Source organism: Musca domestica, unplaced genomic scaffold, assembly GCF_030504385.1.
Source record: "Musca domestica strain aabys unplaced genomic scaffold, Musca_domestica.polishedcontigs.V.1.1 32, whole genome shotgun sequence".
Lineage (NCBI taxonomy): Eukaryota > Metazoa > Arthropoda > Insecta > Diptera > Muscidae > Musca > Musca domestica.
In genome coordinates, this window is record NW_026712311.1 from 5,221,007 (window position 1) to 5,342,902 (window position 121,896).

Sequence of the window (121,896 nt, forward strand, 5' to 3'; positions counted from 1 at the left end):
TTTTTTCAGCCAAATATAAAGAAATTACACAAACACGCTTGAATTCCATCGCTTATAATTTTTTTCTGGAGAATTCTCACCAAATGCTATTGTACGCTTGTTAAGAATATAATGAGCTATCACTGGAATAATTTTAACACCTGTCGGACGAGTGGCTTAGAAATGACAGCATTCTGAAGTTGGTTGCAGTTTTTTCATCTCACCCTCTATATCATTTTTACGACCAATAAATAACGAATTAAGACCCTAGGTCTCTTTGGACCAAATCCCACAAAGGATAAAAATTTGGGATAATTATAACTATTATAAAATGTGATGGAAGTGTCCAATTATCTTCAAATTACACACATCATAATATTTTTATTAACCCAAGACTTAGCACATCTTGATATTTCCATGAACACAAGATCTGTTATAAATATGGTAGAAATCGGACAATTTTTTCTGGTTCCTCCAACACAAATGATCAAAGTTTTGAATAACAAAAACGATCATAAAATCCAAAATAATCATCCGGTTCTCTTCATATTTCACACATCCCGTTATTTCTACTAACACAAGATCTTCTGTGAAGATGGGATGTATCGGTCCCCTTTTCCTGGTACATCCTACACAAAGGGTCAACATTTTTAATGTCCATGTAGCTCATAAAACGCGAAATTAACATCCGATTACATTCAGATTTTGGCACATCTCAATATGTCTATCAGCTCAAGATCTGTTAAAAAGATGGTAGAGATCGGACCATTCCTTCTGGTACCTCCCCCACAAAGGGTCAACATTTTGAATAACCAAGACGATTATAAATATGAAATAAGCATCCGGTTCTCTACCAATTTCACACATCCCATTATTTCAACTAACACAATATCTGCTGTGAAGATGAGATATATCGGTCCACTTCTTCTTCTGGTACCTCCCCCACAAATTGTCAAAATTCTCAATTACAAAATTTCCAACACTAACAATGACGGCCCTAAACATGCCTTATTTTATTACCCATCTGCACGAGGAGTGACGCCCACACCAAATTTCAAATAATCTAGTTTTTATCGGTCGCTCAATAACAGTACCGTACCATTCTGTACATGTTTTATACTTTCACAATCTTTACGTGAGAGTTTTCAACAAAAATTACGCCATATTTAACACCTACACACCCCATCGTGACCCTGATACCAGTTTTTAGCATTCCAGATTAACTCCTTCGGATTAAGTACCATTGATACCTTTTTAAATATCCACAATGCGCAACTTTTCAAATAGAACTTCGCAAAATATATCAACGCTGTCGAACAAAACTATATTCCCAATTACAGAATTTAGGGGCTAACAGTACAATATTTTGTAACTTTTAATACCAAATTCCGAAATCTAATGTTTTGACACCAATAGCACGAAATATCAAAATTTTAACGATAAAGGTATATAAAACCGTGGCTTCAGAACCACATTTTAGTACATTTAGGTATTTTATACCATTTAAAATTCAATCGAACTTTTTAGTACAGATCTCCAAACTGCAGTATGTTTATGTCCAATTCACACTACAAGTGACCCCACGACAAGTATAAGAATTGTAGCTTTACTCCTTCATATTTAGTACAGTTTGGAACGTTAAAGTACGAAAATTTGTACAATTTTTAAAACTATTTTCGCAGATAATTGTTGCCTTGTCGGACAAACATAATATCAAATTTCAGAATTCTAGATCTAAAACTACAATATTTGGTACTTTTTTGGTTCTTTTTAATACGAAAGTCCCCTTATCTAATGTCCCGCATAAATAGTATCGATTTTTTAATGATTCTAGCCTTATGTAGACCCTATAATACATTTAAGAATTCTATCTTTTCTCCTTCATATTTAGTAAAATTTTGGACTTTTTTGTACCAAAAATGTACGATTTTTGATCTTCGCAGGAAATTGTTGCCTAAAAAGTATCCAATTTCAGAATTCTAGCTCTAAAACTAAAATATTTGGCACTTTTTGGTTCTTTTTAGTAAGAAAGTCCCCTTATCTAATATCCCGCATAAATAGTACCGATTTTTTAATGATTCTAGCCTTATGTAGACCCTATAATAAATTTTAGAATTTTAGCTTGTATCCTTCACATTTAGTACAGTTTGGTACTTAACTGTGCCAAAAATGTACGATTGTTGATTTTCGCAGAAAATTGTTGCCTTGTCGGACAAACCTAAAAAGTATCTAATTTCAGAATTCTAGCTATGAAACTACAATATTTGGTACTTTTTGGTTAGAATTCTATCTGTTCTCCTTCACATTTAGTACATTTGGTACTTTTTTTGTACCAAAAATTTTATTTTCGCAGAAAATTATTGGGCAGAAATCAAAAATCTATAATTATTTTTAATTCCTTTCAAATTCTCTCTCTCTCGTTACTAGTTTGCAATGACGTATAAGTACTGATAAAACGTATACGCCATACTACAATTACTTTCAAATTCATGAGTTCATTAGGTGTTGTGAGATACTTTGCTAAATTTTTTATTTTTTTTATTTTATATGAATTTTGAATAAATACTTTCAAAATACATATAAACATATTTATGCTTCCCCATATTTGTAGTAACTCATATGATACACTTACGTATCCTTATAAACTCAATCTTCAGCTTAGATGCCGAGCAGTATTTCCATCATGACAATAAAAAATGCAACAGCCTGGGTTATAAAGTAACCGAAGAAGAATAATAAAAAAAAAACTAGACTAGAATCACATATGAAGTACGGCTGTCTTTTGTTGGCCTGCAAAAACACATACACACACATGCACACCACCTAACCGCACATAAAGACAAGCAAATGAATGGCCAAATGAACATAAATATGTTGGACGGACAATGTCGAAAGAGAATATTCAAGGGTTTAGTTGTCCACAAAATGGACTCGACTATGGGGATATGTTTGCGGAACAGACTAGTCAGGCGGGAGGGAGGGAGGGATGGTCAGATCGAAGGCGAGACATACATACACATAAATGAAACCACATTTAAACTATAATTCTTTTTTATGTGCCACAACATGCAAAGGGGGAAATATTAAGCTGAACAGATCTGGAAAGAAAGTCCTTACGACCATTGCAAACATTCGGACAGCGTGTGACGGTTTCATTGGACGTTTGAAGGCCATAATTCGTGCCAAAGTTGACAAACTTGAACAAATCTAAACTTATTCTAAAATTTGATACTATTTCCGACATTTTTTGTTTTTATTCCATAAAATTTAAAAAAAAGTAAAAATTATGGGGTTTGACTTTGTTGCAGTTTCTCTAGCTCACCCTGTATGTCTCGAACTTTTGCAACAAACTTTATTCTAATGCAAATATTCAAGAAAATACCAGAGAGTCTATCTTTAGTCTCATATCGACAATTCCAAATTGAGCCATCTATGTTTAAATATTCAAGACACTATTTTTATTAGAAATTTTATTGAGATATAGATGGGGTTAGGAATTCATAGTAGTTCCTAAGGGTTTGAGTGGTTGTATCTTTCCACTTTTTGATCCTAGACTTGTCTTCATCTAACATATCCCAATATTCCTTGCTTCAGTTCTTATTTATTTTCCAACTACAAGATTATTTGAAACTGACTGACAGATGGCGCTGAGGTACAAGTTAAAAATTATGTTCTATATAGAGACTATCTATAGAAGAATTCTCTATTTATAGTGTAGCGTATCAAAATAGTTGGCCAGACCGACTTTATTGCTTAAATACTGGACAGGGTTTTTGCATATTTCTTATGCTAAATCGGTGAGTTCGAAATAAAGAAAGAAATAAAGCTTCCCCAATATCATTTTCCGTCCCACCAATTGGCTACTAACCTACTTTGTGGAAGAACCTCATATAAAGAGTTATTGTTTTCGGCCATCCCAGACTGCCATCTTTATTCAAATGTTTTGGGGATAATGAATGTGTAGTATCTCCTTGCTTTGGTTGGCCTGTAGATATTTGTTTCACTTCCATTTCAAAAACATGCCACCACTTATGCATTCAAACTTGTGGTTAGTAGTTGCACTTGGGCTTCAAAGGAAGGCGATTTAAAATCGAAGGAGGAAGGACAATTTGGGAAATTCCAATGAAATTGGGAATGAAAATTAAAAAATCAAGACTCTTCGTCAAAGGTTGCGTATGAGTATTGTCAACAATTATACGTCCTCCATAACTTACACCTTAGGGGACGCTTCGAAATTGAAACTGTAATTGCCAAACTTATCATACGTCCAAATATGATTCTTCTTATTTTAACCCACATTGTGGACAGATGTTGGACAATTTACAACATTTTACTCATGCACGCACACGCACACAAAGACACACATGCTGGCGCAAAGAATAAATTTAAATATCGTATGTGTGTGCATAAACTTTTTGAGGCAAAGCTATTAATTATTTTCTACCAATTAAAGCCATTCACAATGTGGGACAGAATACATTCCAATATTGGTAAAAGAACACAAGAGACGAGAGGGGAAAACCATGCCAACCACTCAATCTTTGTATCTTGGTAGTTTACATATTCCAAGAAGGTATTAACCAAATTTAAATGGCAGGGAATATTTGAAACATAAGTGTTCAAATAAGAATTAAAGAATATTTTCCAAAATCCAAACGTGGATTTTTTAAAGAATATTTTTCAAGGACCAAAAGTCCACCAAACGTGGATTTTTTAAAGAATATTTTTCAAGGACCAAAAGTCCACCAAACGTGGATTTTTTAAAGAATATTTTTCAAGGACCAAAAGTCCACCAAACGTTGATTTTTTAAAGAATAGTTTTCAAGGACAAAAAGTCCACCAAACGCGGATTTTTTAAAGAATAGTTTTCAAGGACAAAAAGTCCACCAAACGTGGATTTTTTAAAGAATAGTTTTCAAGGACAAAAAGTCCACCAAACGTGGATTTTTTAAAGAATAGTTTTCAAGGACAAAAAGTCCACCAAACGTGGATTTTTTAAAGAATAGTTTTCAAGGACAAAAAGTCCACCAAACGTGGATTTTTTAAAGAATAGTTTTCAAGGACAAAAAGTCCACCAAACGTGGATTTTTTAAAGAATAGTTTTCAAGGACAAAAAGTCCACCAAACGTGGATTTTTTAAAGAATAGTTTTCAAGGACAAAAAGTCCACCAAACGTGGATTTTTTAAAGAATAGTTTTCAAGGACAAAAAGTCCACCAAACGTGGATTTTTTAAAGAATAGTTTTCAAGGACAAAAAGTCCACCAAACGTGGATTTTTTAAAGAATAGTTTTCAAGGACAAAAAGTCCACCAAACGTGGATTTTTTAAAGAATAGTTTTCAAGGACCAAAATACCAATAATCAACGATTTTTTAAAGAATAGTTTTCAAGGACAAAAAGTCCACCAAACGTGGATTTTTTAAAGAATATTTTTCAAGGACCAAAAGTCCACCAAACGTGGATTTTTTAAAGAATATTTTTCAAGGACCAAAAGTCCACCAAACGGGGATTTTTTAAAGAATATTTTTCAAGGACCAAAAGTCCACCAAACGGGGATTTTTTAAAGAATATTTTTCAAGGACCAAAAGACCAAAAAACGTGGATTTTTAAAGAATATTTTTCAAGGATCCAAAGACCAATAATCGAGAATTTTTTAAAGAATATTTTTCAAGGACCAAAAGTCCACCAAACGGGGATTTTTTAAAGAATATTTTTCAAGGACCAAAAGACCAAAAAACGTGGATTTTTAAAGAATATTTTTCAAGGATCCAAAGACCAATAATCGAGAATTTTTTAAGGAATATTTTTCAAGGAATAAAAGCCCAAGAAACGTTTATTTTTTAAAGAATATTTTTCAAGGAATAAAAGCCCAAGAAACGTGGATTTTTTAAAGAATATTTTTCAAGGAATAAAAGCCCAAGAAACGTGGATTTTTTAAAGAATATTTTTCAAGGATCCAAAGCCTAATATTCGAGTATTTTTTAAAGAATATTTTTCAAGGATCCAAAGCCTAATATTCGAGTATTTTTTAAAGAATATTTTTCAAGGACAAAAAGCCCAAGAAACGTGGATTTTTTAAAGAATATTTTTCAAGAACCAAAATTTCAATATTCGACGATTTTTTAAAGAATATTTTTCAAGGATCCAAAGCCTAATATTCGAGGATTTTTTAAAGAATATTTTTCAAGGACTAAAAGTCCACCAAACGTGGATTTTTTAAAGATACATTTTTTAAGGATCAAAATTCCACCAAACGTGGATTTTTTAAAGAATATTTTTTAAGGACCAAAAGTCCACCAAACTTGGATTTTTCAAAGAATATTTTTCAAGGACCCAAAGTCCGAAAAACGTGGATTCTTTAAAGAATATTTTTCAAGGACCAAAAATCCAAGAAACGTGGATTTTTTAAAGAATATTTTTTAAGGACCAAAAGTCCACCAAACTTGGATTTTTCAAAGAATATTTTTCAAGGACCCAAAGTCCGAAAAACGTGGATTCTTTAAAGAATATTTTTCAAGGACCAAAAATCCAAGAAACGTGGATTTTGTAAAGAACATTTTTTCGAGGACCAAAAGCCCATCAAACGTGGAGTTTTTAAAGAATATTTTTCAAGGATTAAAAGCCCATCAAACGTGGATTTTTTAAAGAATATTTTTCAAGGATTAAAAGCCCATCAAACGTGGATTTTTTAAAGAATAATTTTCAAGGACCCAAAGTTCAAAAAACGTGGATTTTTTAAAGAATATTTTTCAAGGACCCAAAGTTCAAAAAACGTGGATTTTTTAAAGAATATTTTTCAAGGATCCAAAGACCAATATTCGAGGATTTTTTAAAGAATATTTTTCAAGAACCCAAAAGCCCAAGAAACGTGGATTTTTTAAAGAATATTTTTCAAGAACCCAAAAGCCCAAGAAACGTGGATTTTTTAAAGAATATTTTTCAAGAACCCAAAAGCCCAAGAAACGTGGATTTTTTAAAGAATATTTTTCAAGAACCCAAAAGCCAAAGAAACGTGGATTTTTTAAAGAATATTTTTCAAGAACCCAAAAGCCCAAGAAACGTGGATTTTTTAAAGAATATTTTTCAAGAACCCAAAAGCCCAAGAAACGTGGATTTTTTAAAGAATATTTTTCAAGAACCCAAAAGCCCAAGAAACGTGGATTTTTTAAAGAATATTTTTCAAGAACCCAAAAGCCCAAGAAACGTGGATTTTTTAAAGAATATTTTTCAAGAACCCAAAAGCCCAAGAAACGTGGATTTTTTAAAGAATATTTTTCAAGAACCCAAAAGCCCAAGAAACGTGGATTTTTTAAAGAATATTTTTCAAGAACCCAAAAGCCCAAGAAACGTGGATTTTTTAAAGAATATTTTTCAAGAACCCAAAAGCCCAAGAAACGTGGATTTTTTAAAGAATATTTTTCAAGAACCCAAAAGCCCAAGAAACGTGGATTTTTTAAAGAATATTTTTCAAGAACCCAAAAGCCCAAGAAACGTGGATTTTTTAAAGAACATTTTTCAAGAACCCAAAAGCCCAAGAAACGTGGATTTTTTAAAGAATATTTTTCAAGAACCCAAAAGCCCCAGAAACGTGGATTTTTTAAAGAATATTTTTCAAGAACCCAAAAGCCCAAGAAACGTGGATTTTTTAAAGAATATTTTTCAAGAACCCAAAAGCCCAAGAAACGTGGATTTTTTAAAGAATATTTTTCAAGAACCCAAAAGCCCAAGAAACGTGGATTTTTTAAAGAACATTTTTCAAGAACCCAAAAGCCCAAGAAACGTGGATTTTTTAAAGAATATTTTTCAAGAACCCAAAAGCCCAAGAAACGTGGATTTTTTAAAGAATATTTTTCAAGAACCCAAAAGCCCAAGAAACGTGGATTTTTTAAAGAATATTTTTCAAGAACCCAAAAGCCCAAGAAACGTGGATTTTTTAAAGAATATTTTTCAAGAACCCAAAAGCCCAAGAAACGTGGATTTTTTAAAGAATATTTTTCAAGAACCCAAAAGCCCAAGAAACGTGGATTTTTTAAAGAATATTTTTCAAGAACCCAAAAGCCCAAGAAACGTGGATTTTTTAAAGAATATTTTTCAAGAACCCAAAAGCCCAAGAAACGTGGATTTTTTAAAGAATATTTTTCAAGGACCAAAAGTCCACCAAACGTGGATTTTTTAAAGAATATTTTTCAAGGACCAAAAGTCCACCAAACGTGGATTTTTTAAAGAATATTTTTCAAGGACCAAAAGTCCACCAAACGTGGATTTTTTAAAGAATATTTTTCAAGGACCAAAAGTCCACCAAACGTGGATTTTTTAAAGAATATTTTTCAAGGACCAAAAGTCCACCAAACGTGGATTTTCTCAAGAACATTTTTCAAAAACCAAAAGACCAATAAACGTGGATTTTTTAAAAGAATATTTTTCAAGGACCAAAAGTTCAACAAACGTGGATTTTTTAAAAGAATATTTTTCAAGGACCAAAATACCACCAAACGTGGATTTTTTAACAAAATATTTTCCAAGGACCAAAAGTCTACCAAACGTGGATTTTTTAAAAAATATTTTCCAAGGACCAAAAGTCCAAGAAACATGGATTTTTTAAAGAATATTTTTCAAGGACCAAAAGTCCACCAAACGTGGATATTTTAAAAATATTTTTCAAGAACCAAAATTCCATCAAACTTGGATTTTTTAAAGAATATTTTTCAAGGACCCAAAGGCCACCAAACGTGGATTTTTTAAAGAATATTTGTCAAGAGCCCAAAAGTCCACCAAACGTGGATTTTTTAAAGAATACTTTTCAAGGACCAAAAGTCCACCAAACGTGGATATTTTAAAAATTTTTTTCAAGAACCAAAATTCCATCAAACTTGGATTTTTTAAAAAATATTTTTGAAGAACCAAAATTCCACCAAACTTGGATTTTTTAAAAAATATTTTTCAAGGATTAAAAGCCCAAGAAACGTGGATTTTTTAAAGAATATTTTTCAAGGACCAAAAGACCAATAAACGTGGATTTTTTTAAGAATATTTTTCAAGGACCAAAAGCCCAAGAAAGTTGAATTTTTTTAAGAATATTTTTCAAGGACCAAAAGCCCAAGAAATATGGATTTTCTCAAGAACATTTTTCAAAAACCAAAAGACCAATAAACGTGGATTTTTTAAAAGAATATTTTTCAAGGACCAAAAGTTCAACAAACGTGGATTTTTTAAAAAATATTTTTCAAGGATTAAAAGCCCAAGAAACGTGGATTTTTTAAAGAATATTTTTCAAGGACCAAAAGACCAATAAACGTGGATTTTTTTAAGAATATTTTTCAAGGACCAAAAGACCAATAAACGTGGATTTTTTTAAGAATATTTTTCAAGGACCAAAAGACCAATAAACGTGGATTTTTTTAAGAATATTTTTCAAGGACCAAAAGACCAATAAACGTGGATTTTTTTAAGAATATTTTTCAAGGACCAAAAGCCCAAGAAAGTTGAATTTTTTTTAAGAATATTTTTCAAGGACCAAAAGCTCAAGAAACTTGAATTTTTTTAAGAATAGTTTTCAAGGATCAAAACTCCACCAAACGTGGATTTTTTTTTTAAGAATAGTTTTCAAGGACCAAAAGTCCACCAAACGTGATTTTTTAAAGAATATTTTTCAAGGACCAAAAGACCACCAAACGTGATTTTTTTAAAGAATATTTTTCAAGGAATAAAAGCCCAAGAAACATGGATTTTTTAAAGAATACTTTTCAAGGACCAAAAGTCCACCAAACGTGATTTTTTTAAAGAATACTTTTCAAGGACCAAAAGTCCACCAAACGTGATTTTTTTAAAGAATATTTTTCAAGGACCAAAACAACAATAAACGTGGATTTGTTAGAGAAAAAAATTGAATTTTTAAGGAATATTTTCACCCATATAATTGGATTTTTTAAAGAATATTTCTCAAGGACCAATACAACAAAAATCTCGAATTTTTTAAAGGACCAAAAGTCTGTCAAACCTGGATTTTTAAATATTATTTTTTATTATTTTTTAATTTTATTTTCCTTTCAAAGACTACTATGCCACCTATAGAGCTACCATCATCATCATTATCGGCACACATCAAAAAAACCGCACCAAAGCAGAATTCATGAAAAACTTGCCCAGGAAAAATCAATATTTTCATGCCACGAAAAAAAAATATGTAAACAAAATGATGCGATAAAAACACACACAGGCCAAGAAAGCCATGCAGAAAAGAGAAACAACAAGAATTATGGCGATGTAAACAAAATAGCAGAGTATTTGACAATTCAAAAGAATCCTTCTAAAAATAGACAAGCGGTTCTCTCCCTTGCTTCTCGGACTCTCTCTCTAGGTTGGCATTCTCTGTGTGGTGGCTCTGGTGGGATGGTTGCTCGCCGTCGTTTTTCGGTCTTCTCGGGCGAATTTTTCACATTCCGTTTTAGTTTTTCGCAGCTTATCAACGGCAACGGGTGGACCAAAGTGGCAGTGAAAAAAAGTCAGAACGGATTAACGCATTTCGAGACACGCGGCTACGGGAAAAACGGGCAGCAGCACAATAAAAATACTTTTTTTTTTTTTTTTTGTTTCGTATACATCTACACATATACACGCACACACGTAAATTAAATTAAATGTATGTGTATTAACAACTACTAGCCATTCAGTCAACCAGCCAGCCAGTCAGCTAACCAGCCCCAAAGTACCAACCCGCCAGCCATTGAGTGAAAAAATACAAAAACAAGAACAACAAAAGCACCTACGACAACAACGTGTGTGTATGTGCGTGCCCAAAGTGTAACAGTGTGTGTTTGTGTGTGTGTATACAGATATATATATGGCTAGCTGTGAGAGTGTAACAAATCATAGAGGTTGAACGTGGTTTATATATAGAAAATTAACGCACAGCTGAACATCTTTTTATGCTTCGTTTTACAAAAAGTTTTTGTGAAAAAATTTAAGAAAATTATCCGGGAAATTTTCCCTAAAGAAATTCTCAAAAGAAAAGTTTTTATTTTTTAAAAAAAGAAGTGCCAAAAAATCGCTACAAAAATCTCTTTGAAGATCGTGGGGGTGCATGTGAAAGTGAGCTGCACAAAAAAAATTGGATCACATTTTCTCAATTTCCTCTGCGAAACGTGCCCATTTTGCTGATCGTGTCAAAATAAAAAAAATCAAGAAAAGTTGCAAAATTTGAAAAAAAAGAAAGTGTTCCCAAGAAATATTTAAAATTTTGAAGAAAAAATATTCGAAAAATTGCAAATAATTGTCAGTGTTCTCTGTTTTGCGAAAAAAGAAAAATTGATTTGTGCGTGAGTGTGTGTGTGTGAGAAAAGAGGAAAAGCCAGAGCAGCATTACGTTAAGAAAATGCTAGAAAAATGTATTGTTCGTGTGATAAGTTGATGACACATATTTCACTTGTTTTGACCGCATTCCTGCTGTTTTATTTCATCTGCCTGCCACCCAACCTCAATCAAGTGGAAGCCTCGGCCGAGGATGAAGCGTAAGTTGAGACTCAATGTCATGCACTCGGGATCCTGATGCCCGCTATTTTATGTGTGACACCGACACACACACAGAGACACAGTCACTCAGTCACACACCTACATTTGTACTACTTGCCTCTGGGGCGTCACAAAAGCAGCCCACTGGGAGATAATAATATTGTACTCTGTTGCTGGTGTAGTTGTTGTTATTGTTAGTTTTCATTGATGTCATTCAACAGCAACAAAACCAACAAAAAAACATGAAATGGAAAACAACTAGAAAGTCCTTTGAGGACATTATTGTTCGGTTGTTATTGTTGTTGTTTTATCTGGTATTTACATTACCTCCTGAACCTTGTGCGGGTTTCTTTTTGTATTTAATTAAATTTTAGCATTGTTAACAAGATAATAAAAACCCCATCCTCTTCGAAAGGAGGTTGGTATGGGCAGTTAGGGAAATTTGGGTGTGGGAAATAGTTAAGTCCTTTGCCGTTGCATCACTTTTTTTCTGGGAAATATAAAAACTGAATTAATTCTACAAATGGACAGACGAAATGCTTAGGGTCTCTTGAAGTAGAATGGCAAAGAGAGGTCTGCTATAGGTTCAATTTTTGATAGACAGTAGGTTTTGGTAGACTGAAATGTTTTATAAAAATTTTTCAAAAAATATGTTTTATCAGTTTTTAGCAGTTATCCAAGACTTCTATCAAAAGAACCCCTGCTGAAGATATCTTGAGAGAAAGTATGCCTTTTTAAGTTCTCCCATCTCAAAAAAAAATCTTATAGTGTAATATATCCCTCATCTATTGAATTGAAGGCTCGAAATAGTTTATTGTAACCAGAGCACAGATTTGCTTTGTTTTTATACGCAGGTGAAACTTACTCTTCTGCGGGAGTGCTCGAAAAGAAGTAGATTCCGAGCCACGGGAAAACAAGCAAAAAATTCTACCTCGTGTTCAAGTGAATGTAAAGAATGTCTTAAAGTCGGGCGGGGCCGACTTTATGATACCCTACACCACTTTGCTAATTTAGTAGAGCTCCACATAACAATTAAAAGTTTTTATGCACAATTAATTTGAAATCGGATGAAGATATACATGGGAACTATATCCAAATCTGAGCCGATCTCGATAAAATTTGGCAAAAATATTTCTGACCTGTATTTGACATATCTGAATATCGTTGTTGCGGAGTGCATATTACGACTGTGGGAAACAAATATAACAAATGGGATGAAAAATATATATGGGAGCTATAGCTATATCTGAACCGATCTTCAACAAATTTCCCTAAATATTGTTGTTATAGAGTGCATATCACAGCAGCGGAGGGCCAAAAATAACAAATCAGAAGAACAATATATATGGGAGCTATAGCTATATCTGAACCGATTTCGATCAAATTTGGTATACTTATTTGCAGGCCTAATTCGGATGTATGTGCAAAATTCCATACTATTCGGGCTGATATTACACGTTTGGTGCACAATAAAAGGCAAATAAGACGAAGATATATATGGGAGCTACATCTAAATTTTTACCGATTATCTCCAATTTCAATAGGGTTCGTCCTTGGGGCAAACAAATGATTTGTGCAAAATTTTATCTGGATAGGGCGTTAAATGCAATCTTTACTTTGTTTACAAAAATACATGGACAGACGGACGGACGGACAGACGGACGGAATGTGATTCTATGCAGATCATCAAAAGGAACTATGGGTCTATCTCGTTTCCTTTTGCCTGTTACAAACAAATGCACAAAGACATAATACCCTGACCACTTTGTGGTGTAGGGTATAAAAATGCAAGTGGCCGAATGTCTTCAAACTGCACACATCGCAATATTTTTACTAACCCAATGTCTGGTGCGAAGATGGAATATATCGGTCCACTCCATCAAGTACCTTCCCCACAAAGGGTTAAAATTCAGACTCCATTCAGACATCTCAATATTTCTATCAACCCAAGATTTGTTATAAAGTTGGTAGAGATCGTACCCTGGTACCTCCCCCATAAAGGGTCAACATTTTGAATAACCAAACGATTATAAAATCCAAAATAAGCATCCAATTCTTACATCCCATTACTAACACAAGTTCTGCTGTAAAGATGAAATGTGTCGGTCAACTCTTTTTGGTACATCCCCACCGAAAGGGTCAAAGTTTTAAATACCCATGAAGCTCATAAAACGCGAAATTAAAATCCGATTCCATTCGTAATTGGTACATCTCAATATTTCCATAAACGGAAGGTCTGTTATAAATATGGTACAGATCTGATCATTTCTTCTGGTACCTCCCCCACATAGGGTCCAAGATTCTTGAAAAACAAAACGCTCATAGAAAGCAGTGGGCCAATATTTTCCATGTTCCCTTCTGACCTAAGTCTGATATAAACATTGCCATGGGCCAAGTGGACCATATCGGATGTATGATTATTTTCCTGATTATATGATTATTTTTTTCAATATAGGCAAAAATATTGAAATGTAAAAAATTTAAGAAAATCGGACATTTATTTCTTTCATTAATGCAGTTTTTATTAATCAAAATTTTACATACATACTTCGGGCAGTCCCCTCTCTCACTATGAAAATTTTATGATTTGTTTTTGCAAAATTTCGTACCCTTTATGGGGGAGGTAGTAGAACTAGATCTATGTATGGTAATAATATTACCATGTATCAAGTATGGACAAACTCGCATTCTCCATTCGAAAGTTATCTTTCGCACAGACAGACTGACGACGGACATGGCTAGAAAGTCCCCAGTCGACGGATTTCACCCAAAGAGACATAGGCTCCAAAACCGTCCTTTCAATGGAGCTCTAACGCTCAAGGTTTAAAGTGACTTTGAAGATTAAAATATCTGGTACCTTTGACGTTGCACAATTTATTTGTGGAAAGGTTTTGACCAGATTGAAGCCCTCTCCGCCTGGTCATACATCCTTTTCATTGCCTCCTTTCGTGGTAACTATCTGCAGAAGATCCTGAAAACCACTGGAAGAGTTGGAACTTCATATATTCATAATGAGAAGTAAGAAAGGCTGATTTTAGTTACCCAAAAGATCGCCATTGAACACATTCTACCCATCGAAGGACATTTGGAGGCTGTTTTATACCAAACAATCCTTATGGATATTTCCACTGTAGATAAAGGTTTTCTAACTCAACATTGAGTTAGTAGTACTGTTTCTGGTTTCCATAGATAAAAAATCATCCAGACGTCCCCTTAAAACGTCTTCCATTTATAAGGGACAATGTAGTCTTTACTTGAAATGCCTTCAATATCGAAAATATATAAAAAGGGATCTTCAGGAAATCATCTGAATATTGAAGTTTTCGACCCTTAATTTAAATAATACCTTCGTAGGCTTTCTTCAAACGCTTTCTATTTCAAAAGCCCCTCGAAACCGTTATGTATTGCCTTATAGAAGGCGAAGTTTTTTTCAAAGACCTCCGTGAAAATTCTATATATAGAGGGCCTCAGGTAGGTGTATTCCAATACAGATCTTTTGTATATAGAGAAGGTGTCTTCAATGAAAGCCCAGAGATCCATCCTAAATTCCATAATTTTAAAATTTTTGCAACCAAACTTAAAACATATGAGACATACCTTCGGAACTTTTCTTTTGATGCAAACTTTGTACATTTTCATCTCACTAAGGTTCGGTGTAAATTTGGACTATCATCTCATGTGGTATCATTTAAATCTTAGAATGCTTAAAATGAACCTTTGCGGTTCAGTCCACAGTTTGACTTGAAGGAACTAAAACTAAAACAAGTAAAAAACATTACTTATCCACCTTATCCTAAGGAAACACTATAACCAATTATGACCCACAAATACCAATTTTTAGACTTATTCGAGGGAAAATGTGGCGAAAATCATCAAAATACCGAATATCGGGAGGTACCGCTATATAGGGCTATACAAAAGCGTGGATCTGTACATACAATATTTCGCCAATGGAGCTAGAACTCATGACCAACAAATTCCAAATCCGTGATAAAATGTGACAAAAACCACCAAAATACCGAATTTCGGAAGCGTGGATCTATACATGCGAAGTTTCGCCACCGTAGCTAGAAACCATTATGACCCACAAATACCAATGTTCAGACAAATCCGTGAAAAAGTGTGGCAAAAATTATCAAAATACCGAATATCGGGATGTACCGTTATATGGGGACTATACCAAAACGTGGACCGATATATCTCATTTTCAATACCAACCATCCTAGAAGCAATAAAAATTATTTAGCTAAATTTGCTTATGATGAATATATATACCTTCTGGGGTCTACCTTTCCAAGGTGGAGGGTATAAAAAATGCGTTTTATTGATTTGGGCTACATTTTATAAACCAAATTGGTCAGGATTATATGATAGATCAAATTTGTATCTTTTATGGACTATCTGGGTTTCTTTGGTATTATCCTTTTCGTACACGTGGAGATTTCAAGCTTATTTCTATTCTCCACTTTTTAGCGAAAGCCTCCAAAATCTCCAAAATGAAAGGCTGTCATTATGTGGGGGAAGATCTTTCAGGTTTATATAACACTGTGCAGCAAAGTTGAAATCATGTTGAAACTCATGTCTGCGAGGGAGGAAAAAATTGTGAATAATGACATGTTATGCATTAGTGATCGGTTTTCACAATTGAATACCCGATTAAAAAATTTTGACTAGTCCTTCAATAGTTATATAATTGCCATAGATATCGTTATTACGTATATCTTATAGTATAAAGGTTTTCGGGAATGCTCGTAAGTAAGGTTTTCGACAATGATCGGTAAAAAGAAAAAAAGGACAATAAAGACATGACAGCACCGTATTCTTACAGCAAAGGACCCTATCAAAAATCTTCAGAGCGAAGAATTTGTAGAATTTCAAAAAATTTCATTCAAAAGTGTCATTATTGGAGGGGCGTGGGAATGTGAAAATGGACAAAAAATATCCGATAAGTAACTATATCAGGGGGGTTCCCGGCCCCCTAACCCCCATCCCGCGTACGTCCCTGCCAAATTTGGAGTCGGGTCAAAAACTTCTCGACTCTGAAGCCCTGCTAATATCATGAAAATATTTAGATGAAAATAAATCAATAGTTTCATTAACAGGCTCATTGAATATATATACGTTGATTTTTAAGGATTTTGAAGAACTTATTAGAAGGAGCACATGACAAGTAAAAGTTAATATATATTTTTTTTTTTTTTGGATTTTTTTTACAAAATTTTAAAAGTAATTTCAGATGAATTTCTTAAGAAACCACCATCGTACTGATAAATGCATTTTTTTAAATGATTTTTATGAACTCGGATACCAATCATCCCATTTTGACGCTATCTAAACCTGTCGATCCATATATTATTCCCATCATTTCTGTAGTTGTAAATCTAAAAAGTCATAATTTTGACAAATCTATCCCCGGAATTATGGCCAAGTTCTTTTTAATTGCCTTTCTCTCTGTTTTTATTTCTTTGATGAGCTAATTCTAAAATAAACTAATTTTAAGTAGAATTATTTTAATGGCCCTCTGGTGTATAATTCAAAACAAAAAAGACAGAAAAAACATTGAGACTATCAATTTATTTTTTTATGAATTACTTGGGCCAAAATGTGTTTTTCGTTTATTTTCGGCTGTTGTTGTTTTTGTGTTTTACACAAATAAAGTAAATCCCTTGATTCAGACAATTCAATTTCCCATTGTTTGTTTAATTCATTTGAGTGGTGGGGTTCTCTGTTTTTTGTTTTTCTTACAAAGAATAAAAAAACAACAAAACCAGAAGACGCATCAAAGCGTTTACAACAACAATTTGTTAACATATTCGTCTAGAGAATGTGTGTGTCTATAATGCAGATATACATACGAACATACATATGTATCTATAAATGAATGTATTGAAATAGCACGACCGACAAATATTTCAGTTCATATATAACAAATGGGCAAAGCGACAGACAAACAGCCAGCCAGCCAGACAAACATACGTATAGCATGGGGCTTGCTAGCCAACCCAAAAACAAGGCAGCAGCAGCATCATCATCAAACATGATCTGAATCTCGAAATGAAAAAAAAAACAAAAACTTAAAGACACAGACATTATAGCTAGTGACCATTTAATAGCATCTGATATTGAGGCGATCGCAGACGATCTCTAAGTACCGCTTCCTGTCTTTGTAGCAAAACGAAAAAGAAACATTTAATAAAAAATAATAAAATGGGATACTGTTTTGGTTTATGGCACAATTAAAAGTATAAACATATATATTTAAATTTATGAAATCATGGTGATTTTTTTATTGAAATTACTATTTTTTTAAAAAGACCATCAAAATAAAAAAGTGCATTTTTTAAAGAATATTTTCCAAAGACCAAAACACCAATAATCATCGATTTTTTAAAGAATATTTTTCAAGGACCAAAAGTCCAATAAACGTGGATTTTTTTTGGAGAATATTTTCAAGGACCAAATCATCGATATTTTAAAGAATATTTTTCAAGGACTAAAAGTCCAATAAACTTGGACTTTTTAAAGAATATTTTCAAGGACCAAAAGGCCAATAATCAACGATTTTTGGCGGAAAAATTTTCAAGGACCAAAAGACCTATAATCATCGATTTTTTAAAGAATATTTTTCAAGCACCAAAAGACCAAACATGGATTCTTTAAAGATTATTTTGAAGGACCAAATCAATCGTGGATTCTGTAAAAAATATTTTTAGGGACCAAAAGATCACCAAATGTGGATTTTTTAAAGAACATTTTCCAAGAACCAAAAGATCAATAAACGTGGATTTTTTAAAGAATATTTTTAAGGACCAAAAGACCAATAAACGTGGATTTTTTAAAGAATATTTTTCAAGGACAAAAAGACCACCAAACGCGGATTTTTTAAATAATATTTTTCAAGGACCAAAAGATCAATAAACGTGGATTTTTTAAAGAATATTTTTCAAGGACCAAAAGATCAATAAACGTGGATTTTTTAAAGAATATTTTTTAAGGACCAAAATATCAATAAACGAGAATTTTTTAAAAAATATTTTTCAAGGACCAAAAGATCAATAAACGTGGATTTTTTAAAGAATATTTTTAAGGACCAAAATATCAATAAACGTGAATTTTTTAAAAAATATTTTTCAAGGACCAAAAGATCAATAAACGTGGATTTTTTAAAAAATATTTTTCAAGGACCAAAAGATCAATAAACGTGGATTTTTTAAAGAATATTTTTAAGGACCAAAAGATCAATAAACGTGGATTTTTTAAAGAATATTTTTCAAGGAATAAAAGCCCAAGAAACGTGGATTTTTTAAAGAATATTTTTCAAGGACCAAAATTGCATCAAACGTGACTTTTTTAAAGAATATTTTTCAAGGGCCAAAAGACTACCAAACCTGTATTTTTTAAAGAATATTTTTCAAGGAACAAAAGACCACCAAACGTGGATTTTTTAAAGAATAGTTTTCAAGGAATAAAAGCCCAAGAAACGTGGATTTTTTAAAGAATAGTTTTCAAGGACTAGAAGATCAATAAACGTGGATTTTTTAAAGAATAGTTTTCAAGGACTAGAAGATCAATAAACGTGGATTTTTTAAAGAATAGTTTTCAAGGACTAGAAGATCAATAAACGTGGATTTTTTAAAGAATAGTTTTCAAGGACTAGAAGATCAATAAACGTGGATTTTTTAAAGAATAGTTTTCAAGGACTAGAAGATCAATAAACGTGGATTTTTCAAAGAATATTTTTCAAGTACCAAAAGACAAATAAACGTGGATTTTTCAAGGAATATTTTTCAAGTACCAAAAGACAAATAAACGTGGATTTTTCAAGGAATATTTTTCAAGGACCAAAAAACCAATAAATGTGGATTTTTAAAAGGATATTTTTTAAGGACCAAAAGACCAATAAACGTGGATTTTTTAAAGAATATTTTTCAAGTACCAAAAGACAAATAAACGTGGATTTTTCAAGGAATATTTTTCAAGGACCAAAAGACCAATAAACGTGGAGATTTTAAAGAATAGTTTTCAAGGACTAGAAGATCAATAAACGTGAATTTTTCAAAGAATATTTTTAAAGGACCAAAAGACAAATAAACGTGGATTTTTTAAAGAATATTTTTCAAGGACCAAAAGACCAATAAACGTGGAGATTTTAAAGAATAGTTTTCAAGGACTAGAAGATCAATAAACGTGGATTTTTCAAAGAATATTTTTCAAGGATCAAAAGACAAATAATCAACGATTTCTTAAAGAATTCCTTGTCAAGGATCAAAAGACAAATAATCAACGATTTTTTTAAATAATTCATTGTCAAGGATCAAAAGACAAATAATCAACGATTTTTTTAAATAATTCATTGTCAAGGATCAAAAGACAAATAATCAACGATTTTTTTAAATAATTCATTGTCAGGGATCAAAAGACAAATAATCAACGATTTTTTTAAATAATTCATTGTCAGGGATCAGGAGACCAATTAACGTCAATTTTTTTTAAAGAATAGTTTTCAAAGACCAATAATCAACAATTTGTTAAAGAATATTTGCCAAGGACAAACATAACAATAATTAATAATTTTTTAAGGGCCAAAATACCAATAATCTATGGTTTTTCAAGGACCAAAAGGCCATTGAACGTGGATTTTTATACCCTCAGCCATATGGCTAAAGAGGGTATGTATCATTTGATACGGCCAAAACGTGCCTAGTCGAAATAACGGGTTAAGACACTAGTTCTTTTTGGACCAAATCCGTTTCAGGACATTTGAAGTCGATCTAGCGAGGTCCGTCCGCACATCCGCCCGTCTGTCTGTCTGGCTGGTGCGCACGTTAACTCTCGAAGGGTGTATCCTATTTTGTCCAAACTTGCCAAATCGTAATATTATTATCAATCCTAGATCGTGTTCGGAGACGGGCAATATCGATCCAGTCCTTTTGGTGCCTCCCCCACAAAAGGTCAAAATTTTCAACAAAAAAAATATTTTACTGCTCACAAAGAGAAAGGATAATCCAATGTTGCTCCAATTTTGCAAATCCTAATATTTGCATCAGAGCTAGGTCAGGTGCAAAAATGGACAATGTTGGTCCGCTCCATCAATTACCTCCCCCACAAAGGGTCAAAGTTTTGAATAGCCAAAACGATCATAAAATCCGAAAGAAGAATCTGGTTCCCTTCATATTTCATACATCATATTATTTCTACAAAATAAGATCTGCTGTGAAGACGGAATATATAGGTTCATTCCTTCTGGTACCTCGCCCACAAAGCATCAAAATTTTTAATATCCTTGAATCTCATAGAATTGGAAATTAAGATCCGAATCCAATCAGATTAATTGCATCTTAATATTTCCATTAACACAAGATCTGTTATAAAGGTAGTAGAGATTGGACCATTCTTTCTGGTACCTCCACCACAAAGGGTCAACGAAACAACCAAAACGATCATAAAATCTGAAACAAGCATCCGTTTCTCTTTATATTTTACATGTCCCATTATTTCTACAAACACAAGATCTGCTATGAAGATGGGATATATCGGTCCACTCCATCAAGTACCTTACCCACAAAGCGGCAAAATTTTGAATATCCATGAAGCTCATAAAATCCATCCGATTTCATTCAGACTTGGTACATCTCAATATTTCCATCAAAACAAGATCTGTTATAAAAATTATAGAGATCGAACTATTTATTCTGGTACCTCCCCCATATAGGGTTCAAGATTTTGAAAAACAAAACGCTCAAAGAAAGCGAATTAAGCATCCAATACTCTTCAACTTACTTACTTATTTCACACTTACAAACATTTTTGCAAACATAAGATCTGTTGTAAGGAGGATATATATCTGCGGACCCCTTCTCCACAATTTTTAATACTTTTATCTGTCACAACTTGCGAAACAAGCCAGCGCTTCTTCACAACATAACAAAAGTCAAAATATTTTTAAATAATCGAACATATGGCTCTGTATATGCTTGCAATGTTACAAAAAATATGCGAAAATTGTTTACGGAAGAAGAAAATCTCCATCAGCTCTACAGGCTTACTTTGAAAAGTCGATGCGCCCAAAACGAGACACTGTTCGGTGCGTTGGTCTAGAGGTATAATTGGGTGATATTTCATCGAAAATAAGCAAGGAGTGATCTTTGGACCATGTGCCGAAGATTCACTCGATCTTCAAAGAAAAATACATTTGCGGACCCTTTATAATTTGGTCATTTTCGTAGATCATATCCAGGCCATGTTTTTGCTATGTACATACAATCTCAAATAATTGAAATCACTCACATTCGTATGATAGGGTATTCACCTGCAATAACGTAATCGAAAGACATCATTTCACACGATATAATATAGATTTTGTTTTTTGTTGTATTTTTTGTTTTTCCCACAAATTTTGAATGAATGCAATCAAAAAATATATAAATATGAATGCATAAATGTGTAAATATATACATTCATTCGAAAGATATGTGTACAAACACATTTTAGCTATTTCTTAATCAGGAGCCATAGGAAACTGGCGGGGAAAAAATAAACAAAATAATGGAATTGCCCAAGTGATTCATAACATAATTGTAATGTTTGAGTTTAAATACCCCTAACATGGAATGGAGGGTATATTAAAACTTTCCATTCACTTGTAACCCTTCTCAATAATGAGTGTTTTTGCAAAAAAAAAAACAAGAATGTTGCAAGAATATTATTTAGCGATGGAAGACATTATGAAGTTTATCCAAGGCTAATCTGCATATAAGGACTCTGAAGTCATCCTTGGTTTTTGTGGGAGTTGGAGGATTTTAGAGCCGCTTATGCCGTTATATTGCTACAGGGTTTGGAAGTTCAAAATTTATAAGGGTATCTTTTTCAAGGGCGGAAACTTTAAAGTATGGGTCGATATCATCCATCTTCGCCCCCCGACTTTAGCTTCATAAAAATATTATGATATGCCAAGGATAGACATTTTCGGATACGGATCAATGAGTTTTCCTATTCTTAAAGAAGAAGAACCTCTTAAAAAATTTCACTATAATGTTGTTTGGAGTACTAAATAAAGTTCACACTATTTTAAGCTCTTACATTATGCTTCTGGAAATTTCCTATATTGATAAACCCCCATGCATTTGTTCGTTAAATGGATTTCGTAAATTTCTTTAAAATTTGGAAAAAGTGGACGATTATATATCCCCATTCCTCTTGGAATTTTTTAAGGTCCACAATACATAATGAAGTTATTAAATAAGTTAGACCTAACTTAGTAAATAAATTAAAATGATATATTTTCAAAAAGCCTTGAGGAAATTTCCGGAAAAATATCACAATTATGTATATCACGTTTAAATATCTTAAGAACGTTAAAAAATTTCTGGGAAAATTTCAAACCAATCAATTTTTCAGACCTTCACAAAAATTCCGAAAAAAGTCCATGCTTATATAACTTGAGCCGGTTCGGGAAATTGTTAAATAAGAGTCCTAGTTTAAATTTTTTACGGACTTTCAGAAAAAATATGGAAAAGTCCAGGCGTATAAATCAAAAATATTTGAAATTTTCTCTAGGAATTTGTGAAAAAAAAAACTTCCGATTAATTAATCCTTAAAATTAAACATGTAAAAATGCAGCTAAGACCAGCCGGGCCGAGGCTGTAGTACCCATTACGACCTTCAAATACCAAATTTGAAAGAATTCTAATGAATAATTTCGCTAAAATCATCAAAATACGGGCTATACGAAGACGTAGACCTGCATACTAAATTTTTTGTCGTAGGCTGTAACACCCATTACGAATATCAAATACGAAATTTGTTACAATTCCGGTGAAAAATGTCGCTAAAATCATGAAAATACCGAATATCGGGAGGTACCGTTATATGGGGGCTATACGAAAACGTGGACCTACATGACCCATTTACGAACTTAACATGCCTGCTGGTAAATTATGCGTGTATGCAAAATTTTAGATAGATAGTGAAAGATAGTGTGATTACAACAGATAGACGGACATCACATCACTAGAACTTTACGCTGATCCAGAATACATATACTTTGTAGGGTCTACTATAAATATTTCGAGAAGTTACAAACGGAATGACAATGTTAATCCATAGAATGGAGGATATAAATGGAGGGTATAAAAAATTGGAAAATCGATGTTTAGGCTTTGAAGACTTCGAGAATTTTCCCTAGAAGATTTTAGAAAAAAATCAAAAAAATCAGACTTATAATTTTGGAAACGTTAATGATTCGTGTTTAAAAAAAAGATTTCACTCTTGTATATTAAAAGCCCTTTCTAATTTCTAAAAAAATTTACGCTCGTATGTCGATGACCTAAAACATAGCCATATTGAAACTTTTTTGAAAAAAAAAAAAAAACACGAACATTAGGATCCTCAAAAATTGTATGGCAAAACATTTGGAAAAATTCGCACTTATATATTAAAAACCCTCAGAAAAAAAATTTGAGAAAAATGCACTTTTTTGTTCTTTGAAATACTGACAATTGTTAAAGGAAATTTTGAGAAAAAAGCCCACGATTATATATTTCAAGGACCTTCAAATATTTTCCGGAAATATCCACGATTACATAATTTTAATTTTTATACTAAAATACCAAATATACGGAGCTTCCGCTATATGTGCTATATTACAGCAGTCTTCTGACACAAAAGACAGATCCCATCGCAGACTAAAAATGCTGAAGTTTAGGCGAAAAGTGGCTAAAATCATCACGGAAACAATAGCAATACGTGAATCTATGTATACAGTGATCTGCCACAGAAGGTAGAACCCATTGCGAAGCCTAAATACCGAATTTTAAACAATTTCGCTTCAAAAATGTGGCTTAAATCATACAAATACCGAATATAGGAAGGTACTGTTATATGGGGCTACAGGAAAACGTGGTCATTTAAGAACTTAGCCTGTCTACTGACAAAATACACATATGTGCAAAATGTTAGCCTACTATCTCAATTCATTCGAAAGATGGCATGAGGAAGACCGGCAGACGGACATCGCTAAATCGACTTAGAATTTTATGCTGATCAAGAATAAGGCTCACATGAGTATTTCGAGGACTTTCACACGAAATGGCTGAGTATAACAATTTCGGGAAAAAATTACGATTATATATCCAAAGGACATTTGGGAAAAATCTGGAAAAAATCTACAATCTTCAGAAAATTCCGAGAAAAATTCCCCATTTTTAAATTTTAAAAAGGTCTTTAGAAAAGTTCAGAAAAAAACATGTTGATATATCTTGAGGGCACTGTTTTTGAGGTACCCTTCGAAAATGTATGGCAAGAGTTAAAGATTATATATCTTAATAACCTTATTAAAGTTTGTAGAAAAGCCTATAGTTCCTCTTTAAAATTTTCAGAATTTAATTTAGGAACTTTTGGAAAAATTCGAACTTTTTCGATGTCAAAAACTTGAAAAAAGTTGTAGGAAAATACCATACTTACACATATCATAAGGAACTTTAAACAATTTATGGGGAAATTATGCGGTAATATATCTTGAGGATCTGTAGAAAAATTCTGGAAAAATCAACGCATATGTTGCCCAGAGAATGTTTCTAAAATTCCCCAGATGAAGTCCACAAATATTGTCTTAAAGTGGCTTTGAAAAATTCAAGATGAAGTCCTCTTTTACGTTGCTTAAAGAATTGCAGATATTTCCTGAAAAATGCATTTTCAAGACCTTTAGAATTTTTCTCAAAACATCTAGTCTAATTATCCCTGGAGCCATCTAGAAATCTCGTATAGGGTTTTCCCTAAAAAAAATTCCAAATAAAAGCCACAATTCAATTGTTTTTAGATCTCTTGGATAGTCTTGAAAGTTTCAATAAAGTTCCTAGAGATATACAAATAATGGAATTACGTCTTATAGTTGGAAACTTTCTAGAAGAAATCTTCTGAAATTTTCTAGAAATTTTAAAAAATTATCCTCTAATTATTTCCTTAAAGTCTTCTAGAAATGGAAAATTCTATCCACGTTCTGATAGTGTTATCTGATAGCAGATGTCATGGCAAAACAATTTGTGTTGAATTAAATGCTGAGTCCCCAAACCGCCCGGTCTCCTCTCCCCAAATCTGTTCAACATGTTGAAAAAATTCAATAAAATTGATTAAAACATCAAAAGATATATGTACTTGGTGTTGAGATCCCCCGCCCCATCGCTCCTCCCTACACATCCGAGTTCTCATCTATCAAACAAAAGAAGAAGGCACCCACCTTGTGGGTGCCCAGTATTTCATCAAAAGCCCCGTACTATAATGAGAAGGAAAACAACAACAAAAAATAGTGAAAATGGTAAATGAAAGACCTGGGGGCAAAGGGGGGGGTGAAAAGGTGGAAAACTGAATAAAAAACAAAAACACAAATCAGAAAAAAAATTGCTAGAGAACAATGTGCTGATGTTCTTGTTCAAATTCTCATTTGCATCATTCGGCAGCAGCAGCATCAACAGCACCTATCCATGCTGGTCTGGTGATGACAAATACATGGCTGGGATAGACGCACACACATACCTTAGCAGAAACATATGCATGTGTGTGTGTATGATTGTCAAACTTGATGCTTAGCACATTCATTCATATAAGCAAAATAATATATAACAATAAAAATAAAACTAAAAGAAAAATTAAAAAAAAAAGAAACAAAAATCAAGACAGAAACTACAAATGTAATATGGACGAATATAGAGAGTGATAAATGTCAAGGAAAAGCAGGAAATTTAAATGACATTTAAAGAGTGAGGTAAACAAAACATTGGCCAAGAGAGCCATCAAAATATATAGAGAGAGAGAGCCATATCACAATGAGACGAATTTGTTTAGCAAAACATAAAGCGAAAAAAAACATTTTTTATTTTCGGAAATTTTGAAATATAATAGAAAAACAACAACAAAAAAGAGCACATAAACAATTGACGCAGGAAAATGACAAGAATGTGTGCTGTTGTGTATGTGTGTAAATAACATCCACTTGCTCTCCTCGCAAACCAAACACGTGCATTGCTTTTCTACGGCGAAGTATGAGAAGAAAGAAGAAAAGAGACGAGGCAATGCAAATGCGGCTAGGATAGCCTGGGTGGCGTATAACAAACAAACAACTTGTTGCTCATTCGCATTCATCACCGACCACCCGACTACTTGTAGAAAGGCTTGTCATCATCAGCATTGCCATGGACTGCAATGGTGTGAGAGTGTTTGTGTGTGTGTGTTTGTCTGTGTTGGTGCTATCTTTTTTTATTTAATATTGGTGCTTTTGTTTTGGTGTTAATGACACGTTTGCTGGCTTTTCCACACAAAAATAAATGTAGCCTGGTAGCGTGCTAATTGTTTGGGAAATTTCAAACTAGGTCAAATGGATGACATGTTGGCTGTCTATAAACAACAATTGTTTAAAATGCAAACAATTATAAATAATTTAAATTAGAATGAATTTATGGATAGTTTAGTTGAAAAGTTATAAATGTTGTTTAAGGAAATGATGGAAATGTACCAGAGAAAAACTCTCTATGTCCTGAATTTGCATTTGGCAAATAAGAGCGATCTTTTAAGCAGCCTAAGCTTATTTTTTTATTTTTAAGCAAAAACTTGGAATGTAAGCAAATTACCTTCTGCATTACTAGTAGGTTGAACATATTGGATTATTCATAAAACAAATAAAATAGTATCAGTAGGTTTTACCGACAGATGGGGTATACAGCCTTGACTTCAAACTGTTGACTCTTTATGAAGGAGGTTCCGGTTCCAATATTGACAATTTCGTTGCTGAACTAATACTGATATAAATATTGCAATGTGGTGGATTTGGACTATATCGACTATTTCCTGAAATATGCGTGAGGTAACAGATATAGCGGACCAAAGTATTCCATTTTTATACATCATCTAATACAGATAAAAATTGTGGTATGTACAAAATGTGCAGACCTTGGCTTAATACAAATATTGTGACGTGTGTGTAGTTTGAAGAGGATCGGATGCTTATTTCGGATTTTTTGATGGATTTGGTTATTCAAAACTTTGACCCTTTGTGGGCTAGGTACCAGAATCGAATCGGATGTTAATTTCGTGTTTTATGTGTTTCATGAATATTCAAAATGTTGACCCTTTATGGAGGTGTATTTGATGTCCATTTTCGTATTTGACCTGGCACTGATGCAATTATTAGGATTCATATGGCTAAGGGTATAAAAATACAATGATATAAAATTCGGATGCATTTGTATATACCTAAATAGAATATTTAAAATTAGAAAATAGTGGAGATTTACTAATGAAAAAAGAAAGTCCTCTATGGTTTTAAAAGTAAAGACAGACTATCAAAAAAGGTTCCTACTTCAGATGGACCAAAACCCACACATTCTCAATAATGGCGTAAAATAATTGGAAAATCGGATTAAAGCATATCAATTAAAGCTCAAAATATATCTATATAGGCGACAAGGCTGAAATTAAAATCTTGAAATTTTGCATGTTGGTCATTGGAACAATAAGTCCTTCGAACAATAAGTTCACTCAAAGTAATAAAATTGAATCCATTGTATTGGCCAAACGGATAGAGGTAGAATAGATGGATTGGTGAATGATAGATTGACTAAATATTTTTTCTACCCTCAGCCATATGGCTAGAGAGGGTGTATATTATTTTATACGTGCCTAATCGAAATAACGGTTTTAGACCCTAGGTCTCTTTAGATCAAATCCGTTTCAGGCCATTTGGAGTCGATCTAGCGATGTCCGTCCGTCCGTCTGTCTGTCTGCTGGATGGTGCGCATGATAACTCTCGAATGGAGTATCCGATTTGGTCCAAACTTAGTACATTGTCAAACTTCGATCGAGTTCGGAGATGGGAAATATCGGCCCACTCTTTGTGGCACTTCCCCCACAAAAGGTCGAAAATTTAAAAAAATATATATTTCCAACTTTGCAAATCCTAATATTTGCATCAAGGCTAGGTCTAGGTGCGGACTAGGCGCGATGTGCAATATCGGGCCACTCCAACAAGTATCTTCCCGCAAAGGGTCAAAATGTTGAATAATTACAACTCTTATAAAATGTGATGTAAGGGTCCGATTGTCTTCAAATTTCACACATCCCAATACTTTTGTCAACCCACGGTCTTATCTTAAGATGCACAATATCGGTCCACTCCTTTTGCTACTTCCCCCACAAAAGGTCGAAATTTTCAAAAAAAATATTTTTTTTGCACAGAAAGAATAATCCGATTTTGCTACAACTTTGAATATCCTAATATATTAGCACTGATGCGCTAGGTCAGGTGTGAAAATGAACAATATCGGTCCACTCCATCAAGTACCTCTTCTACACATGGTCAAAATGTTTAATAATTACAACATGTGATGTAAAAGTCCGATTTAGGTCTAGTGTTAAGATGGGCAAAATCGGTCCATTCCTTCTGGTACCTCTCCCCAAGTGGTCGAAATTTGCAAAAAAAATCAGTAACCGTGAAACTCATAGAAGGGGAAATTAACAGCCGATTCCATTCAGACTTGGCAACAATATTTCAACACAAGATATGTTATAAAAATGGTAGAGATCGGACCATTCCTCCTAAAAAGCGAAATAAGCATCCAACTCTCTTCAAATTTCACACATCCAAATATTATTGTCAACGCAGGATCTGTTGTGAAGATGATATATATCTGCGAACCCCTTCTGGTACCTCACTCACAAAGGTTTACAATTTTCAATACTTTTATCTGTCATAAAGTGCGAAACAAGTCACCGATCAACTTGCTATATCTAAATATGTTTCTTAACCAGAAATCTGATATAAATATTTGTTTTATCGAAATTTATGGTTTCGCATAAAAAATAAAATGTTTGATTTTCCTCAAATTTTGATAATGGAATATTTCGATCCGCTATATTTCCACAGTTTTTCAAAAGTTTGCACACATCTCATATAAAGTATAGGAAGAAGTCGATATAGTCCATATCTGGCACGTTGTGCAATTTATATTAGTCTTAGGTCTGATACGAATTGGTCAATATTGGCCAAATGCTTCGGAACCTCCCCCAATAAGAGGTCAACAGTTTGAATTATTATAACTCTATCGGCAAAACCGACTGATACAATTTTACTTGTTTGTATTGTTTTCAATATAGCCAGATCTCAGCCCAGATGTTAAATTTCAAAATTTTCATAATGTGTTGGTGGCTCACTTTTCCTTTCTTGTACAAAAATTGAAACCATATTAAAAGCCAAACAAATAGCATGGCCTTTTGAGAATATAGTTTCCCGCTCTTAATAATCCCCACAATAAATTAACCCATTTTAATTAAAGGTCAAGTCCTGATGTTTTTAATAAAGGAAGACATGTCCTAAGATTCCTTAAAGGCCCCTTTAGGGCTTCTATGAAAATGGCTTCTATGAAAGATTAAAAGTCTTCCAAAAAAATCATGGTCAGTCAGACATAAAAAAAATTTTTGATATTATTTTCTGAAGGAACACAGAGATTTTTAAGGAATATTTTTCTAAGGTCCTTCCACATTATCGAAAGGACCACTGTAAAATTGTAAATAATAAGTTTTTAGAGAAATTATAGTGGACTTTGAATATTTTTATCTTGGTACGAAAACAATTTTAATTAAAAAAAATTCTAACATATTTTTTTTTCTTTCAGTGTTGCGAAATGGGCCAGTCAATTCGGCGACGAGCTGTGGGAGCTCGCCCAGATAATGACAAAATCCAAAGAAATCAAGGCTGTGAGTAATATTTGAATTCCATACTCCATATAAAATAATTTTAAAATTATCTTTCCGCACAGAAATACAAAGAATACAATGCCCGGGTGGAGTTCAAAAATGGCAAAGAACTCATCCAATCGATAACGAAAAATGTGGGCCGAATGTTGGCCCGCAAAATGGAGGCTGTGCGCTGTATCATGGAAATGGCCGAGAGAGAATATGAAAATTTTGTTTTCAATGAAACGGAGGCTGAGAATTTCACTTACTATTCGAGTAAATTTTCGAAGTTTGAAAATCACAGTTCGGAAGAGTTGATTGGGGCATTGGCGGAGACCAATGCCGATATGTACAAAGATTTCAATTTGAATCCAGATACACATTTCTATAATATTTCTGTGGATACGGAGCATAGTGCGGTGCATGTGCCGTCGAATGTGTATGATAAACGTAAGTGGGGGAAGGATGGAGTGTGGGGGTGAAAGGATATAATAATGAAAAAAAAAATATTTTATAGATCCTCCCGTCCTGGAGGCCATCATGTGGACGGAGGCCCTGGATGAGATCTTTAGACAAAACTACAAGTCTGATCCCGCCCTGTCATGGCAATATTTTGGCTCTGACACCGGCATTCTAAGACATTTTCCTGCCATCCAGTGGGATGAATCGGATGAGGACAGTAATGCTGACATCTACGATTGTCGCAAACGTTCATGGTACATTGAAACGGCCACCTGTTCCAAGGATATTGTAATTCTGCTGGACAACTCAGGGTCCATGGTTGGTTTCCCCCAGCACGTGGCCAAATTCACAATACGCAGCATTTTGGATACCTTCTCGAACAATGATTTCTTTACGATTTTCAACTATTCGGCCACGGTGGATGATGTCATACCCTGCTTCAAAGATGCCCTGGTCCAGGCAACCCCGGAAAATATTGGTGTATTTAATCATGCCATAAGCAAGTTAAAACCCACGGGATATGCAAATCTGACCATAGCATATACCAAGGCCTTTGAATTGCTTAAAGAGGTGAATTTTCGCTGAATTATTTTTTTAATAGAAACCAAAAAAATAGGATAATAAAAAAGTTTTGAAAAAAATCTGGTTTCTATTGGAAAAATAGTCAGGAATGCAATATGATCCAGGGGAACGGAAATTCCAAAAAAGGAATAAAACCAATTTATTTTTATTTTCAATTTTCTAATCTTTCCTCCCTCCCGTAGTACTACATAAAACGTGACTGCAATACCACCCATAAATGTAATCAGGCCATTATGGTGGTCACAGATGGTGTAGCCGGCAATACGACAGAAGTTTTCCAAACCTATAACTGGGGTGATGGAGAAAATGGTACAATGAGTATGAATGTTCGAATATTTACTTATCTGCTGGGCAAGGAGGTTACCAAAGTGGAGGAGATACAATGGATGGCATGTCTGAATCGAGGGTATTATTCTCATGTTCAGACACTGGATGAGGTGCAAGATGAATCGTTGAAATATGTAGATGTTATAGCAACGCCGTTGGTGCTGCAGGACATAGATCATCCGCCAACGTGGACTCATGCTTTTACGGATAAAACGGTTTGTAAAGAAATTGGAATTTATTAAAAGACGTTTTTCAATTAATTTTGTTCTTCAATATTTTTTGGAACAGTATAAACCCGAGGGAAATTCCACAAATGCCCGCCTCATGATAGCTGTGGGTGTACCGGCCTTCGATCGTTCCTATTTGAAACCGAATGCAACCAAAAAAGCCAGACTTCTGGGTGTGGCTGGCACCGATGTACCAGTGGAAGATATCGATAAGCTGACATTACCATATAAGGTAGGACAGGAAAAATGGGATGGGATACGAAATATTTTCCAAATGATAAGTAGTGAATAGAAATAGGCGATATGAGAATTAGGTCTGAAACGAAATGGACAATATCGGCCCATTCTTTCGGTACCTACCCCATAAAGGGTCAACAGTTTGAATAATCATAACGCAACTCAAAATATATGTCGGTTTTTCCGACAGATATATACCCACAACCTTGAGTTATAATTATTCAAACTCTTGACCCTTTATGGGGAAGCTTCCAAAGCAGTTGGCCAATATTGACCAATTCTGATAAAAATATTACAACGTGCCAGATTTGGACTATACTTTTTGAGATATGTAGAAATTTTTGAAAAATGTGAAAATATGTGTAGCCCTTTGTGGGGGAGGTACCAGAAGGAGTGGACCGATATATTCCATCTTCACACCAAACCTTGCGTTAATAAAAAATATTGAGATGTGTGTAATTTGAAGGGAACCGAATGCTTATTTCGGATTTATGATCTTTTTAGTTATTCAATTCCTTGACCCTTTTTGGGGGAGGTACCAGAAGGAATGTTCCGATCTCTACCATATTTATAAGATATCTAATATTGACAGATATATTGAGATGTACCAAGTCTGAATGGAATCGGATGTTAATTACGCGTTTTTTGAGCTTCATGGTTAAATCTTAACCCTTGGTGATGGAGGTACCAGAAGGAGTGGATTGATATGTCCCATCTTCACACCAGACCTTGTGTTAATAAAAATATCGTGATGTGTGGAATTTGAAGGGAACCGTATTTCGGATTTTATGGCCGTTTTGGTTATTCAAAACTTTGACCCTTTGGGCGGAAGATACCAGAAGAAATGGTCCGATCTCTACCATATTTATAACAAATCTTGTATTGATGGAAATATTGAGATGTACCAAATCTGAATGGAAACGGATGTTAATTTCGCGTTTTAAGGGCTTCAGGCATACTCAAAATATTGACCTTTATGGGGGAGGTACCAAAAGAAGTGCACCGATATATCCCATCTTCACACCAGACCTTGGGTTAAAAACAAATATTGTGATATTGTCCATCTCCGAACTCGATCTATGTTTGATAATAATATTAGGATGTACCAAGTTTGGACCAAATCGGATGATCCGTTCGAAAGTTATCGTGCGCACCAGCTAGACAGACGGACGGACGGACATCACTAGATCGTCTCCATATGTTCCGAAACGGATTTTGTCCAAAGAGACCTAGAGTCTAAGGCCGTTATTTTGACTAGGCACTTTTTGACCTATCAAATGATCTCTCAGTAAGTTCGGCAGGGCCGAAATTTGAATACCCTCCACCATTTGGAAAATTTCAAAAATGAGTAAAAAATTCTGTTAAAATCTTAATAAAGTCGCTCAACTCATCAAAATGCGGAATATAGGGAGGTACCATTATATGGGGGATATATGAAGACGTGGACCTGCACGGACAATTTTCTGTCATAGGCTGTAGTATCTATTGCGAACTTCAAATACCAAATTTGAAACAGTTCGGGTGAATAATGTCGCTAAAATCATCAAAATACCGAATATCGAGAGGTGCCGTTATATGGGGGCTATACGAAGACGTGGACTTGCACATACAATTTTCTGTCACAGTATGTAGTACCCATTAGGAACTTCAAATACAAAATTTGACACAATTCCGGTGAAAAATGTTGCTTAAATCATCAAAATACGGAATATTGGAAGGTACCGTTACATGGGGGCTATAGATATTGTGGGCCTATATAGACAATACTCTTCCAGGGGGTAAAGTACTCAGAAGGAACTTCTTTTGTGGATTTTCAGACAATTCCATTGAAAAATTTGGCAACAATCATCAAAATACCGTTATATGGGTTCTATATGATATCGTGGACCGATATGACCCATCTTCGAACTTGACCTGCATGCAGACAAAAGACTGACCTGTGCAAAATTTTAGCTTCCTATATTTATTCCTTTCGAGTCTAGCGTGATTACAACAGAACATATTTACTTTGTAGGGTGGTCTCAAACTATTATTTCGATGAGTTACATACGGAATGACGAACTTAATATACCATACAAAGTCTGGTGGAGGGTATAAAAATTGAAATTTGTTGCATAGTGTAATGGAAATATCTTCACCTGGCCTACAATGTTTTGCTCTCATTTCAGCTGGGTGTAAATGGTTATTCATTTGTGGTCTCTAACAATGGCTACGTGCTGCTACATCCTGATCTAAGGCCCATTGGGGTGAGTAACATTTATATTCTTTCTTAATTTCTAATACTCACAAAAATATCAACATCTCAATTTTCTTCCAGTACAACGGTGTCATGAATCCCAACTACAATAGTATCGATTTCACCGAAGTTGAGCAGCTGTCTGAAGATGACATACCCCGTGAACCGGGTCCATTGATTTTGAGGCTACGCGAACGTTTGGTACACAATGAGACGGGAGAGCTGATTGGCATTAGTGTTAAAATGCATTATGATAAAATGCGTAGGGTCATCGATCAACAGCAGGACTATTTCTTTGCTCCTCTGCCGAATACACCGTTCAGTTTGGGTATTGTCTTGCCAAGTACCTATGGCAAGACATGGATTAAAGTTGGCGATGAAGTTTTGAAAAATATCCATATGAAAGTTAATATATCGGATTTCTTTACGGGCGACAATTGGAAAGTCCATCCGGATTGGGTGTATTGTAAATATCATTATTTGGAAGGTCATGAATTTAAAACGCCCGAGGATGAGCTAAGGCACTTTTTGAAGAAAATGGTCCAACCCGATTGGGGTTGGTATGAACAGTATGCCGACGATGTGGACAGTGAGGGGAATGGTGAGTAATGGGGAGTTTTTCACTATTAAAATAATTTAGAGTAATTGCTTTTGTAGAAGTAGCCTAATTTGTAGAATAGTTTAAGGCATATAACCCATGGGGTCCTTCGTGAAGCACAATTTAAAGATGCATTTTTATTAGAATAGTTTAAGCCATAAATCACAAGGGGTCATTTGTGAAACATAATTTAGAGGATTACTATTGGATCAATCAACCCATTAGAGTATGATCTTTCCGGCCAAACCTCATTAGCAGAACTGTTTTACTTACAAGACTCATGAAGTCCTTTGTGAGACATAATTGAAAATATTTATTTTGGACTAACACATGGTCCCCTCATAGTCTTGTTTGGGAATTATAATCTGCTCATCTAAAGAATAATTTAGAAAATTAGTTTTGGACTAGTCACATCATGGTTCATGATCTCTTTTTGAAAAATATAATCTAGCCCTTCAATTTTCGCAGAGAATATGTGCCATCTTACAACTCCTCATGACTCGTGTGGACCATTTACATGAGGATAGAAAGATTTTTCCCTTAAGTCAGCACAATCGAATGTTTTCGTTGCAGTATCTGCCTGGAGGTTAACTATTATATGGTAGACAGAACTCCCCTACCCAGGCGTGTCAGGAAGTATCTGCATGATATAAATAGAGAGGTCAAACGAAACAAGAGAGCCTCTAGATAAGGAAACCTATCAGGCATGTCTAAATAGATGAATGCATTGATGCATCCAGGCCATTGCAACATATAGGAAAATGAATCAGTAGATGAATTGGGAAGACGTCAATCCGAGTAAATCGGTATGGAGATCAACAATTCGGTGAAGGCACCATTGTGCCACTTTTAACGAGTGATACATAAACCAGACTTCCAAAACCCGAATTTGGGCAAAGAGTTATCGAATTCGAGCACAAGCGCTCCTGGGAGCAGAAAATATAGCAAAAGTCAATTTGCACATTTTGTTCAGCATCAAGCTCGTACTCTTACCGAACACTCTTTAGTTTGGTCATGCCGTTGTTGTATTTCTATGTATGTGTATTTTTTCTACGTGAAAAACTCCCACTATTCGAGCAATCCTTCTCGGGAGCTAGTTTCGATCTCGAGTGAAAATCAGCAAATCTGTGCTCTGACATAAACATAAATGGGAAGAGATTAAGGTCGCTCATTTCCATGGCAAATCAGATCTAAAACGTGTGGTGACAATCTACACAGGTCATTGTAACATAAGGGTCATGAGTTGAGTGGCGACGACACCGATTACTGCCAGGAGTCGATGACATAAGTGAAAGGTTGAACCCCTCCCTCGCGGAGCTTTCCGCATACTTACACGCGAGGAATATGAAAATATCCGCCACGAAGTCAAGGGCCACATCTCTCTTTACCACATGGTCTGTGGAGATGAGAACACAGCTGAATGAGCAGGTCGAGGGAAATTTAATACCGACCACGAACTACCCCAAGATTCTAGGAGTCACATGTGCGGGATTTTCAAGTCGTCCGCGCAAGCCATAGCTATCTGCGACAGCTATTACGGGTGCCGACAAGAAAACCTTGTTGACTTCATATGACGCGGTAGCTCGGTCTGTGGTCAGATATGCGACTCCAGTGTGGTCTGCGAATACTAGTGCTATGCAGTGAAAGCACATCCAGACCTGCCAGTATGCTGCCCTGAGAACTGCGAAAGGATGCCTCCTCATGACACCAGCGGATCATCTACATGAGGAGGTGAAAGTCCTTCCCTTATGTCAGCATAATCAAATGCTTTCGTTGCAGTATCTTCTTGGGTGTTACCGTGAGAATCATCCCAACCATCATATGGTGGATAAAACTCCCCCACCCAGGCGTGGCAGGAAGGAAATACATGTTATAGAGAGAGAAGTCCAACGCCATAAGAGAGAACCTCTAGATTAAGAAGCCTATGATGCCATCAGCAATTGCAGATGCATCAGCATCTGCCCACCATCCATTGCGGCTGAAGAACGTCAGCTGCCTAGACAAACCTGGGTAGTTTTGGTGCAATTACGTTCAGGGTGGTGTAGTCGTCTCAATTCGTATTGGACACGAATTGACGAAGATGTTTGTGACGTCTGCCCGGCGTGTGATACAGGCCCGCACAATACGCTGCACCTCTTTAATTGCACAGCCAAACCCACCCATCTAACTCCAGAAGATCTATAGTTACATCCCGTTAATGTAACCGAATTTTTAAACCTGGAGCTTGAACCAGATTAGCAGAATATAAACATCCACATATACTACTGCTACAACAACAACTGCAGGCTCTGTCAAGATAAGGAGGAAACTGGAACAGTGGAAGATTTACTCTCTGCCACCCTCCGACACTCTTTGGTGTGAGACGGACGGACACGACATTCTGTCTTCATTCTCCGACACACTGAACCAGCAGTCCTTCTTCAGTTACCCAGAAGACTATAGTGGATGAAGACAACACGTTAATTTCTTCGAGGATTACATACCACCTTTACTTTTCTTGCCCTGTACCCCTCTTTTCTTTTCTTCTATTTTCTTAATTTTATGATGAACACAATGGAGAAGTAGGTCTCCGAATGGATTAGTAGTCTCAAGAAATGTATGCATTCTTTAATATAACCTTCGTGGTCCTTTGTGAGAAATGTGATTTACCCTTTCAAATTTATTTTCCAATTTATGTCCTCATTCAAGGGTTTTGAAGGACGGCTCAAGTTATCTAAAATAAAAAAATCGTCTTTAGTTGAGAATTCTAAACAATATTTATAGTCCTTCTCTTAGGAAAGTAGTCCATCATTTGTTGATCACTTAGAGAACCTGCTTTGTAGGATCCCCGACATTAGTAATGCAGTTAAATTCATAGGTCCCATTAAGTCCTTAGTAAATCCTGAGATCAGTCCAACCAAATCTAGTATGGGATTTAGTCCTCATTCCAATTCACTTAAAGAAAAAAGTAAAAAAATCAACTGAAAAAGAAAAAATAGCTTCAGTTCAGATTCTGATATTCAAAAGTGATAATAATGAGGTTATGTTATTATTTTCTTTGCAAAGCTGCAAGAAGAAGATTTCGTACCAAGAGAAGTAAGCTCCAATTTAAAATGAAACAAATGAAGAGACCTACTCTTTAATAACCTCCTCCAACCTTGCTTTCCCATGGTAGTGAAACTAATACCAATAAAACATATCTTCCCCAGGAAACTGTAGCCGTACCAATCTGGATGAGGATGCCTATTATTGCAATAAGGAATTGGTCCAGTTGCTTATTTTCGATGCCAAGGTAACCTACTCCAGTTATGGAGTGTGGAAATTTAAAAATGACGAGGAACGAGCTTTGATTGAACGTTTTGGGGCAAGTCAACGATTTGTGGCCACAATGAGTGGTCTGACGCGTTGGCAATTTATCTATGCCGAAGAGGAAAATAACAATGATCGGGAATTTGGTGATTATCATACCAAGGCCATTGATGAAACGTGGTATCGTAGTGCCATTTTACAACATCACTCAGAGTTGACGGAAACTTTTGTTTATTCGGTGAAACATGCGGCCGATCCGCAGGAGCATAAACAGCTACAGGTTATGGCTTCACATGCGATTTTCCCTCGAGACGGTGGCAAGGAGGCCCCAGCTTGTGTGGTGGGTTTTCAGTTTTCATATGCTCTGATGTATGAACGTTTCTACAATATAACCAGCATGGATAATGTAAGTACTGTTCCGCTTAAAAAATAGAAAAATGGGGAGGTATATTAATTTCGGGTTCTTTTCCAGTGCAATGGCTGCATAAAAACCTGTAACAGCGACGAAAAGGAATGCTATGTCATTGACAACAATGGCTACATTATTTTGGCCCACAATCCCAATCACACGGGTATTTTCTTTGGTGAATATCATGCTGAGATTATGCAGGCCATGGTAGATGCCAATTATTTCAAGGAAATTATTGTCTACGATTATCAGTCGTTGTGTCCGAATAGTACGGATAGGTTCAATGATGCCAATACCATGTTGCATGTAAGTTACAACAGCATCCAAAAATGCAATCATCTTTAAAACCAATTCAAACTTCCTTTTTAGCCCCTGCAATTATTTAGCATGGCCTGGAAATGGCTTGTGGCCAAGGTCTTTTGGCATTACAGTCGCATACAAATGTGGGTCCAGGGAGCACCATGTAAGACACTTCATTACCCTCTAAATAATTATCAAATTTAAATTTCTTCCTTCCCTTCGCAGACCTCGACTACAGTGACAATGTGGAGGATGACTACAGCGGCCTGAATGAACCCTATGTTGAGGTAAAGCCGAAGAGTGAGGGAGAAGGCGAAGAAAAGGAACATATCTTCCACGAACCACCACCAGAACCGGTCTATGTTCCTTGCGACAAGAAAGTACGCCTGTTCACCCTGGATCCAGTCGAGGTGCAAAAGGAACGTGACTTTACACATCTACCCAATAGCCGACCTTTCCATGTTAAGAAAATACCCAATTCCAATTTGTTACTAATAGTCATAGATGTCTTGAAACCCTCCAAGGGTAACATAGATTTGTCTGTCGAACCAACAATGGTGGTATATGATACGGAATTTCCCTGCTATAAGCTGAACATGAGTTTCTATGAGCGTCGACGCATTGAGGAATGTTTTACGGAGGATGAAAATGTAAGTATGGCGGGGATATTTGAGAGATTTTATGGTGGGGAGACGGATTGTTGATTGATACTGAGGAAAAAGAAGGATGCCTGACTTAGTTTTTGTTATTGTTGTAGCAGCTCGTAATGCTTTGTTCGTCCTTATCTTCTATTCTCAGGCTATGTTTCTAACTCCATGTTCAAAAAGAAAGCAACCTTTTTTATATATTGTTATAAAAGGACAACAAGGTCTCCTTGTCCGCACCCCATGTGATGCCATCTAATGCCTTGAGGTGTTTCTTCCTACTTTTCATTTAGTCACAGAAAGCTATTTTTGTCGTTGTTGTCGAAATAGTAAATATGGATGTTTATATTCTGCTAATCTGCTTCAAGCTCCAGGTTAAAAAATTCTGCTACTTTAACGGACTGTATCCAGAGATCTTCTGGAGTGAATTGAATATGAATCACCATACTGAACGTAATTTCGTCAAAACTACCCTGGTGTCTAGGCAGCTTTCTTCAGCTGCAATGGATGGGGGTGGAATCCAAGGTCGGCATACTTCCTGTAATTGCTGATAGCATCTGCGACTGCAAGGGTATGAATACCATTCAGACCTGCCTGATAGGCTTCTTGATCTAGAGGTTCTCCCTTATAGCGCTGGACCTCTGTCTCTCTCTTGATCATGTATGTTCTTTCTGGCACGCCTTGGTGGGAGAATTGTATCCACCATATGATGGTTGGGATGACTCTCACGGTACACCCAAGCAGGTACTTCAACGAAAGCATATGATTATGCTGGAGTAAGGGAAGAACTTTCGCCTTCTCATGTAGCAGCACATTGGCACGCTTCCATTGCGTAGCACTAGTAATTGCAGACCACACTGACCACGGACGCATAGCTGACCACGGACCGGCCTTGAGGACCTTGTTACAAATTTTCATCTTCTCGCAGATAGCTGTGGCTTGCGCGGACGACTTCAACATGCTGTCGAATCTGACCCCTAAAATTTTGGGGTAGTTAATGGTCGGCATTAAATTTCCCTCGACCAGCAAATTCAGCTAGTTCTCCGCACGTCCTCAAACTGTATGACATGATTGACCGTATCAAATACCTTTTATAGGTCAAGTGCTACCAACACTGTTCTGTCACACGGATTGTTCTGGTTCAATCCTCTTGTCTTATGTGGAAATGGTTGCATATGGTTGGCAACTGGAAACCTTTCTCTGATGCTGTGGAGGAGAGTAAAGCCTCAAGAGTCGGTGCTACTGACGCCAAAAGCGAAATTGGTCCGTATGTTTCGCCTTTGCTGGCATCCTTGCCTGGCTTCAGTCCTTTTTTCTAGGCTTCGGGAACGACAGGTTTGGAAACATTTGCCAGCTACTCAACTCCCGGCGTATCCAGTTGTTTAATCATTAAAATTGAGATTCCGTCTAGGCACAACGCATTGAATGACTTAGAGTTTCGGATGACATTTGGAACGTCACCCATCGTAAACTGCGATGGTGCCTCCTCGACGGGAAGAAATCTGATACGATGTAGTACTTGTCGCCCTCGGGAGGTTTGACAATTTTTCGGTTAATATATCAAGCGCATCTCTTCGGATCATCGTTTTTTCACTTATAATATCATAACAGAAGTCAAAATATATTTAAATAATTGAACATTGGCTGGGGGTGTACATTTGTCGGCAAAACCGACTGATATTTTCTAAGTTTTTTTTTTTTTTGCTTCGGAAAGTTGGATTCTAAAGAAAATCCCTTAACAATTCCACGATTATTGTCTTACACATTTCTCAATTGTTTGTTTCCCTTTTCTTCGTTTATTTGCAGGAGGCTCTCTATACATACTGTGGTGATGCATCCTCAATATCACTTAGCATGATTCTGATGAGCATTGGAATGGCGATTGTGCTGCTGGTGCGATTATTACAAGCTTAAAATGGTAGTTCCGGAGAAAAAAAAAACAAATTAACATTATTAGCCAAATATATTTTTGTATAAAGATTGTTTGTGTGAGAACAACATTGTTGTCACAACACTCAATTCCATGGGAGGATAGCCTCCAAAAACCAATTTGCCAAAATGTAAAAGTACCAAAGAAAACGTTTTTTTTTACAAATTTATAAAATGCCAAATGAAAAACGAACCGCCTCTCCGGCGTCGTAAAACGTCCAACGTCCACAAGAAACTAGAACAAAAAGCCTTACACACTAATAGTTAAATGTTTTTTTTTTTTAATTATATTTTTATTTGTTATAACCAACATAAACCCAGACTTTTAGCAAAGGAAAGTCCATTTTGAAAATATATTTTTTTATTCAATTATTTTGTATTGTATTAACAATATATACAAACAAATACTTTAATTTTTTTTTATGGAATTTTTGAATTTTTGTTGAAGAAAAAAATTATTTTTTATACCAAAAAGTAAAGAGATGAGGATGACACCAACCAAAGAAACTACTAGTCTATTACCACCTAAACCAAAAAAAAACAAAACCATATAGCCAAACAAAAACAACAACAACCAAGGAATCCTAGTTATAAAAAATACAACAACTTTAAACAAGAAGCCTTATATTTCTTAGAAATTAAACCAAAACAATAAATATTTCTAATTTTCTTTGTCCAGTTACTTTTTTTAGAACTTAAAAAAAAACAAAAAAACCAAACAAATTATGAAACTCTAAATGCCTTTACCTATATATTTTTTGTATAAAAATTAAGCCAAGCTAAATGAAACGATACGAAGCCACCCCCACTATATTTTCTATCAGAACAACAAACTTAAGTAGTCAATATTAGAGACGAGGAGTAACTCTTTGAGCAGGACGCACAAAAACGGGATTATAGCGATGATAAACAAACAACCACCTCAAAAATATCCCTGACCAAAACAGAAATCCCAGATTCAATACTTAAGAAAAAATAGACTTCAAATCAAAAATAGTTTTGGGATTGGGAAATGTATACTTAAAATAAATAGGAAATTTGCAATTCCCACTCAGAAGAGGATACCTAAGAGATGAGGCCAAATCAGTTTCCATTTAAGCCATATTCAATTTTTTTACAAATTTCTAAACTTGTCTATTTCAAATTTAAAGCAAAACGAGATGCAAAGAAAAAGAAGATTGAAGATAAACCACACAAAATAATAATATATTTATTTTTGAATTGTTTAATAAAAAAATACAAACACACACACATACATATGTATGTATATATATTTAATATGCATAAAAACCCAAAAAAGAAGAATATATTAAAGAAAAATTGTTTTAATCTTAAGTAAATTTAATAAAGACAAAGACCAATTGTTTAAAGAATGCAATTTAATGGCACTGATCTGTGCAATTTTAAAGGTAAGTAGATTGGAAGCCATAATTGTAATTGAAACAAGTAAAAAGGCAGCTTTAATTCCCTCCACCATTTGGAAGAAATATGAATTTAAAAAAATCCATCGAAAAATGGAATTAAAAATTCCGAATAGGAAGTGTTTGTTTTGCGTGGCTATAATAAACAAGTAAAAAAGCGGAATATCCTCCACCATTTGGAACGAATTTGGCAATTTTCAAAAAAAAAAAAAACTTAAAAAATTCTGATAAAAATACCGAATGTAACGTTATATTAGGGAATATATGACGACGTGGACCTGCATAGGCAACTTTTGTCATAAGCCATTACAATATTCAAATGCGATATTTGATGAAAAAATCGGTGAATAATGTCGCTAAAACCATCAAAATACCGAATATCAGGAGGTACCTTTATATGGGGTCTATACGAAGAGCTGTACCTGCATAGACATTTTTCTGTCATAGGCTGTAGTATCCACTACGAACACAAGATACCACATTTGAAACAATTCCGGTGAATAATGTCTCTAATATCATGAAAATACCGAATATCGGGAAGTAGCGTTGTATGGGGGGCTATACCAAAACGTGGAGTTGCACGGACAATTTTCCGCCTTAGACTGTAGTATCCATTACGAATTTCAAACACCAAATTTGAAACAATTCCGGTGAATAATATCGCTAAAATCATCAAAACATCGAATATCGGGAGGTACCGTTATATGGAGGCTATACGAAGACATGGACCTGCACAGACAATTTTCTGTCTATTTTCTGTCACGGACTGTAGTAACCATAAGAATAAATTTTCTGTCATAGGCTGTAATATCCATTACGAACTTCAAATACCAAATATGAAACAATTCCGTTGAATAATGTCGCTAAAACCATCAAAATACCGAAAATAGGGAGGTACCATTGTATGGGGGCTATACGAAGACGTGGACTTGCACAGAAAATTTCCTGTCATAGGCTGTAATATCCATTACGAACTTCAAATACCAAGCTTGATACAATTCGGGTGAATAGTGTCGCTGAAATCATCAAAATACCGAATATCGGAAGGTACCGTTATATGAGGGCTATACGAAGACATGTAACTGCACAGACAATTTTCTATCATAGGCTGTAATATCCATTACGAACTTCGAATACCAAATTTGAAACAATTCCGGTGAATAATGTCACTAAAATCACAAAAATACAGAAAATCGGGAGGTACCGTTATATGGGGGCTATACGAAGACGTGGACCTGCACAGACAATTTTCTGTCATAGGCTGTACCATCCATTACGAAATTCAAATACCAAATTTGAAACAATTCTGGTGAATAATATAACTACACCAAAATATTGAAAATAGGAAGACGTGGACTTGCTCAGACGATTTTCTGTCTTAAGCTGTAGAATCCATTACGAACTTCAAATACCAAATTTTAAACAATTCCGATGAATAATGTCGCTAAAATCATCAAAATACCGAAAATAGGGAGGAACCATTATATGGGGGCTATACCAAAACGTGGACCTACATTTTCATTACCATTTTCAATACCTACTTAATTTCCTTCTGAAGCTAGAGTGATTTCCTCAGGACAGACGGACATCGCTAAATCGACAAAGAGTGTTATGCTGATAAAGAATATATATACTTTGTGGGGTCTAATATGTATATTTCGAGGTGTTACAAACGGAATGACAAACTTAATATACATTCCATATTATTATTATTTGGAGGGTATATTATTTTTACAAAAAAAAATGCTTAGAAATCCTCTATCAGCATCTACATATGATAGGCCTAGTCGGAGGGAATGGTGTGCCCTTGCCGAAAACGGGTGAGACATTTGACATGCCGAATCTGCGTCTCATAAAAATATATATTCTTATAAATCCACATTTATAGGACTGATGGTCCTAGAACAAATATTCTTCAAAAATCCTTGATTATTGCTCTGTTTGTCTTTGAACAAAAAAAAAACATTGATTAAAAAATACTCTGTAAAAGCCACATCTTGAAAAATTATCTATAAAAGCAAAGTCTTCTAGTTTGATGGCCCTTAAAAATATTATTCAAATAATTCACGTTAGCTGCCTTGATAACTGGTCTGATGATCTTGAAAAAAATCCACGTATATTGGTCTGATGGTCCTTGATTGCATCCATGTTTGACCTTGAAAAAATATAATGTAAAAAGTCCACGTTTATAGGACCGATTATCCATGAAGATTTTAATAAAAAATCAGATTGGCCTGGTTGTCATTGAATATTTTCCATAAAAATCTACCATTAATTGTCTGGTGATCCTTGAAAAGCATTATCTAAAATATCTACAACTATTGGCTTGGAGATACTTAAATAATATACTATTTAAAAATTCAAGTTTCTTGGTCTAATGATCCTTAAAAAGTATTCCCTAAAAATCCGCATTTCTTGATATAAAGATCCTTGACAAAATCTCAAAAAACACACGTTTAACGACTCTCCTTGAAAAATAATTTTTTTAAATCGACTTTTATTAGTCTGGTGGTCATTCCAAAATATTCTTTAAAAATCGACATATTTTATGTCAAGTTGCAGCTGATAAAAATATTTTTAAAAACTCCAAAATTTTCTAGCAAAATAAAATATATATTTTTTCAATCCACGTTTGTAGCTTAATTGGTCCTTCAATATATATTCTTTAAAATAAATATGTACGAATAAATTCTTAAAAGCTACTCTTCTGTAGTTCCTTCTAATCAGTGATTGTCGTATGCAACCGTTATGTAATTTTTTAAATTACTATAATAATAAAAATAACAATAAAAATATTTTTAAACATTATCATATAAAAATTAATATTAATTAAAAGAAAAATTAAATGTTTGACTTACCTTACGAGTAAATTGAACAATGTTCATGTTGATTGAAGCATGTATTCTGGAGTATTGAAAATTTCAACATTTTTATTATTTAATTGCTAATATTGATTCTTGAAAACTTCACCAGGATGAGTTTAAATGTTAATTATTCTTACTGTAAATTGATAAGAAATAAATGCTTAGACGATATAAAAACTTAGAATTCTATATACACAGAGAGAAAAGAAATCATATTCGCCCATATCAACAAATTGAATTTCAATTTGAAGAAGTACTTCACGTTCCTGTTCAAGACAGAGTATTCCATTATGTTGCCTTGAACAGATTCTGATACGCATATGTGCTACGAATATGTTTGCTTATCATCTGTACTGTAAAAAAATACTAATTGGCCTTGTAAGAAAATGGAAATTACCTTCACGATTCAAAATTATTCACTTTTGAGTGAAAACAAACAATGTTTTTAAAACAAAACAATTAAAAATTATGTGAGAGCAAATTTTGAACTTAGATTAAACGATTATTCTGTTGCTCCAGCTGTGGCCAAAACACACTTAAAATATTCACTATCCAATTTACGTATATCCTGCGTGAATTGTTCCACCAATTTGGACAGATCGCTTTCATTAATATCTACATTATTGCCCGTTGTCGATAAATTCTCAATGGCTTTGTTAATTTTCTCCAATAACACCTTATCATCGCAACTCTGTTTATCGGCATGTTCATCTTCGAATTCATTGTAGACTTGTTGGGCATGGTGTACAACTTTTTCGGGGAAATTAGCCAAACGTGCAACTTGTATGCCAAAACTTTTCTCCATAACGCCCGGCCTAACTTGATACAGTAATGTGAAATTATCATTGTCTGCTACGGCTGCCATATGGCAATTCTTGACGGTGGGCACAGTTTCGGACAAGTTGGTGATTTCGTGAAAATGTGTGGCAAACAATGTGAAACATTTTGTTTCCTTGGCCAGGTGTCTGTAAGGAGAAAAATGAAAATTAGTGGTATTCAAAATTTATAGTGAGCTAGAAAAACTTACTCGGCTATAGACCAGGCAATACCACAACCTTCATACGTGGAGGTACCTCTGCCCAATTCATCAATAATTACCAAGGATTTCTCGGTGGCAGACTAAAATAAAATTGTTATTATTTTTGACAATTATTTTAAAGAACTCAATCATGGAACTCACCCTTATTATTCCCGAAGTCTCAATCATTTCCACCATGAAGGTACTCAGACCTTTAATAATATTGTCGCTTGCACCAACTCGGCCCAAAATGGAATCAACCATGGAAATTGTGGCTTCCGAGCAGGGAACAAAGCTGCCAACATGAGCCATTAAAACAGCAGTTCCAACCGAACGTATGTATGTCGATTTACCACCCATATTAGGGCCAGTTATGATAAACATATTACAGACGTCTATATGAATGAGAAGGAAAAAACGAAGACAATAAATATAAATTTTTATATATTTCAAAATTTCGATATTTCGAAATTTGCAGGGCCTTGAACATTTCAGTTGAAGAATTACGAAGGGGTTGCTACCAAATCTCTGTTTTTTGAAATATAACTCACACTTTTTTGTACTGAAATTCCTATTTAATGCCAAAATTAGCCGATTGAATGTCTTCTGGTTGACCGCATTCGACTGTTTGGACATTTAGTTTTTTTTGTTTATTTTTTTTTTCTTTTTTTACATTTTTTATTTATTTATTTTATTTTTCATTATTTATCTTTGTTTTGTATTACTTACCCTTTTTGAATTCCACACTATTCGCAATAAAAGATATGTGTTCTTGTAATTCCAAACAAGGATGGCGAATATCTTTGAGCACAAGTTCCCCGGAACCTTCTTCAAGAATTTGCGGCCGTATATATGGTATTGGGGCTGATTGTGCGGCTATAGCAAAGCTAACCAGACAATCCAATTGGGCGAATTCATTATTCAAACTTGTAAGAGGGCTAGCATAACCCACCGCAACTTTGATAATCTCCTCAACAATGGTCTTTTGCTGTTCCTCATACTGCGAACGCAAAGTGACAAATTCATCATTTATGGATGACAGTTTATCGGTCGTAAAACGTATACCTCCCCGCAACACATCGATAATTTTGTATTCCTTATTTTTACGCAAAACCGTATCATCTTTGAGTGTAATGCGCAGGGTGTAGCCCACATTGGGCACATTAACCAATTTCACAGAATTTTTATCCAAATCCAAATCACGATTGGCCTTGTCCTGACAACGTTCCATTTTTTCCAGCAAGTGATCCATACGTTCTTTCATATCCAATAAGTCGGAATCAAAGGAAGCCTTTACCAGATATTCTCCATTCTCGATGGCATCAAAATCCATAACTTGTTCTACCATTTGTTTGAGACCCGACAAATCTTCCAAAAAGTTTTGCATAGGTTCACAAATGACATTTTTCACTGTGGAATTCTCCAAAGATTTCAGCAAATTTATAATCTTGGGTGTACGCAATAGCACCTGATAGATCCGGAAAATATCCTGTAAATTGGCTTTTTTGCGTAGCAACTTTTTGGTTAACATCAAAATGTCGGGTATACGTTTAAGAAAATCTTCGTACAGGGAATTTAAACTATTCGGCGATTCAATGAAGCATTGAACAATGTCATGGCGATCATTTAGAATTTCCCGGCTCCTCAATGGCTGTTTAACCCATTGGGCCATAAGACGATGTCCTTGGGGAGTATTACAACGATCCAATACACCCAAAACACTTTGCCATCTATAGGCAGGAGACGAGGGATGGGTTCCCGGTTTGGGTAGAATATTCAAGGCACTTACAGCTGCCGCGTCCATGTGCACGAATCTTTTCAAATTCAATTGTTGCAGCGTGTAATGGCCCAAATTACTGCTATCGCTCATGAGGGCAAGATATTTTATGGCCAATTTCAAAGCTTCCATTGCTATGGTAAATGTTAATTCCGGCAGACCTGTCGCATCCTCTTGTTGACCCTTATTGAAACGTAAAAGTTTATTTAAATCTTGGATCAAATCATTCTTTTCGGAGGCCATTTGAGATTTAGATGCAACTGTAACCATGATGCCGTTACGTTCCAGCAGATTTTTAACGGCTTCATACTGCAATAAAAATTAGATAACAATTTACAAAGTTCAAGACATTTTAAATGGAAATGCCACTCACCTCTCCCTCCTGTGAAGGCAATAGACACTCCTTGGGACCCAGCAGAACAACCGTTGCCTCCAACTCCGTTAAGAAATCATCATCAACAAATTCCAATACCTGAAATAGGCAATCATTTTGTTCCACAGCCACAACACCAATATTCCTGGCATTATTGTTCATTCGCATTTGCAACGATAGAATGCTGTTGCCCACCAGTTCTTCTTTATTGGTAAAAATGATATCCTCAAATTGCAAAAGATTACCCGGCGAACCACGATATTCCAAATTCCAATTCGCGTTACCGGTCGCACTACGAACATAGACTTCAACCCGATAATTTCGAACAAGTAAAAGTTCACGAACCGCAGATTCAAATTTATTTTTATACAATGTAACGTGGGGTATTGAGGTGGCGTCATCAGGTATCATTTCCGTAATGTAGGCTGTGGATTTGTAGACCATACGGGCTATAAGATTTGCATCATCTTTGCCATGAACCGTATAGCAATCGCTGTGATCGAAGAAGCGTACAGTAGTAGAGGGTTTCTAAAAAAAAGAAAAAGGGGGCATTAATGTTAATTAAGTTGAAAGTGCGACAGTATAGTCTTCCATATAGTCTTGATCGGAATTATAACCATCATAATAAAGAATTTGGATTTGGCTGATCATTCATACAGCTCACATACTAGATTAGCACATCAACCACAAAACAAAACAGTCATATAATAATATTAATTTTATATTGCTATTTATCGTCCGTCCTTAGGCCAAGATCTGGAAGACAAAATACTAATGCAAGAACCCAAGTCCTTTTTTAAACAATTTATCACTTTTTAATTCATTTTTAGACCTTTTAGACAGAACGAATTGCTTTCCTTAGAAGTGCGAAGGTAAGAATCTTCCTTTCGGAAACAAGCCAACTGTTGCCCACTCACCTCACCCAAAGATTTGAAGAAGCGTATAAAATTTCGCCTGGAATTTGTATCCATATTCAACTGTGGAGCCTGTTTATCCATTTTCTCAACACTTTTGGATTTACAAACAATAATTAAAACGAAATTTATTAACAAATTTGCGCCACTTCTTCACAAAAAAAACGAACTGACGCTTGCAAAAATAAACTAAATGAGATATGGCAACTATGCGATCATATGGCATCTCTGAGAAGAAAATATAAATCAAGATAGAGAGCGATCCGAACTACATCCGATGGTTCTTTCGAGAGAATCTTTTTTTGAACTGGTTTTTACCGGTAGTCTTTTGCTAACACTGAATTATTTTAAAAGAAATATTCGATTACATTAGTATGAAGAGCGTGAAGAGCAACAATTTTATCTTCACCTCTCCCCATTATTGACTGAGTCGCCGGCAAAAATAAATTGAAACTAGTTCATTTGCTCAAACAGTGAATATTCCAAAGCTTCAATCGTCATTTGTTTGTTTTGATTTGTATTTCCTTATGCGCTCCTACTTCGTTGCTTTATTTCTAACGGCGTTACGGCAAAGAATTGCTGCCTTGTAGTCTGTTTCTTGAAAAACGGGTTTAATCAAGATAGATCTACCTTGGGTGAAGATATGATTGCAAAATTCTTCAATTTGTTGTCATCTGCAAATCACTGAGCTCTTCTTCAAATCTATATGTGTGTGTGTCAAGTCCAAACCTGGTTTCGTCTGCAGATACATCAATCAATGCATTGAACCAGTAATAAAATGGTACCACAACTCAAGAGACGAATTTGTAAAACATTGAGTTTGGAAACATATTTGATTGTATTTGGCATTGCATCTCTGATCATCTACTTCTATATACTTCGAGCTGACATTGAAAAGGGTGGATGGTTGGTGGCTGATGATGTGACCTTGACTCCGGATCCGTTGTTAAAATTTGAAGCCCGTGTCCAGGAAAAATGCCTGAGTGAAAAGGTGGAGAAATCCCCCAATGCTTTGTTAAATCTTACCATTGTGGATGGGGATGAGGATCCATTGAATTCGCTGGGTATTGTGCGAAACAAACAGGACAAGTATATACGTGACATTGGCTATAAGCAACATGCCTTCAATGCCTTGGTCTCGAATAATATTGGTTTATCTCGCCCGGTGCCTGATACAAGACACAAAGTATGCCCCCGCGCTGTGACCCAGCCATCTGAAACACTGCCAACTGCTTCCATTGTAATGTGCTTTTATAATGAACACAAAATGACACTATTCCGTTCCATAAAGAGTGTAATCGATCGTACTCCAGAATGGCTGCTGAAAGAGATAATATTGGTGGATGATTACAGTGATTCACCAGAATTGGAATTCCATTTGGTGCCCGAATTACATTCCCAATTGCAATATGATAATTTGCATTATATTCGCAACACCAAGCGGGAGGGTCTCATTCGCTCCAGAGTTATAGGAGCCCATGAGGCAAAAGGTGATGTCATCATCTTTTTGGATTCACACATTGAAGTTAATCAGCAATGGGCCGAGCCATTGCTGCGTTTGATACGTGACGAGAATTCGACATTGGCAGTGCCAGTTATAGATTTAATAAATCCCGATACATTCCAGTATACCTCAAGTCCCCTAGTACGTGGGGGTTTCAATTGGGGTCTCCACTACAAATGGGAGAATCTGCCGGATGGAACGCTTAAGGATCAAGAAGATTTTAAGGGTAAGAGAGTTTCCTATGTGTAATATGGGCCATGTAATAATGAAATCATTTCCATTTCAGGTCCCTTCAAATCACCCACCATGGCTGGTGGTTTATTTGCTGTGAATCGCAAGTATTTCGATTATATTGGCAGCTATGACATGGGCATGGATATCTGGGGTGGTGAGAACTTGGAGATCTCTTTTCGAGTATGGCAATGTGGAGGGGCCATTAAGATTGTACCATGTTCTCGGGTCGGCCACATCTTTCGAAAACGCCGACCCTACTCAGCCCCGGATGGCACCAACACAATGATGAAAAACTCGCTACGTCTGGCTCATGTCTGGATGGACGACTTCAAACGTTTTTATTTGATACATGAAAAAATCTCACCAAGCTATGATTACGGCGATATCAGCGACCGTTTGGCCTTAAGGGAGAAATTGCAATGCAAATCATTCGATTGGTATCTGAAGAATGTCTATCCCGAATTGCGGATACCTGGCGAAGAAATCATCAAAAGTAATGGAAAACAACAGCAGCTACCAGTTTTTCAGCCATGGCATTCGCGCAAACGTAACTACATTTCCACCTACATGTTAAGACTCTCAGGAACAAAATTATGTGCCTCCGTGGTGGCACCCAAAGTAAAAGGCTTTTGGAAAAAAGGCAGCTCTTTAGTATTACAACAATGCCAACAGGGCAGAAATCAGCTATGGTATGAAACGGATAAATCCGAATTAGTTTTAGATCGCCTCTTGTGTCTGGAGGCGATTGGTGATACCCAGGTTGTGATTAACAAATGTCACGAAATGTTGGGCGACCAACAGTGGCGTCATACCAAAAATGAACGTAGTCCTATTTACAATATGGCAACTGGTACATGTCTGCGGGCCGATAAACCTCAGGCAGGGGCAGCTTTTCAAATGGATTTGTGTGCCAAACACGAATCGAGTGCATGGGATTTGGTGGAAGTTCTGAATACGTAGCCCCCCAAAGAGCAACTCACAGAGAAATTAAGTCTGAACTGAGTTCAAAAAGCCACAAAAAGACATTTTTTCCACTGTATATAACGTACACAAAACAACAATTCCACTCAAATATTTTTTTGATATTATTTCATATTTTTTTAAAGACTTGTTTTTTCGAATTTTTACGTCCAATTATTGTTTTATAAGTAGATATACATATTTTTTATATATCTTTTATACTGCTATAAAAGTATCGCATGATTCTTTTTTTATTTTTAAGATAAAAAAATAACAAAATAAAGTATATTTTTCACATAAAAGGGTTTGTTTGTGTGGGACGGAGTGAATCCTGCATTAAAGTGTTTGTCATACAGACAATGGAAGAAGTTAGCGGTTGAATAGACCTCAAGACCTTCGACTCAAGATTATTGCCCCCGATCTGAGTATAATTTTCAGTGCATTGGCTGTATTCAAGGCAGCCAGAACCAGTTCAAATGTGGAAAACCATAAGTGGCTATCACTAGAGGATTCCAGCATTTAAATGTGAAGAAATCTTTTGTGTCTCGTAACATCGCACGTTACCTTGATACTGGTAGGTAGCCCGACGTCAAGGAAGTGGACGGAAGAAAACACCAACATCAGCAGAAATGGTTCGAAAAGTAAAGAAGCGACTTGATCGAAACCCGCTTCGCAGTGGCCGAAAAATGGCTCGTGAGCTGAACATATCGCAATATTCCATTCGGCAAATATTGAAAAACTGAGCTCCGGGTAAAGCCATTGAAATTCCAAAAAGTGCAAGAACTTACACCGTAACAGAAAGAAAATAGACTCAAAAGAGCTAAAGAGTTGCTTCGCTTGGCCGAAAGTGGTGAACTGCCATATTTGGTTTTCTCCGATAAAAAAAAACATTATTTGTCCAGCAGTTTGTAAACAAACAAAATTATCGTGTTTATTTGCCGAAGAGGTCAGCTGAAAATGTGCACCTTCGGTTGTCCACCTGAACTCAAACGCCGGCCATGGTCATGGTTGGGTCGCCATAACAGCCGATGGCCGCTCTCCGGTGGTATTAATCTACCGTGGGATCAGAATAAATGACGAATATTATCGCGAAAATATTCTGGAGGGTGTAGTAAAGCCTTGGGCACGCAAACATTTTGGCCGCAGACCTTGAACAACAATGGTTGCAAAATGAGGTTCCTCGCTTCATTTCCAGCTCACAATGACCACCAAAATCTCCGGATACCAAGCCGTTGAACTATTGTGTCTGGAGTATTTTGGAAAGCAAGGTTGGCACTAAAAAATACCAAAGTGTCGATCACCTGAAGCAAGCGCTTCGCCTGGAATGGGCCAAAATACCGCAGAGCAACATTCGGGCAGCGTGTGACGGTTTCATTATTCGTGCCAAAGGTGACCAATTCGAACAAATCTAAACTTATTCTAAAATTTTATACTATTTTCCGACATTTTTTTCCGAAATTTTCTTTCCATCCACAAGAAAATCTTTTTATACCCTCCACCATTGTATTTAGTCGTATAGATCCTAATATAACGGCTACATTGGTATTTTTATGATTTTACAAGAATTTTTAACGGATTTTATTTATTTATTTATTATTTTTTTTTTTTTTTTGAAAATTTCCAAATTTGCTACAAATGGTGAAGGGTATTCAAAGTTCGGTCCGGCAGCTTTTTTTACTTATAGTAGTTAAAATTTCCCCAAGAAGTACTCCACCATACAGATCGGAAGTTTTAATTTCAGGAAGTGCAGTCGTTTCCTGATTGTTACAAATTCCACATTCATCCATTGCCATGGAAAAGCCACCCAAGTCCTTTTGAAATACACACACAGGAATAACAATTCAGCTCACAAAAAAAAAAAAAACAATTTCTTTCAATCTTTTATTTTTTCTTACTATAACTACCATTTATTTAACTTGTTTCTGTTGTTATGGTATATATCCTTCTAGCCATACAAATTGTTTTAACCAAAAACCGGACGCATCACTTCAAGGCAATGCTTTGCATTTCAAATTACCTTCATAGCAAAAATTGCAATTACAGTTGCCTGACAATTATTAGGCCTCTCTTTCAATTGTCAATACTTTGCAGACGATTGCAATTAATTTTGAATTTAGAAATATTATGTACCAAAATATATGTTTGTTTTTTAAATTATTATCATTTTGGTTTTTATATATTTTTTAAAAATTATTTGTTCGTGATGTATTTTAAACGAGTGTTTTGTTTTTGAGAAAAAGAAGTATCGAGAGTAGATTTCTAGTCTATATAAAGTGTATGGTTTGATATTTTGGGGTTATCGTTCTTGTTGCTGTTGATTGGCAATTGATTGAAATTCAATTTTTGTCTGTATGAAAAATGTTTGTTTTAGCTAAAAAGTTTAGTTTTTGTTTTACTTCTTCGAGCACTATATAAGTTATGGATGTTTTCATTGTTGTTCACATTTTAAATATTATGCGTATATTTTTTAGACTAATATTCTAGATTTTTTGTTGTTTTGTTTTTCACCTTGTTTTATAATCAATTTTTTTATACTTATACATAAATAGTTGTTATATAGTTCTAATTATAATAATAATAATAATAAAGTGCTTTTGTTTGGTTTCACAGACAAACACAGGGGAGGAATAACTGAGTGTATATATATAAATTGAATTGGTTTTTAGAATTAATATACAATGTGTAAATAACTTTCAAACAAACAAAAAACATTACTTCATTAATATATAATAATAATAAAATTAAAAAATATATGCATATACGTGTATGTGTGTGTGTGTGAGGGAGGAGGAAACTAATAATATTAACAAAGAAAGATATTTGTTAGGCGGCGTCATTTGCTTAACATGAGCATTGATCCTTATTGTTGGGGGCCTCATTTGTCAGTGAGGTTCGTCCCGGCTGTGATGGACGATGCTGTACACCCGATTCGGAGGCATTGAGATCTAAACGTCCCTCCTGGATATTCTGATAGATGCGTCGTGCTGTTTCCAGAAAGGCTTCCTCGACATTTTGTCCCCTAAAATGGCAAATATAAACATTAAAAGATTTCCTCCCTTTTTGAAATTCGAATTTTCCCCACTTACGTCATAGCACTCGCCTCCAAAAACATTAGACCATTTTCTTTGGCAAACTCCTCGGCCTCTTCGTATGTCACCTCTCGTGTACTTTCCAAATCGGATTTATTACCAATGAGGAATATAACAGTATTGGGATTTGTTAAATTACGTGTATCTGTTAGCCAGCTGCTGAGATGATTATATGTCGATCGCCTGGTAATATCGTATACCATTAAAGCACCAGCAGCACCACGATAATAGGAACGTGTCACAGCACGAAAGCGTTCCTGGCCGGCAGTATCCCAAATTTGTAGTTTGATCTTCTTGTCATCTACCTCAATGATACGGGTTCCGAATTCCACACCAATTGTGTGGGGACAATTTGCCATGACTGGAAAAGAAAACAAGAAGGCACATTAAAAGTAATTTTTAAAATGAAATAAAGAAACATTTTTGGAGATCATTTGGATACAAAAAACACCAAGTTTTGGGCAAAGGAAAAGAAGAATAAAATTCCTTTTTTATTAATGTCAATACCAAAAACTCAAAATCCTTAAGAGAATTTATCTTTGACATATTGCCAATTTTAGTTTGTATCTTAATTCAGCAGTATCTCCAAAATTGTCTTTACTTACATTTCTTTTCTGTGAACTGATGGAGAATACATGACTTTCCCACACCCATATCACCAATAATAATGTATTTGAAAATATAGTTGTAATTATAGGGCGTCGATGACATGGTTGGATCTGGAAAAAAAAGAAAAAAAAGGGAAAAATGAGAATAACATTTAATTTCCAAATTAAACAAAAAACATTTAAATAAATTGTAATATTTCCAAACTTAGATCTATATACATTTTTCATAAATTTCATCGAATCCTTTACAGAAACGATTAAAAATAACAAAATATTCTTTTTCGGCCATCATTTTCTTAAACAAATGCGTTGGCACAATTCTTTGGAACTGTCGCCGTTTTTTTCGTTGAATATTTGTATCGACTTTAAAAACCAAATGGTTATCAGTAAGTTATTTGCATAAAAAGTAAGGTGTTGTGTTTGAAATACTTCGTTTTCAAAGTTTTATGTTAAGGAAATGTAAAGCAGTTGCAAGAATGCAGGGGCGTAGAAAATGTTTGAGCCATTGAAATAGTTTCTTAAAAACAAAACAAGACATTCGATTTAAAAATATTCACAGTTATAAGACCAGATTTTAGAAATTTGAGCCAAAAAATTTATGATCAATATGTTAGACAATTGGTAAAAAAAACTCAAAAAATATTGCCAATATTTGAATATAAAACAAGTAAAAAAGCTGTAAGTTCGACCTCGATGAACTTTGAATACCCTATCCAAATAACAAATTTAAAACAATTCCGGTGAATAATTTCGCTAAAACCATCAAAATACCGAATATAGGGAGTTACCGTTATATGGGGTCTATACCAAAACGTGGACCTGCACAAACAATTTTCTGCCATAGGCTGTAGTATCCAAATACAAAATGTGAAACAAATCTGGTGAATAATGTCGCTAAAATCATCAAAATACAGAATATCAGGAGTTGCCGTTATATGGGGGCTATACGAAAACGTGGACCTGCACAGATAATTTTCTATCATAGGCTGTAATATCCATTACAAACTTCAAGCATCAAATTTGAAACATTTCCGGCGAAAATGTCACTAAAATCATCAAAATGTCCAATATCGGGAGGTACCGTTATATGGGGGCTATATGAAGACGTGGACCTACATGGCCCATTTTCAATACCAAAAGTCCTGCAGACATAATATACATTTGAGTAACATTGGGGAAATGATTAAGTATATAACTTTGAAGTGTCCATTTTTAAGAAGAGCAGCGAAAATGCTTCTAGATCAATGATTTCGAGAAAGCAAACTCATATAGTTATTAGATTTATAGTCACTCCAAGGTGAAATTGGTTTGGGACCACTGTGGGGAAATGGTGTAGGATACAATTTTGTGGTCTTGATGTTTGGAAAGAGCATCGAAAATACTTCTAGACAAATGATTTTGGGAAAGCAAACCGATCGACCGATTAAATTATATTTAATATGGTAAGCTCAAAGAAAAATTTGGTTTGGGTCCACTGTTCAAAGATACAACTTTATGTTATCCATTCTTGAAAAGAGCATAGAAAATGCTTCAAGGCCAATGATTTTGGAAAAACGAACACATTGAGAAACCTGAAAATAGTCAGACTTGAATTTCAACATTTAAAAGTAGGCTTAAACATGTATAAATGTATATCAAAGTAGAAACCTATAGAATTAACCTTAAAGAAAAACGTTTATAAACCAGGAGACAGGTCTTTAAACAATTTAAAACCAGGAAACTGTTTTGTTACGACTATTGGACAAAACCTAGGTTAGAAAGTGCATTTTAACAAGACTCAAAAAGTATCAATCTGTTTTGCCAATATATTCTGACTTCGAACCTTTATTGGGGAGTTTCCAAAGTAGTGGGTCAATTTGGTCCATTTCGTACCTGGCCTAAGTCTGATATAAATATTACAACCTGTCAGATCTGGACTGCATCGATTACTTCCTTCACTTTATATGAGATGTGCGCAAATTCACACCTGACCTTGGGTTGATAAAAATATTGTGATACGTGTAATTTGAAGATAACCGGATGTTTATTTCGGATCTTATGATGGTTTCCTTGGGTTTATAATCATCGGGAAATGTCATAGGTATCAGATAGATTTCATAGAAGTGCAAGAATTAAAAGTTTTTACTATGATAAACAATTTTCCCTTTATGATACCGAAGAAAATTGCAAAACTAGTTGATTCTTGCAGGTACTGAATTTGGATCCCTTTGGGGTAAAGTTAACAGAAATAAAATGATAATAAAATTACGAAACACCAACCAAACTGACAGACGGACACCCCTAGATCGACTCCAAATGTCCTGAAACGGACGTGGACATTTGGATTAAGCTACGATCGCTTTCATAAATTACAATTTGTTTATTCTTTTCAATTAATAAATGTTGTTTTCTCTATAGATTACATTACAGTATTTATCAAATTCCTTGTGCGCATTTCGGTCGTTGGTGTGATTGACTGAGCTTGCCAAGGCATTGATTGCTTTTGAATTATTGCAAATACAAATTGATAATGTGGGAAAGTGATCTAAAGACAATGGTTTTAAATTGGTTAACTAACCGCACAAGGGAGATAAGAGAGATGCAGCAATGCAATGGAACTGGTTTTATTGTATTCCAAAATAAAATTTGCATTAATTGTAATGCAGAAGAATTAATTATTCTGGTTTTGGAAAGGCTCTAACCATTATCAGAGATCGTTTCCTAACAAATCGAATGTCTAGAAATATGCTAAATTACTTTTTTTTCTGTAACTAGTCGTGACTGGCTCATATACTGCTGACTTCGATATTTAAGATCTATACAAATGGGACACTAACACAGTGATAACTTGGGTTTTTTTGAAATGACAACGAAATGAATTGAGGGAAATCGAAGAATCTAATTGGGCAGAAAATGTCTTCGAAATTTAAATAAAGTATAAAGAATGCCATTGCTTGAAAGTCTGATGATTTGCGGGTTTCATTTAAAATCCCAAGATTCTTTAGGGATTTCGAATCTTCTCACCGCAAGCACAACTGCACTAGAAATTAGGAATTAAAAAATCTCAACATATTCCCCTCCTCCGTTATCGTTTGTATCCCATGTTATCGAACATCAGTGTAGTACACTTTTAACCACTACTGTGCGTTTCAATGAAAAAGGGGGTGTTGTCGGGTTGATGATGACCAACTATCCCACAATAACGGAACAACTTCCTCATTGTTTGATTTTGTCTTAACAACGACTATGTCCACAAAACGATATTTCTTCAGAAACACGACACTCATCGTACAAGAAAAAATGATTCATATGACAAGCGAACCCATTGAACCTGTATGAAAAATCATTAACATATACACATGCACAAGAAAAATAACAAAAAATTATTATCTTACCTCTTTTTTTGTTGTTCTGTGATGTATGTGGAGAGATATGGAAATGAAGAAGCGTAGAAATCAAGTACTGAAGATTTAGATTTTGTTTTAACACTGAAGTTTGATGTTTTTTCTTTTGGTTTCTATATACTTCTTTTATTGTTGTTGTCGTATTGATTATATTTTTTTGTTGTTTTGCAACTATTGCGTTTTGCAGTGTTTCTTTTGTTCAAGTGGAATGTCAGGAATATGAAAATGTACACAAGCACTAGCAAAAAATTATTATTTCCCTTGCCCTTTACCGTAGATTAACAATCAACGCTGATTCGGGTTTTTCTTTGCCGATATATTCCGTTTTAATTACAATTCACTTTGGTTTTGCATGGGGTTTTTTATAAAATTATTTTCACACTCTTGCCCGTTTTGTTTCGTGTATATGTTTTTTGCAAGTCTCCTAGCGATGTGTTAACGCAGTCGATAACTAGTTAATATAAATACGACACATATGATATGGATATTGTTATCGTTAAATGTCATGTCATGTTCATACGTTTCTCTGATTTTGTTACCTTGCAATTACGCTCACAAATGTTCTGTTCAAGGAATTGCATTCATGCAAAAATCTTTCCATGGTAGAAGAATATAGGTAGACGCATCGACGCAGCTGCTGGGGCAATGAACTGTCAAACGAATTTTGGAATTGTAAATGTTGAATGAAAAATTATTTAAATTTGTAAAAATCGTTGAAAAAGGCCTTTTATAATAACCTCCGAATGACGTCGTATAAGAAAACATATAAAAATCTACTTATATTTGAAAAGAAATTTAAAAATTTTTGCTCCCAAGCGTTGATGCATCTACCTGTATTTTTCTACCATGAATCTTTCTACAACAACTAATTTTATTCTTTTTAAAATTAAGCAAAAGAAAACTCATAGATTTTTAAAGGTTCTGGAAAAGTAAATAAAATATTTTGAAAAGTAAACAGACAAAATCTTTTTATTTTATAAAAATTAAAAAGAAATATAGCCAAAACTACAAGAATTTCCAATGGTGCAATTTTATTAAAAAAAAACTACCTGGAGTCGCTTTATTCTACACAAACTTTTGGGTTAACAGACGACTTCCAATCATATGATTACAATTTGTATACCCTCAGCGACATGGCTAGAGAGGATTCATATCATTTGATACGCCAAAACCTACCTCACCGATATAACGGTTTCAGACCCTGGGTCTCTTCGGATCAAATCCGTTTCATGACATTGTGTGTCGATACGATAACTCTCGATTTGATCCATACTTGGTACATGGTAATATTCATGGTACAATGAATTCAAGGTAGGGCAGAACAACCATATGATTTCAATTTTTTCATTTTTCTGGCTTAATATGTCAACTTCATTTGTTTATGTGTGTGTATTTTTTCAATAATAAAAAATTGTTCAGGAAATATTCAAATTTGGGTGTTTTCAAAATGCTTATTGCAACGTATACCTCGACAAAATCTACAGTTTTTGTTGCGAAATAAACCATAAGAGATATATAGAACATAACTTTGAAAAGAAATTTTGACCTTTCATTCATTTTTCGCGGTTTGAAATTATTTATTCAAAATAAATGCAACAAGTTGTTTGATTTTTTATTGTTTTGATGCTAATTCTGACATTACAAGCCAAACAGGTAGACCTCTATACTTGCAATTTTTTCAAAGTTGACCTACCTTCTCTTCATTGTACCATGGTAATATTATTGTCAAACCTAGATCGAGCTTGGAGATGAGCAATATCGGTCCACTAGTCTAGTACTTCCCTAGCAAAATTTCAACATTTTCAAAGAAAATGTTTTACTGCACGGAAGGAGAGAAAAATAATCCGATTTGCCTCCACTTTGAAAATCTTAATATTTTGTCTGTTCTTGGTCATGTGGTCAAAATTGTGATTAATTATAACTTTTATAAAATGTGAACCAACAGTCCGATTGTCCTCAAATTACACACATCACAATATTTTTATAAACCCAAGATCTGGTGAGAAGATTGAATATATTGGTCAGTTCTAGTACCTCTCTTAAAACGCGAAATAAACATTCGATTCCATTCAGATTTAGCACAGCTCGATATTTCTTTCAACACAAGATATGTCATAAATATGGTAGAGATCGGATCATTCCCTCGGCTATTCTATTCTCTCATCCAGAACCTGCAAGAATCGACTTGTTTTAAATTTTCTTTGATGTCATAAAGGTAAAATCGGTTATCGTAGTAAAATCTTTTACATTCTTGCAATTCTGCATGGCACATGACAGTTCTGGAACAGACCACTGTACAGCTTACAGGTTCTGGAACAATGCAACAATTCTGGAACAGACCAATAACTGCAGATTTTGGAAATTACCAAATGTTTAAATTTGTTATGTATTTGCCCATATTCTTCTACTATGCATATTGAGGCCACATTTAACATTCATTATAAAAACACGTCTATTGTTCCCATATGATTTTCGATACCATTTCCATAGTTCTTACTCTTTGCTTTGTTTATATTATCGAAAATCGATACAACAGATCCACGTGCATGTGTGTTTACATGCAGAGGAGCTTTGGATTCAATTCATTTGAAAAATTGGGATTTTTCTTTAAAAAACAATTAACAATCCAAGAATAAATCACAACATATGCAAATATGTTTGTGAATGAGGTGAATGATGTTAAAATCTATAATCTTAGTGCGGGTAAATCGGTACCAGAAGTAAGTATTTTATTCTCTATATATTTGAGATGTTATGGTCAATAATATTCTTCTTTTTCCAGTGGCTCACCGATCGCCGCAAAAGATCCCAGCTTATGAAAAAGGTTGACTCACGTCGACAAATTGAGCTGATACAGGATTTTGATATGCCAGGAGTATGCACGTCCATACGTATGTCTCCTGATATGCAATACATCTTGGCAACAGGCACCTATAAGCCACGGGTGAAATGTTTTGAAGTCAGCAATTTGTCCATAAAATTTGAAAGATGTTTCGACTCTGAGGTAACCACCTTTGAGGTGATCAGTGATGACTACAGTAAAATGGTATTCTTGCAATGCGACCGTTATGTGGAGATTCATGCTGCCCATGGTCGTCATTATCGTCTGCGTATACCCAGATTTGGTCGTGACATGAAATATCACAAGCCTTCGTGTGATCTTTTCATTGTGGGCACAACCAAGGAAATCTATCGTTTGAATTTGGAACGGGGTCAATTTTTACAGCCTTACGAATCGGAAGCTTCATGCATAAATGCCTGTGATGTTAGCTCAGAACATGGCCTTCTGATGGTGGGCACCAAGGAGGGTACAGTCGAAGCCTGGGATCCAAGAACCAAGACGAAATGCTCCACTCTAGATGTGGCCATTAAATTGCCAGGTGTCAAGGAATTTCCTTCGGTGTCAGCATTGAAATTTAAAGATGGTCTTCATATGGGTGTGGGCACCAATTCCGGTCACGTGTTGCTCTATGATATTCGTTCAAAGGAACCTCTATTAGTTAAGGATCATTTGAATAAGGTTCCGATAAAACGATTGGCCTTTAATCAAAATCATAATGCCGTATACTCCTTGGATGAGGCCATGTTGAAGCTGTGGGATGAACAAACGGTGAGAAATGCATAATTAAATTATTACTTGTTTATCTTAATGAACATTTTTCCTTTGCAGGGCAAACAAATTGCTTATATTGAATCTACGTCGTCCTTTAATGACTTCTGCACTGTACCCGATACGGGCATGTTCTTTTTGGCCCAAGAAGATGTGAAAATGTTGACATTCTATGTACCAGCCATGGGTCCTGCGCCCAGATGGTGCTCATTCTTGGACAATTTGACAGAGGAAATCGAATCAGAAGTTGTGGAAAATATGTATGACGATTACCAATTTGTTACCCAAAAGGAATTGGAAGAATTGGGTCTGGAACATTTGATTGGCAGCAATTTATTGAAAGCCTATATGCATGGCTACTTTATTGATGCACGTTTGTATAATCGGGCCAAATCCATTGTGGATCCATTCGCCTTTGAGCGATTCCGTAAAGAGAAAATCCGCCAAGAAATTGAAAGTGAACGTAAGCCCCGCTTGCAGTTGTCCAGCAAATTGCCGAAAGTTAATCAAGAATTGGCGCTTAAAATCATTGAGGAACAAACCAACCCCACTGCCAAACAGGCTGCTAAACAGGCACCCAATCTCCTGGAAGATAATCGTTTCAAGGCAATGTTTGAAAATACTGACTTTAGTATTGATAAAAATGCTGAGGAGTACAAACTTTTGGCTCCAGTGCTCAATCGTTTGGAGAAGTCAAAACTTAAGGAAATCAAGAAACGCATTGAAGTGGCCCGTGTCAATGAACTGCACGAGGAAGAAAATAAACCTCATGAAGAAAGTGATAATGATGAGGATTTGTTTGGTTTAGAGAAGAGCGATGATGATGATGACAAAGATTCTTCGGGAGCCGAGTCATCGGATGATGAAAATGTTAAGGAGTTCGCCAAAGAAATGAAAAAGGCCTACAAAGATGTTAAGAAACAAAGGAAAGAGGAATTAGAAGATATGGATGTGGAAGAAAATCAGCCCAAAACTTCTCAAAAATTACCTGCCCAACAAACGAACGGTGCTAAACCCAAAGAATTTAAAATGTATTCTTTGCAAACCTCAGCAGAAATGAGTTCCGTAAAACGTGGCATGATGAAAGTTAGTCTCGCTGATCGTGTCTCCAAGGTAGAGGAAACCAATTCGAAAGTGCAAACCATTGGTTCATCGGGTAATCGTCAAATGACATTTGATTTGAAAAAGAAAGATCTGCGCAAACGTGAACTGCAGCTGAAACAACATCGAGAGGAACGTAAAAAACTGATACGACCCATAAAGTCGTTAAAATTAAAGAAAGTTAATTTTAAGTAACAATAATTATTAATGACATGTTTTAAATTAATACAAAATGTTTTTTTTTTGTAGAATATAAACAATAGATTGTTTTTGTATGTAAAATTAAATAAAAATAATAATTACAAAACATTTTAAGAATTTGGAAGGAGATTGGATTGGAAATTTAAAAAGTAGCGTAATTAGAATTGGCCTTTTGTTTGCAGTTACCCGTTGACTTTTTGGTTGTCTAAAGGGGAGAGGGCTATCATAATAGCCAAATCATAAACATAAAAGTTTCATTGTTAAGCAAAGCTTTTATTCTGAGCTGCTGCGGCGCTCTCTTTCTCTGCAATCATGAGTGTCTCAGTCAAAAAAAGCTCTTTTATGGAAATTTTTGTTGAGATTTAATCGAGTATTGAGTTTGCAAGATTGTTTCAATATCTTTCAAGAATTTCTGTATAAATATATGAAGAAACTTTAAGACAATTTCAGTTTGTTTGAAGTTGTGCTCATTGTTTGTTCAATAAAACTACTCAAAGGTAATTTGGGCTATTGAATTGGCAGTGAATTTTAAAATATACCTATGAGAAATTAAATTTAAAACAAAAAATATTGGTGTTGTGAAGTGTTTTTCGTATGATACTTTAAAGAAGTGACTTAGGTTTGAAGCCGTTTTAAATTGAACTTTGATATTAAAAGATTTTGGACATTTGTGTGTGATGGGAAAAATATTGTCACGAAATGTGTGAGATGAAGAAAGGTGTTAATAAGTACAAAAAAGAAGAAAAAATATTTATTTAAAAATTTATTTATTTGAAAATACGATAGCCAGTCCTAATAGGTTGTTCATTTTTCGAATAGAAACGCAACCTTTAAACAAAAAAAAAAAAAACTCCATAACACATAGAATAATCGAATATATTAACTGTGGGAACTTTTTCAATTTTTGTTAATTAATTTAGTTTTAAGTTAATTATAACAAAAAAAAAAAACGAATTAACAAACAATATTAAGGGGACAGGAAGTAAGTGAAGAGAAAGAAGCTGCCGCTTCATGCAGGTTTATTTAGAATTATACAATAATTCTGTAGCCAATAGAATGATTAAATGTTCCACTTTGAATTTGCTTCAGAGAACACTAAGATATAAAATAGTCTCTAGTTCTTCTTTTTCTTCCCACCCTTGATTGATTCGATTTATGGGAAGAATTTCTGCTATTCAAAATATCTGCAATGTTACTTTGGTATTCATATTAACTGGTATTCATATTCTATTATGTACTCATATCTCTTCTTAGATAAAGAACTTTTAAAATATCTTCTGTAAAAATAAGACCCTTCAAGATTCCTCCGAAAAAAAATAATAATTGCTGTGTTCCAGAACCTGCACTTCTACACTTTTGTCGTTCTGGAACAGATCAAATAACTCTAAATTTTTTGCACCCAAAGAAAATATGTTAAGATTTTCTTTAGGGAAGGGACCCTTCAATTATTTTCCAAAGGTTAAGATAAAAGACGTTTCTGGAGGACCTCTAACGGAATTTTATCTTTCAAATGAACCTTTATCAATTGTATTTCATCAAAGAGGTAGAATCTACAGATCAAGACTTATATATGATCATCTGTTGAAAATTGCCAGAATGCAGCCTACTTATTCCATCATTTACAATCAACAAACAATCCATTATTCATAGTCGGAGATTTCCAATATAAACGTGTATTTGTTAAACATACCTCGCCCGGTTTTGGTCTCGCCCGATTTTTGTCTTTACTTAAGTAGGATGGCAGAGGAATACAGATAGATGCATCAACGCTTGGGAACAGTGATGTCAACATTTTTAAAATGTTTTATCAACAAGTAAAATAGTATCAGTCGGATTTTCCGACAGATGTATATCCCCAGCCTTGAGTTATGATTATTCAAACTGTTGACCCTTTAGGGGGGAAGTTCCTAAGACTGATATAAATATTACAACGTGCCAGATTTGGACTATATCGACTACTTCCTTTACCTTATATGAGATATGTGAAAATGTTTGGAAAATGTGGAAGTATGCGTGAGGTAAAGGGTAACAGCGGACCGAAAGCTTCCATTTTCATACTTCATCTATCAGATCAGATAAAAATATTGATATGTGCAAAATTTGAAGGAAATCTTTGTATGCACTTTTATTCGAAATCATAAATTCCAAATTCATCGCAGATTTCTGGTTAAGAAAAATATGTAGATATAGCAAGTTGTGAAGAATCGCCGACTTGTTTCGCAAGTTATGGTAGATATAATCATTGGAAATTGTGGCCCTTAGAGGGTGAGACGTTGGCAGATATATATCTTCTCAACAGACCTTGCGTTAGCATGACAATTTGATGTGTGAAATTCGAAGAGAGTTGGATGCTTTTTTCGCTTTCTTTCATAATCTTGAACCCTATGTGGGGGAGGTACCAAAAGAAATGGTTCGATTTCTACCATCTTTATAACAGATCTTGTGTTGATGGAGATATTGTCTCCAAGTCTGAATTAAGTCGGAAGTTAATTCCGTGTATTATGACCTTCATAGATATTCAACATTTTGACCCTTTATGGGGGAGGTACCAGTAGGAGTAAACCGATATATTTCATCTTCGCACCAGACCTTGGATTAATAAAAATTTTGGGATGTGTGTAAATTGAACACAATCGGACCTTACATCATATTTTATAGGAGTTAAATTTATTAAAAATATTGATCCTTTGTGGGGGAGTACTTGATGGAGTGGACCGATATTGTCTATTTTCGAACCTAACCTAGCACTGATTCATATATTAGGATTTGCAAAGTTGAAGCAAAATGGGAGTGTCCTTTCTCTTTCTGTGCAGTGAATTATTTTCTTTGAAAATGTTGACATTTTGTATGTGAGGTACCAGGAGGAGTGGACCAATATTGCCCATCTCCGAACTCGATCTAAGTTTGACAATAATATAACGATGTACCAAGTTTGGATCAAATAGGATACTCTCTACGAGAGTTATCGTGCTGACCATCCAGCCAGACAGACGGACATCGCTAGATCGACTCTAATAGATTTGGTCCAAAGAGATCTAGGGTCTAAAACCGTTATTACGATGAGGCACGTTTTGGCCGTATCAAATGATATATACCCTCTCTAGCTATGTGGCTGAGGGTATAAAAATAAGTAGATTTTTATATGTTTTCTTGTTGCAAATCGGATGTTGTTCAGATATGAATTTTTCTACAATTTTTACAAATTTCAATATTTTCATTCAACATTTTCAGTTCCAAAATCAATTCTACCATGCTTTAATAGTTAAAGTTTGAATCAATTCGGGGTACATCCTTTGTGTTCAGTTAATGTACAAAAAACGTATATGAGATCAAAAATTGTTATTTCAATGTGGCAAATGTTTTACAGTATCAAATAATATACATCCCATGTAGTCATTGAACTGGGATTATAAAAAGGCGTCTCGACATTAATAACCTTACAATGTTTAATTGAATGGGTAGGGCTACACCTAGTTAGGTTGTTGTGCTAAATCGAGTACCACAGAGCACCAAACCATAATTAAGCTTAATCACGGTTTGAAAAATGTGCTTGTTTAAAAAAATAAATACTTGACCCCTCACGTGACATGTTTTACATGGATACACACATACACAGACTATTGTAAAATGACGGTAATGGTTAAAAACACCATTTGAAAACTAACAATTTATAACGACACAAAACTGTAATCAAGGTTATTACGCGGGTATGGAAACACGATTTGAAAAAAAGAGACAAGACAATGAAAAAAAAAAAGACACCAACAACACAACAGATATTAAAAAAGCAAACTCATAACTTTGAAAAATTACTACAGCAATGTGGAGTGATTCTCAAAAAGTAAAAAATACAAAACAACTATCTGTCAAGTAATTAGGAACACAAATTCAAATGGTCGGCCAAAAGACCGGCAATAAAACCATAGCTGGTTATTAAGTAATTTATCAAAATTTGCAGAACCGGTTCGATTTTTATTTTTTATTAATTCTACAATCATTTGAGACACAAATCTATGGAACACACGACTTGTCTATAGACACCATAAAAAAAATAAAAGATTTGCTTAGATTTAAAACATAAACGTTATCGGCAACTCATTTCCATACAGCTTCTAAGCTACCTGTGAATAGATAGACAGACGTGAGTGTTGGCGTACTTCTTTTTTGTAAACCGGTTGTTTGAAACTGGAATTTGGCGAATTGAAACATTGAACAGCAACAACGTCGGAGTGTGTGTCTGTTTTTGTTCCATTTATTAAACACCGCAAATGTCATTTTCTTTTGAAAGGCCAATTTTAATTGATTTCATGTCGTAGCAATATGTTATGTATGTAAATTACATAGAATTTATAGGAAATGTTTTAAGGTTTGAACAGAACTTTCATATTTTTTAAAAGAACGTTTATGTCTGAAGCTGATTTAATAAGGAAATAATGAGACAGTTAAGGCCGCGTTGCTGAATATTTATTATTTCAAAGTAATTCATTGATAATAGAAAAATAATTAACTTCAACAAGTCAGCCGGGCCGAAATTTGAATACCCTCCACCATTTGTAAAAAAATTAGAAATTTTCAAAAAAATAAAATCCGTTAAAAACAATCCGGTGAATAATGTAACTGAAATCATCCAAATACCGAATATAAGGAGTTACCGTTATTTTGGGGTAATACGAAGACCTGGACCTGCATAAAAAATTTTCTGTCACAGGCTGTAGTACCTATTTGGAACTTTAAATGTAAATTTCAAACAATTTCGGTGTATAATGTCGCTAAAATCATCAAAATACCGTATATCGGGAGATATAGTTATATGGGGACTCTACGAAGACGTAGACCTGCACAGACAATTTTCTGTCATAGGCCTTCTGCTACTCCTCCCACAAAGGGTCAAAATTCTGAATATCTATGAAGCTCTTAAGACGCGAAATTAACATCCGAATCCTTTCAGACTTGGCACTTTGCAATATTTCCATCAACACAAGATTTGCTATGGTAGAGATCGGACTATTTCTTCTGGTATATCCCCCACCAAGGGTGAAAGTTTTGTATAAACTAAACGAGTATAAAATCCGAAAAAAGCATCCGGTTTTCTTCATTTTTCACCCACCCCATTACTTCTACTAACACAAAATATGCTGTGAAGATATCGGTCCACTCCTTCTAGTACCTCCCCCACAAAGGGTAAAACATTTTGAATATCAATGAAGCTTATAAAACGCAAAATGAACATTCAATTCCATTCAGATTTGGTACATCTCAATATTTCCATCAGGATCTGTTGTAAAGATAGGAGAGATCGGACCATTTCTTCTGGTACCTTCCATACATAGGGTTCAAGATTTTGAAAAACAAAACGCTCAAAGAAAGCGAAATAAGCATCCAACTCTGATCTGTGGTGAAGATAATATATATCCGCGAACCCCTTTGGTACCTCACCCACAAAGGGTCACAACTTTAAATGCTTTTATCTGTCATATCTGTCGAAACCAGTCAGAGATTCTTTATTTCTCTCAATCAGAAACCTGAGATAAATATAGAATTTATGACTTGGCATGAAATTGGATAGAAATGTTCGATGTTCTTGTAATTTTTTCCATATCAATATTTTTTCGGTATAAGATGAAAAAAAATATTTCGGTCAACTATATCTGGTACCTCACGCACCTTTTCTAAAAACTATCACATATCTTATGTGAAGTGAAGGAAGTAGACGATGAATTCCAAACAAGACACGACAAATTTTTTTTTATCATATTTATTTAGGTTCGACACGAAATAGACAATATAGGCTCAATCCTTCGGAACCTACTCCATAGATGGTCAACAATTTGAATAATCGTAACAGAAGTTAAAATCTATTTAAATAATCGACTGATACTTTTTAACTTGTTTTTTTATTAATATTAAATATTAAATAACAAATTTAATAACAAAGAACAATATTAATAATAATAATTATAATTAGTTGGCATTACGACGAGAATCTTCTATTTCTGTCTCTCAAAACATTATTATTAAATAATCTATTGTTTTCTTTTTTTTTTTTGGAATATAATTAAGCCTCCGGCTGAATAAGAAGATGGCCACAACAATCAGACAATAAGATAGACAGACAGGAAAGCGTGTTATGTTAATTTTTGCGTGGGATCTTTATTTCGTGACGTATAGACAATGGAAAATTATCTATGTCTTAAGTTCGGCTTTATGTATAAAAACTACATGGCGTATCGATTGAATGATTTTTGTTTCGTTTTTTTTTCTATTTTCAAATTAATCAACAGTTCAAGGTGAACACAACAGATGTGAGTTTGATAAATGATATGAAATTGAGTTGAACATAAAACTAATGGCATTTAAAGGTAATGCAAATTCGATTTAGGTTCATAAACCAAACTTCTAATGGGGGGTAATAAAAGTAGGAAATGTGAACACAAGTTGTTTTACGTTTAGTTTTAAGCGGCTATAATTTTCTACAAAGAGATAGGACGGACAAAAAGCATAGAACACAAACATATTGATATTTCCGTATATTCAAATTAAATGGGTCTGCATGGTTTTTAATTAGGGACAATAACCTGTTTCTTTATAGATACTCCTTGCTTGATTTCTGAGCCAAAATGAAGTTTGAATAACCTTTCGAAGCGGTTCCAACAACATACATGTTTAAATGAATAGACACCCAATTAACAATTACTTTAAGACACAAAACAGAAACATGTTCCACCTTATTGCTACCAAAAAAAAAAAAAACAACAACAATTATATGGCAAAAAATGCATATTGCAATTTGGTCAAGACTGTGTAGCTTTTATTTTTTTTGTTAAGCCAAGGTTAAACGTTTCTCATGCCAATGCAACAATGCGATAAAGACAACGCCAACAACAACAACCCAATACATATGAGAAAAGAAAACTTGTAAATAAATTTAAATTTTAAATTGCAAACAATGAATTAAAAACAAACATTACACGCGACACCTGAAACGACATGTTTTATGTGTCTCCTATCTATCTACATTGAAAACCTGTTAATTTGCATATCAATTTTACAGATCTCTTTGAAAATGTTTCGCTTTCTTGTTATTGCCTGCTGTTTGGCTGCCCCTGCCTTTGGCTATTCCACAGGTGCCCCCAAAGAAATTTGCACAAATGGCTTGACACCCGAACATCATGTTGAACCCCAATCCTCGGCTGTACCCTATTTCTTCTCAGCTGACAGTGCAGTAAAGGCTGGCGATAAGCTTACCGTCAAGTTGGGTGGTGATGAATTCTTGGGCTTTGCCATTCAAGTCCAGGATTCTAACAAGAAACCCATTGGTTCCTTCAAGGTTGTCGAATCAAATAAATCACAAACTCTCACCTGCTCCAAGGCTGATGTAAGTATTATCAAAAACAAACAATCATTGCAATTGTAATTCATTATTCCCTTTTCCCTTGTAGGACACTTTGACCCATGTCAAAATCGACAAGAAAAACATTCCCAACAGTCTGCAATTCCAGTGGGTTGCTCCGGCCGATTTTAAGGGCAAGGCTAAACTGGTTGGTACTGTGGCCAAAAATGGTGCCACCTATTGGATTGGCAAAGTACTTAAGGAAATTGAAGTCCAATAATTTATTTTCTATTTTTGAATTTTTAACACAAAAGCAAATTTAATTCAAAAAAACAAGTATTTTGTTATAAAAATTTATGTGATAAATTTTAAGATTTCTTTTTTAATTTGAAATACATTTTTTTAATTTTAAAATAAACACTAAACCTAACTTGTTGGCAACAAACCTTTGGATAATGGGACCTGGATCAGATTAAACGATGGAAACTAGGTCTAAAACCTCATGGGTAAATTGTATTATTCTCTGGAACAATGGTCATGCTACTTTTAGGGCAGAGTATAAAAAATTACAATACCAAGTTTAAATAATTAAAAAGATTTTTATTTTCAACAAAACAATTTTAATGCATAATGCACCTAATCGGAAAAATACAAGTCTTTTTATGTATACTAACTTTGGTCATTTTCTTCCTTTATTTCATTCTTTTGAATACTCTTATTCGGATTGTATTGGTCGATCCATGAATTCAAAAATTTACTGTACTCTCTTTTACTTTTGCATAGAATAACCAAACTAGAGGGACGACAGCCATGCTGTTTTAATTCTTCCATTCGTTGTTTTGTCGTTTCCAAGCTATGGCATAAAATCCTTGGAACTTGGGCAATTTCATGACGTGTAAACTTCGCTTCATTAAGAAGATAATCCAGGACTTCTTTTATTTTTGTCATACGGACTTTTTTTACCTGTGGATGTTTGTTCATAATACACATTGCTTCTTCGGCATTGAAGCCCAAACGGTCACCAATGTATTCAGCGGGTGTGCGATCACCAAGAATTTCCAAGTCATCTAAAGAAATTTGTAGGGATCTATAAAAAGAAAGGTGATTAAAATATGAACCTTTTATCATGTTTTTAAGCGGTTACTTTTGCAATATTGATTCCGGACATCTGACCATCCATGGCATTATCTTATCCTTCTTGGCTGATATGGCCCTCTTGAGACGCATCTCCACTGAACGTGGAGCATAGCGAAATGCCCATAGATCTTTGAGGATATTTTTAGATTCTACATTGTATTTGAGCATTAATTCCAAATTGGTTTTAAACATATGTAGGGGCATTTCTAAAACAAACAAACGTTTGGCCAGATATTTGTTTACCAAACTTGCCGGTACATGTAATTTGTCGGCTATATAATAAACACGATTTCCAAAGGTTACAAGATCCGCCTCATTGTTCATACTTGTGGCCAAGCGACGCAAACGGGATAAATGTAAACGTAAGAATGGCACAAAGTCATTGATGTCACGAAAACCACGCAAGGACTTGAGTATGGAAATTTTCTCTACCAAACTTCCTAAAGAAAAATATTATTAATGTTTTTATTTACTTAAGCATTAACTTCTATAGTTACCTTTTTCCAAAGTTATAATCCAGGGATATTCCACAAATTGTTTCCTTGTAACCCCCTCCGCCATGAGGATGTCCAATGTGAGCAGCAATGATTTCTTGCGATAATTCTTTGCAACTTGCGGATCTTCCATAATCTGTTGCATTTCCTTGTCACTAAAGCGAAAACGTGTACGTATTGATTCCATCAGAGCCCGGGATGATTGTGACCTTTCATATTCCGGCTTGTAGGGTACAATATATTCACCATCACCCTCTGAGGAGGAATTGTTTGGTAGTGTCTCTGTTTTATGCAAAACAAAAGATGAGGAGAGGGAACGTTGCGAAGAAGCCTTGGTTATGTGGGCATGCCATTGACATTGCCGGGGTTTTATGGCGGGTGTTATTACCAAGGCTCTCTCAAAAGATATTAGAAAATTTCTCCACATTTTTTGGTTCTATCGAGTAGCCTCGATATAGCTGTCTCGGAAGTTTTATCCTGGGATTTGGAGTTAATTCCCGAAATTCCTGACCTTAGTTGCGTTTAATTATATTATCAGTTCAATAATGGAACAAAAAGTGAACTAGTTCTGTAAAGGCATAATTGAACAGCTGTTCTCATAAATCAGTGAAGCTGTGTCTGTTCATTTTGACAGTACGATTTGCTCTGTAGAAGAAGAAGTACATATGAGGAATTTTGTCTGGCTTAAGTCATCAACTGGAGATTAGCATGACCTAGTTCAATTTCGCCCCATAATTTAAACTAGGCCGCTCTTAATACTGTGAACATAGAATAACTTTCATTTGAAATATGACGAGGTCGAGTAAGACGAAGTAAGGTTATGCCACAGATGGTTACAATTTTTAAAAGGATTAACTGTCAAGTGATACAGGATCTATCGATATCGGAATATATAGTCTTACCTTCTCAACAGAAATCCAATCTTTGAAAATAAAGAGCACCGTATCCTCGATTTTATTCAAACTCGACAAAGTCCATTGCGAAAATGGACAATATCGGTACCAACCCCATATAGGTTCAAAATGTTTAAATAATATTTCTCCAGAACTCTGAAATTATTGCCTGATTTTCTTCCAACTATGCACATCTCAAAATTCGTTCCAATATAAGGTATGAAAATGCATATATCGATCTGGATTCCTCTGCAAAGGTTCATAATTTTCCTGCCAACCATATGCCTGGCCTAGACATATTTCTTTTAGCAATATGCCGTAATTCCCTCCATTCGCCCTCTTTTGCAGCATTTTTGAGTAAACAGACATTATCTAATACAATTTGCTAACATTTTTACCACATACCGAGTAAACAGACAGGCCTTGTGCAACATACATCAATCATCAATCCTCTCTCATTCTCTTTCTGTCAACTCTCTGGCGCCTTTTTTCAGTTGTGATAGATTTTGCTTGTTTTCTAGTTGGAAATCGAAGTTACTGTTGATTTAATTAATTTTTATAGACAAATTGTGCTTAAATTGAATTATTCTTAGTGAGAAAATATGTGTTGTGTGTTCTGTGAATAAAATCGTATATTGTGAAATTAAAAACTCAATGGAAAACGACCAACCAAGAAGACTAAGCTTGTAACGTTCATGTAAGTAGCAAATAGTGCAAATTCATTGTCTCAAAAGCAAAGGAAGTTATAGCAGTTGCCTAATCAGGCATCAAGTCACTATGGATTGTGTTTTTTATTTTATTTTGTAAAGTGTCTGAGATTTGGGATGAACATTTAATTTTTAAAATGAAGTAGGAGTTTAAGTAGCATCTTTTTTCATGCTTCTATGATTATTTTCTTGTTATGAGCATGCACGTTTTCAAATTGTCCTCAAACGGCCAATTTCAAAAATGATCATGTTTAGGGGCGCTTCTAGTTAGTTTAAGTGACGGCATTCACAATAGTGGTTATCATGGTGACAGTGCTCAAATGCAGGGGAATTTTTGTTAATTTCACGGCTGTGATCAAAATGTCTAAAATTGTGAATTAAAATAATGAATGAAAATAATGAATTAATTAATTATGAAAACTTAAATTAAAATTTTGGCAACAAAAGTGGTAGTGTTTTTTGTGGTCCTTACGCGATCTGCTTTATGAATTTTGGTTTTTTACATTTCGTCTAAATCTAAAATAAATGACGAACTACGTTATTGTGATTGAAATCACATTAAAAATGTAAACAAAATTTTGAGTTCCTTTGGTCACCTTATTGCGCCGCAGTAATCAGCTGTGTGTGTTTTGCATGAGAACAAGCCGGGGACAGGAGTCAATCAACCAACATAACAAAGGGAAACGCTGGATAAAAACACAATTCTTTCCAAGGCACATCTGTAAAATGGCCCAGGAATTATGTTCTCCCCTACATTGCAATGTTTGTCTAATGTTGCAAGCCCATCAAAAAGTCTCGGAAACCGGAAAATCTAGCCAATTACTAAACTGTTCCGGTTGCCAAATGGTTAGATACTGCACAAGACAACATCAAAAACTTGATTGGGCATTACATCGTGAGTTTTGCCAAGCCATACAGGCTATCAAGAAGACACTGAGTATTTCCCACCCACTGCGAGTGTCCGGAGCAAATCCAAAGACCAAGGATGATATGGAAAAAACAATAATTCAATTGAAATATTTACTAAGAAATGCCTTGGAGCGGCCACTGCAGTATCACGAGGAGGAGTTAAGTTCATTTCCCATCTTCTGCCCCGTATGTTACAGTTTTAAAAACATCAATGTTTTGTGTTCGGATTGTCAAAATCAAGTCTACTGTTCGGAAGAGCATTTAATGCAACATCGGGAGGAGCATTCAAAGGAGTGTGGTTTACTAAAGCTATATTATACACCCTACAAAACATTGATGGGAAAGGAAATGCAATTGGAGATAGTGCGAAAACTGGATAATTTTCAAAATGTGGATTTGTTTGGAATGTTTGAAACCTGTTTCGATTATAAATTGCCACAGGATCCCACGAAATCTTTGACAGACTATCAAATATTTTCATATGCGGCAGATTTTAGTTGCATGGCCAGCATATGCTATAGCCTTGGTCACATGAACATGCCAGCCTACCAAAAGAAACACATGAGCCTCTTTATTATTGGAGCCTCCTTTGAGGCAGTGCTTTGGTTCCGGGAAATCCATTGTAAATTATTTTTCCAGCAATTTGAACAGATTACAAATTTAGAATTGCATTTCATAGGGCCGGAGACTGTGGAGCAGCGTGAAAAGATTCTGGAATTTAAATTTTTGGTAGGTATTTCTTTTGACACCACATTCCCCCAATCGTATTTTATCAATTTTAATTCATTTAAAGGGCAAACAAAGACAAGTGCAATATCATTGCTTTACGGGACTGTTCCAGAACTATTGCCGTTTGTGCAAAGTCCAGCCCATGCTGTTGGTGGCCTTTAATTGTGGCTTTTCAGAATTCTCCAGACGCTACAATACCCTGCCGCATTTTGAGAAAGCCAGCCATGAGAAACTGTCCTGCAAACAAGACACATGGTCCGGTGCCATTGGGGATATGTTGCAATATGATTGCCCCATTATGTTTACATCTTTTACCAAACAAGAATCTCAATTTGATTTTGCTGCATTTGAAACGGTGGCCAAAAGTCAACAAATGAAAATTGAAATTGAACGTTTATTTAAGGTATCGAAGAATCCCTTTCGCGATTTACGTCCCTTGCGACAATGGTATGCCGGGGATGAGGAGAGTATATACTATCGCAATGGTTATATACAGGTGATTAAAACGAATAAATTTGCATAGGGTTTGTTAGGCAGAGGGGAATGGATTGAAATTAATTTTAGTTTTTAAGTTTATTTATCGAAGAAGTTTGTTATGTTTTTTGTACGTTTTACTATTCACAAGAGAATAAGAATATTTAATAAGACCTAAGTATATATTCGAAAGTTAAGGAAGTATATATTCGAAAGTTAAGGAAATGACTGGATTTATTTAAGTTTTTTTATAGTATCAATCATTGAAAATTAGAGTATGTTTTTTAGTAATAAAAATAAAGTATAGTTTTAATCATTGAAAGTGCTTTGACGTCGTTCTATTTCATCTTGTCGCAAATAGCTGTGGCTTGCGCGGACGAATGTGACCCCTATAATCTTGGGGTAGTTAGTGGTCGGTATTAAATTTCAGCTGTGTTCTCATCTCCGCAGACCATTTGGTAAAGAGAGGTGTGGCCGTTGATTTCGTGGCGGAGGTTTTCATATTCCTCGCGTGGAAGTATGCGGCAAGCTTCGCAAGATAGGGGTTCAAACTTTCACATATGTAATCGACCACTGGGCCCGACGCCATGATCGTACAATTATCCGCATACGTTACGATCTGTATGCCGTCTGGAGGGCGAAAGGTAGAGGTTAAACAGTTCCGGAGATATCACCCCACCTTGGGGAACTCCCTGTTTCACTCCACGGGCTTTGGACTTCTTGTTCGGGAAATCCACGTACGACTAGCGCCCACCCACAGTTTAGTTGATTATCTAACGTTTCCAACTTAGCCGGAGGGTAGTTCTTTGCACGTCCTCAAACGTTGTGGCATGACAGGCCGTAACAAATGCCTTTGATAGATCTAGGGCTACCAACACATGGCTTGTTCTGGATCAATCCTCTACTTATATGTGTGGAAATGGCATGTAATGCTGTTGTGGTAATAAGTTGTGGACGGAATCCGTGCTGATTGTTGGCAACTGAATAGCTTCCTATATTTTTGGGGAGGGGTAAAGCCTGAGAGTCTTAGCTACTGGCGACAAAAGCGAAATCGGCCTAGAATCGGTCTTAGCTACTGGCGACGAAAGCAAAATTTGCCTTTGCTGACATTCTTAACTGACTTCAGTAGCGGGACCACCCGACCCATTTTCCAGGCTTCGGGAACTATTTGAGTAGCTAGCGAAAGGTTGCAAACTTTCGATAAGTACTCAACTCCCGGCGTATCCAGTTATTTCAGCATTACCATTGAGATTCTGTCTTGGCGCAATGCTTTGGATGACTTTGCGTTCCGGATGATATCTGCACCATCACTGATCGTAAACTGTGATGGTTCCTCCTGAGGGAGAAGATATATGATGCAACATCGTACTCTTCGCTTCGCCCTGTCGCTCTCGGGGTGCTTTACAAATTGTCAATTAACATACTCAGCGGATCAGTCTCCGTTACGTCATTACATGTGACTGACGTCCTATCATCCTAAATTGATTGTGTGCTTTTTCGCTCGTGGGTAACTCAACTCAACAGTGTTTAAAACCGTGGAAATTCACCTTCGTTGATCAGAAACTTGTTATATGTCCCGTAGGGACATGCATTTTTGATTTTCAAGACATAGACAATCATGAAAAAACCTATAAGAAAATCCTTTGACTGGTTATCCTGGATTTTTTATACATTACCATTCCAATCCTTAGGTCTTTAGAGTCAAACAAAATGTCAATATTTTTTTTTTTATTTCATAAATAATTTATTCATTTGTTTATTTAATAAATACGATTTATAATATATAGTTTGTGTATATATCGCCGGTCTGTCTTGTTTTGATTGAAGATTTATTTTGTAACACCAATAAAAATAAGTACACAGTTATTAACATACATATATTTTCGACTCTCAACATTTTTTTTAAACAATACATATAGGCATCTTTTTCGAAGCTCTTAAGATAGAGTTTACAAAATTACAGATTAACAACAAAATAAATAAAAAAACAAGGTATTTGTGAATGAAGTTATGAATTGATGAATTCAGTCTATAGAGGAAAGAGACATTTCTTAGGTAGTATAGATTAAGACAGGTTAAATCAGCAGGATGACAAGCCGCCAATACATCCTTCTCAGGTCTTCGGCATCTTAAGATTTAACCTAACCTTTGGTATATTTTGTATAGTTTGTGGCATGAACTCATATGATGTCTTAATAAAAAGAAACTACTTGAATTTGTGATAAATGTACTATGCTTGAATTTAAAATAACTTAATTTCTAACTCAATAATAGGACTAATAATTTAAAGCACTCTTGTGGAAAATCATTAACATTTTGTCTTAAATCTAAACTTGTGCCTTGTGTCTTTAATGCGAAATAAATACAATACATTATTCAATAACGTCGCCTTTTTTCATTATATCTTTGGTTCCCACAATTCTTCTCACTTGTTGGGGGCTATAGAAAAAATCTATGATTTGTAAATAATTTCTAAACAAAATTGTACTCCGTTTTGTGTGCACCTTAAAGTTGCCTATGCCAAAAAGCGTTTTATTTTTTGCTCCTCTTAATGTTCTCCATGAGGCCCTTTAATCCCTTAAGGCCTTACGCCTTTCCCAGGCCACTTGCATGGACCAAATACTCAAGGGTCTCATATAACCAATCGAACGATAACGTTTTTCACCATAAAAAGCCTCAGGAGTTTCAAAATTCATGCCACACTTCTCGGAAATTGTCTCATAAAGACCGCCCGCAGTTTTGAAACCTTCCTCGAACATACCCTCCTGTATCATGGTGGCGGCCAAGGCAAATGTAACACCCGGCCAAACTTCTTCCGATTGTATGCTGCTGGTGTCCACATGACCTGGCTTTTCGGGATCAGAATTGGCAATGAAACCATTGGCAGCCCCAATGTTGCCATTGTGGAAACCCATGACATTATTTTTATAGATTTCCTTCAATGCTGAACGTACATTTTCCTTGGGATAGATCTGTAAATAGGGAAACATTTTTTAAATATTGTTTTATTTCCAAAACCTATACCTTACCTCATAATCGAAACCGCATGTCTTCAAATACCAATGGCCACACAATTGATCTGCCATAATGGTATCCTTGTGGCTGTTACAAGTATCAAAACGATAATAGCTGCCATTCCACAGCTTCTCCTCCAAAGAACGTTTGCCCTTTTCCAAAATATCCTGATAACGTATGCAGTCATTGGGTTGATCCAAAATCGTGGCCATTACCGACATGCTCTGCAATGCAGCCAACCACAAGCCGGAGCAATAGGCGCTGCAAGAAACGAATTCTCAAATTAATAAAAATAAAAAGAAAATGTGTCTAATTCCTTTACCTTGGTCCCTCCATAACCCACGAGTCATAGGTCTGATCGGGCATTTTGGTATTTTCAATTAAACCATCATTGTCACGATCATATTCCATGGTCCTTTCCATAATGGCTTTGCAGGAGGGATACATGGCCTTTAAGTAGGCCATGGCATCCATGAGATAAACTCGTCCATTGGTTTCATTGATGTACATTGAAGCCGATTTGCGATTTTCTGAAAAAGACAAATATGAGACATTTCCAAATTTGTTTTTAAATTTTCAACAACCTCACCCTTTTTCTCTTCCACGGAATTTTTACGTTTATTATCCTGTGAATACATTTCATACAAACTATCCTTATCGATAAATTCAATGGAACTAAATTTACTGGCATTATCCGACTGGGCCTGCGCCAATTCATTCAACACATAATAATCCCTATAGACTTGTAGTACAAATTTCGTATTCAAATCTTTCCAATCGTTGACATCGTGTATATTATAACAATTGATTAGTGTGAAAGGTTCCTCATCGGGATCACCCAAATCATGGGGTACACAATTTTTCACCTTGCGTGGCATTATTTTACCATCGTATAACATTTTTCGTGTATCTGTGAGATTTGCAGCAATGGCATCCTTGAAATCATATTGCAGGCTTACCTAAAAGGGGAATTATTTTATTAAAGCAGAACACTTGGTAGAAATTGGCTACTCACCTGTAGATTTGGCCACAGGTGTGCTATGGCTGGAGAAGCATAAAAGTGGACATCATAGGTGTTGTACATGCGATATTCATGTCCTTCCAGATAGCCAAAGCGACCATAAGCAGTTCTTACAGAAAGAAAGAAATTTGAATATAGAACATAGTTTTATCGGTTAGTTTTCTTTGGAGATAAATAGTTATAGACAAATTTCTATTGAATGATGTAAAGAAAAATTGTTCTGTTATGTGTAGAAAAGTTGTTATCGAGAACTTTTCTATAAGGAAAAGTTGTTATTGACCACTTTTATGTAAGAAAAACTTTTATGTAAGAAAAACTTGTTATCGACAACTTTTATATAAAGAAAAGCTGTAATTGACCACTTTTATATAAGTAAAAATTCTTATCGAAAACTTTTCTATAAGGAAAAGTTGTTATCGATAACTTTTCTATTATGAAAAGTTGTTATAGACAAATTTTCTATAAGGAAAAGTTGTTATCGGAATTTTTTATAAGAAAAAGTTGTTATCGACAACTTTTCTATAACAAAAAGTTGCTATCGACAACTTTTCTATAACGAAAAGTTGTTATCGACAATTATTCTATATAGAAAAGTTGCTATCGACAACTATTCTATAACGAAAAGTTGTTATCGACAAATATTCTATAACGAAAAGTTGTTATCGACAACTTTTCTATAACGAAAAGTTGCTATCGACAACTTTTCTATAACGAAAAGTTGCTATCGACAACTTTTCTATAACGAAAAGTTGTTATCGACAACTTTTTTATAACGAATAGTTGTTATCGACAACTTTCCTAAGTAGACAAGTTGTTATCGACAACTATTTTATAGCGATAAATTGTTATCGAAAACTTTTCCATGAAGGAAGAAAAGTTGTGATCGACTCATTTTCTCTTGTTATCGTTAGCTTTAAAATGGATTAAATCAGTTTTTTAGAGTTTTTCGACATATTTTATTTTCACTTACCTTGGATCATTGTATTCCAAATCTTGTCCCAATGATGAATCACATAGAAGCCATATGGTGCCACCATCCGATATATAATACAATTGATTGAATATGGCACTCTTGTACCAATCCGGAAGACCTCTATGAAAGTTAAATGGATTAAGAATTTAGAAAATATTATAGAGGTTTAAAGCCATTTAAAGCTTACTCATCATTTAAGATGGGCCTCTGCCAATTATCAATAAGCTTTTCCCAATTGCCATAATGTTTCAAAGCATATTCACAGATTTTCGGACCACTTTCCCCATTTGCACTAAAATATTTGGTATAATAACGTGTGTGGGCCTTAAGCTTCTTGGGAAAATGTATGGTTGGCATGTCCCAGGCCAAAGCAAATTCCAAATCATGTTGAGATTTGGGTTTCAATGAAACCCTGGCACAAATTGCCACACCCAAATCGTTGGCTATTGGATATAAAAGCATAATTTTTGAAAGGAGAGCGGAAAATATTCGTATCAGGGAACTTACATTTCAGCGTTTCATCAGCTGCAGTATCATTCAATTGTCCTTGGTCTTTTAGCTGCTGCCACAATTGTTCACCACTACCGTTGGGATCAAACTTCAGACAACGGGTTATGTTGATTTCGGGCAAGACACGACAAGCCAAGTTGTAGGAGCATGGCATTTCAGCAATCACCTGGTTAATGGTTACGCCCTTGGCATTGCCCTCCGAGAATAAAGCGGAGGTGGCATTTCCTTCAGCATCTTGTTTCTTGTTACCGGTGCCATTTTTAAAGGTAAACGTAATGGAGACGGTGCGTTCCTCCTCGCCCACATTCTCCACCGACCAAACAAATACCGCACAGGGCAGACTCGATTCTTTGTAGTCATGTGGTATAACCGGCGATATTTGACGACACACCAAACGTATGCCATACTTGGAGAGATCATACTCAGTCCAGGAACGTGGATACAAACCTGTGTAGCTACATTTGGACTCATCCAAATTCGATTGCCAACTGCTCAGTGGCTGTTTAGGGCGATTGTTGCTGCAATATTTGAAATTACAGGGAATTTTGGAATTATTTAGACTGTGTAGATCGGATAAATTATGGATTGGGGGAAAATGGGACAAGAAAGCATTACAAATAGAAAATGGTAATGCAAACAAACCGAAAATTATGTGAATTCAAGAAGTAAGCCACAGTGTACCCAGTGACAAAAAGTAAAAAAGCCGTGCCGCCGCCAATTTTCGTTTTATTTTTTTTATAAAAATCAGAGTATTGGAAAATTTGATGAAATTACCAATATGTGTGTGTGCGTCAAAAGTGTATTGTTGTTGTCGTTGTAGTTTGGTGGTGATAAAAAGAAAAGAGAAAGAAAAATTCAAGAAAAGAAAATAAGTTTAATTTAACAGCTTTCTTTCGAATGGTAGGTTGCAGTGGCCAATGAAGGTTAAAGGCTTGGCTGCAGATCTAGGTCTGTAACTGGCTAAGACCATTAGACCCCTAAGTTATGATAAAAATCCTCTGCAAAGCTTAGCATCATGCTTCCATTAGACCTGCAACCTATAGCGTTAGTTCTGTTTTGTTTAGTCTAGACACCAACCATTTAGCCATCAATTATGTTTCGAAGATTAGTAGTTGCTGATTATGGAATTTATTTGATTATTTCATTAGTAGATATTCGGAAAGGGAGCGGGGGGTCAGAGTATAGTATGCCTAGCTTGTTATCATGATGTTGTTATTAGATTAATTATGCCATTATTAAGGGTGGGGGAGGAGTAGTATACATTAGCATGATGTAGTTGATATTTTCATATATTTTTTATTACACATCCGCAAGTTTTTATTTTGTAATCAGATTGACATGCAAAATTTGTAAGCCTTGTTAGTGGAGTTACGTGTTGAGGGTTTCAATTAAATTATTTATTACTAACAAAAACAAAAAAAAATTGTTGTTGGACTGGATGAAGTTATTGGACTTTACTATGGACAAAACTTGTTATCGACATTTTCTATAACGAAAAGTTGTTATCGACAACTTTTCTATAACGAAAAGTTGTTATCGACAACTTTTCTATAACGAAAAGTTGTTATCGACAACTTTTCTATAACGAAAAGTTGTTATCGACAACTTTTCTATAACGAAAAGTTGTTATCGACAACTTTTCTATAACGAAAATTTGTTATCGACAACTTTTCAATAACGAAAATTTGTTATCGACAACTTTTCTATAACGAAAATTTGTTATCGACAACTTTTCTATAACGAATAATTGTTATCGAAAACTTTTCTATGGAGAAAAGTTGTTATCGACAACTTTTCTATGGAGAAAAGTTGTTATCGACAACTTTTCTATGGAGAAAAGTTGTTATCGACAACTTTTCTATGGAGAAAAGTTGTTATCGACAACTTTTTTATAAAGAAAAGTTGTAACCGATAACTTTTCCATGAAGAAAAGTTGTAATCGATAACTTTTCTATGAAGAAAAGTTGTAATCGATAACTTTTCTATGAAAAAAAGTTGTAATCGATAACTTTTCTACGAAGAAAAGTTGTAACCGATAACTTTTCTACGAAGAAAAGTTGTAACCGATAACTTTTCTACGAAGAAAAGTTGTAACCGATAACTTTTCTACGAAGAAAAGTTGTAACCGATAACTTTTCTACGAAGAAAAGTTGTAATCGATAACTTTTCTACGAAGACAAGTTGTAATCGATAACTTTTCTACGAAGAAAAGTTGTAATCGATAACTTTTCTACGAAGAAAAGTTGTAATCGATAACTTTTCTATGAAGAAAAGTTGTTATCGACAACTTTTCTATGGAGAAAGGTTGTTATCGACAACTTTTCAATGGAGAAAAGTTGTTATCGACAACTTTTCAATGGAGAAAAGTTGTTACCGACAACTTTTCAATGGAGAAAAGTTGTTATCGACAACTTGTCTATGGAGAAAAGTTGTTATCGACAACTTGTCTATGGAGAAAAGTTGTTATCGACAACTTGTCTATGGAGAAAAGTTGTTATCGACAACTTGTCTATGGAGAAAAGTTGTTATCGACAACTTGTCTATGGAGAAAAGTTGTTATCGACAACTTGTCTATGGAGAAAAGTTGTTATCGACAACTTGTCTATGGAAAAAAGTTATTAGGCAACTTTTTAAGGAAAAAAGTTGCTATAGACAACTTTTCTATGGAGTTAAGTTGTTATCGATAACTTTTCAATAGTGTTAAGTTGTTATCGACAACCTCTCTACAGAGAATAGTTGTTACCGACAACTTTCCTATGGAGAAAAGTTGTTATCGACAACCTCTCTAGTGAGAATAGTTGTTATCGAAAACTTTGCTACGGAGAAAAGTTGCTATCGATAACTTTCCTATGGAGAAAAGTTGTTATCGACAACTTTTCTATGATGAAAAGTTGTTATCGACAACTTTTCTATGATGAAAAGTTGTTATCGACAACTTTTCTATGGAGAAAAGTTGTTATAGACAACTTTTCTATGAAGTTAAGTTGTTATCGACGACTTTTCGGTGAAGAAAAATTGTTGTCGACAAGCAGTTACAGCAAAATGTTCTATGTTACCGAACACTTTTCAATGGAGAAAAGTTTTTATCGTTTGCGATTGTTGTCAAAGTTGTCATCGACAACATTTCTCTAAAAAGTTGGTTATCGATAACGTTTAATTAGAATACTTTTTAATTAACAAGGCTTTCAAAGAGAGAAGTTGTTATGGCCGATTTTTTTTAAGAAGAATTGATATTATCGGCAACGTTACACTTTAGAAAATTGTTGTCAACAACACAATTATTATGAATACCAGTTTTACAGAGAAAAAACTTTTTTTTATAAAGAAGTTATATGGAATTTATCTTTTGTGACCCTTTTGCTCATGTGACATCATGTTCCGAGAATGAAAACATCGTCAAAAATATATCAACATATCTATACACCACAATTTATATTAAAAGAAACCATGATGGATTCCTTAAAACAACCTTACAAATGGATTTGATTACATCACCAATTTTGGGAGGGACCTACATTTCGGTACGCAAAAAAAATCATTTACAAATCATAAATTATGAACTCGACCAACAAAAACTCAAAGGAAACGAAAAAATAAAGAAAAAACTATTTACAAAAGGAAATTCACAAAAGAACAGCACAACTGAGCTACGTGGGTGGGGGTAGTTTTGTGGGGGCCAAAACAATCGAGCAATTTTCAAGCAACAGAGCCATATCTCTGGAGGATATGAATGAAAGCCTGGTTCCTAACAATGGCAAATTTACATTCAAATCAAATTACATTAAATGAATGCGCGGCAATACATAAATGCCGTGCGGCAAGGTAGTTGGATGACCTAAAAATAAACGATGAATAACACAACATAAGCAGGACAAAATGAATGGCATGTAGTTGCAAGGAGGAAGGGCTGAGGGGGTCACACGCACACACTCAAAGCAAAGGACATTTGACATTATAAAGCACTCAACAGAATTTACATATTTACATGCGAAAAGAATAGCTGCAATTTCGCTCACACACACACACGCACACTCATAATGCACAGCAACAAGTGTCAAACCATAACACAACACAAAAATGCTGACATGAAAGAACCGCTTGTTCTTCACTCCCTTGCAAAATGCAAAATGAAATTTCAATCTGATATCAAAAAAAAAAGACTTACCTGGAATTGCTTTTTGACAACAGACTCTGATAGATCGTCTCGCCCTTCACATCCTTTATGGTGACGATGAATTGATCGGCCTGTACGGTGTTGTATTCATACATGCCAGGACGCATTTGGAAGCGACAGAATTCTCCAGCATAACCGCGTCCAATGGTCCCGCCACCAATACCGCCCAATGGTACTCCATACATTTGTTTACTGTGCTCCGTGTAATAGTAATCCATGTAACAGCGTCGGCCCTCACGTGACACTTTCCAATAATAGGCGGCATATCTGAAAGAGGCGAATACCAGAAGTGAAGAGAGTTAGTCATGAAATAAAAAGCTTGGCAATTGAATTGCAGGATATTAATAACGGGGTTGGAATATAAATAATGTTGAGTCAATGTGAGGGTAGTGCTTAACAATTTTCGGCAAAAAATTATTCTTCAGATTTTTTTACAAAAAGTTATTATTGACAACTTTCCTATAACGAAAAATTGTTTTCGACAACTTTCCTATATCGAAAAGTTGTTATCGGCAACTTTTCTGTAACGAAAAGTTGTTATCGACAACTTTTCTATAACGAAAATTTGTTATCGACAACTTTTCTATAACGAAAAGTTGTTATCGACAACTTTTCTATAACGAAAAGTTGTTATCGACAACTTTTCTATAACGAAAAGTTGTTATCGACAACTTTTCTATAACGAAAAGTTGTTATCGACAACTTTTCTATAACGAAAAGTTGTTATCGACCACTTTTCTATAAGGGAAAATTGTTATCGACCACTTTTCTACAACGAAAAGTTGTTATCGACAACTTTTCTCTAACGAAAAGCTGTTATAGACAAGTTTTCTGTATCGAAAAGTTGTTATCGGCAAACTTTTTTTAACGAAAAGTTGTTTTCGACCACTTTTCTACAACTAAAAGTTGTTATCGACAACTTTTCTCTAACGAAAAGCTGTTATAGACAAGTTTTCTGTATCGAAAAGTTGTTATCGGCAAACTTTTTTTTAACGAAAAGTTGTTTTCGACAACTTTTCTATAATGAAAAGCTGTTTTCGACAACTTTTCTGTAACGAAAAGTTGTTATCGACAACTTTTCTATAACGAAAAGTTGTTATCGACAACTTTTCTATAAGGAAAAGTTGTTATCGACAACTTTTCTATAACGAAAAGTTGTTATCGACAACTTTTCTATGGAAAAGGGTTGTTATCGACCACTTTTCTGTTACGATAAGTTGTTATCGACAATTTTTCTATAACGATAAGTTGTTATCGACAACATTTCTTTAACGAAAAATTGTTATCGAACACTTTTCTATAACGAAAAGTTGTTATCGACAACTTTTTCTTGGAGAAAAGTTGTTATCGGCAACATTTTTATAACGAAAAGTTGTTATCGATAGCTTATCCATAGGGAAAAGTTGTTATCCATAACTTTTCCATAACAAAAAATTGTTATCGGTAACTTTTCCATGACGAAAAATTGTTATCGGTAACTTTTCCGTGACGAAAAATTGTTATCGGTAACTTTTCCGTAACGAAAAATTGTTATCGGTAAAGAAAAGTTTTTATCGACAACTTTTCTATGGAGAAAAGTTGTTATCGACAACTTTTTATGGAGAAAATTGTTATCGACAAATTTTATGTGGAGAAAAGTTATTATCGACAATTTTTTAATGGAGGAAAGTAATTATCGACAAGTTTTCTGTTTCGAAAAGTTATCGATAACTTTCCTAGGTAAAATGTGGTTTTCGTTAATGTTTTAAAAGTAGGTTCAAAATAAGTACTTTTGTATTTCATATATGTGATGGCGATTTGTTTTGCTTCCCCTAGCCCCCCTTATAACCTCTATGCGGCCACCAAAACATTGCTGACATAGCCCTTCGTTTTAATGACAGCAATGTCGGCAATGGCGATGATGATGATGATGTCACCCTTACAACGATGAATTGGTTTTCCAGCCAAATAAGAAAAACAAGAAAATTGTTTAAAGCTGTTTTTATGTTTTTCTTTGCCTCGTTACATTCGTAAATAAGCCATGATTTTTCTTTAACATCTCTTTCCCCCGTTTCCTAATGTCTTTTCTCGTATCTCGTTCTTTTGTAGGCATTGATGTTGGTCATGATAATGGACGACTGGGTGGCGGTCTGAATGGTGGCTCTTTATCATGACTATCCTCTTGAACGTCAAAGGTCAATGATGCTTTAAAGTCAAGACCAATAATGGTGCATAGAAGACATTTACAGATTGATGGGAGGGGGAGAATTATAACGAGCCGGGATAGAAATAACAACAAAAACAACATAATAATATGATTTCTGCTTAAGAATATCGAATTGAAGGTAATTACGTCATTTTTAATACTATTTGTTGTCCTTTATCTAAATTAGTGTTGGCATTTGTTGCAAAAGGGGATGTGTTTGTTGGATAATGCAGCAGGATGGAAGGTATTTTTAGAATATGTAATGCGGATTGCACAGAAATTAGTGTAGAAACCAGATTGCTTTGGATGGTCAAACTAATCAATTTCATGATAGGAATCTACTACTTGATGGATAATTTGTCTCAACTAGCCCATATGAATTCACGCATCTAAAAATGGACTAGAAGTTATATGTCTTGTCAAAACCTCTCCCATTTCCTGGTATCATGTCTTGCCATCCAAAATTATTTCCTTATTCCGCTGTATATATATATATGACCTCTCCTCTCCCCTCCCCCACAATAAGCCTTGTCACATTTATAGAAACAGTCCATTAGCAGCTCCTACTTTTTTTATGAATATGACTTTGATTTGTTTGTTTGTCAACAAACACACACACATACCTACATATGTTTGGTATGAAATCCTTGTTGAAGGACTTTTCCATTTGGGAATTGTTTATTTTCACAGGCAAAGTGAGTGATATGTAAAGGAATGTTGTTCTATACGTGAATGTAGGGAAAAAAGTGTTTCCATGTCATGCGTTCGTTGTTGGTAGAAATCTTGGTGTGTGTGTGTTTTTTTTTTGTAGAAGAAATCTATTTGTTAAGGTGTGTCCTATGGGCGTTTGCCTGCCCCAACATGTATTGCATGAGGTAATAGTTGGGAGCTTAGTATTCAATCCAAAGAATTTAAAAAAAAGAAATGGGAAAAAAACTGAATCACGCTATAAAATTCTGTTTGCAATAATTTAACAATATTTTTGTGTTCATTGCGGATCGCGGAGTTCATGAAGGTAATTCGAAACCCCAAAAGAGGCTGTCAACAAACATTTTTTATGAACATAAATAATTTCGATGACAATAGCATATGGCAAGGGGGGTTGAAATTTCAGTTTGAATTTAGAGAATATTTTCAATTCAATGCAGCTGTGTCGATCTCGCCACGCTATTCCCTGTGTGCTATTCCAAACAAGACATGTTTCTACATTGTTTAATGGTGAGCTCATTCTTGAATGCCTATCTTTTTATTTGAGTCTACTTTGTGTACGGAATATCTTCCCAAAAGCCCAAATATGAGCTACTTTAAATAAAACGTTCAAAAAGTACCTAAAATTGTCCTTTACGAAGGGGTCTGGCTGGCTCGGACCAAATAATTGCAAGAACGACTAGTATTGGAAATTCTCCTGTTTTTATGTCACTTCTGGGGTCTTGGAAAATCAGAGAGAAGATCTATTCCTTTGATCTAATACCAACACCTCAACTTTGAATTTGTCTTTGAATATAACTACCACTACTATTTTGTGGGGTTGTAAGGTGGTTTTCTCGTCCGCTGAGGTAAGCTAAGCTCTAGCCAGTATCCTTTCCTTTTACTGGTGGTGTAAATCAAATGGGGTGCAAATTTCAATTATTCAAATGAATATAAAATATAGGCTGGTGAATTGACTTCGTAGATGCTCGGTAATTCAAAATAGAGTTGGTCAGTTGTAATTGAAGGTTTCGTAGACATACGGTGATGTTAGGGTAGATACTCACGGGGTGAACGATTTTTATATCCTCAGCCATATGGCCCCCTCTAGTATATATCATTTAATACGGCCAAAACGTACCTCATCGAAATAACGGCTTTAGATCCTAGGTCTCTTTGGATCAAATCCGTGTCAGGCCATTTGGAGTCGATCTAGCGATGTCCGTCCGTCTGGCTGGCTGGTGCGCAAGATAACTCTCGAATGGATTATCCGATTTGGTCCAAACTTGGTCCACTCCTTCTGGTACCTCCCCCACAAAAGGTCGAACTTTCTGGCTGGTGCGCAAGATAACTCTCGAAGGGAGTATACCATTTGGTCCAAACTTGGTTCACTCCTTCGGTTACATCCCCCCACAAAGGTCGAACTTTCCAAAGAAAATATTTTACTGCACAGAAAGGGAAATTATAATCCGATTTTCCTCCAAATCCTAGAATTGACAATATCGGCCCACTCCATTACGTTCCTCCCCCACAGAGGGTCAAAATTTGAAATAATTATAACACTTATAATATAAGATGTAAGAGTCCGAATGTCATCAAATTACACACATTACAATATTTTTATTGATCCGAGGTCTGGTGTGAAGATGGAATATATCAGTCGACTCCTTCTGGTACATCCCCCACAAAGGGTCAACATTTTGAATATTCATGAAGCTCATAAAATACGAAATTAACATAAAATTCCATTCAGACTTGGCATATCTCAGTACTTCCGTCAACACAAGATCTGCTATAAGGATGGTAGAGATCGGACCATTCCTTGTGGTTCCTCCCCCACGTAGGGTTCAAGATTTGAAAAACAAAACGCTCGAAGAAAGCGAAATAAGCATCCAATTGACTTCAAATTTCACACACACAGACATTTTAGCTAACACATGATCTGTCGTGAAAATGATATACAGGGTGAGATAAAAAACCTGCAACAAAGTCAAAAGCCATAATTTTTAAATTTTTTTTAAATTTTAGTAAATGAAAGCAAAAAATGTTGGCCTTCAAACGGCCAATGAAACCGTCACACGCACATATTATTTCGCGATAATATTCGACATTTATTCTGATGCCACGGTCGATTAATACGAGCGGAAAGCCACTATCGGCTGTTATGGCGACCCACACCATCACCGTGACCGACGCTTGAGTTCTGGTGGCCAACCGAAGGTGCACATTTTCAGCTGACCTCTTTGGCAAGTAAACACGATTGTTGCTCTGCGGTAATTTGGCCCATTCCCGGCGAAGTGCTTGCTTGAGGTGATCGACACATTCCAAAATACTCCAGACACAATAGTCAAACGGATTTGTATCCGGAGATTTTGGTGTTCATTGTGCGCTGGAAATGAAGCGAGGAACCTCATTTTGTAACCATTCTTGTGCTGTGTTGGTGCTGAGTACTGTTGGCATGTCCAAGGTCTGCGGCCAAAATGTTTGCGTGCCCAAGTCTTTAATACACCCTCCAGAATATTTTCGTGATAATATTCAGCATTTATTCTGATGTAACGGACGATTTGTACGAGCGAGGCTGTTATGGCGGCCCACACCATCACCATGGTCGGCGCTTGAGTTCTGGTGGCCAACCGAGGGTGCACACTTTCAGCTGACCTCTTTGGCAAGTAAACACGATCATTTTGTTTGTTTACAAACTGCTGGACAATGAATGTTTTCTCATCGAAGAAAACCAAATTCGGCAGTTCACCACTTTCGGCCAATTTTTGAGTCTATTTCCTTTCTGTTGCGGGGTAAGTTCTTGCACTATTTGGAATTTCTATGGCTTTACCCCGAGCTCATTTTTCAATATCTGCCGAATGGAATATTGTGATATGTTCAGCTCACGAGCCATTTTTCGGCCATTGCGACGCGCGTTTCGATCAAGTCGCTTCTTTACTTTTCGAACCATTTCTGCTGATGTTGTGGTTTTCTTCCGTCCACTTCCTTGACGTCGCGGGCTACGCTACCAGTATCACGGTAACGAGCGATGGTACGAGACTCAAAAGATTTATTCACATTTAAATGCTGGAGTGCTCTAACGATAGCCACTCGTGATTTTCCAGCCAAATATAAAGAAATCACACTATTACGCTTGAATTCCATCACAAATAACTATGTTTCTGGAAAATTCTCAACAAAATACTTTTGTACGCTTATAAAAAATATAATGAGCTGTCACTGAAATGATTTTAACAGCTGTCGGACGAGTGGCATAGAAATGACAGCAGTCTGAATTTGGTTGCAATTTTTTTTATCTCACCCTGTACAGAACATAAGTTTTCAGGCCTTTTAGAGATACAACGAAATTTAATAGGCGGGATTTATGCCTCATTGTTTATCTCCTCTTCTCATTTTTTCCTCTAAATAAGCAATTATTCTCAGTTATTTAAATCAACATTATTCCACGCCACAAACAACCTCACAAATTAAATAAAACAAGATTACTTAATTATGGCATAATTCAATCTTGGCAATCTCTGGCGATTAATTGTAAATTAAATAATTGGCACGAAGATGATGATAAAACGGAGAGAAGGAGAAAAACGCGAACTTGTGACACGTTGTATTATATCCAGCGTATGATGGGAAACACTCACGTTTGTTTGACTGCCATCACATTCACCGCACAAACATACGCCTTTGATATGTGTCTCCTCGGTTCGTGAAGTAAGTGGCAATGTCTGTCTGTGGTGGCACATCAGAGCTAGTGTGTTATGAATTTCAAGTTGCAACACCCAACTATGGAAGATCCACTGACAACGGCGATACACCCAAGACACGGCAAGAACTTCAACTCCAAAAACGACGACACATTACCAAAAGTTACAATGAACTTTTGTGCTAAATTTACAACAAGAATTTCAACGGCAAGGCTACACCATGGAATAGTAATGAGACAACGACGGAATTCTAAATTTAACTTTGGCCAACTGGACAAAAAATTGAAATTTTCTAAATTTAAAATTCTTTTAAGGGAAGTTAATGCCAAAAGGAAGGGTATGAACTCAGTGCAAAAACAACATGTAAAAAAACATTAAGTTCGCCCGGGCCGAAAATTGAATACCCTCCATCTTTGGGTAAAGAACGCATTTTTATATGAATGTATCTGAATTCAAACGTATTCCACTTTAAACTTCATATACCAGTAAGACCGTTTGGATAATGCTGTTAAACTTTTAAAAAAACCATAAGGTGGGTGAGGCTGTTATGTAGGGGCTATACCAAAACCTAGAGAGACAATTTTGTACTTCAAGGATTGTCATCTACCAAATCTTCTCCAATACCAAATTTGAAACAATTTCGTGGGAAAATGTGACTAGGGTTATCAAAATGCCGAATATCGGTGGGTATCGTTATACGTGCGCTATAGGAAAACGTGGACCTAAATATTCAATGTTCTACCACTAGAGCTAGAAGCCATTATGAACTACAAATACCAATTTTTAGACGAAAATACTGAATATCCGGAGGTACCGTTATATGGGGGCTATACGAAATCGTGGACCTATACTATGTTCCGCCACCGTGCTTGTGTGTCAAAAATCATCAAAATACCAAATATCGGTAGGTAGGATATGGGGCTATACAAAAACGTGGACCTATATATACTATGTTCTGCCACCATAGCTAGAACCCATTGCGAACTACAAATACCAATTTTTTCGTGAAAAAATGTGGCAACAAATTTCAAAAATACCGAATATTGGGAGGTATCGTTGTATGATGGCTATACATGAACTTATATACACCATATTCCGCCACCGGAGCTAGAACCTATTGCGAACTACGAGTACCAATTTTTAGTCAAATCCTTGGAAAAATGAGGCAAAAATTATCAAAATATCGAATATCGGGAGGTACCGTTATATGGGGGCAATACCGAAACGTGGACCTATATACACTATGTTCCGCCACCGGCGCTATAACCCATTGTGAACTACCAATTCTAATTTTTAGGCAAATTCGGGGAAAAATGTGACAAAAATCACTAAAATACCGAATCTCGGGAGGTACCGTTATATGGGGGCAATATCAAAACGTGGACCTATATATACTATGTTCCGCCACCGGAGCTATAACCTATTGCGAACTACAAATACGAATTTTTGGACAAATGCGTGGAAAAATGTGGCGAAAATCATCAAAATGCCGAATATTGGGACCGTTATATGGCGGCTATACCAAAACGTGGACCGATATATCTCATTTTTAACACCAACCATCCTACACACAATACAATTTGTTCTGCCAAATTTTGAAGCTCTACGTCGAATAATGTTGGCTGTATCTTGATTTCAACAGACAGGTGGACAGACAGACAGACGGACGGAATATTTAGGGATGTAACAAACGGAATGACAAAGGTTATATACCCTCCTTTTCGGCCATCTTTATAACATATCTTGTGTTGATAGAAATATAGAGATGTGCAAAACCTGAATAGAATCGGATCTTAATTTTGCATTATATGAGCTTCACGGATTGTCAAAAATTTGACACTTTGTGGGGCAGATACCAGAAGGATTGACCGATATATCCCATCTTCACAGCAGATCTTGAGTTAGTAGAAATAATGGGACCTGTGAAATATGAAGAGAACCGGATGCTTATTTCGGATTTTATAATCGTTTTGGTTTTTGGTTTTTCAAAATGTTGACCCTTTGTGGGGAAGGTGCCAGAAAGAATGGTCCGATCTCTACCATCTTTAAAACAGATCTTTTGTTGATGGAAATATTAAGATGCGCCAAGCCTGAATGGAATCGGATGTTAATTACGCGTTTTCTGAGCTTCATGGGCATTCAAAATTTTGACCCCTTTGTGATGGAGGTCCCAGCAGTAGTAGACCTTCGGTTAATAAAAATATTGTGACGTGTGTAATTTGAAGAGAACTGGATGCTTATTTCGGATATGATGATCGTTTTGGTTATACTAACGTTGACACTTTGTGGGGAAGGTACCAGAAGAAATGGTCCGATCTCTACCATCTTTATAACAGATCTTGTGTTGATAGAAGTATTGAGATGTGCTAAGTCTGAATGGATTCGGATTTTAATTTCGCGGATTTTCAAAATTTTGACCCTTTACGGGGTACCTCCCCGAAGAAGAACTTATATATCCCATTTTCATATCAAATCTTGTGTTAGTAGAAATAATGGGACGTATGAAATATGAAGAGAACCGGATGCTTATTTCGGATTTTAAAATGCTTTGGTTATTCAAAACGTTGGATCTTTGTGGGGAAGGTACCAGAAGGAGTGGACCGATATATTCCATCATCACACCAGACCGTGGGTTAATAAAAATATTGTGATGTGCGTAATTTGAAGACAATCGGACTCTTACATCATATTTTATAAGAGTTGTAATCATTCAAAATTTTGACCCTTTGTGGGGGAGGAACTTGATAAGGTGGACCGATAATGTCCATTTTCGCAACTGACCTAGCACTGATGCAAATGTATGGATTTGCAAAGTTGAAGCAAATCGGATGATTCTTTCTCTTTCTGTGCAGAAAAATATTTGTTGAAAATTTCGACCTTTTGTGGGGGAGTTACCAGACGAAGTGGACCGATATTGCCCATCTGCGAACTCGATCTAAGTTTGACAAAAATATTTCGATGTACTAAGTTTGGATCAAATCGGATACTCCCTTCGAGAGTTATCGTGCATACCAGACAGCAAGACGGACGGATATAGCTAGATCGAATCCAAATGTCCTGAAACGGATTTGGAAACCTAGGGTCTAAAACCGTTATTTCGATTAGGCATGTTTTGGCCGTATCAAATGAAATATACCCTCTGTAGCCATATGGCTGAGGGTGTAAAAATAATTTTGAAACACTGTAAAAGGAAGGAGAAAATATATTTCAAATACGAACATTCATTTTCCACCACCGTACTCAACAATTGCTTAGGCTAGGCTGCTGCTGCCGCTGCCGTTGCTGGCTTATCAAGATAACTTTGTTCCAGTTTTTCCATCTCGTTCAACAGCATAGAAAGTAAAACTAAGCCAAGACCAACAGAATCGAGATGTTTTACACAAAATGATATAAAACAACAATAGCTGAAACAACAACAACAACATATAATATAACAATTTAAAATAAGTAAAACACCAGCTAGCTGTAGTACTTCTTATCGATGCGGGCAAATGCATTAATGAAAATGAATTGCTAAGTTGTAAATTTGTTGATAAGATTTCTATTATTGTAGAAAATATGCTGATTAATGGGTGAATTTGAAAGGCAAAGCAAGGTAGCTTCAACTTTGATAGAAAAAATTAATATGGGAATTTTAATAGAATTAAAAATAAAATATGAAAGGTGTTGGGTGCGGTCGGGGTAAAGCTAAACGTGATAAATATCTGAAACTTATTTTTTTATTTTCCAAAAAAAGGGAGTGGTATTAAGGCGGGCTTGAATTGTTTTTAGCCCAAAAAAAATTGGAGGGAACTCGCCTCCTCTATTTAGGTTACTTTGTGAAGTAAACATTTAAAACGCCGAAACTTTCAGCCATATGGCTAGAGAGGGTATATATCATTCGATATGGCCATATTTTAGACCATGGTTCTCTTAGGACCAAATCCATTTCAGGACATTTGAAGTCGATCTATAGGCTATACATTATTTAATACGCCCTAATCGTGCCTCATCGAAATAACCTCCTTAGATCCTAGGTCACTTTTGACCAACTCCGTTTTATGACATTTGGAGTCGATATAGCGTTGTCCGTCCGTCTTTGTTTGGCTGGTCGGTTCACACGATAACTCTCGAAGGGAGTATCCGATTTGGTCCAAACTTGTTACATCGTAATGTTATTATCAAACTTAGATCGAATTCGAAGATGGGCAATATCGGTCCACTTTTTCCCCAACAAAAGGTGGAAATTTTCCAATAAGATTTTCTGCACAGAAGGAGAAAGTATAATTCGATACTGCTCCAATTTTGCAATTCCTAATATTTGTATCAGTGCTAGATCAGGTGCAAAAAATTGACAATGTCGGTCTACTCCATCAAGCACCTCCCCACTTACTGCAACCGAATTCTTAAATATCATGTGGAGCTTGAGTATATATTAAGATCTCAAGCAACCGTATCCTGGATCCTCGTAGTGCTTGAGTACTTATTAAGGTTTCTTACAACCGTATCTTTGAATATCCTGTAGTGCTTGAGTACTTATTAAGGTCTCTTGCAACCGTATCCTTGATCCTTGTAGTGCTTGAGTACTTATTAAGGTCTCTCACAATCGTAGCCTTTGAATATCCTTGCAGTCTGCGTGAGTACTTACTAAGGTCTCTCACAACTGTAGCCTTGTATCCCCTTTCACTCACAGTCCAACAGCAAGTAGATTTGAAGAACCTTCCCCGTATTCTTGGGAACCGGCAGAGTTCTTTGTCAGGTCTCATTCCAACATTAAGGTCTCTCGCAACCGTAGCCTTTGAATATCCTTCTAGTCTGCGTGAGTACTTACTAAAGTCTCTCGCAACTGTAGCCTTTAAATATCCTTGTATCCTCTTTCACCCACATTCCAACAGCAAGCAGATTTGAAGAACCTTCCCCGTATCCTTGGGAACCGGCAGAGTACTTAGCCAGGTCTCATTCCAACAACCACCAACCCCTCCTATCCCGAGGCTACGAGTACTTATCCAGGTCCAGGTCCAGCCCATCCGGAAGCCTGTAGACGACGGACCTTAGTGAAACAATTTAGCCTCAGTAAAAACTAAGAAATTTAACCTTTATTTCCATTTCGAATCTCGCAATCAGTGAGTAAAAGAAAACGATTGGTCTTTCTCTCTCACATATTCAACAAAAATATTTCTGTACGAGCAGCTGGACCTCGACTAGTTATTCCAGCGCAAAGTTCAAAATTTTAAATATCCATGAACCTCACAAAACTCGAGATTAAAATCCGATTTTATTCAGACTTGGCACAACTAATATTTCTGTTAACACAAGATCTCTTATAAAGATGTTAGAGATCGGTCCAATTCTTCTGGTCCTTCCCCCACAAAGGGTCAATGTTTTGAATAACCATGAAGCTCATAAAACGCGAAATTAAAATCCGATTTTATTCAGACTTGGTACATTTCAATATATTTATCAACACAAGATCTCTTAAAAGATGGTAGAAATCGGACCATTCGTTATGTTATCTCCCTCACATAGGGTCAAGTTTTTGAATTACCAAAACGATAATAAAGTCCGAAATAAGCATCCGGTTCTTTTCATATTTCACACATTCCATTGACACTAATAACACAACATCTGCTGTGAAGATGGGATATCTCGGTTCACTTCTTTTGGTGGGTGCCTCCCCCAAAGAAGGTCGAAATTTCCAAAAAAAAAAATATTTTACTGCACAGAAAGAGGAAGTATCATTCGATTCTGCTCCAACTTTGCAAATCCTAATATTTTTATCAGTGATAGTTCAGGTGCAAAAATTGACAATGTCGATCCACTCTATCAAGTACCTCCTCCACAAAGAGTCAAAAATTTGAATAATTTTAGCTCTTATAAAATGTTATGTAAGAGTCCGATTGTCTTTAAATTACACACATCAAAATAATTTTACTAACCCAAGATCTGGTGTGAAGATGAAATATATCGGTCCACTCCTTCTGGTATCTCCCTCACAAAGGGTCAAAATTTTAATAACCAAAACGATCATAAAATCTGAAATAACAATCCGGTTCTCTTCATATTTCACACATCCCATTATTTCTACTGACACAAGATCTACTGTGAAGATGGGATATATCGATCCATTCCCCCTTGTTCCTCTCCCACAAAAGTGTCGAAATTTAGAATATCCATGAAGCTCATAAAACTCGACATCAAAATCCGAATTTATTCAGACTTGGCACATCTCAATATTTCTATCAACACAAGATCTACTATAAAAATGGTAGAAATTGGAATATTCCTTATCGTACCTCCCCCACAAATTGTCAACGTTTTGAATAATCAAAATGATAACAAAATCCGAAATAAGCATCCAGTTCTCTTCATATTTCACTCATCCCATTATTTCTACTAACGCAAGATGTGCTGTGAAGATGGGTCCACTCTTTCTGGTTCCTTCCCACAAAGGCTCAAAATTTTTAATATCCATGAAGCTCATAAAACGCGAAATTAACATACGATTCCATTCGCACTTGGCACATCTAAATATTTCTATCAACACAAGATTTGTTATAAAGATCGTATAGTTTGGACAATTTCTTCTGGTACCTCTCCCACAAAAGATCAATATTTTGAATTTCAATGACGTCAATAAAACACGAAATTAACATCTGACTCCATTAAGACTTGGCACATCTCAATATTTCCATCAACAGAAGATCTGTTATAAAGATGGTAGAGATGGACAATTTCTTCTGGTACCTCCCCCACATAGGAAGATGATCTGTATCTGATATCGAACCCCTACTGGTACCTCACCCACAAAGGGTCACAATTTCCATTAATTTTTTTTCTATCAAATTTGCGAAACGAGTCAGCGATTCTTTGTAACTAAATATTTCTCTCAACCAGAAACTTGAGGTAAATATGGAATTTATGATTTCGCATAGAATTGGAGATAAATGTTCGATTTTCTTGTAATTTGGCCAATGGCAATATTTTTATCTGTATTAGATGAAGTATGAAAATGGAACACTTCCGTCGACGTACATTTTACATTTTCTAAAAATTATCACATATCTCCTATAAAGTGAAGGAAGTTACCAATTTAGTCCTAACCTGGCACGTCGTAATATTTATATCATATTTATTTATTTTCCGATACGAAATGGACAATATTGGTCCGTTTTTTCAAAACCTACTCCATAGAGGATCAAGAATTTAAATAATCATAACAGAATTCAAAATATATTTAAATTATCGAACATTGACTGAGGGTATATGGACATCTGTCGGCAAAACCGACTGATACTCTTTAACTTCTTTAACCTCTACTTTCATAATCTGCTAGATTTTCCCTGTAATTGTTATTTGTGTAGCACAGTGTAATCTACTGGGGGTTTTCCTGCAATTTTTAAAAAAAATGTCGCATAGTGTTATTCATTCAACTTTTTTTCCGATTACATCATTGTTCTTAAAATTAATTACTCTTCGGGAAAAATAATTGCACAAATTTTAATAAATAAAATGACAACAATAGTTTTCATTATAAAATTTCCCAACTGCAGTTGGAAACACTGCCACAGCAAAATAAAATTCCATAAACAAAAAAAAATTCAATAATGACATTTAAAATTCAATTTACCCAAGACAATAACCAGAAAATATCCAAATAATGACGGTTTGACAACATTACAAATTTCTTTTATTGTTTGGCAGCATGACAATAATGCAATTCCGATCTTCTCAACCCCCCCCACCCCCCGCGAACCGCATGGTAATCCAGATAAATGTTTCTTTGGGAAATGTGCGCCAGCATTTCTGGCTTTGGATTTTGAACCGCCAACATCTTCGGTCCGTTACGTTGCAGCATCGACATGAGCACATTTCCGCACTTGCAACATAATGGGATGGAATATATACATATGTATGAAGGTATGTAGCTATGTATGTAATAGAGTTCCCTTTTTGTATTCCATAATGTACACAAAACAATGGTTTATTTGCTGGCCCCTTTGTGGTTGTAACACAAAAACTGCATAGAATCCAACGAACAATGCCGGTGAAAAGATAAACAAGGAAAAAAACTGGATTTTTAAAAGGGTAAAAACTTTTTGTTTACCTTGGAAGTTATCTGAAAAAAGGAATTTTCCCCCGAAGAAGTTCGAAAGGACCTTTGTGCAAATATTTAGAGTGATTCTTGTATCACACAATTGAGGTGAAATGGACAACTCATTTTCGAGCGTTCATTTGAGCCCTTCCTGGACCCTGCACCATTCCTTATTCTTCTACTGTGGGCTTTTAACGAGGAGAAAAGTGGTTCCAACTTTTTCTAGATATTTTGTAACTTTTTTCAATTATTATGTTTTTTATACCCTCAGCCATATGTCTACAGAGGGTATACCCTCGTTTAATATGGCCAAAACATGCCTCATCGAAATAACGGTTTTAGACCCTAGGTCTCTTTGGACCAAACCCGTTTCAGGACATTTGGAGTCGATCTAGCAATGTCCGTCCATCCGTCTGTCTGGCTGGGTTGTGCGCTCGATAACTCTCGAAGAGATAATCCGATTTGATCCAAACTTGGTACTTCGTAATATTATTATCAAACTTAGATCGAGATCGAAAGGTCGAAATTTAAAAAAAAAAAAATGACAAAAATAATTTGTTGCACATAAAGATTTTGCTCCAACTTTACAAATCCTAATATTTGTATCTGTGCTAGGTCAGGTGCGAAAATGGACAATATCGGTCTACTCAATCAAGTACCTCCCCCAAATGTTAAACATTTTATATATTAATAAATCTTTTCAAATGTGATGAGGAACCCGATTATCTTCAAATTACACACATCTAAATATTTTTATTAACCCAAGGTCGGGTGTGAAGATGGAATATATCGGTTCACTCCTTCTGGTACCTCCCACACAAAGGGTCCAAATTTTAAATAACCATGAAGCTCATAAAACACGAAATTAACATCCGATTCCATCTTCCTTTGGCAAATCTCAAGGAGGTAGAGATCGGACCATTTCTTCTGGTACTCCCCCACAAAGGATCAAAGTTTTGAATACCAAATCGATTATAAAATCTGAAATAAGCATCCGGTTCTCTTCATATTTCACACATCCCATTCTTTCTACTAACACAAGATCTGCTGTGAAGATATACCGGTCCACTCCTTTTCGTACCTCCCTCACAAAGGGTCAACATTTTGAATATCAACGAAGCTCTTAAGACGCGAAATTAACGTCGATTTTATTCAGACTGGTACATCTCAATATTTCCATCATCACAAGATCTGTTATAAATATGGTAGAGATCGGACCATTTCTTCCGCAACTCCCCCCACAAAGGTTCAAAGTTTTAAATAACCAAAATGATTATAAAGTCCGAACTAAGCATCTGGTTCTCTTCATACTTCACACATCCCATTATTTCTTCTTACACAAGATCTGCTGTGAAGACGGAATATACCGGTCCACTACTTTTGGTACCTCTCTCAAAAAGGGTCAAAATTGTGAATACCCATTAAGCTCATAAAACGTGCAAACAACATTCGATTTCATTCAGACTTGGTACATCTCAATATCTCCATCAACACAAGATCTTTTGTAAAAATGATAGAGATCGGGCGATTTCTTCTGTTACCTCCCCCATATAGGGCTCACGATTGAAAAAAAAGAACGTGAAATACACATCCAACTCTCTTCAAACAGAAGATCTGTTGTGAAGATGATACATATCAGCGAATTCCTTCTGATACCTACCCTACAAAGGGTCACAATTTTCAATACTTTTATCTGTCAAGACTTGCGAAACAAGTCAGCTATTCTTTACACCTTATTGGATATATTGGATATAACTCTTCGATTTTTATATAACTACCAATTAACCAATATTTTTATCGGTATTACATGAAGTATGAAAATGGAATACGTCGGTCGACTATATCTGGTACCTCAGGCACATTTTCTAAAAATTATCGCATATCTTATCTTAAATAAAGTGAAGGAAGTAGTCGATATAGTGCAAATCTGGCACGTCGCAATATTTATATCATATTCATTTGAGTCCGACATGAAATGGACAATATTGGTCCATTGCTTCGGATCCTACTCCATAAAGGGTCAACAATTTGAAAAATCATAACAGAAGTCAAAATATACTTAAATAATCGAACATTGGCGGAGAGTAGAAATCTGTCGGAAAATCCGACTGATACTTGTTAATTTGTTTTATACCCTCCACCATACATTGTATGGAGAGTATATTAAATTCGTCATTCCGTTTGTAACTCATCGAAATAATAATTTTAGACCCAACAAAGTTATATATTCTTGATCAGCGTAAAATTCTAAGTCGATCTATCACGGTCCGTCCGTCTGTTGTAATCACGCTACAGTCAAAATAGGAATTAAGATAGGAAGCTAAAATTTTGCACAGATCTGTATTTTGTCTACAGGCAGGTTCGAAGATACCCCACGATATCGTATAGCCCCCATATAACGGTACCCCTCGATATTCGGTATTTTGCTGAATTTGGCCACACTCTTCAATGGAATTGTTTGAAATTGTACACAAGGATTTATTTATGAGTATTTTACTCCCTGGCAGAGAATTGTCTATATAGGTCCACGATATCGGGTATTCCCATACAACGGCACCCCCGATATTCGGCATTTTTATGATTATAGTCATATTTTTCAATGGAATTGTCTGAAATTGCACACAAGGAGTTCCGTGTGAGTACTTTATCCCATGAAATAGAATTGTCTATATAGGTCCACAATATCGTATATCCCCCATATATCGTCACCTTCCGATATTCGGTATTTTTAAGATTTTAACAGAATTTTTAATGGATTTTATTTTTTTTTTGAAAATTTCCTAATTCATCCCAAATAGTGGAGGGTATTCAAAATTCGGGCCGGCCGAACTTACTGCTTTTTTACTTGTTATGGCTGTTTATGTTAATTTATAGGTTGCGCTCCTTTTAGTAAAAAAATTATTTTAAAATGTCTTACATTTCTCACTCAATTCACTCTCTCTGTCAACCATTTCTGAACTCAAGTAAAGTTCGTGTGGTTTATGGGTTTGTTATAAAAGATTAAATTCATTACGTTTGCCCTTTTCAACCATCCCTTCTTTGCTCATAGCGAACTTCGTTTTATGAAAACAATTTTGGGATTGTTTCCAAATAGAGTATCTCATCTTCTTGCACTTTTTATCTTCCAGCTTTCAGCTACATTTCAAAAGTATTCTTCTGTTTGGCTTGTCGTCTACCACATTTTCTTCACCTCTACCAATCATCTTAAAAATCAGCATCTTTTCATTTTTTTCTTCATACTTCTCAAATAAATATTTCATAACTTGATACCTTCCATCTTTTTTCATTCCCATCCCTTCCCTCCCATGGCCATGAGGTAGGTCAGGATTTCGAGAGTGCACCATAAAAAAGCAAACACACCAAAAAAGACAAACAGAAAGGATAAAAGCTTTTCATCCATCCACCAAACTCCATTGAATAGTCAACATAAAATACTTGAAGAAGGACAGCAACTTTCCATGTCCGTTGACATCGAGGAGGTTAAGACCTCAGGTTCATGCAGTTCACTGACACCTTAATGAAGTTTTAATTGCAGAGTCATTGAAACATTTATGTGTGTGTGTTTCTCTAGACTTGGTGACCGAAGACAAAATTACATCATTGTAGACCTCTACATTACCTCTAATAATATACCTGAACATGTTGGTGACTCTGGATTTGAGTTTTATGTTTGGTTTTATTCAACTAATTTAGGGTTTGGGAGCCCAGTTGGCCAGCCAACCAACCTGCCAACCAACCTAGATCACGCAAACGTATTTTATTATTCGTAATCGTGTTTGGTCATAAACATGTCCAATGCTAGAATTTTTATCTGCTTTGTTTTATATATGTAACGAAATTTGTGTGTTTGTAGAATACACTGAGGGAAATGCGAAGGCATTTCTTCTACAAACTAAGGTATAGAAGTCTTCTATGGGAAGAACTAGCGGTACTCTATGAGAAGACCTAGACGTATTCAATGAGAAGATCTAAATGTATTCTATGAGAAGATCTAGAAAAAGACCTGGAGGTCTTCTATGAGAAGACCTAAAAGCCTTCTATGAGAAGACATAAAGGCCTTCTGTGAGAAGACCTACAGGCCTTCTATAGGAAGAACTACCGGTCTGCTCTGAGAAGACCTATAGGCCTTCTATGAGAAGACCTACTGGTCTTCTATGAGAAGACCTACTGGTCTTCTATGAGAAGACCTACTGGTCTTCTATGAGAAGACCTACTGGTCTTCTATGAGAAGACCTACTGGTCTTCTAGGACCTACTGGTCTTCTAGGACCTACTGGTCTTCTAGGAGAAGACCTAATGGTCTTCTATGAGATGACCTGCTGGTCTTCTATGAGGAGACCTGCTGGAATTCTATGAGAAGACCTGCTGGTCTTCTATGAGAAGACCTGCTGGTGTTCTATAAGAAGACCTGCTGGCCTTCTATGAGGAGACCTGCTGGTCTTCTATGAGATGACCTGCTGGTTTTCTATGAGATGAACTGCTGGTCTTCTATGAGGAGACTTGCTGGTCTTCTATGAGGAGACCTGCTGGTCTTCTATGAGATGACCTGCTGGTTTTCTATGAGATGAACTGCTGGTCTTCTATGAAGAGACTTGCTGGTCTTCTATGAGGAGACCTGCTGGTCTTCTATGAGATGACCTGCTGGTCTTCTATGAGGAGACCTGCTGGTCTTCTATGAGATGACCTGCTGGTCTTCTATGAGGAGACCTGCTGGTCTTCTATGAGAAGACCTGCTGGTCTTCTATAAGAAGACCTGCTGGTCTTCTATGAGATGACCTGCTGGTCTTCTATGAGATGACCTGCTGGTCTTCTATGAGATGACCTGCTGGTCTTCTAGGAGAAGACCTAGAGGTCTTCTATGAGAAGATCTAGGGGTCTTCTATGAGAAGAAATAAAGGCCTTCTATGAGAAGACCTAGAGGTCTTCTATTAGAACACGTAGGAAGACCTAGGGGTCTTCGATGGGAAAACCTAAAGGTATTTTGTGAGAAGACCAACTGGTCTTTTATAAGAGGACTATTTGGTCTTCTATGAGAAGACCCCTTTGGTCTTCTATGAGAAGACACCTTTGGCCTTCTATAAGTAGACCCTGTGGACTTCCATAAGAATATACTTTGGTCTCCCAAAAAAAGACAATTTTGTCTTCCAAAAGAAAAACCTTTGGTCTTACATAAGAAGACCCTCAGATCTATTGGAAGAGCCTTTGGTCCATGAGAAGACCCTTTGGTCTTCTATGAGAAGACTCATTGGTCTTCTATGAGAAGACTCTTTGGTCTTCTATCAGAAGATTCCTTGGCCTTCTATAAGAAGATCCTTTGGCCTTTTATGAGAAGACTCCTTAGCCTTCTATAAGAAGACCTTTTGGTCTTCCACAAAGTCCCATCGGTCTCTCATATCAGAAATTTTCTTGGTGTATTCAGACGAATTTTTCCCCTCTTCCATGCTTTGGTGCCAGTGTTATATTCCCATTGAGTTTTGTTGTTGCCGCTTTTATTACTCACCGCTCAGATTCAGACTCTATTTTTGGTGTGTGTAACAGCGACTACGACAAACGACAACAACAGAAATAAAAACACGCACCCAAATGTCTGAAAAAATATAAATATATATGAATGTTGTATAAAATCCCATAAAGCGAATTTCTGTTGTAACCACACACGCCAGCCACATCCAGACGGAGCGGACCTGCTGACGACATATTTTGTTAACCAAAGTTGAGAACAAAAACTTGGATAAATTTAAACCATAAAATTGTTGGTGGGGACGAAAAATGTTTTCTCGATCAAAAAATTGAAGGCCGAGAGAAAAGGAGGGCCTCGGAAGGGAAAGAGGATAACTTATTGGAGATTCAAAGGGTCCGGAAGCATTCAAAATCACGATAGCCATCTCTTGATTTTGAATTGGGTACCCTTTTAACGTTCAAAAAAGTAGACTTTATCGCATCTAAGGCCAGCCTTTTCTCTTGGCCCTTAAACTTGGCTAAATTAGCTCTTAACTATTAAAAATTGAGTTTCTCTATGGCAAACTGTTTTGGAATCTAGGGTTGGTATACCCACCATAGCCTCCGGTAAACCTGCCAATTTTTCAACAAAAATCACCAAACGGAACTTTTGTAATATGAAACCAAAATAATTTGAAATACAAATTCTCAAACCATTTGAAAACACATTTTCTCAAACCATCCCAATTTTTCAAATCTGTCGTAAGAAAAAGTCCACCAAACCTCAGAGAAGTTCGACTTGGAAATTCCTTTACACATGAAGGGCCCTCCCACAAAGGCTCCCCATACTTTAACTCCAGAAATTTGTTGAAATTTGTCTGGCGTCAGTATTCCACCGAGTAACAAAAAAACACAAAAGCAGAACAGAGGTAATCGTTCAGCTATGCGGACCCGGAGACGACGTAATGCAAAAGAATGCCTGGCATTCTGCCTTATATCCTTGTTGTCTTACGAAAAATGGGGAAGCGATGACGCCTATCCTTGTTTGTCTATCTTCGTTTTAATTGATTGTTTGTGTGTGTGTGCGGGCGAGCGCGAAGGCTCCTCTTCCTTTTAAGGATTATTTTTATATACACACACATACACATATGTTTATATAGCAGGCGTTAAGCCAACACACACTTATTATTCCATAATCCTTGTCTGTTTTGTTCTCTCAACCTTGTTGTTGCTGTTTTTGTTGCTGGTGGTGGAAAAAAAAACGTGGCAATAACTTTGTGAAAGTTCTGTCAGACAAAAATGGGTCAGCAGTGTTGCGAAGGACAATAAATTTAAGGATGTGCTTTAACTCCAAGCAGGGAGGATATGTTTTAATATTATTTGTAAAGTATTTGTGTAAACAGATTTTTTATGATGTGACAGGATTTGTTTTCAATTTTGAGGGAGTTAGTTTCCCGTTGATGGGACACCCAAGCTCCTTTCCTGGATTTTAAAGAAAATTCTAAGAAGGATTCGCTTTAATTTGGAGCCTTTGAGTGTTTGTTTTGAGGCATTATCGAATGCTTGTTATACCCTCCACCATACTATGGAGGGTATATTAGCTTTGACATTCCGTTTGTAATACTCATGTCAGACCCAACAAAGTATATATATTCTTGATCAGCGTAAAATTCTAAGTCGATTTATCGATGTCCGCCTATCTGTCTGTCTATTGTAATCACGCTATCTTTCGCACTAATTGAGATAGAAGGCTAAAATTTTGCACACATGTTTATTTTTTCAGTAGGCAGGTTAAGTTCGTAAACGTTTTCATATAGCCCCCACATAACAATACCTCCCGATATTCGGTATTTTGATGATTTTAGAGACGTTATTCACCGGAATTTTTTCAAATTTGGTATTTGAAGTTCGAAATGGATACTACAGCCTAAGACAGAAAATTTTCTGTGCAGGTTCCCGTCTTCGTATAGCCCCCATATAACGGTACCTCCCTATATTCGGTATTTTGGTGATTTTATCGTCATTATTCATCGGAATTTTTTCAAATTACGCATTTAGAGTTCGTAATGGAAACTACAGTCTGTGACAGAAAATTGTCTACGCAGGTCCAAGTCTTCGTATATACCCCATATACCAGTATCTCACTATATTCGGTACTTTCACGAGTTTCGGTACAATATTCACTGAAATTGTTTGTAATGTCGTATTTGAAGTTCGTAATGGATGCTACAGCCTATGACAGAAAATTGTCTATGCTGGTCCAGGTCTTCGCACAGTTCCGATATAACGGTACCTCCCTATATACCATATTTTGATGATTTTAGCTACATTATCCACCACTTTTTTCAAGTTCCGAATTTGAATTTGGTAATGACTTATGACAAACCATACCTGTGTGGGTCCACGTCGTATAGATACCAATATAACGGCTATATTCGGTATTTTTAAAATTTTAACAGAATTTTTTAAGGATTTTATTTCTAAATTCGTTCCAAATGTTGGGGGGTATTCAAAGTTCCGCCCGGCCGAACTTAGGGTAATTTCCATGGATTTTTATTCCCTCAGCCATATGGCCAGAGAGGATATATATCATTTGATGCGGCCAAAACATGTGTCATCAAAATAACGGTTTTAGACCCTAGATCTCTTTGGATCAAATCCGTTTCAAAACATTTGGAGTCGATCTAGCGATGTCCGTCTGTCTGTCTGGCTGATGTGCACGATTATTCTCGAAGGGAGTATCCGATTTGTTCCAGACATGGTACATCGTAATATCATTATCAAACATAGATTGAGTTCGGAGATGGACAATATCGGTCCACTCCTTCTGGTACCTCCTCCACAAGATGTCAACATTTTCAAAGAAAATAATTTACTGCACAGAAAGAGAAAGAACATACCGATTTTGCTCCAACTTTGCAAATCCTAATATTTGCATCAGTGGTAGGTCAGGTGACAAAATGGAAAATATCGGTCCACTGCAACAAGTACCACTCCCACAGAGGGTCAAATTTTTTGAATTATTGTGATAAAAGGTGATATAAGAGTCCGATAGTCTTCGGACTTGGTACATCTTGGTATTTCTATCAACACAAGATCTGTTAAAAGGTGGTATAGATCGGACCATTCCTTCTGGTACCTTCCCCACAAAGGGTCAAAGTTTTGAATAGCCAAAACGATTAAAAAATTCGAAATAAGCATCCTGTTTTTATTACATTTCACACATCCCGTTATTTCTACTAAGACAAAACCCGCTGTGAAGACGGGATATATCGGTCCACTTCATCAAGGCCTGGTGTGAGGATGGGGTATATTTGTCCACTCCTTCTGGTACTTCCCCCACAAAGGGTTAACATTTTCAATATCCATGAAGCTGATAAAACGCGAAATTAGCATCCGATTCCTTTCGGACTCGGCACATCTCAATATCGGCAAACAACTGATACTTTTTAACTTGTTCAGAGTAGGTTTTGGGACTCAAAAATTAATCTTTTTTAGAATATTTTTTTGATAATATATTCGAATAATTTAGAATATTGAAAACAAGTTTTTGATCTCAATTTTTGCAATTAAAGACCTTGACCCATATTTACCACCGTTCCAATCCTGAATTTAAAAATAAATAATGTGGAACAGCTATCATATCCATACTTGTGTCTTTTGGAAGCTTCATTTCTTTCCCTTCTTCCTTTCTACCCTCCCTTATGACTTATTTCCACATTTTGTCCGGAATGTGTAATGGGGAAATCCCTCCCAACATTTCCTGTGGAAAAACATATGCCATCGGACATCCATTATAGCATATTTTGATAGATTACCACCCAAAAAATGGCAGATAACACGGTCTGGATAAACATATTTACCATAGCAAGGCCTATTTATCAGATATTAGAATTAGTAACAACACCACCAAAAAAAGAAGCGGCTCATTCATCATTTATCACATTATCAGTTTTTATTGTCACCGAAATCTTTTTAACAAATGTTTTTTTTCGTTCTTTCGTTCGTCTCACCTGCATGGGTTTCATATCACTAAAAAAAAAACTGATAAGCGTATACTTTCCCCCTGATAAAGCAAACGCTTGCAGTATGAAATCATTGCCAAAGTAAGAGGTGCAAAGGAAAGAGTTTGCGGACAAATATTAGGTGGGGTTTTATAAATATTTGCAGTTGAAATTGTAAAAAAGCGAATAAGGGATCCTCCAAGAAGCCCAAAGGTCTTCTTGTTAAAATAAAATGGAATCGAAAGTTAATTTCGCGTTTTATGAGCTTCGTGGGTATTCAAAATTGTGAGCCTTTTTTTTGGGAGGGAGTTAATACCAGAAGGAGTGTACAGATCTATTCCTTTTTTACACCAGACCTTGGGTTAATAAAAATATGTGATGTGTGCAATTTGAAGATAATCGGACGCGTAAATCACCCTTTGTGTGGGAGGTACTTGATGGAGTGGACCGATATTGTCCATTTTCGAACCTAACCTAGCACTGATGCAAATACTAGCATTTTCAAAGCTGGAACAAAATTGCATTATCCTTCCTCCTACTACAGAACAGAAAGAGTTGTATAAAATATTTTTTTTTTGTTAAAATTTTTAATTTTGTGGGGAAGGTACCAGATATGCCAATCTTCGAACTCGATCTAAGTTTGACAATATTTCGATGTACCGAGTTTGAACAAAATCGGTTACTCCCTTCGAGAGTTATCGTGCGCACCAGCAAGTCAGACCGACAGACAGATGGATGGAAGAACGGACATCGCTAGATCGCCTCCAAATGTCCTGAAACGGATTTGGTATAAAGAGATATATACCCTCTTTATCCATATGGCTTAGGGTATAAAAACGTCATTACAAAAGCTGAGGGAAGTTATCGGCAAAAGTAGAATCTGCTCTATTTCGAACGAATTTTACTTCGACTCGAAAACGGGCATAGAATATTCGCTCATATTTCCGTGACATTGAAAAAATATTGTACACTTGGTTTTTGTCCCACAGGAGTACTGAATTGAATTTTAAGACTGAAATTCTCTTTCGGAACTCTGATTTAACAACCCAAGCTTGATCGTCAGAATTCGTCTATAAAAGTCTAATAACTGAGGTCCAAGTTTGCTCCGTATTGGGGGCCTAGTTATTGTGAATGATGGAGTCAGAATTTCTCTTAAATACTCGCTCTATGATACACAACATTCAGGCTCCAAATAGTGGCTAGGATCTTCAAAAGAAAGTTCTAAAACTCGAATCTACATAAATTTTTTTATACCCTCCACCATACTATAGAGGGTATATTCATTTTGTCATTCCGTTTGTAATATATATTCTTGATCAGCGTAAAATTCTAAGACGATTAAGCCATGTTCGTCTGTCTGTCTGTTGTAATCACGCTATCTTTCGAACAAATTGAGATAGAAGGCTAAAATTTTGCACACATGTATATTTTGCCAGTAGGCAGTTTAAGTTCGTAAATGGGCCATGTAGGTCCATGTTATCATAAACCCTCATGTAACGGTACCCCCCGATATTCGTTATTTTGATGATTTTAGCGACATTATTTACCGGAATCGTTTCAAATTTGGTATTTGAAGTTCGTAATGGATACTATATCCTAAGTCAAAAAATGAGCCATGTAGGTTCACGTCTTCATATAGCCCCCATATAACGATACCCCCCGATATTCGGTATTTTGATGATTTTGGCGACATTATTTAACGGAATCGTTCCAAATTTGGTATTTGAAGTTCGTAATAGATACTGCAGCATAAAACAGAAAATGGGCCATGTATGTCCACGTCTTCGTATAGCCCCCATGTACCGTACCCCCGATATTCGGTATTTTAATGATTTTAGCGATATTATTTACCGGGATTGTTTTAAATTTCGCATGTGAAGTTCGTAATGGATACTTCAGCCCATGCCAGAAAATTGTCTGTGCAGGTCCGCGTCTTCGTACAGCCCCCATATAACAGTACCCCCAATAATCGGTATTTTGATGATTTTAGCTACATTATAAATAGATTTTTCTTCAAGTTTCGTATTTAAATATTGTAATAACTTATGACAAAAGTTGCCTATGCAGATCCACGTCGTCGTCTAGGCATTTGGTATTTTTAAGATTTTAACAGAAATTTTAACGGATTTTATTTTTTCTTTTGGAAATTACCAAATTTGTACCAAATGGTGGAAGGTGTTAAAAGTTCGGCCCGGCCGAACTTACAGCTTTTTTACGGCGACTTTTTAAACAAAATACAAGCGATTTTGATAAGAATTGTGGTTGAAATTTTATATCGACAAGAATATTAAATGAGACCTATTAAAAATCGGCAAATCTTCAAAATCCTAAAAGTTCCGTTATATGGGGGGCTATTCCTATGTTCACTATATTTTTTGCGAGTAGTTAAACTACTTCCTGAGAATCCAAAATTAGAAATTTCAACATATTTGTTTGAAAATTGTTATCAAAACCTTTGAAATACCGAAAATTAGGAGGTAAACTTATATGGAGGATATATCAAACATCCTAGGTGTAATATCACTGTCTGTGCTGAACATGAACATGTTTACTTCAAGGGGTCTACGAAAAAATATTTCGAGGTTTTTCAAACGGAATGAAAAATTGTATATACCCATTATTTTACATTGGAGGCTAGAAAAACTCGGATATATCGCTATGTGCACCTATAGTAAATAGAGAACCTATATTGGAACATTAGGTTTTGTTTTAAATCATAAACCTCCTATTACAAATTATTTGGGTTCAAACCTCATTTGAAAACTTCTAAAATACTATAAATTGAGAGGTACCATCCTATGGGTGCTATACCAAATAGTCTACCATTTTCAATTGTTTTTGGACCCTATAAAACCATTCTCTTTTGAAGGTCAAGGGCTTTTCTCATGGCAGAAAAATTAACCCCTACACACAACACGTTATGATTTCATGACACCCTTTTATAACCATTTCAAACCGCAGGTATTTATTTTAAAGTTAGTCCTAAATATAAACATGTTGGGGTAGGAAGGGAGGAATGTGTCTCCCACCCCTTCTCTCAGCTGCAAACATTCTTTTTTTTCTATTTATACTCATATCCATTAACTCACCTGCAGGCCAATGGCAATAAAGGTAAGGTCTGTTTTATGGAAGGCCTTAGATTTTGATTCCGCTTCTCTGGCCAGACATGATCGAACTTTAATTTAAGGCCATATTGGGGTATGGCGCTAATTTCGTTCCTTTGCTGTTGTTCGTCGTAATTAGCACTGACGGAATCCATGTTTAGGGCTTTTAAATGCGTGTAAACTATTGTTGTTGTTGTTTTTGTGGGTTATTAATGACTGTTTGATGAATTGATTGATTGGCGCGGACTAAACGCACTCGCGTGTACACACACACAACCCAATACTCTCGCAATTATGTATTGGACTTTGGTTGAGTCTCCGTGGCTAACAAGTGGCAGCTGTGAGTAATGAAGTGGTAATATTTCACTGCAAATCAGTTGTGGGGGTGGGAAGAGGGTACTTCAACTTGGAATGGAATTTAGGTGTTTAATTTTTTCAAGTGCTTTCTGACATTTGCTGGTGCTGTCACAAAATAAATACAAATATTTGTTTTCGAAATGCTTTCTGTTATTATTTTTTACTTATTTCTATTTGCATTTGCCATTCGGTAAAACCACACACAACAATAGGAACCCAATTGTCGGGTATTTTTATTAAATATTTTTTTTATTGAATTTAATTTATTTAATATTCACTTGGATGGCGGACCCAACAACCACAACAATACAATTATGTTTTTAATGCTATTTATGCTGACCACTGCTGCAGGGTTTGCTTGCTCTGTTACTGCCACAAGCCCAACATTCAATGTTGTGATTTGTAATAATTTTTGTTTTGTTGTTGTTGTTCTTCTTCTTTTATTTTCACTTTGAAATTTTTGAAGCACACAATTTGGCTTATTTTCTGTTTTGTTTTTTTTTTTTTTTTCTTGGTCGCGGCCTCTTCCTTTGATTTTTGCTTTACAAACTTTCCTCAGTTCTTTTTTTGGTGCGAAACAATTTTTATTTTCCAAAAGACACGACCGTTTGATGTGAAAGACACGAAAAAACTGAAATAACTTGACTTTTCCATGCATTGCTCAATTTTATTATTTTTTGGTGGAAAAGAGAGAGTAAAAGAATAAAAGAGAGGGAAAAACAATAAACAAAAGAGAAAACGAATAAGATATGAAAACAAAAATGAAATAATAACATTGAACAGCTGTGTTGATGTACAGTTTGAAAGGCACTGATATAGGCATGGAGTTTGAAGACAATACTAAACATCTGCTGCCATAACTTTTAGGGATGTCAGTTTAGAATACAAATGAATGGATGAAAAGGAATGGTGAGGAAATAGACCAATGTATATTCTTCATAAAAAATCGTAATGTCCATCTGCTTTACAACATGCTTTATAGTGAGTAGGAGTAAAGAAAGCAAAATTGTATTTTTTGTTCAATTCATTCGAAAAACGATTATTTGGAAAAATCTAGTTTTTTCGTTACATTTTTATACCCTCCACCTAGAAAAGGGGGGTATAATAACTTTGTCATTCCGTTTGTAACATCCCTAAATATTTGTCGTATACCCCATAATGTATATATATTCATGATCAGCATAAAATTCAACGTCGAGCTTCAAAATTTGGCAGAACACTTTGTATTGTGTCTAGGATAATTGGTATTGAAAATGATTTATAGCGGTCCACGTTTCGGTACAGGCGACATTCGGTATTTTGATGATTTTCGCAACATTTTTCACGGATATGTCTAAAAACTGGTATTTGAAGGTCACAAATAATGACACCCCCGATACTCGGTATATTGATAATCCTGATTACATTTAACAACGAAATTCTTTCAAATTTGGTATTTAAGAAGATTTGGTAGTTGACATTCCTCGAAGTATAAATTGTCTATTGTATAAAATTGTCTCACCCACTTCATAGTTTTTGAAAAGTTTCCAACACCTCGAATTTTTCGTCAGAGACTTCAAAAAGTACATACATTCCTGATCAGTAGTGGAATTCTCTAATGCATTTTTTGAGTTACCGACAAAAGTCGGTAAAATTCAAATACTTATAATTTCGGTAATTAACGACATTTTTGGTAAGTTAGCGACGAAATCAAAGTAGTCGCTAAGAACTACCAATAGATACCAATATTGGCAACTTTAACTTCTTTTTTATATCAAAATTTTGGGTTTCAAAATAACCGATTTTTGTCGGTAACTCAAAAAATGAGTTAGAGAATCCCACTGCAGAATTCAATTAGATTTGAGGTGTTTTCTGCCACAATTTCCAACCAAATCAGTTACACTTAATGTTGATAGTAGGTCTGATCTCTCCCTGCAAAAAATATTCCCTAAAAGTCCAATAATTGGTATAGTTCCCATATTAATCTACCTCCCGATTTTTGGTATTTTGAAGTATTCAAATTAGATGAAACTTGACAGTTGGGGTCCTCGGTAGGTCTGTTGTCTCCTTGCAAAAAATATTCTCTAATACCCCCGGGTTCCCTCCCTGCAAAAAAAAAAATCCAATAATTGGTACAGGTCTCATATAACAGTACCTCCGGTATTTTTGGCATTTTAAAAGTTTCTGCCACAGTTGCCAACCAATTTCGATGATTCGCTATTTTTTATTTTAATTAATTAATCTTCCATGTTAATATACTCTAATATTTTCATTATTTCATTTTACTTTGTTAAATATAATGCTAGAAGGTACTTGTCTTAAATTTATACTTAAATAAATTTAATAAATAATAAATTTAAATAAATTTATAGCTTGTTATTTATTTATAGCTTGTGCTTTATTTGAGTCGATCTAGCTACGTGTCCGTGCTAATTTGTAATCACGCTACAAGTCGCAATTACGGTCCGATCCTCACGAGATTTTTCATAGAGTTAGAGTCTTGATATAAGCATTTGAAGATGATCGCAATATATTTAGGGGCTGAACTAGACCAAAACAGATTTTTGTGCAGTTCCTTCACAGGTTACAATTATAGGCCAGTTGACGCATAATTATCGTGGAGTTAAAGTTTAGAACAAGGCTAAAGCCCGTCATAGTGAATAGCCATTGAATAAAAATTAACTGGGGAAACCTACCATGACTTTTGTGTGAAATTCCATTCAATCGTGAAAATTTTGAAATGATTAAAGTCACTTCCCGGTGAAATCTTGAATACACGAAAATAGTGCTTATAGCCAGATATCGGAGATATAGTAATATATAAAATGGAATCTAAGTTTTCAAATACTCCTTTGAATTGCCATTAGCTAATTGCGACGACATGTAGAAGGTCTTGTGCTTCCGGTCAAAAACCGATTTATCTTTTTGCATGACTATTGATTAATTTTGCACAAATCTCCTCAATATAAACGTACATTTGTAATGAGAAGCTTTACAGAGTTTCTTTACCGCCCGACTTTTTCCTATTACCCTGCTGTATTTTATTATAAAAAGGCGTTAAACTGGCATCTCTACAAGTTTGACAGCAATTGGAGTAAGCAACTTGTAGCATACTTTAGGGCTCTTAGTATAAAATACAACAACAGTGATTGTCAAACATAATATAGAATATAGAATGTTGAAGAAGAATCATTAAAACTATGATACAACAAATACAATTTTTTTAGGATACAATAACTGGGCGCCACCCAAAAAACATAGTCTTTATTGATTTTTTTTCAGAATTAAGAAATTATATATAACTGCTAATTTGTATATTTAATGAAGGCTTAAAAAAAATTAAAATATGGTTTTTAATATTGTTCTGCAAAGATGGGTATACGGCGATCTCTATATAAATTAAATAACAGCAATTAAAAATAATATATCAAGGATTTTTTTACGGTTCTAATTAGACAACTTTCAAGAGAAAAAATTATTTTATAGAGGTTTTGAGCTTCTCCACAAATACAGATATTTGAATATTTATTCTTTCAATTATTCAAAAATAATATTTAATGTTTTTCATAAATTTAATGTTATATAAGGGGAAAATTATTCCTGAATAATTTCAACTAATAAATAATGTATCTTATGGTTACCAAATTATTTTAGACCCTTTTAATAACATTCCGCAAAAATTGATTTATTTTCAAATAAATTATTATTACCCCTTGATAATAATTAAATAAAAATTACAGTTACCTATTAAATATGAACGCACTGCATATCTTCATAAGAGGAAGTTTTGGCCACTGATTTAACACAGCATCAATTGCAACTCAGGATGGGCTTTTGAAGTTTCAGTTGTCCGGTATGGCAATGTCTTGCATTTTCAGATTGCCATCAATGAATGTTCACTGCCATGTCCATCTTCATGATCAGATTGACAAGATTAGATAAGATAAGAAAATGTAGCTGTGTTTAAGAAGAATAAGACTTAATTTAAGTAGAGAGGTAGTAAGAAATTTTAAAATCAAGTTCATATAAAATTTACATTTTGTAACAAATTTATTGTATTTTTGAGCCTTGAAGGCAGAACAGAACAGAACTTTTTATACTTTTCTCAAAAAAAAAAAAAAAAAAAAAAACGAAAATATTACCCCCTTAAATAAAAAATCTCCAACCTCCCTCGTATTCAAATTTCTCACTCCCCCTCAAACTTTAATTGGCATTTCTTAATCCATCATCTTGTTGCCGCTTTAGCTGTCAATTTTTGATCTCCAAACATCACCATAAAAATCATTCAGTTGGTTTAACTTCCGTATTCACTATTGCCAAGTAATTTCCAACACCGTAAACAACAACAACAACAACAACAACAACAACTGTTGTGTCTTTCTTCGCTTTATCAAGGATAAAACTACACTACCCAGTATCAGCAGCGAACATTGAAGCCAATTTAGCCAAGGAAGAAAAAAAACTTTTATGCAAATTCAATGGCACACCGTAAAACCACAACTTTTAATATTCTTGGGTACTGCACATCATCCATGCCTGTATGTACATGCATTTGCATCATCACCACCACCAACCAACCAATGAAAACCAGAGGTATTGAGTCGAAATGTCAATTATACGAAAAAATAACAAACACACTGAATGATATGAATGGGAGAAAACCAAATCACTTGGGGTTACACTCAAAGAAAAAAAGTATAAAAGGCAGAAAGAACACAGCGAGGTCTTCTCATAGAAGAGCAGAAGATCTTCTCATAGAAGACCAGAAGATCTTCTCATAGAAGACCCTGAGAAGATTTTCTTATAGAAGACCAGAAGATAATCTTAGAGAAGATTACAAGGTCCTCTTAGAGAATACCAGAAGTTTAACTATCAGAAGACAAGAGAGTCTTATTATTGTGGTCCCTGAAGTCTTCTCATAGTAGGCCAGGAGTCTTCCTATAGAATACCAAAAAGTTATTCTTATTGAAGACCCTAAGGTGATGATGATGATGTCTTCTCATAGAAGACCAGAGGGTTTTCCTGTAGAGGTCCAGACAGTCTACTTATAGAAGACCAGAGTGTCTTCCTATAGAAGACCAGAAGGTGTTCTGAGGTCTTTTCATAGAAGACCCTGAGGTATTCTCCTAGAAGAGCGTGAGTTCTTCTCATAGAAGAGCTTGAGGTCTTCTCATAGAAGACCAGAAAGTCTTCTCATAGAAGACCAGAAGGTCTTATCATAAAAGACCAGTTGGTTTTCTCATAGAAGGCCAGTATGTCTTCTCATAGAAGGCCTGAAGGTCTTCTCATAGAAGACCCTGAGGTCTTCTCATAGAAGACCCTGAGGTCTTCTCATAGAAGAGCTTGAGGTCTTCTCATAGAAGAGCTTGAGGTCTTCTCATAGAAGAGCTTGAGGTCTTCTCATAGAAGACCCTGAGGTCTTCTCATAGAAGACCCTGAGGTCTTCTCATAGAAGACCCTGAGGTCTTCTCATAGAAGACCCTGAGGTCTTCTCATAGAAGACCCTGAGGTCTTCTCATAGAAGACCCTGAGGTCTTCTCATAGAAGACCCTGAGGTCTTCTCATAGAAGACCCTGAGGTCTTCTCATGGAGGACCCTGAGGTCTTTTCAATGAAGACCCTGAGGTCTTTTCATGGAAGACCCTGAGGTCTTCTTATTTGAGACCCTGAGGTCTTCTCATAGGAGACCCTGAGTTCTTCTCCTAGGAGACCCTGAGGTCTTTTGATAGGAGACACTGAGGTCTTCCCATAGAAGACGCTGACGTCTTCACATAGATAAACCTGAGGTCTTCTGATAGAAAACCCTAAGGTTTTCTCTCATGAATACCCTGAAGTCTTCTTATAGGAGACCCGAAGAAGTTCTCATTAGTCTTTGATATAAGGCCTCTTTATAGGAGGTCAGAATATATTTTTCCACGATATTTTTCTTCGACTGTTGTTGAAGTTGTCTTGTTTGGCTACTGTTACATCTTCAACATCAGGAATACTTCATCTTGACCACACTTTTCACCAGTACTCAGACGGCGATGAACCGACCAGGCCGACAGACGGACAGACAGCCAAGCGAAATAACTAATCATGTTACAATTACCATAAACAGAAGGTGATATGGGATAGCAGAGACACACAGAAGGAGTTACCGCTAACACGTTGGTTGCAGGATGACCGCACTCTGCCTTCCCAGTGCGAACACACACAAACACCAACAATAAGGAAAGTAACAACACTTACCGTCCAAAATACCGCTAGCCCCAGGAGCCAAACAATGTCCAAACAACGTTTCCACGCCGTTTGTTTAACAAAATTCCCCAAAAAATAAAAAAACTATTCCGGTTTTTGCATTCTTCCAAAAAAAACCGACCAGAGGAGCTTTAGGAACCTTGTCTCCATTTCTATCAGTAGCCCGCAGAAGAGAGGGCGGTCTGCACGCTCTTGTCCAAGACTCTGCACAATACCAAAGTAAATTATGTAAATTGCCTGAGAAATTCACAGCAGAGGAGTCAGTCGGTTTGGAGTTCGGCAGCCACGGCCACAACCACAGCCACCGCCGCAACACACAATTTGTAAGTTCACAACGAGTGATAAGAATCTAAACAATGTCGATTCCAATGTTTCCAGGATGCAGTTGTTGTTGTAAATTTCAGCGGCACTGAAGTGCGGAATGCGAGCAAAACAAAAAGTCGACAAAAAAACGGCGATAAGTTTTGTCTGCCACAACGTCAAACAGCCATCGGATTGGCTTTTCTTGTTGCGAAATTTATGAGGTATCCAATGGAGATAGTAATTGACAGTTGTTTGATGGAAACCCAAACACAGTTGACCCAATTGTTTGTCGGCTGGTTGGGCTTTTAGTTTTTGGGAAGTTGTTGTTGTTGTTTTTGGGATGAGTGAGTTTTACATCAGTGGCAGCCACATCTTTGGCTAATTGCTGGATCAGCGTTAGGTCTGACATTGGGATTTTATCGGGAGAGCTCTTTTGGGTGGCTATTGTGCAGAGTGGTATACCACCCATAAAGGAAAGTGATTGGGGTGCCAAATATTATCTCTTCGAAGAGCTCCAGGTCTTTTTAGGAGACGACTTTCAACTATTTTATGAGAGTATCTTCTGAAACTCTATGAGAAGGGTCCTTCTCATCTTCTATAAGAAGATCATCTAATCCTTCTGTTCTTTGAAGAAGCATCTAATCCTTCTGCTGGTCTTCTATGAGAAGACTTACTGATCTTCCATTAGAAGTGGTAATTCTAGCCCTTGATATCCTGGCCTCATATAAGTAAACATTCTCGTCTTTAATTGGAAGACTCTCTTGCCTTCTATGAGAAGACCTTTCCCTATTTATACGAGAAGACTGCTGGGGAAGGACCCTCTGTCTTCTATGGAAAGTCCTTCTGGTCTTTCATGATAATACCTCCTAGTCTTCCATTAAAAGACCCGGTATTCTCCAAGTAGACTTTTATGAGAAGTCCTTTTGGGCCTTAAAACTAAATCATTCCTTGCTTCCA

At 35.6% G+C, this 121,896-nt stretch overlaps 9 protein-coding genes across 11 annotated transcripts; 5 read left to right on the forward strand and 4 right to left on the reverse strand.

Annotated features, from left to right (window-relative positions):
* The first annotated feature begins 10,439 nt into the window (after positions 1 to 10,439).
* On the forward strand, positions 10,440 to 42,606 carry LOC101889654 (voltage-dependent calcium channel subunit alpha-2/delta-3). Of its 2 annotated transcripts, XM_059125176.1 has the most exons (14): positions 10,440 to 11,485; positions 30,146 to 30,227; positions 30,290 to 30,656; positions 30,724 to 31,238; positions 31,433 to 31,792; positions 31,866 to 32,036; positions 34,210 to 34,287; positions 34,359 to 34,878; positions 37,921 to 37,950; positions 38,064 to 38,569; positions 38,636 to 38,878; positions 38,942 to 39,035; positions 39,098 to 39,522; positions 41,323 to 42,606. In XM_059125176.1, exons 1-14 carry the CDS (start codon positions 11,361 to 11,363, stop codon positions 41,428 to 41,430), a joined length of 3,624 nt encoding a protein of 1,207 aa, XP_058981159.1. In that variant the 5' UTR covers positions 10,440 to 11,360; the 3' UTR covers positions 41,431 to 42,606. The 2 variants fall into 2 exon arrangements, with proteins under 2 accessions (XP_058981159.1, XP_011294477.1); XM_011296175.3 differs by lacking the exon at positions 37,921 to 37,950.
* Positions 42,607 to 45,752: 3,146 nt separating this feature from the next.
* On the reverse strand, positions 45,753 to 50,008 carry LOC101891948 (DNA mismatch repair protein spellchecker 1). The gene is made up of 6 exons (XM_011296176.3): positions 49,816 to 50,008; positions 48,899 to 49,426; positions 47,478 to 48,834; positions 46,911 to 47,143; positions 46,758 to 46,849; positions 45,753 to 46,695 (listed from the first exon to the last, which is right to left on the reverse strand). Exons 1-6 carry the CDS (start codon positions 49,894 to 49,896, stop codon positions 46,233 to 46,235), a joined length of 2,754 nt encoding a protein of 917 aa, XP_011294478.1. The 5' UTR covers positions 49,897 to 50,008; the 3' UTR covers positions 45,753 to 46,232.
* A 390-nt stretch (positions 50,009 to 50,398) lies between these two features.
* LOC101889829 (polypeptide N-acetylgalactosaminyltransferase 35A) lies at positions 50,399 to 52,812 on the forward strand. Its single transcript, XM_005188261.4, has 2 exons — positions 50,399 to 51,542; positions 51,603 to 52,812. Exons 1-2 carry the CDS (start codon positions 50,591 to 50,593, stop codon positions 52,508 to 52,510), a joined length of 1,860 nt encoding a protein of 619 aa, XP_005188318.1. The 5' UTR covers positions 50,399 to 50,590; the 3' UTR covers positions 52,511 to 52,812.
* A 1,839-nt stretch (positions 52,813 to 54,651) lies between these two features.
* On the reverse strand, positions 54,652 to 60,468 carry LOC101889999 (ras-related protein Rab-14). Its single transcript, XM_005188262.4, has 4 exons — positions 59,582 to 60,468; positions 56,205 to 56,318; positions 55,597 to 55,960; positions 54,652 to 55,529 (listed from the first exon to the last, which is right to left on the reverse strand). The coding sequence occupies exons 2-4, from the start codon at positions 56,308 to 56,310 to the stop codon at positions 55,352 to 55,354; spliced, it is 648 nt and encodes a 215-aa protein (XP_005188319.1). The 5' UTR covers positions 56,311 to 56,318; positions 59,582 to 60,468; the 3' UTR covers positions 54,652 to 55,351.
* A 945-nt stretch (positions 60,469 to 61,413) lies between these two features.
* Positions 61,414 to 64,619, forward strand: LOC101890162 (nucleolar protein 10). Its single transcript, XM_005188263.4, has 3 exons — positions 61,414 to 62,310; positions 62,373 to 63,200; positions 63,261 to 64,619. Exons 1-3 carry the CDS (start codon positions 62,245 to 62,247, stop codon positions 64,494 to 64,496), a joined length of 2,130 nt encoding a protein of 709 aa, XP_005188320.1. The 5' UTR covers positions 61,414 to 62,244; the 3' UTR covers positions 64,497 to 64,619.
* A 224-nt stretch (positions 64,620 to 64,843) lies between these two features.
* On the forward strand, positions 64,844 to 72,262 carry LOC101890337 (defense protein l(2)34Fc). The gene is made up of 3 exons (XM_005188264.4): positions 64,844 to 64,999; positions 71,554 to 71,877; positions 71,942 to 72,262. The coding sequence occupies exons 2-3, from the start codon at positions 71,566 to 71,568 to the stop codon at positions 72,110 to 72,112; spliced, it is 483 nt and encodes a 160-aa protein (XP_005188321.1). The 5' UTR covers positions 64,844 to 64,999; positions 71,554 to 71,565; the 3' UTR covers positions 72,113 to 72,262.
* Positions 72,263 to 72,464: 202 nt separating this feature from the next.
* LOC101890506 (transcription termination factor, mitochondrial) lies at positions 72,465 to 74,015 on the reverse strand. The gene is made up of 3 exons (XM_005188265.4): positions 73,467 to 74,015; positions 72,977 to 73,409; positions 72,465 to 72,919 (listed from the first exon to the last, which is right to left on the reverse strand). The coding sequence occupies exons 1-3, from the start codon at positions 73,888 to 73,890 to the stop codon at positions 72,502 to 72,504; spliced, it is 1,275 nt and encodes a 424-aa protein (XP_005188322.1). The 5' UTR covers positions 73,891 to 74,015; the 3' UTR covers positions 72,465 to 72,501.
* Positions 74,016 to 75,673: 1,658 nt separating this feature from the next.
* LOC101892122 (uncharacterized) lies at positions 75,674 to 77,375 on the forward strand. Its single transcript, XM_005188273.4, has 2 exons — positions 75,674 to 76,701; positions 76,766 to 77,375. Exons 1-2 carry the CDS (start codon positions 75,697 to 75,699, stop codon positions 77,222 to 77,224), a joined length of 1,464 nt encoding a protein of 487 aa, XP_005188330.2. The 5' UTR covers positions 75,674 to 75,696; the 3' UTR covers positions 77,225 to 77,375.
* Positions 77,376 to 79,027: 1,652 nt separating this feature from the next.
* On the reverse strand, positions 79,028 to 115,033 carry LOC101890677 (non-lysosomal glucosylceramidase). 2 transcript variants are annotated; one of them, XM_011296178.3, is made up of 10 exons: positions 114,047 to 115,033; positions 86,860 to 87,135; positions 82,692 to 83,254; positions 82,372 to 82,627; positions 82,182 to 82,304; positions 81,206 to 81,320; positions 80,780 to 81,149; positions 80,513 to 80,720; positions 80,205 to 80,451; positions 79,028 to 80,147 (listed from the first exon to the last, which is right to left on the reverse strand). In XM_011296178.3, exons 1-10 carry the CDS (start codon positions 114,214 to 114,216, stop codon positions 79,746 to 79,748), a joined length of 2,730 nt encoding a protein of 909 aa, XP_011294480.1. In that variant the 5' UTR covers positions 114,217 to 115,033; the 3' UTR covers positions 79,028 to 79,745. The 2 variants fall into 2 exon arrangements, with proteins under 2 accessions (XP_011294480.1, XP_005188323.1); XM_005188266.4 differs by having other exon boundaries at positions 82,692 to 83,212; positions 114,047 to 115,032.
* Between the last annotated feature and the right edge of the window lie 6,863 nt (positions 115,034 to 121,896).

Excerpts from the sequence above, each read along its gene's own strand:
- LOC101889654 (XM_059125176.1), top strand. The coding sequence starts at position 11,361 with ATGTATTGTTCGTGTGATAAGTTGATGACACATATTTCACTTGTTTTG. Across the intron at positions 30,657-30,723 it reads GTCGAATGTGTATGATAAAC|ATCCTCCCGTCCTGGAGGCC; the intron begins GTAAGTGGGGGA and ends AATATTTTATAG. Across the intron at positions 38,570-38,635 it reads ATATAACCAGCATGGATAAT|TGCAATGGCTGCATAAAAAC; the intron begins GTAAGTACTGTT and ends GTTCTTTTCCAG.
- LOC101891948 (XM_011296176.3), bottom strand. The coding sequence starts at position 49,896 with ATGGATAAACAGGCTCCACAGTTGAATATGGATACAAATTCCAGGCGA. Across the intron at positions 49,427-49,815 it reads TCTTCAAATCTTTGGGTGAG|AAACCCTCTACTACTGTACG; the intron begins GTGAGTGGGCAA and ends TCTTTTTTTTAG. Across the intron at positions 48,835-48,898 it reads TGCCTTCACAGGAGGGAGAG|TATGAAGCCGTTAAAAATCT; the intron begins GTGAGTGGCATT and ends TTTTTATTGCAG.
- LOC101889829 (XM_005188261.4), top strand. The coding sequence starts at position 50,591 with ATGGTACCACAACTCAAGAGACGAATTTGTAAAACATTGAGTTTGGAA. Across the intron at positions 51,543-51,602 it reads GGATCAAGAAGATTTTAAGG|GTCCCTTCAAATCACCCACC; the intron begins GTAAGAGAGTTT and ends TTTCCATTTCAG.
- LOC101889999 (XM_005188262.4), bottom strand. The coding sequence starts at position 56,310 with ATGTCATCGACGCCCTATAATTACAACTATATTTTCAAATACATTATT. Across the intron at positions 55,961-56,204 it reads TCAGTTCACAGAAAAGAAAT|TCATGGCAAATTGTCCCCAC; the intron begins GTAAGTAAAGAC and ends TTTCTTTTCCAG. Across the intron at positions 55,530-55,596 it reads TTGGAGGCGAGTGCTATGAC|GGGACAAAATGTCGAGGAAG; the intron begins GTAAGTGGGGAA and ends TTGCCATTTTAG.
- LOC101890162 (XM_005188263.4), top strand. The coding sequence starts at position 62,245 with ATGTTTGTGAATGAGGTGAATGATGTTAAAATCTATAATCTTAGTGCG. Across the intron at positions 62,311-62,372 it reads CGGGTAAATCGGTACCAGAA|TGGCTCACCGATCGCCGCAA; the intron begins GTAAGTATTTTA and ends TTCTTTTTCCAG. Across the intron at positions 63,201-63,260 it reads AGCTGTGGGATGAACAAACG|GGCAAACAAATTGCTTATAT; the intron begins GTGAGAAATGCA and ends TTTCCTTTGCAG.
- LOC101890337 (XM_005188264.4), top strand. The coding sequence starts at position 71,566 with ATGTTTCGCTTTCTTGTTATTGCCTGCTGTTTGGCTGCCCCTGCCTTT. Across the intron at positions 71,878-71,941 it reads TCACCTGCTCCAAGGCTGAT|GACACTTTGACCCATGTCAA; the intron begins GTAAGTATTATC and ends TTTCCCTTGTAG.
- LOC101890506 (XM_005188265.4), bottom strand. The coding sequence starts at position 73,890 with ATGTGGAGAAATTTTCTAATATCTTTTGAGAGAGCCTTGGTAATAACA. Across the intron at positions 73,410-73,466 it reads GATTATAACTTTGGAAAAAG|GAAGTTTGGTAGAGAAAATT; the intron begins GTAACTATAGAA and ends ATTTTTCTTTAG. Across the intron at positions 72,920-72,976 it reads CCGGAATCAATATTGCAAAA|ATCCCTACAAATTTCTTTAG; the intron begins GTAACCGCTTAA and ends TTCTTTTTATAG.
- LOC101892122 (XM_005188273.4), top strand. The coding sequence starts at position 75,697 with ATGAGAACAAGCCGGGGACAGGAGTCAATCAACCAACATAACAAAGGG. Across the intron at positions 76,702-76,765 it reads TTCTGGAATTTAAATTTTTG|GGCAAACAAAGACAAGTGCA; the intron begins GTAGGTATTTCT and ends ATTCATTTAAAG.
- LOC101890677 (XM_011296178.3), bottom strand. The coding sequence starts at position 114,216 with ATGGATTCCGTCAGTGCTAATTACGACGAACAACAGCAAAGGAACGAA. Across the intron at positions 81,321-82,181 it reads TTGGAATACAATGATCCAAG|AACTGCTTATGGTCGCTTTG; the intron begins GTAAGTGAAAAT and ends TCTTTCTGTAAG. Across the intron at positions 81,150-81,205 it reads ACCTGTGGCCAAATCTACAG|GTAAGCCTGCAATATGATTT; the intron begins GTGAGTAGCCAA and ends TTCCCCTTTTAG.